Here is a 144,179-nt window from a genome sequence, read left to right as displayed (position 1 = left end):
GTGTGAGGAACAGCCTGTGTGCAGTAAGTGTTGAGAGGAAGGTGATTGGATGTGTGGAAGGATGAACAGGTGGAAATCCTTAGAAGCTTCTTATTTAGTGGGAGGATCAGACATTGCCTTCCAGTTTCTCCTGTGTTTGGCTCTTCATATTTCACTTGGATAAACTGTGAGCATCATCATTGTTGACCCCTCATGCCTGGCAGAAGACTCAGCAGGAACTTAGTGGGCTGCTGTCGACATTTGTGTGGCACAGGAAAGGTGGCGGTCTCTGTGCACAAGGAAAAAGTGGGCTTACAGAAGGCAGCTCCTATGGCCCTCAGATGAGATTGGCATGCCCCGGCCACCTTTGTGGGCCCGAGGCAGGGCCAGGACTAGCAGCCTCCCCCACTACCCATTTCTGCTCCTCCCGGCCTCTGTCCACACCCAGCTCCCCTGAGAGCCTTATTTAGGCCCCAGAGGCTCAGCCAGCTTCTTGGGAAGCTCTCTTTTCCCCATTTAGAAGCATCGAGTATGGAGGGTGAGGGGCCAAGTTAGTGCAGAATGTTGGGGCTCAGAGGCCCCAGTAAGATGTTTCCCAACTGATCCTCCAGGCCCGCAAACAGATGGGTTCCCTGAGGGCCCTGCTCTGTGTCTGGGGGAAGGCAATACCCAGGACTGGTTGAATTCCTGTGAGAATGTTGCCGGCGTTGATTTGCAGTTTGACAGTCAAAAATAATCCAAGCATTGCTTTGCATGTGATTTATACAAGTATCTTAATTGGCATCTTGATTATATGATTGCATGAAGTGCTGTTTTCAAGAAGGTGTATCTCTAAATAGAAAAAAGAAGAAATACACAGCTGCAACGTGTATGTAAGGAAGCTCCCCGTGAGCTATGCCTTCCCCCTGCTTTTTGGCACCAACACCATATTTTCCAGTTTCTGCCCCTGTGCTGGACCTTTAGTGGGAAACATTTCCCCCAATCCCATAAGACTTCCCCGCAGATGCGGCGCTGGGTCTGCAGTTTCTCTCTGAATCTGCTCTATTTTTCTCTGCTGCACCATCTCAGAGACGTGGCCTAGCCACGTCCTAGCCTGATTACAGCTAATTATTTTAGAAATACATTTTAAAGGCAAGCTATCTTAACTTTATGACTAATCCGATGGAGAAGATCTAAGGAAAACCTGAAAATCATAAAACGTTCCAGAACATTATATTTTATGCAGTCCAGAATGTGACACATGGGGTCTTTAATAATTCACTGCTTGTTAACATTAAACAACTGTTAACATGCTCAAATAATTAGTTATGCTTGCTTGACATGTTTGCATCTTTAATAATTGATGCATTTATCTTAATTACTAACAGTATTATGATCGTAATATGCATCTTTTTTCTATCTTAAAATTTTAACAAAAACTGACTTTTTGCCAAAAATGATTATGCTCTAAGTTTTAATTACTCATTGTAATTAAATTGCAAGCTGCAGTATTTTACTAAAATATCTTTCACAAAGATATTTAATGGAAAAGAGGTGATTTGTTGTTTATGCTGCCAAGTTAGTAAATATTTCATAAGTTTGATATTACCCTTTCAGTGCGGATATAAAATAACATAGCTTTTAAGATATGAGTCAATTTAAAAGTCCTCCAGAGCTGAAAATGTTTCTATCATTTCTACCCAAAATGTTATTCCCCCTCCCCCTAGCCTCATACCACTCTTTGTGTGTGAGACAAAGTTTTTGTTAACCAGCCAGGGATATCTGAACCTCAACATCTGTTACAGGAGGTGGTGTTGATTGGAAATCAATGGAAGGGTGATGTCCACACTTTTCCTCCATCTCCTCCTGCCAACCCTGTTTGATTGTGCAAGTGAGCTCAGAAAACAGCATTGGGGTGATGTTTTATTAAAATGTTTCTGTGTGGGGAGGCAGACAGACGTCCCATTGGCCAGGCTTTGTTAAGCTGCCCCACACCCTGCTGGAAGATTAATTGACTCAGAAATACCCATGGCTGTAGAGAACATTAGTCCCAGGAAAGTTCTGGATGATGATGAGAAACAACTGCCTCATTTTACCAGTGAGGAAATTGAGACTTGAAAGCCTTTAGCCTAAGTGCACACAAAATGATCAAGGTAGGAAGGAGCTCAGATCTTTAGGTGGCAAAACCAGAGCTCTGTCTATCACACCTGGGGAGCTTCCCTTTGACTCGTGGTGTGTCCTTTAGAATTCATCAGGGCTTCTGTCCTAGGCAAAATCACTGTTAGCACACTGCCCAGTTCCATGAAAGGCAGGGTCATGGGCCAGGGCAGGTCATTCCTAGACTTTCTGGGTCCTTACTGGGATCCCATTCTTTTGGACTGATTCTATACTTTCCTTGCTCTGGAGTTCACCCAGGCTGGAGGAATCAAAAAAATAGAATGGCTGGGACTTGGGAGAAGCCCCAACAAGTTCCCTTGGTTGGTTAGTCACTGCTGTGAGTCATCAGAGGTTTTCAAGATGTAAATCAAGCAATTAATGGGGCTCTTTGGAAATGACAAGCAGACCCAGAGAAAATCTGAGTTCGGGCAGAGAGAGGCCTGGTCAGCTGAGGACCAAGACTCATCCCACACCCTTTAGCATCCTGAACACATAGATTATGTTCTTTGACCGTGAAGCTGTTTGACTTCTTGGGGACCTGAGAAAGGGCCAGGGCTAGGGGTTTCTACAAGGCTAGCTAGTATGGGGAAATAGCTGCTCACCATCAGATTCAACAGTTAAGATGCATTTAGCTGCAAGTAGCAGAAAATTTTGACTTACACTGGCTTTAAAATGTAGAAATTCATTATTTTATGAAACCAGGTCCAGAGCTGCAGGTGGTGGGGTGGGACCCTTCATGCCTAGTACAATAACCTCATTAAGTCAAGGATGCTGATTCTTTCCGTCTCTCCACTCTACCACCCTCAGAAGCTGCTTCATCACAAGCCTGGGCCCCTTGGGTCACATGATGGCTGTAGCTGTCACATCCCAGCAGCTGTCACATCCAGACACAACAGACAGAAGAAGAAGGATGGGCCCATCTCTCCCTATGCCTTCCTCTTAGGAATGAGAACACCTTCCCAGAGGGCCCTGTAGATTTCCATTCACATCTCATTGGCTGGATTTGGGTCTGATGCTGCCTCCTGGAACCAGTCACTGGTGAATGCAATGGAATGACCAGGATTGGCTCAGACTTGTCATCCAGAGGTGGACTTGGCATTGGAGAGTCCATTATATCCAACATGTTCTCCCAGGTCAAGCTTCCCATATTCAGCAGTCACATGCTGAGAACAGCCTCCATGTTTGGTGTCAGGCATTCCAGGCTAGATAAATGAATAGACACAGACTCTGCCCTAAGAGGGTTTCAGATAATAGGGAAATGAGACATGTTCATAGAAAAGAAAAAAAAAAACGACAAAAAACCCTAAATGGAAGCCAACTGCAATTGTTTAGAAGAATAACTAACAAACGCTTGGCTCAGCACAATTCTTCAGGAATTTTCTAAACATCTTCTCTGTGTATAGATATAGTTTAGGTGTTATTGGGGAGACAAAAGAACATAAAAAACTCATTCTTCCTGTGAAGGGGCTTAGTTAAGGAGACAGGATATGCAGAGAAGGGGGCTGTCTTTGTCTTTCCCTGACTCCAGACAGAGGTAGGGAGGGCTCTTGGCTAGTTTAAAGGAGTATACAGACTGCCAACAAACACATGAAAGAATGCTCAACATCATTAATCATTAGAGAAATGCAAATCAAAACTACAATGAGATATCATCTCACACCAGTCAGAATGGCCATCATCAAAAAATCCAGAAACAATAAATGCTGGAGAGGGTGTGGAGAAAAGGGAACACTCTTGCACTGCTGATGGGAATGTGAATTGGTACAGCCCAATTGGAGAACAGTATGGAGGTTCCTTAAAAAACTACAAATAGAACTACCATATGACCCAGCAATCCCACTACTGGGCATATACCCTGAGAAAACCATAATTCAAAAAGAGTCATGTACCACAATGTTCACTGCAGCTCTATTTACAATAGCCCGGAGATGGAAACAACCTAAGTGTCCATCATCGGATGAATGGATAAAGAAGATGTGGCACATATATACAATGGAATATTACTCAGCCATAAAAAGAAATGAAATTGAGCTATTTGTAATGAGGTGGATAGACCTAGAGTCTGTCATACAGAGTGAAGTAAGTCAGAAAGAGAAAAACAAATACAGTATGCTAACACATATATATGGAATTTAAGAAAAAAAATTGTCATGGAGAACCTAAGGGTAAGACAGGAATAAAGACACAGACCTACTAGAGAATGAACTTGAGGATATGGGGAGGAGGAAGGGTAAGCTGTGACAAAGCAACAGATAGGCATGGACATATATACACTACCAAACGTAAGGTAGATAGCTAGTGGGAAGCAGCCGCATAGCACAGGGAGATCAGCTCCGTGCTTTGTGACCGCGTGGAGGGGTGGGATAGGGAGGGTGGGAGGGAGGGAGACGCAAGAGGGAAGACATATGGGAACATATGTGTATGTATAACTGATTCACTTTGTTATAAAGCAGAAACTAACACACCATTGTAAAGCAATTATACTCCAATAAAGATATAAAAAAAATAAATAAAGGAGTATTTATGGGGATACATTTCAAAGCTTCTGCTGGGCTTTTGCATGGCTAAGAGAGAGGCCATTAAGAGGTGTCTATCAGTTGAGAAAGCTTTTCACTCTAAATAACATAGAACCAGATTAACTGTGCTTGAACTTCAAGGACATTTATTGTTAAGAAGTCTGGAGGTTGGCAGTCAGCTCAGCAATGTAATCAAGGTTTCAGGACTTTTTCATCTTTTCATTCTCTCACCTTTAGCTTGTTGGATTTTCGTAAGTGATTTTTGCCTCACAATGGCACAATGGCCATTGCAGCTCTAGGCATCAAACCTGTGTTCAAAGTGGGAAGAAGGAGGAAGGCCTTGCTGGGTTGGCACACTCTCCTTTTGTACATGTCCTTTTTGTCAGGAGCAAAATGTCATTCTCAGATGTCTACCAGCAGACCTCCTTCCTAACTCACTGGTCAGAACTGGGCCTCCTGGACACCCCACGTGCAAGGAACTTGGAAATCCACAGTGAGAGAAGGAAAGGAAAGGGGGGTTGGAAAGGCTGGGGCTTTGCCACCTAGTAGTGCCTACCATGGGAAGTGTGGCTCAGCAATGTATCTTTGTCTTATTTCTGGCAGGAGGACCAGAAGGGCCCAAAGCGAGAGCAGAAAGATGAAGGAAGGGACCGGAAGTGCCATTCAAGGTGTTGTGAGTCATTGACCTTTTGCTATAAGAGAGTTTGTGTGCAAATGATGGAGCTGGTCGGCAAGTTTTTCTTCCTTGTAGTTTAGACAGCACTCTCTTGAGAATGGATGCTGGTTTGGGTTAGTTGTGCATGTGTATGTGTGTGCGTGTTTGAGTCAACCCATTGGACAGTTAGAAGAATCCAAAAAAACAAAACACAAAACAAAACACAAAACAAAACAACAGCTACCCTTAACTCCCATCTCTGGGAGATCTTTACATGGATGGCTTTGGTAAATCTGGTGTTGTGCCTGCTTTCCATCTGCATCCCTCTACTTGTTGCAAGTATAGGGAAGAATATGTGATATTAGGAAACAACTGGGGGATGGGTGACTGAAGTTGTGTGGAAGCATAACCTAGAGCCTTCTCTTTCAATGGTATATCAGAGAGAAAGCTGAACCTTGACCAAGAGTAAGGCTGGTGCTCAGATCACACAAGTGACACTGTATTTAAAAGGTCCCTGGTCAGTGGTTTTGAGAAATTATTCTTATGAGTGTAAACCTTAAGAAAGGATTCCACAGGCAATCCCATAATGTAAGATGGATTTTGGCAGAGCTGCTCTGGTGGAGGCAGGGGAACTGGGAAGGCAGAAGGAGAAGCCAAACAGGGAAGAGGACAAAGCTGAGCACAGGCGGAATGCTAGGCAAAGTCTCACCAAGGGTCGTGCACGCCTGATCTCACAGGGGACCCTGGAGCGTTAGTTAAGAGAAAGATCTTTCAATCCCAGGCAAAGGGGCTGTGGCTTTCCTACTTGTCAGCTTTGGGTTAAGGATGACACACCCCTCACCCTACCTGGGGCAGTGAGGAAATTTCCACGCATTTCATACTCAAAGGGGACAAAGCATGGCTCCAGCCTCCCCGGGGCAGGCCTCCCCAAATGAGCTGTTAGCTCTGGCACACCCAAGTCAGCGGCGCACAGAAAACAATCAAACGGGATCTGCGGGGATCTGGGCAGACCAATGAAATCCTGCCTTTGTGGGAGATGAGACTGAAACTGGGGAGAGGAGAACCCAGGGCAGGGAGAACTTCTGGAGCCAAGGGAGTGAGCTACCTCTCCCGGGAGCCCACCAGCCTCTTTCCCTGAACCTCATCCCAGGGACCTGCAGAGAAATAGGAAGCCTGTGGTCAAGGAGGGGCAGGGGAGGGAAAACAGAGTGTGTGGCCCCACAGAGCACTTTTCCATGGATGTGTTTTTCTTTCAGACCTTATAGTTAATTTATTTATCTGACCACTCGGGAAGGGAAGAAAAGTACCATTTTATGAGTCTAGGACAGAATGAAAACAATAGCACATTTAGGTGCCTTAATTTTTCTGTTCCCACAGATGTATTTCATTTTACTATATTTGACAGCAGTCAACAAACAACAAGTAGGGGGCTAAGTGCACCTCTCTCAGCGCATAACGGTCTGTGTTCTCTGCACACAGGGCAGAGATTTTTTTACCGCACACATTATTTGGAACTTGCCGCATTGATCCTGAAAAGTAACATATAGAACTTCATTCTCCCGGCACAAACCAGCAAAACACATCCAGCGGGTGGAGGTGGGTGCGGCCACGTGAGAGGGAGGAGGGAGCCGTGAGTGAGTGAGTGTGTGTGGGACCTAGTTTCAGGGCTTGGGCGGGGTGGGGGTCTGTTGTGCGGGAGCGTGGTGTGCGTGCACCAGCCTGTGGCGTGACTGTGATCGCGTGTGCTGGGTGCAGGGGGAGGTGAAGTGCAGGGTGCGGGTAACCTTGCTGGGAGGCTCCTGGGAATGTACGGCCTGGGAGAGAGGGTCCTTGTCTTTGGGGCGGGCCAAGCACCCTGAATCTGTTAAAGCTTACGTCAATGTTGAAGGAGGGCTCTGGCCTCACAGGAGTGGCCACCGGGGCCATAATCTGGGCGATCTTTATGCCCCGGGCGGTCTGCCGGAAGTCTCATGGAGGTGGTATCTACATCCGTGTTTTATTCCCACTTGTTCTAAGTCCACATCAGTTTATGCTGGGATTCCAGTCTCCACCTTCCATCTCCCTCGGTTGTCTTAGTGAGTTCCCAGGGTGCCAGCATCTCTCGTGGGTGGCTGCAACCCCTCCACACCCCGTTGCTTACTGCTGTTGTCGCCTGGTCCCACGGGAGGATGTCTGCTCTGCCCACTGACTCCCCTGGAAGCTCAGAGGCCACCCAGCTCCCCGGGTTGACACTGTGTTGGCCACCAGGCAGGAATGGGGAGAGGGTCCATTTACTAGTCACCTCCAACACAGCTGAGGCCAGGCTGTGACCCTGGCAAGACTTCACTGAAGGCTTGGAATAGCACCAGGAAATGCAGACCTAGAAGAGCAATAGACGTGGCTTCCCGCATAGCCCGCAGGCCCGGGCCAGCCTCACGAGGCGTGTCCAGGGCCTGGCGCAGCCTGCAGTTCCCTGCCAGCGAGCCTCTGTGCACCAGCGAGCGGCTTTTCCTTGACAAAGGCAGTGTCCACTCACGTGCCTCCATTGCCCTGGACCCAGATCCAGCCCACAAAGAGGCCTGGAGAAGGAGAAGGTCCCCAGCTTGAATCCAGTCTTGTTAGTTTCTGTTCCTTGATCCCCTCTGCTCTGATGACTGACAGTCGATGAGACTAATCCTTTCAGGAGAAACCCTCCCACCTCCACCCTCCTTGAATTATGGCTACAGGAAGTCAGTTGCCAGAGAGTGTCAGGATCCACTCGAGAGGCTGCATTGTTTGAACTGACCTTCCCCACACTGAGGCATCAGTAACACAGAGCAGGCTGGTCCACACCCTGTCTGGTCACAGGGAGCCTCTCTGGCCATCTCCTTCCTGCAGCTGGAGGGTGCTCAGCTATGACCCACAGGGATTGCTCATCCCTGACACGCTACCATTGATACGTACTCTCCTATCTGAGTCCAGAACTATAAAAGCTACCTCCCCGCCCCCCCAGGGCAACAACAGCATTTGAGATCCAGCGCTGGATTAATCTCAAATGCCAATTTACTTCCCCTGACCAAACCCCAGTCCCTTCATTCAGGGCAGTCGTGAATTCTGCTTTTCCTGATCACGTTGGGAGAGTAAGGGTTTCTGGTCACACCCTGCAGGGCCGTTCAGGTGGGTTCATCAGAAAGATGGAACAGTTTTCTCTAAAGGCATTTTTAAATTTCTACCTCCTTTGAGAGAGAAAACTTGGGGAAACATTGAGAGAGCAGTTATTCCAAGGTTTGTTCTTCCCATGGAAGTGAAAGCAAACATTATACATCTCATCCCAGGAACCAGGTGGCGTGTGGACTGATTTAGTCAAGAATTCAGTTAGATGAAAGGTGTGGAGTGGCCACAGCAGGCCCGGCACTGTGCAGAGCCCTTGACCACATGGAAGGATGGTCAGGGTCCCGGTCCCCCAGGAGTTCACAGTTCCAGGAGGCCCTGTGGTGAGCAGCCCAAGACAGATGCCGGCACCAGGGCCTGAGGGAGTGGCGGGGGTGGGGGGGAGGTAGACCAGCCCCTGTTGGGGAGAGAGGTTCCCAGAGGCCTCTGCTCTTCATCATTCTTTCTTACTGCTCAGTAGTTTAGGGGAAAGAGATGCAAAACACGCTGGCCTGGTCAAATCTGAGAAGTTAAAGAGGATCTCTGAGTCTAGTTGGAAGTGAAAAGGGCTCTAAACACTGATTCCACCTTTTCATCTTAAAGCGAACACATAGAAAAGGCCAGAACCTGGCTAACAAGCACAGGACTCCTTCACTTTCTGCATTAAGTGAGAGCGGTACAGCACCTCAGACACAGACACAGGGGGTTTACAGAGCAGCTCAGCCTTCATCTAATACAGACCCTCCTAGCAACGGAGGGGATGCAGAAGGGTCCCCCGAACCCGCACTCGCCCCGTGGCCTGTGCAGGGTCCCACATTGCAGGTGAGGGCCCTTGAGACTCCATGCTCTGGGCCCTCCACACCTGCCAAGGTCTCATGACCTTCCAAATGACGATCCGGCCCCTGCAGGGGGGTCAGGCAGCCGGGACAGGTCTCTCCACCGGCCCTTTATCTGCGGGCTTTGCCCTGTGCCAGGACGGGACAGTGTGACGTGCAGCTCAGAGAGAGAACCGGGTCCCACCACAGCTGGTTCTGGGAACTGCACGAGCCCTATCTACTTGGCTGCGGGAAACGAGGGGCCCATGAGTGTGTTAGAGCCTGTGGACTTGTATCAGTGGGGAACATGTGGAAGCACTATTAGGTTTCCTAGGGCAGGGAAATAAATGCATGGCTTTCATTCTGCTTAGTGTTGAATGAAATCCCAGAGAACAGAGCCCCTCCTCTCCCGAGCTCCCTCCCTGTGTTTCATCAGAGCACGTGATGCAGGAAGGACCCTGAGGGCCGGGCGTGACTGGTGCCTCCAGGGGGGCTGTAGGGAGCACGGGCTGAGCTCACGCTGGATGTCAGGCCCTGGCTGACCATTGACACCACCCCATCTTGGCCTGGCCCCCCTGGGGACTACAGTCAGAGGAGAAAAAACCGTGAACTGGGGTCTCATAGCACACACTAGCCGAGCTTCAGAGCAAGCCCGTTGGCCCCTGTGTTCCTACAGAGAAGCCACAGAGTGCATGAGACCTTTACTTCCAAGTCTCTGTCCCAAACAGCCCAGGCCAAACGGTGCAGGTGAGTTGGAGAGCTGGGAAACCAAGGCTCCATCCTAAGCTTCTTCAGGGATCCTGTGGACCAGGGATGGTCCCAGACTCAGCAGCCTTAGGGCGATGGGACACAGTGTGGGAACATTTCATGAAGTGGGCACACGTGGTGGTCTCCACCCAGTCACCTTGGGGCACCCAGGATATTCACGGAATCACACACGGGGGCCAGTGACTCTGCTTGGATCCCAAGCCCCTTCTGCATTCCTCTCTGCAAAGCAGACCCTGGAGGGGAAGCTAACAGGGAAGCTCCAGATTCTTCCACTGTTGAGTGCCCACAGCCTGATGTCTTTGGGACCCATCAGTGTCTTTTTGAAGGTTGGCCGTCAGAACATGTGTGACTTGGAAAGGTACTCTGGGCTTCCAGCCCATCTCAAGGAGGGTACTCTGAACCCCAAAGTCAGAGGCTTCCAGGAAGAAATATTTGTCCGTCTTTTTAAGGCTGAAGTCTGTGCCCTGGGGGCCCTTGGGGATCAGGCTTGTATAACAGCTCCCAGCCTGGCACTCACGGAGCCCAAGACACTAAGATGTAACTTTAATGGTCTCCACTGATTCATGGGCTACCTTCACGCACTTAGAAAGAGAACCTTCCTTCTCATGACATGCCCATTTATTCAGGATTAGCATGTAAAACCCTAAATTAGGCAACCCACACTCGGGTTCTGACAGAGCCATTACTTTTTATGCTGAGAGAGTTGAGTTAATTTTAAATTATTGAGGCCCAGCACCTGAGTGAAGCTAGCATCTTCAAACAGATCGGGCATCTGTGGGCTCCACTAATGCAGAAACACAAACTGGATTAAAATCCATTTCTCCTCCACTGGCCAGATGCTCATATACAATGGTGCTCAGAGAGACCTGGTGTTGCCGTTAATTCTGCCAGAGCCGGTTTTCGGCAGAAATCGGCTGGGTAACCAGAAGGGTGAGTTTCAGGTGAAATCTGTCCCCATGACCCAGGTAAGGAGTGGGAGACCTCATGGGTTCTAGTCCCTTTTTGCCAGTCATGATGCCAGGCACATAGGCCACATCCTCAAGGAGTCCTGAGTGGCAGAGACAAGCAAGAGAAATGAAAATCATGTTACAGTAAAACGGGAGAAGGAGGCAGGCCCATTGCTCGTTTTCACAAGGCTTCCCGCCCGCGTTCCCACCTGCCCACAGGCGGGATGTCAGGCAGTTGTCCATTGACGTCAGAGTGGCTTCCGGGACCTGTAAGGCGTCCTTAACGCTGAATGTGGCCAGTACTCTCTAAAGGGCAGTCACTGGTATGCTGCCTCCCGTGACCTGAAGTGTCTACCACCCCCCACCATCCTGGGTGCCCGCCATCCCCCTGCTAGATTGTTTTAAGATCAAACTTGTAGCCATTGGATAGAAATTGGCAACAGAATTGGCCAATCAGAACAGGTGAACTGCCTCTATACCTGCCTGCAGGGAATAAGCGGTGTGGGTCACCAGCCAGCAGTCTGGGGCTGCCTCTCTCCCTGAGTGTGGGGTCCGTTCCTTGTGCTCCCACACTCTGCTGGGGCATCCATGCTCCCAGGAGACCCCTCGCCTCTCCCAGCAGTCCATGTTTTCCCTAAGAAACCCCCATTCTCCTTGACCCCCTACCTCTGCCCCTCCCCCACCCTGGCCAGGGCAGCAACACTCCTAGTTACCTGCCCATGCTGTCCCCCGTGTCATTTAAGATGATGTGTGTGACCACTCTGACCAGGGCCTAAATAGTTCCGAACTTGCCAATAATCAGGCCGTTGACATGAATTGCTGATTCTGTTGTCTGCAGACATTTGACCTTCTCTCTGAGCAAATATAACAAATATACTGATGAGATCAATGGGGCTTCCAAAGTGTCGTTGGCAGTTTTGATTTCTGGCCATTTTTCCGTTTTTTGCAGGCCTATTCTCTCTTAACCAGAGCTCCTCTGGCCAGAGTGGAGAGGTCAAAGCATGAGAACTTGTACCATGGGTAGGGGCGGTGTTTGCCTCTGAGAATTGGGGACCTTTGGGTGAGAGCTCTGTGATTGCTATATACCCTGGAATCTGGGCCAGTGCAACTCGGGGCTTCTGGGAACCTCAGAGACCTGTGCAGGGATCAGCATTCAGCAGGCTGCCTGGAGCTGCGCTGAGCCTCCTAGGAGCCTAACTTGATCAACTTTCAGCCTGAGCTTGAACTAAATCCAATAGCGATTGGGTTGGAGCAAGAGACAGCTGGCTGCCTGGGGCCTGTGGGATGCAGCCGCTGGGGGTGGCAAACAAGGAACATTTGAGAAGAAAAGCCCAGTCTCACCCCCTCACCCTGGTGTGAAATGCAAAACTGACAGCACATTGCAAAGACTCCTGTAGGTCTCTGTTCCTGACCTCGGTAACAGGAAGAAGCCAAGTTTCCCACTGCGCCTGTCCCAGGATGACCGGAGCCCAGCTCAGCCAGGACTCCAAAGGCCGCCTGGCCACCCCGGGCCTGCAAAGGACTCCCATTCATCTGCCGGGAAACAGGCGGCGGCACCAAGTGGTGTCGTGTTCAGTTTTAAAATGCCACAAATAACAGATTTATAGATTTTTCTAAATACATTATTTTAGCTTGACAGCATTAATCATTCATGTTTCCTTCTTTCATTTTTCTACCTGCAACGGATTATTGAAACAGAAAATAACAACGAGAAAGGCTAGCAGCAGTATCAAAATGTCAAGTTTGTACTTACAGTTGTATGGGCCCAGACAGGGTCAAGAGCCCCAATTATTTGTGTATGTACACAGTGGTACGACACGAAAGGTTATGTCACCTGCAGCTATTTTCCTGCAGATTTAAATAGGACCGTACAGTGAGCTGCTGGCATGGAACGGAGGATTGTAAGAGACTGCAAACTCTGGTGTCAGAACCTAAAGTATGAATTGGGTGATTGCAAAGTGTAGCTGTGGGCAACATTGCGTGTCGTGGCGCGAATCCGCTCAATTACTTTGGGTTCTTCGAACCTGCCTTTTTCATGTTCACATCAGGCAAAGAGTAGAATCACAGGGCCAGGCTGGGGGTACAACATCGGGCCTGCCTACTCGCCAAGGTGCCTTCCAGAGACCAAGACAGTGCACCGTACCCAAGCCAGCTAACCAAGGAGTGTAGATGGATGCAGGTGTGAGTCTGCAAGGGGTCACGGGTGCTCCGTGGCTGATGAATGGGTTGAGGAAGACCTGTATGTATCAGTAGTGATTGCTCCATTTTAGAATATAACCCATTGCATGGATAGATCTGTAGAAACAATTTGCCATTTGGTCAATAAATGCAGAGTTAACTTTTCTTTTGGTTTTTGGTCAGTGGATCACAACTCTGTCTTGCTTGTAAGTATTCAATGGGTATTTGTGGTCAATAGATGAATGGAATTGTACATGGGAGTGATATAGTAGATTCTGCCAAGTCCTTTCACAGACAAGTCACATCTCCTCTGATTCCCTCCGTCACCCAACAAGATATGTTCTAGCCACATATAACAACAAAAGAATAGGTCGAGGCTTGGAGGTCAAGCAATTGATTAGGGTCACTCAGCTATTAATTAGCAAAGAGGGCTCAACCCCACTGTTCAGATTTCTTTATCTTATGTGCTGTGGGTAAACTGTGAGGATGTCCCTGCAGACCCCACCTCAAGGGCTGGGGAACTTGAGTGGCTTAACTGAGGGTGAGGTCGGCCTATATTCTGTCCCTGGTTTGCGAGCTTTGAGAAGTAACAGGCTGGATGGAGCCTGTGGCTAGAGAGGAGACCTTAGAAGGCAGTTATTCTCAAAGCCAACATATTTTGTGGTGCCACAGAAATGTCACCTCTAGGCAGACAGGGATACAGAGAAGTATCTTTTAAACCTTAGCCTGTCTAGTAATTCCTTAACTGGGCACCATCCTATCTCTCCACATTTATTGCCATATCCTTAAACTCTCCATACCTCCGCCAACCTGCTCTCCATCAATGTTTGGGGACATGTCCCACATTTTTGCCAGTTCTGTCCCTACTGCCCTAGGTGGCTTTCCTGTCCACCCTCTACCCCCTTCTTTCCTGTTGTCAAAACTTTGCCCTCTTTCTTGGCCCTGCTCAAGCCTCCACCCACTCCAGGAATATTATCAGGCAATTCTTCCTGTATTAGGACTAATGGAAGAAACCAAGGTTGATTCCTGTGGACTTAAGCAGAATGGAGAACTTTTATAGGATTAGAAGGATGCATAGATATTGCTAAGAAACAAAGGGAAAAGGCGTTTCCAGGCCTCACAGTGTGATCTACTGAATGGGTAAACTGAATGGGTACGCTATATTATATCCACACAAGGAAGGAAGGACTGATAATGCTACAACAGGGATGGGGACCTTGAAAACAGTGTGCTAAATGAAAGTAGCCAGTCACAAAAGGCTGCACATTATATAATTCCGTTGATATGAAATGTCCAGAGTAGACAAATCTATAGAGACGCAAAGTAGATGAGTGATTGCCAAGGTCTGGAGGAAGAAGGGCATGGGGGGTGATTGCTAATGGGTGTGAATTTCCTTTCGGGGATGATGGAAATATTCTGAAATTAGTAGTAATTTTTAACTCTGAACATACTAAGAACCACTGAACTGTACACTTTAAAAGGATATACTTTATGATATGTGAACTATGGATTAAAAAAGAATGATGGGACTGGCACAAGATGCTCTCAGGGGTATCTCCTCATTCCCTTCATCCCTCATCTGCTTCCTTCTCTCCTGGTGAACAGCTTGCTTGCTTTTTTTTTTGCTCCACAATCCACACAGGAGAAAATAACCTTCCACGGCTCCTGAATTTAAATTTTCTTTGTACAAGGGACCAGTCAGAAGGAGACTAGGATCTCTTAGTCCCAATTCTAAATTTTCAGGAAAGGAGTTATTGGCCTGGATTGGGTCAACCATCCAACTACAACTGGGGTTGGGAAGGAGGAGGGTTAGGCAGTATGTCTTCTCATATAGAGTGAGAGGAGAAGAGGGACGGGGAAGTGCAGACCATCCAGTGTGAACCATCCACCACCATCTTGATCTTCTAATATACTGCTAAGGTATCCAGACCTGTTATGTAGATAGATGTAGACATAGACATATAGATATTCTTCTTAACTCTTGTGCATTATTTAGCTACACTTTTCTACCTCGCACTTCTTGACTTCTAACACTTCTTTCCCTGTTTTTCTTTTTTTTTGGCTATAAATCTTATTTTCTCAATTATATTAAAACTTTATCAGGTACACAGGTTATTGTCTCCTTTCATCCCTCACTTTATCTTTTATATCTCATCTATAGCATCAGATATAGCCCTGGAGGTTTACACTAGAATTCAATGTGGGGAGTGAGGTTTAGTTGGGCTTGGAACCAGATTTTACAAAGTTATACAATTCTAGAGGCCCTCTTTAAGAATACGTTTTGCATACAAAAATGGAATTAGAAATAAATATTTACTTAAGAGAAAATAAATCATCAAAAAATACATTTGAAGAAGCCAACAAATATCTCAGAAAACAGCGTATTTAATCAACTAATTTTTATTAACATTCTGACACAATCCTATAGTACAGTTTTTCCTACTTTTTTTTTTTTTGGTCTGCATTCTCTTTGATAAACAATTTTATAACATCATCTTTTAGAGTGGGAATAGAAAGATTCTTCTAGCATGCATAAAGCATTCACGTTCACACTCAGTTGGATTTGCTGAATGACGTGATCCTGCAGATTTGTGCCTTATTAACGTAAGATTTCTCATACGTTCTGTTTTTCTTATTCTTCATTGAAAAGGAAAAGGAAGTATGGTGTGTTTATAATAGTATGGTTTCTGTTATATATATCTCTAATAAGAGAAGACTTCTTCCTTGGCTAGGCATCAACAATAATTGATCCTACAATAACAATTCTACATGTCTGATGATTGGAAGACTTTCCAGAGATGAGCTTCTGGCTCCATACACCCCAAACCTTGTTAATCCTCCACAGTCCACATATTTCTTGCGTAGGTGCCATAGGAAACATGCATATTTCAATAGAGACTCTGGTCCTGCAGTTTCATGGCTGGCATGGGGTAGATTGGTATAAAGAACGGAAGTATTCCTCAAGTCACTCCTACGAGCAAGCACACGACTACACACAGAAGTGACTATACATCCATACATAAATGCATCTCTCCAAACCCCAGATGAATGTAACCAACCTCAACTTCACCTTAGTCAGATCTCAAAATGCCCATGGCCACTCCACCTCTAACCTATGCAAGAGGACTTATGGTGGAGGGAAAGTTAAATTGGAAAGAGACAGTGTTCTCAACCAACTGTGGTTAAAACCTCTAAAATCTTCAAAAACACATGACTATGTGATCACATTCAGGGCTTGCAGGAGGCTGTGCAGGGAAGGTGCCCTGAATTTAAGCTGTGTCAGCTTCAAGGTATAATCACTTCTTTTCACAGTGTGATTTTGGATATTAGAGAAGGGGGAGATGGGTGTACTTGCTGGATGGATTGTAATGGGGTACACTTTTTCTTTTGTTTTCAAATGAAGCTAAGAGTTGTGAATTGGCATGTAACGGCCATTGATCTTGGCCCAAGCTCTTGAAGTAGTGTCCTAAAAAAATGGAAGAGAGGATCCATCTTTCTCGGATGTCAACACAACTTTGTGTCTACTGCTTAGCCCCCAGTGAATATCTGCTCAGAGAACTGGTGTTTCTGATAAACTGATAGATGGTTTAATGGATGAGTGCCATGACTCTTGATGTGAGGATCAAACAAGATAATGGATCTAAAAGACTTTTGTAAATAGAAAGTTGCTGTACCAAAAATAGGTCTAACAAGAGTTCAATTTGCTTAAGATATTCCTTATACCATAGAAGATAATCATTAATATTTTTGGATAGCAACCTTCTCACCCACCAAATCATTTAGAAGGAGGCACTTATTTTCAAGTGCCGGGGCGGGGGGCGGTTATCTAAAGACTACTGCTGACTCATGTTGTCCTTTGTCATCAGGAACATGTGAGGAATGGGAAGGAGGTACCCCAAACCACAGCCCAGGTTTTAAATAATGTCAATATTTTCAGAGGGGTACCTGCCATGAGCTGAAAATGTATTTTGAATACTTAATAAAAAAAAGATATTAACCCATGGATGTTCCATTTTTAAGTGAGACTTATCTTCTCCTCAGCACCCCCAACCCCCTGCCCACCAGCCTTCTGTCACTCTTAGCTCCTTAGTCTGGCCAGGACTTTTATTTGAGGATGACTTAGCAAAATAAAATAATGAGTCAGCCAAGCATGGGAATTGTTTTATCAGATACATGGGCAAGGGACAAAAGACCCACAGAAAGGCTTACCTAAAAAAGAGGATTTTCTCATTGGAATATATAAGTGGAAACTCCAGAGTTAGATGGCTTCAGGCACAGCCGGATTTAAGGTATATGTGATGTCACTAGGACTTGATCTCTCTCCCAGCTCAGCCCTGCTCTGCATGGTGGTAAGGAGGTTAACAAAAGCTCTAGATCTCCATCCTATTAGGTTCAAGTCCATTGGAAACCCAGAGAACTTCATTCTGAAAAGTCACGGCACAGTTACCGTGGCTCTTAAGCCATGATAAGCTCATAGGCCCATGACTGAACAAATTGCTGTGGCCAGTGAAGCATGGTGATGTGATTGGTCAAGACTGAGACCTCAGCCCACACTGACAACATGGACTGAAAGTGGGGAAATGGTGGTCCTGCAAAAAGCAGATGCTGTGTGGAAGGCACAACACCAACCAACCACTAACTAATGGCTGTTCTCTCCAGCCTCACTTGGAAACGATTGTTCTGAGACTTAAAAGCAGAAGGACCAGGCTCCAGTATACACTATAAAGATGTCTGAACTGTCCTCTGGGATGATCAGCTTGGGAGAGCGAGGAATCACTCCACCAAAAGTTTGTCTTAATCAATCTACCTAAGCAAAGATGACAGCCCCACACCCCTGATCCATGGTGTATATGTGGTACATAAAACGTAGTTATCAGAGACAGCTGTTAATCGTGATTCTTCACAAAGGTGGTATAAACAGATCACTGCCAACTGAAAGTTTTAATTAGATTAATTCCAGAATGCAGTTGAAATGTGGTGAATATTGATTATAATGGCCTCTGTTTTAAATATAATTAATTCATGATCTGCATAATTGCTCATTACCTGTAGCTTAATTATGGGGCATAAAACATTGTTTATCACTACCATAGTAAGAACGGGGAGACAGGCTTGCTCTGATATCTTAGGGTCCTTGGTATTTTTGTTGAAGAGAGCAATGGGCATTTCATTTTCTCTAGAGCGAAAGAGAGAGAAAGGGAAAAACAAAAACAAAAAGCAAGCTGTGTCTCCAGTGACAACCAGTATGCAGAGACAGCCTGATAAACACAGGGCATTTATGATTCTTTTATGACTACATCTTCTGACAAGATAAAGTAAATACTCTTTTGTGGGACTTTACAACTGCACAAGGCTAAAGCTACTGTCCAAAGACACTGAAAAATTTTGTGTATAAACATACTGTGTTTGAGGCTGGCTCATGGGCAAGGAGGACAGCCCAGCAGTTTGACAATTTTCATATAATACCATGAAAAATTTCATGGTTTTTCTTCATCTTACTGCTAGTACCAGAACAATACATCTTTTCTGGGGAAAAAAATTATATAAATCTATGATACTTTCTGTTTTGTCCCATATACCATAAATTCTAAAGGTAGTTCATGTGCCTATTACGGTTAGCCTATTTTTTTTTAACACCCAAGGAACAAAACCTGAAAACCATTCCATATGCAAAAATATCATGTTGCCAGGAAATCTGAGTTAGGCGAAATTTTAGTGATTTTTGATTCAGGAGGATTTTTTCCAAGTCCTTTTACACAGATCTTGTGGGGGATGGGTAAGATAAGGGGTAGTCTGTGGTCATCCCTGTCTTTGCATGAGCTCAGGACTTTCCCATGGAAGAGAGGGGCACCTCAGTTTGAGGAGCTGTGGATGAAATCTACATACAGGAAGTGACTTCATTCTGTCATAGAAGCAAAACAAGATGAAGGGAGGGACAGCCAGGCAGCTACCAGGGCCACCTTTTGTTAATTGCTGTTCAACCTTTGCAGGGATATTTCTGGAAGGGATCTAGTTACCCCAGGCCACAAATCTTTACCCCGATGGCCAACTGGAAGTTTGTCACACTGTTCCTGAAGTAGGAAACTCCTTACAACAGAATGTCTTACGAGACCTTGCCCTTGTAAGTCGTTCTTGTTCATGTTTTTGGGATGCATGCACACAAGTCCCATGTCTTCGATCCTCAGACCAGTCAACTGAAGTGGGTGGTGTAGCCACCGAAATAATCAACTAAGCAATGCATCGTAGTGTGCTATTTACCAAGGACAAGTGATGTATTCTACCTAAATTTACAAACCTGCATTAGGCCCCCAGGAATCTCTGGAAATTGAAACAAACAGAAACTTTTAAAAAAGTAGACAATAGAAGATAAGAGAGATTTTTTTCTGAAATAAAAGCCAGAAAAAAAATGATTAAGTGTTTTTAGCAAAGTGTTTTAATCACATCCATGTAAGTTTCTTTTATCTTTAGTAGGGTGAGAGAATGGTTAATAGAATCCAGGTTTATGACCAATAATAATAATGAAAAAAAACCCCAGAAAATGAAGTAAGAGACAATTCCAGATAAATTAAAATGCTTTGTTCGGAGCAGGTACTGCTTCCTTTATGCTGATCATAGAGACAGAAGCCTACAGTTTCTCTCAGTAGCAAATCCTATGTGGCCTTACTAAATACAGGTTGACAAATATGAAGAGGCTGTGTGGCGGGAGCCTAGCATGCCATGTCTTCTGTGTGGACGCCCACACTGGGGACAGCTCAGAGCCTCCAGGCAGGCATTGTTTACTCCCTCTGCGATGGGAATGCCATCTTGCCAGACTCATGGAATAATGTATTAGTTGGCTCCAGCAGCTTGCCACTCAAAAGCCCATAAAGAGGCAATGTAGGTGGAAAGGAAAGTTTGCTTTATTTTGGCTGCCGGCAACCGGGGGGTAGTGGGGGAAGGTGGACTCCTGTCCAAAGGCCAAGTCCCCCTCCCCCGACAATCAGTGGGCAAGAAATTTTATAGATGGAGGGAGGGGGCTACATGCAGAAACAGCCCAGGCAGCTCTGACAGTCGTCTTGAAATTGGTCATTGGTGGTCTGACCAGCGTCATCTTGACTGTTTTCAAGTACAGTTGATCTTCAGTTCCAGGGTGGGTTTGTTCCCATTTCCTTGAGGCCAGTTCTCAGAATTGTAGCAGCTGATGTCATGGCTACAGTCTGGTCATCATGTAGTTAACTTCTTCCACCTGGTGTGGTTTCAGTATCTACAAGACAGCTCACAGGATATGGCTCGGAATATTATCTATAGCCCTTGAGGAGGAACTAAAGGTCTTTGACTATGCTTACCGACTAAACTCTTTGGTCTCCTTTGACTGTTTTCCTTTGCTTCTGCATTTTCTCACTTCTCTAATTAAACTTATTCTTTGGCTAAAGTTTTTCCACAGACAGAAGGCAGGTGGAGGACGTGGTGGGGAAGGACCACAGGGTCCTGCTCTGTTTCAATAACAACGTGCCCAAAACTGGGTAGCTTAAATAAGACGCATTTATTGTCTCACGGATCTGGAGGCCAGAAGTCCGAGATCAACGTGTCGGCAGGGCTGGTTTCTCCTGAGGCCCCCCTTGGTTCACAGGTGGCTGCCTTCTCCCTGTGTCTCCCCATGGTCTTCCCTCTGTGTGTGTCTTGTTTTGTCTTATAATGACGCCCCTCATATTGGATTACAACCCCCCCCAAAGTCCTCATTTTAACTTAATTACCTCTATAAAGACCCCAATACAATCACATTCTGAGGTGCTGGGAGTTAAGACTTCAACATACGAATTTGAGGGTTATAGATAGCAGCCCATAATAATAGTAATGTGGAAAAGGTGAGCAGAGGTAGGGGAAACTGCTTTGTGAATTATAAACTATTAGGTAACTACAAAGACCCTCCCCTTATCCCCACCCAGTATGACACTGATGGGTGCATTTAGACCAGTTGTTCTTTGTGGGGAGAGGGTGGGATTTTGCCCCCTAGGAGACATTTGGCAGCATCTGGAGGCATTTTTGGTTGTCACAGCTGGAGGGGGGTTGCTACTGGCCTCTAGTGGGTAAAGGTCAGACAGATCTCAAACGTAAATATTGCCAAAGTCAAAAACCTTATCTAGAGGGATCTGCCCCTTTTCCTTCCTTTTTATTTAACCTGCTCACCTGGAGGAGGAGGAGAGTGAAGGGTGAAAAAGAGGCAGAAAGCCTTCTCTGTGCAGGGTCCTCACTACCAGATGCTGCCCCGCTAGCTGAGTACGTGTCTGACCCCAGACCATTTGGCGGAGCCCAGGCTGCCACAGTGTTTCTCTGAGATCATTTTTCTGCAGATCCACTTTCCCCGTTAGAATTATGATTACTTCCCTCTTCAGTTTTCTAGAAAGCTCCTTGAGTGTCCAAAGGGCTGATAACAAAATGGATGATTTAAGCGGGAGCTACCTCCACAAAGGGTGCAAGCAGCTGGAAATATCCTGCTCTGTGTCTTGCATCCAACCCAGCCTTAGGCCTCTGGAGTCCCTCCCCTCCCATCCATTTCTGCCGCATCTAAATTTAGCCCTCTCCCCAGTGACTCAGGGAGAGATCGCAGCACTCCTTATGTCCTGTGATGTGGATAGAGCAGGATTACCTCCTGGTAGTAAACGGGACCTGGAAATGGCAGGGAAGGAGGGGCAGTGCACGGGGATCCGCAGAGGTTGGCGGACCCTGGACACCTTGCCCAAGGGCCCAGGGAGGTGGAGGAGGTCCTGTTCCTCCATGTTCATTCTGGGTCTCTGGGAGGGTTAGGGAATGAACACCTCCTCCCAGCAGGCAGGGCATGATTCAGCCCATCCCACGGGCCACTATGCCAGGCCCTTGGCTTGGCCTTCCACCGCTTGGTCCCTTTATATGCTCAGCAGCCTCTGGTATTTCCCTTCTCCTGATGTGCTAGTCCTGGGATGAGAAACCCTTTGTCCTCCAGCTAGCCTCCTGGAAGAGCAGGGAGAGGAAAGTGTTTGTAGTTGAGTCTCTGTCTCAGGCTGGGTTCCCTGGAGAGGCACAGGTGGAGAGCCGCAGGCAGAGGTCTACTGGGGGAAACCCTTATGCAGGGCAGGAGTGGGCAGAGGCAGAAGCTGACCCCAATACCTCACAACTGAGACCTCAACTGGTCCCACAGGGTGCTGGCTTGGGGGCTGGGAGGGACCACAGAGCTGTTCCAAATTGAGCACAAGTCTGGACTTTTGCACCCTCGCGTTGACTGGTCACTGCTGTGGGCCCTCCCCTGCGAAGGGCATAACCTTCAGAGGGAGCCCATCCCAGTGAGAGGTGGGCTGTGAGCCAAGGCATGGGCACCTGAAGGCTGGGTCTGGGCAAAGCACCTCAGCATCGACTACAGCCTCTTTAACAAATCGAGAGTTAGTTACTTAAGAGGGATGCTATCAGTTGGCCCTCTCAGGGTCACCCCACTAAATAACAAGTACTTTCACTTTTTGCTGAGACTCTCACTTTGTCATCAGAGCATCCAGGAGAAGCAAAAGTAACAAAGGGAGGGAAACACTGTTTTCACTTCAGAAAGGGACAGGGAGGGCTGAGTTAGGACAGGTGGCTGGGCTGCAGGACCTCCTTTCCCAGGCTGCCCACAGAGGGGAGACCCCTGCATCTGGAGTGTGGCTTTGGAAGGTGGGAAGGAGACCATTGGGGTGGGGGGCTAGCAAGAGTACCACGGTCAAGCGACCATCCAAAACATCACTAAAGTCACTATTTCATGAATTCATTGGATGATTAAATGGATGATTTTATGGAAGTCGTCGTGAGGTGGAATTAAGCTGGCGGCAACCAGGGCTAAAATGTAGTGTGTGCTTGCCATGGGCCAAGCCCCACTACAAGCACTCTATGTGTGTGATAACCATCGATTCCCACTGTGCCCTGCCAGGCAGATACTAATGTTAACCTTTTGGTACCTTAACTCCCTCACTTATAAAATGGGGCAAAGCAGCCAGTCTAAGTCACTAAGCTAGTACCCAGTGGAGCTGAGTGTTAACCAACCCCCCACCCCTGCCCCCGCTGTACTGCCTGCAAGCGCTGTCCCTGTGCTGCCTTCAAAGGACAGGGATCACGTGGGGTGAGGCTGAGACAAGGCAGAGGGGGCTTTTGATGACCCTCAGGTATGTGCCTGGGATTCTGGTTACCACACCCACAAGGAGGGATAGTTTGATTTTACGAGTAAGCCAGAAACCATCATCCCACTTTGTAAACCAGGAAACAGGCTTAGCTTAGGGAGTGTCCCCCTGCTAGTGGAGGTGGAGAGAGCAGGTACTGGGGCCTTTCAGAGGGACATATGCTGGCCTATGCTGAGCCCTGATATTTGTAGGTCTCTTGGAAATGAATGATAAAAGTGCCCTTTTCTATTTCTGTAAAAATACTGTCCAGTAAAATAATCTCACGCATTCCCATCATAGTGTTCCAGAGTGGGGAGGGGCTTTGAGAATACTTGCTCTTTCTCCACTCCTTGCAGACTGGGGACCTGAGGTGTAGAGAGAGGAAATCACTTGCTTAAAGATGCACAGCTGGTTAATTAGGTCCCCATGTTTCTGTCACCAAGTAACCATCCTATTGATGAAGCAAACTGTTTTGGAGGGTGGGGGAAGAGGAGGGGATTGCTCGATTATCAGAGAAATCGATCAACAGAGTCACCATTTAATTAAAAAATATATCAAAACCTTTCTTGATAACGATCGACCTGTTACACTAGAACAATTAAAATGGTGATTTTATTTACTGAGTTACTGCCAACTCCTATGATTTTTTTTTTTTTGTAATACCCTTGTGATAACTCAATTGGAAATGTGTGGTAAGACGTAGTAATGATAATGCCTTTTCTTAGGATAACTTGTGCCATAGCCAAGCAGGGAGTTTATCTGATGGGTCCGTTGTACAACTGAGGTCCCCTCTGTGCCATTCTGTCTCCAGTGGCTCTGGAGGGACCGGTTAGGAGTCTTCAAAGGGGCCTGTCTTTGAACTGGTGAGACACACATGCACGTGTTCAACAGCTCTTTGGCTGCCGCACATTAGAGGTAATTAGAAATGGATGCTTTTTGAGATTTAAATATTAAGTTTTTAAAATTAAATTTTCATTTAAAATTTCACAAAACATAAAACACCCCCCCCCCACACACACACACTATCTAATCCCACTCTCTAGACATTCTCGAGGAGTGAAAGCCTAGAATTCTCCAAGCCGGCAAGCCCAGATGATTCCTGGTGGTGGCGGGTGCTTGTGTCGTGGCACGCAGAGGCTTACAGCCATGTGAATGCTGGGCTTTCAAAGGGGAAATGATGAGCCGCCATTCTCTGAAATGTTAATTGGCCCCCATTTCCCTAGTTATGAGCCCCAGTACATTTGTGTCTCAAAATGTCTTGTTGGACAATGGCTGAGAAAGAATTCCATAATCAGTTAAATTTGGGAAATGCTACCTAAATACTGCCTTCTTGGATTAACATACTAAAAGCTCTGAGATGTTCTGAATCAATAAATCAATTTAATTTTTGGTTCATCATTTTTCCAATTTATCGGACCACAGTACCCTGTCTTCTTGTCATACCTATGAAACACTTGAAAAATCCGTTTTGAAAAACTCTTAATTGGGCAGAACTAGTCTGAAACTGATTATTAATCAAAGGAGGCATGGCAAGAGAACGAACCATCTGCCAGGGGTCAGGAGACCTGGATTCTGGTCTAGACTCTTCATTAATTAGCTCTGTGACTTAGGGGAAATCACATTCCTATGGAACTTAGTTTATCTGCCTATAAAATAAAGGGCTAAAGCTAGAGAATTCCTAAGGCCCTTCCGGGTCTGATAGACAATGATTTTTCTGATTTGCTGAGGCTCAGCGGGCTGTCTGCCGTTTCATCACCTATCACTGCTCACGTTGACAGTCTCAGGCTCCATCCTGGAATCTTCCAGGCCAGGTGAAGTGAGTCATGGTCCTGGAGGACCAGTCTCACTGGGATGAGATTGCCACCTGTGTGTGCCCGGCCTACCATAGGGTGATGGCAGCATGGTCAGTGCCTCTCTCGGGACTCCACCTTCCACGTAGATCTCTGTAGTAAGTGCTGCAGGAGAGAGGGGGCACCCTGGCCCCTCTGTCCCTGGAGCATGAGGTCTAGATAGGGAAAGAAGGCAGGCCCACATGCACACAAGTGACCACACCCAGCAGTGTGTGCTAATGAGACAGGCTGGGACCTGGGACCTTTTGCTGCAGTCTTTGCACATGGACAAACATCTTCTCGAGCAACAAAATACAAAGAAACTATAAGGGACTAAAAATAACTGCGTGCATGTGCATTTGGGGCAAATTATGGACAAAGAGATAAAAAGAGACCAAAAACCCAACTGCTGCCTCTGAAAAGCTGGGAGCAAAAGCAGGGTACTGCGTATACCCCCTGCACACAACACCACCAAAGGGGTGGGGAAAACACCTAAGCCACCCCTCTGGCCCGACCCTGGGACCCACCCCTAACCTCACCCCATATAAGGTACCAGCTCGCCTCCCCTCGGGGGGCAAGCAGTCAGGGGAAATTCCTACTTGTTCTCTCTCCCTGCTGCTACAACAGGGGCCCCAGTAAAACCTTGCCTGAATTTCTTGTCTGGCCTCTGATCAATTTCTATTGATTAAGGAGGCCAAGAACCCTGGCTGGTAACACGAACAGTTAGCAGGTGCTTGGGGAGATCCTAGAGGGAGACTCATGGGGGCCAGGTGATCATGGAGATCCCACACAGGCTGGAGGACTCAAGCAAGGTGGATTGGATAGCAACGAGGATGGCCTGAAAAAAGGCACTGGGGCAGAACGGCACGAGGCCTCTTTGGAGGAGTTGGTGAATCTCTGTACTGATGTAAGTTGTAGTCAGGGAGAGTGGGAAATGATGTGGAGCCAGGGGCTGCAGAATGACAGCGAAAGCCTGTAAATGTCATGTGATCAGCTCCAGGGCTGTTCAGGCAGTTGGGAGCCATTGAGATGTCTTAAGGAAAATGGTGTTTTAGTAAATGAACCTTGGGACATGACTGGAGCTTGATAATAGAGCAGGCGCCATCCGTGAGCTTCAAAAATGGCCCCAGACATGGAGCCCTGGATGAGTGTTAGCCCTGCTTCCCAGCCTGTGGGTTTGCCCAGGCTCAGCACCCCGCAGGCGAGAGCACCTCAGGACAGAACACTCAGTGCCAGCTCACACTCCAACAAGAGTGAGCAGTAGGAACCCAGTTCCTCCAGGCTCAGAAGCGGTGAGTTCGAGGCAAGAATATCCCAAGAGCAGAAGATTTGCGGGAGTGGGAAAGAGCCCTGCTAATTCCACCTTAAAGCAAGTGAGCTCCATCTGCCACTTCTTCACAATTCACCCGTGCCTCGGGTTCTGATAAAGAGGACACGTTGTCATGTACGATTTTTTAAAATATTTATTTATTCATTCATTTATTTTTGGCTGTGTTGGGTCTTGGTTTCTGTGCGAGGGCTTTCTCTAGTTGCGGCAAGTGGGGGCCACTCTTCATTGTGGTGCGCGGGCCTCTCACTACTGCGGCCTCTCTTGTTGTGGAGCACAGGCTCCAGACGCGCAGGCTCAGTACTTGTGGCTCACGGGCCTAGTTGCTCCACGGCATGTGAGATCTTCCCAGACCAGGGCTCGAACCCATGTCCCCTGCATTGGCAGGCAGATTCTCAACCACTGTGCCACCAGGGAAGCCCCGTCATGTATGATTTTAACGTCAGTGATCATAAAAAGGAACAGAATCTAATGGTTGATGCCATGGGGCATAGGAAAATGAGTGAGATGCTTGGATAAGGGAGGGAGATACAGCTTCTGTCCCATAAAGGCCACAGGAGGTAGCTGGACACTCCTGGGGAAACTTTTCTTTCATTCTCATGAACTTCATTTTCAGGAAAACAGAGTAGACAGCTGTTATAGTAACTTTTAAAATAATGATTAAAAGACCAAGTTTTCTGACCTCTTGTCTCAGTAGGGATGCTGTTAGGGTCTAAGAATCAGAGGACCTCATCACTCTCAGGGGGTATCTGCTCTCTTCTGCTTCGGTCACTTATGAGCCTGGACAGCCACATCCACACCGCTGGAAGGGCTGTTCTGAGGGGTTGCCCTAAGTTCAGTGGATTGAGCAAGGACCCTCCGAATCTGGAAAGACTTTCTCAGACACCTTATGTGGGTTCTCCGTCCTTGCTCGCCATATGCCACGTTAGGCGCTCCAACCTCCAACACGTACCACCAGTGCTCTCTCCTCCAGCCTTTGGTCCACTCACCCTGTGATGACTGGACACATCTGGCCCAGGTCTCTGGGAGCAAATCCTGAAACACTTGCCTTGGGGGTTCTGTTAGAAAGTCGAACAGATAGATGTATATGTACCAGTTACTATGCCTTTGTTTCCAAGTAATGGGAACTCTAACTCAAACTAGTAAGAACTGTAAAAGGGATTTATTGGCTCAGGTAACGGGGAAGTCCAAATGTAGGAAGGACTTTAGGGCCAGTTCAGTGCTTTCCTTTCTGCCTCTCTGTTAGGCAGCTTGCGGCCCCAGCTTCGTCTCATGGCTAGCACCTCACTTTGAGAGAAAGACGGCTGCCAGCAAATCCTGGGGTGATGTGTTTTCTTGACCAAACCCAGGGAAAAAGAGAGAGGAGAGGAGGGTTTCTGTCCTAGAACAGTGAGAAATCTCCTTTTATAGGCGCTCTAAGAAAACCTCTTTACATATCTCACTGGCATGAAATGGGACCCAAGACCATCCTTGAGCCAATCGCGATGGCTGGGGGGTTGGGCTTTACTGCTTGTCTTACCAATCAGTGCCTCCCACCAGGAGCAGGGGGACTGGTCAATTCCCAGCTACACATCTGATACAGAATGAAGGAGGGGCAATTCTACAGGGGAAAAGGAGGGAATTTTCAGTTAAAAAAAGGTTTAAACTGGATGCTGGGGAGGCAATCAGGAGCTGACCGTTATCAGAAGTTTGACCCCATGTGGAATCCTATCCAATCAACCATCACTTCTGAAGTACTACTTGTATACACACACCATAACTGCTCCCTTGTGTGTGTCCCTAGATCAGTTAGAATGCTTCTGTCTGCAAGTAACAGAAAATCCTGACTCCAGCTACCTTAAATAATAAAAGAATATATTATGTCACATTCAGAGGTAGGGTGTGCCCAGGAGATGGCCCCAGTAGTCACCGATTGCTCCCATCTCTCTTCTCTCCTGTCCTCAGTATCTGTTTCACCTGAAGGCTGATTCCCCTTATATTTACAAGGTGGCTGTTGCAGTGGCAGATGTGATAAGTAGAGGAACAAGGAGAAGCCATGTCTCACGGTTCTCTCTTGGGAGAGAGGACATTTTCCCAAAGTACTGCCCTCACTGAGAGACTCCCACTCATGGTTCATTGGCCAGAATTAGAAGATACATGGGACTGACTTAAATTTAAAACGTTGTGGGCTTCCCTGGTGGCACAGTGGTTGAGAGTCCACCTGCCGATGCAGGGGACACGGGTTCGTGCCCCAGTCTGGGAAGATCCCACATGCCGTGGAGCGGCTGGGCCCGTGAGCCATGGCCGCTGAGCCTGCGCGTCCGGAGCCTGTGCTCCGCAATGGGAGAGGCCACAATAGTGAGAGGCCCACGTACCAAAAAAAAAAAAAAAAATTAAAACGTTGTGGCTGGAATGGATGTTGGCCACTATTGCACCTAGTTGGATAAAATAATAAAATTTGTACCTGCTGACTAGGTACAAATGAAATGTAGCTTCTCTACATTGGGTCAGGTCTGGGGAAAACCACCTACTCCTGATATGGAAGTGCTTCCATTCCGCCAAACCTAGGCTCAAATCCCTACTCCATTACTCAGTAACAGGTGGCCTCTGGTGGCATTTCTTAACCTCTCTGGGTGGCAATATTGTCTCTGTAATCAAAGGGATAATAATAGATCTTGAGTATAAAAGCTTGCGAATATCAGTGGAGAGATCCCCGTGAAACACCACCCGCCCTGGCACACAATATTTCTCAGAAACAAGTAGTGGGACTTTCCTGGCATGTCCTGAAGCTCCTCTGGGTCTGCCTGCTCCAGCATGGATTGCCTCTGCCTACCCAGTGTTGAGTATGAATGTTTCAGATGTCTGTAGCCAAAGTGAGAGGCAGAACATGGAAGGTTTGGGGGTTTCTCTCTCTTTGGTTGAGCCCTTTGATCAATTTCACCCTCAACAGTTTCTTTACTTAATGACTCTAGGAAGGTCACTTTGCCCTAACCATTGTTTTTGCAAAAAGTCCCCAATATACATTTTCCTGCCTGAAAAAAAAAAAAAAAAAAATCTCAAAGTGTATGTGTCAGAACCTATTTTTAGTGCTTTACAAGTCAGATCTTCCCTTCTTGCCTTCTCTAGTCCCTTAGGACTTTTAGATTTACTATTTAAATATTTATAAACTGTTACAATTATTTATTAAAGGTTTATGTTGTTATTATATGTAGTATGGAATATGAATTTCTTCCTCCAAAAATAACAGGACTTTCCATTAAACGACATGTGTTAATGATGCAGTAAATCGTCTCTTAAGGCAATAGAGAAAGTTTCCCTCTCCTTTGACAACCCTAAGTACCCTTATTTAAAAGTAGGGGTCCTACCTCAGTGGAAAATACATTGCTCCTGACTCCCCAGATGTTATTCTATGCAGACTTAGGAAGTTTTTAGTGCTTCCACAGAGAAATATTGCCATCTGAAATCACTGTGTAGTCAAAAACAAAAGATGGTAGCACTTTTATAGTTGGTAGCACTTGCTTTTCTCCATAACTACTGTTGGTGCATGTGTGTGCACACACAGCATGCATGTGGACAACACATGTTCTATATGTGTGCATGTGTGAGTGCATATGTGTCTTGGTCTCATTTTAGATTAATTAACTAATTCATTCATCCATACATTCAACGTAATCTACTCTGTACTAACACTATTCTATGCCAAAGACAGAGAAATGGATAAGAAACACTCTGCCTCCAGAGACTCAGGGTTCCAAAGAAGAAGGAAACAATAAGTAATAAAATAACAACGGTATCTAAGTAATCGTCAAGCAGTGTAAAAATGTGTGTACAATGCTGTGGGAACAGGGAGGAACAGTTACTGTGGTAGAGGAATGACTTTTTTTTTTTTTTTTTTTTGCAGTACGCGGGCCTCTCACTGTTGTGGCCTCTCCCGTTGCGGAGCACAGGCTCCGGACACGCAGGCTCAGTGGCCATGGCTCACGGGCTCCGCGGCATGTGGAATCTTCCCGGACCGGGCGGACTCTCAACCACTGTGCCACCAGGGAAGCCCTGAGGAACGACTTTTTGATATATATGCAGAGCTACATGTAATATACAGGGCTTGATTTGGGAAGAATTAGGGGGCTTTTTCTTAGAATTAAATTTTTCTTCCGCCACTCAGTTGCTAACTCATCCACCTGGTTGTGTTGCCAGTCCATGGTCTAGCTCAGTAGTTCTCACCCAAGGGCGATTCTGCCCTCCAGAGACCTTTGGTAATTCCTGGAAACATTTTTGGTTGACATGAATGAGAGGGTGCTTACTGGCATCTAGTGGGTGGAGGCCAGGGATGCTTCTAAACACCTTGCAGTGACCAGGACAGCCCCCATGACAAAGGATTATCTGGCCCCAAATCTCAGTAGTGTCAAGGCTGAGGGTGGGAACCCCCGGTGTGGGTCGAGAGAGTCCTGAGTCATGACTGACTCCCTCTAAATGAGGCCAGCGAGACAGGCTTGAGTTACCGGGAGGGAGAGCCTAGTGTAGGCCCAGGGAGGTAGTCCAGGGCAGTGAGGTGAGCAATTACCAGGCCCTTCCCTGTGACCTGGTAATTTCTCTTCTGGAAGTTTGCCCTCAAGGAAATGGTCAGGGTGGTTGATACTGAATTATGCCTAGCGCCGCTCAAAATTGCAGTAACAATAGAAACAACAACAAAATTAAAACCTAAATAGTCAATGCTACTAGATTGGCTAAATATATTATGACATATTATGGATTTTAAAGATGTCTGCAAGTAACTTTATTAACATATACAATGTATGTAATTTTAAATTCAGTGAAAAAAATGCCCCTCCCCTCCCCACAGTTACACACAGAAAAAAGACCAAGAGAAATAGACCTATGCATTACTGCCAGTTAGTTAGTAGGTGGTAGGATTAGAAGCAGTGTCTTTTTTTTTTTTTCAATACGCGGGCCTCTCACTGTTGTGGCCTCTCCCGCTGCGGAGCAAGGCTCCGGACGCGCAGGCTCAGCGTCCATGGCTCACGGGCCCAGCTGCTCCGCGGCACGTGGGATCTTCCGCTGGGCACGAACCCGTGTCCCCTGCATCGGCAGGCGGACTCTCAACCACTGCGCCACCAGGGAAGCCCCGAAGCAGTGTCGTTTTTAAATTTAATTTTCTGTATTATCCAAGTTGGCAAAAATAAACATTAACAGGAAAAGTTTTTCTTTAGTTTGTTTTCATTTAAAAAAATATTTTTAATGTCAGTGACTTTTGAAGGAAGGCCCATAAGACTTGGAGCCAAGAGACCAGGATACTAGGCCTGGCCTGTCCACCAATAGATGCCATGAGTTGGGGCAACCAGCATTCCTTTCTGGGGTACCTGAGGGCCCCAATTACCTCTCCCTTCCTGTTTCTCAAAGTGGTTCTAAGAGGCCAATAAAGCACTGCATGGGGATTGAAAAGCTGGAGAGATGAAGTGTTTCAATATCATCCTTCTGGCAGGAAGAATTTGATCATTGCCTAATGGACCTGGCTGTCCCCTTCTTGTTTCCAGCATGTCCCGGGACACCCAGGAGGCACCCTGGGTCATTGCACTTTACAGACAAATGTCCCCACCTTTGTGGGAGGGAAGAAGCAGCCCCTCTGGAAGCTTCAAATAGATCCCACAGCCTGTTTGTGTTTGTGGTTGGAATCTGAGGGATATACTTTCTGGGCCATTAACTGGAGCATCAGGGCATGTTAGCTAATAAAATCAGTCCGGGAAGAGAGTGGCCAGAATTTCCAACAAGGGGCTGTTTTTGTCCTTCGGCCTATCCCCGGATGAGGGTTCCCAAGCTTCTGCCTGGAACATAAATCCTGGCTGAACGTCGACTCCCTTCTGCCTGCTGCCCAGGGCTCTGCAACCACTGCGCTCTGGTACCTGGATCTTTGGCTCCCTGGAGGCTGGGGAATCTTGCTTTCCAGTCACTAGGAAACTAGCTCAGAAAACCAGGCTCCCCGACAGCCCTGGCGCCTTTGCCAGCAGGCAGGTGTCTACTTGCTTTTTTCGAAAGGGTTTGCCAGTAGAGAGTCTGCCGGAGGCATGTGTAAATCCAGAAATTTCTGGGGTTTGGCTTAGAGGGCCCAGAGGGGCCTGGAAGGCAGGGATTTCAGTCCGCGTGGCATATTCTAGAGTCAGTGCGGCTGCCGGTCCATTTCTCCCGCTCAGAGAGTTGGGGCGCCTACTAAATAATTGAAGTATTAGTAACAGTTTCTTTCCCCTTCTGCAGGCACTCCCAAAGGTCTGCCGTTTTCTTTGCAGGAACAGTTGGCATGAAATACGCTGGGTGTCAGTGCAGCAGTGAGGTGGTTAATTTTGACTGAATATTATGCTATATAACCACTTGGCATTTAACTTGAAAAATGGCTTTCTGCTTCACCTGTCAGCATACCCAGTTCTCATCAAATAAGTGAGTGAGAAAAATTTTTAAATTTCAATTTCCTGATGCTATTAGACACTACTTCTTCCATACTTAAACAGTTTAGCAGTGCATGTACAGGTTTTGGTATTCAGACCATGCCTCAGACTACATGCTATTACAATAGCTTTTTTGTTTAAAGGGTAAAGAGATGCATGGATCTTTATCTTGAGGTTAGGAAAATGTATTGCAGGAACACGGCCAATCAGGTTCTGAATAACTTTGAAACATGGTATCGTCACCCCACTGTAGTACAAGGAATCCCAGTGCCTACTGTAGAGAATTTGAGACTGTCAGAAGGAAGCCTTAGAAATGAAGTAAATGTGCAGAGTAATCCTGCATGGTACTTCAGGGGGAAATTGATCACTCATGTTAGCATTAATCTATTTTTACTGTTTCTTTTGTCAATTATAATTCGGTAAACCATGCCAGAGACTTACATCCATGAACTCTCTGTGTTCAAGCTTAAAACCCCAGTCTCATTCACTATGTGAATTAGAGATCTTTCATTCTTCAGAGTTCAAACTTTTTGATTAGTGTCACCTTATTTTGTTCATCCATCCCTAGAATAAAAAGCAAGAGGAGTGAAGATGATAGTATTTGATTTCGACGTCTCAGAACCACCTTCACTAACACCTTCACTTTATGGCAGATGGACCCTGGACAGCATGGGGAAGATACCTTCCTTGCTGGTTTTAGCAGAATTTGGCAAACTGTGGCCTGGGGCCAAATCCAGCCCATGGCTGGCCTGACCTGTTTCTGGAAATAAAGTGCTGTGGGGACATAGTCACTCCTTCACATACTGTCTCTGGCTACTTTAGGTCTGCAGAATTGAGGGGTTGCAACAGAGACCCACAAAGCCCACAATACTTACTCTATGCCCCTAATGAAAACATTTACCACCCCCTCAACTTAGAATCCCCAATTTTCATTCTCTTCACTCTTTGTTCCTGGGACTAATTTTTCCAGCTCCTTAATGGAGATGTTTCTGGAAAGAATGAATGGCCTGAGAAGTTATGCACTTATAAAGAAGCTTTCTTTCTTTACTTAGGCCAAACGGAGGGCTGTGCAATTATCCTTATGTTACAGATGAGAAGGCTGAAGCTTAGAGGGGTCATGTGGCCTGCAGGTTAATTCAGGTATGGGACGAGAAGCACAGACTCCATTTTGCATAGGAACTGCGGGGGTTAAAGAAGTTAGCCAATGTGAGGTGAAGGAGAGTCCCCAGCATACAGCAGATCTTCAGTCCTTGTTAAATAGCATTATTCCCCTTATTTTTATTAGTCCGTGACCCTTATCCAGGTGCACCAGGCTGTCAGGAAGAAGGGGTGCCCACTGCTGACAGCCTTTCCAGCTACATGGAGACCCAGTCCGTCAGCCCGAGCGAGGTTGTCTCCATTGCAAGCATGGACCACGTTTCCCTGTAATGGACTCCATATTTTGGCCAAGCAGCTCAGGTGTCTGGCCAATAGAAACCCATGTCCTTCCTGCACAATTTCAGCCCTAAGAATCGGTGACGCTCTCTCCCTAGAGGCCCGCAGAATGAGAGGGAGGGGCAGCTAGAAATCAATAAATGGATTACACACCTTTGAGGCTCTGCCATTTGTCATCTCTGACCTACACAGATGTTCTGGGGCTTACACGAGCCTGAGCTATATGTGTTTCCACGGTCTTTCTTATCCTCCACTTTGACCCGTCAGTATATTGTTCCCAGTTCTGAGCAGCGGGGTGGTGGAGAAAGGGAGAAAGAGAGAGGAAGGGAGGGAGAGAGGGAGCAGAATTCAAAGAGCGAGAGAGGGATTGGGAGAGAATGCCCGAAAGTGCTGGCTCCAGCTGGCCGGTATTGGATGTATGCCAGGTGCCAACATCATCCTAGTCCTTCTGAGGTCAGTTCCTTAATGGGTACCCTTCATTGGCTGCCAGGGAAGGCAGGCTGCTGCTCCCAGAGGAAAAATAGCCCTCAGATGCAGCCCTGCTCTACTTCTCTGAAGACCAGTGAGAAGGAAGAGTGAATTAACCAAGACATTCAACATATGGTCTCCAGGGTGACATGCAAACTCCACAGAACATCCCTTAAGACCTCTCACAACATATCCTGCAAGTGCCCACTGTGTTCTGGGCACTGGGCTGGGAGGACCTGGAGAGGGGAACCAACAACTCCTGCCCTCCAGGAACTCGGCACCACACATCTTATCAGTGCAAGCTCTAGTTTAACCTGGGAGACTAGTTACGAGTGTGTCGGAAGGGTAAACTGGCAATGGAGAGGGTATCCAGATATTGTCAACTGCAGGCTCCTAGGGCTGGAGGGGTGATGAGAAGAGGTGACTGTTCAGGGTTTGGGGCTGCTCCCAGAAGCCAGGGCCATGGAGATGATGCAGCCGCTGGCAGATATGTCACCCCTCTACGAACCCGAGGCTCTCAGAGGTCCCTGCAGATGGTCGTTCAGGCTCGCTCTCTGAAGCTCCTGCCTGCCAAGCAGCAAACTGGAGAGACTTTGGACAGCAGGGTGTTGAGTTACAGTGGGGAGGAAAGTCCAGCTGGGAGGAAAGTGTCCTGTGGCCTGGCTGGGACTCTCAAGATGATGGATGGTTTCTCGAGTGCAACGGAGGTGAGGAATCAGGAGGGTGGGCTTTCCTTCCAGGGCTGGTCTCCATGCAAGCCTGGGCCTCAGCTTCCTCATGGGACAGCTGGGGGATCCCCAAGGTGTTACCCTTAGATGTCATCATAGGGAATAGAGTTGACGATCACCACTTAAAAGACAGAGATTTAGGAAAAAGAAATTGCCTAAGCTCAGAAGGGTCACATACAAGGCCTACTAGGGCCAACCCAGAAGCTGGTGCGTGGAAACTCTGGAACCGAGGGCCCGAGTCCGGGACGTGTAGTGTGGGGGCTTGTGTGAGTGATGCAATTGTGAGGCATGAAAACATATGTGCTCGGCGGTCGTGAAGCACTGCTTTTGCAGAAAAGCAAAATGACAATTCAACCTACTGAGCCCTGTTATTACAGGGGCTTCAGGCCACCAGGGCGTCCCCTCACCAGAAGTTTCAGGGTGATTTCCCAGGAACCTAAGTGCAGGGTGTGCTATGTGCCTCCCCACCCAGGCCCTCACCCTGACCTGGCTCAGCCCATCCGGAGCATCTCAGAGTCCCGAGCTGATTTGTGCATGCCCTTCAGGGTCCCCCCACCCCGCTCTGTGATTTATGGCTCAGGCCACATCTCGAAATTTCTGTTGGGCGCTGATGTCCTCTTCTTCATCTCTTTCTTTAATCATGAGAGAGTAATTGCAGATATTTAAACACTCGAGTTTCCTGCAGGAATTTCTATACTGGGTTTTATAGGCTTTTTATAAGAGAACAAATCACAGTTTGGATGAAATTCTGGGAATTCTCTTGCAGGATAATCATGCTCAGATTGCCTCCCCACTGCTAGCTTAATGTGGCTGTCCAAGTCTGGGATTTACTGGGGAGCCAATTTGTTTCAAGAAATTAACAAAACCAGTACCTAAGTACCACACTGAACATAAAGTTTTTATTCATTTTGGTGAAAGCAAAAGAAAAAAGACACCCAACATTCTACTACTCACAAAACAGCTCTTGAAAATCATTTCTATGAAATTGAATCTTTCTCCCCAAATGAGTCCCTCATGCTAAGCAGAAGGCAGCATGGCCTGCAATAATCGCTCCCTTGTATTTGTCTGGTAACTGGCTCAAACTCCACAGGCCTTGCCTGACCCAGAGGTCTCATTGCACCGTCTTTATACTTTTTTATTTTACGTATTTATGTTTTTTACGGAAATGCAGGGAGCCATGTTGATGAGAGAGAATTCTCAGATGGGAAAAGCCATCTGAGGACTCTATGAGGATTTAGACACACAAGAAGCAATCCATATCCTTCACACCCTACACCCCACACATACACAAATTATAATTTTTTTTTTTTTTCAGAATGTGGTCTAGAAATGAGAAGAGGGAGAAGGATGTGCTTTCATGAACTTGGATGTTTTCAAACAACAGTATTTCCTTCTGGGGGGCTTGTCTCCCCTTTCCTTGCTAGTACCTGATCAGCCCCCAATCTTGCTCTCTCTCTCCACTGTCGCAGTTACTTGGGAAACGAATCTCATTTGAAACATCTTCTTTTTGCCTGCCTGGAGCTGCAAAGCTAACTGAGGGATTTCTCTGTGGAATTCCCTCACTGTGCATGAGGCCTGTGGGGACCCCACCCCTGTGTTGTGGAAGGCAAGTCTCCCTGTTGGACACTGATGAGTTGTGGGCCCCAGCCTGGGCCAGGCGTGAGTGGACGGAGGGCTGCAGGGAAGGGTCCCGGGCCCCATTCCGCCAAGGGTTTGGGGGCACTGAAGCGCCTTCTTGGTCTACTGTAGAGTGAGGAGCCACTGTGGGGTACAGAGGCACTGAGGGGACAGCAGGACAATCACTGCTGGAAGCACATATCCAGCCCTGCCCCACACTGGTGCACCCGGATGGGCTGTGGAAGGAGCTCGCAGCCAGTGGCCCTTCTGGGCAGGCGTCTGTGCAGAGGAAGGGCAGAAAGAGAGTGACCGATATACTCCGGTGAACAAGTGCTCAGTATGTCTGCCATGGGGCAGGGGCTCAGCACTCTGGGGGCAGCTAAGTACAGCACCGATGCCCTGCCATGAGCCCTGGGGGACAATTTGCACTATCCCAAGACCCACGTGGGTTGACTTGGCTTCTCTAGGCAAGGACACTCCCTGAGATTGGTGTCACCAACTAACCCAGCCTCCTGGGCACCAGGGGACAGAACTGACACATTTCTCACAAGTTCCAGGCCAGGCCATTTCCTGTGCAGTGCAGGCCCTGCATTTACCCCCTCCTCACCCCAGGCAAGCACACACGTCCCCCTGCACCCTCTGCTGCCCAGGACTCGCCCACTAGCCAGGCCCTAGGGCCTCACCTGAGGGTCCCGTTAGGACCTGTGCAGATCCTGGACACCCACAATGACATGCTCTTGAAGCTGCGTGCACACTTCAGACCTTGAACCTGCTCCTACATATCCCAAACTTGTGGTCTGCTTCTGTATCCGTTACTCTCCAGCTGGTCCCTGGGTCTGATGCCTGGAGAGTCATTCTCAGTCCTGAGATCTGGGCTGGAGGCTCCCTGGGGCACTCTGGTATGACGCAGCCAGGTCTGAGTGAGCTTGGCTTTCTGGAGCCTCAGTCACACCATTGACTCTGGACCTGCCCTGGTCTGTGGGCCAAGACTTCCCCAGGTGGTCCAAGCTCACTGCTGGGGAAGGTTACCTGGGAGCCTTCACTGGAGTTCCTGCCTCAAACGGAGAAATTTGCAGGCATCAGTACACTCACATGGTGGAGAGCTTTGAGACAGAGCAGAGATTTGCTCCATTCTGCACAAAGCCAGCTCCAGCCATGGCTGCTCTCCCTCACGCCCACCTCCTCAGTGCCCCCTGCTGGTTCATTTGCATACTCCCTGTGGCTTTGAGCTACATCAACCTGTTTAACAGGTCTGTAGGTTCCCTCCCCGTCTGAGCACAAGGCTGCCCCCTCCATGGAAAATGTTTCACCTGGAGCTGGCCCTGCCGCCCTGTAAAGACTCTCTGGTCTTGGTCTCTCAACAAGGATGAATTGAGCACCTACTGTGTACCTTCATGAGGCTAAGCTCTGAGGATACAGCAGAGAAAAGACAAGGTCCCTGCTCTCTTGGATCATATAGCTCAGTGGAGGTGACAGGCCAACCAGAAAGATGCGAATGATGATAACTTTAGGTAGTGAGAAGGGCCATGGAAGAAATAAAATAGGGTGCTGGGGACTGGATGTGAGGGTATAGGCGTCAACATTAGATGTAGTCCCAGTGAGTCTTAAAAAGTGGCAACTAAGGGCTTCCCTGGTGGCGCAGTGGTTGAGAGTCCGCCTGCCGATGCAGGGGACGTGGGTTCGTGCCCCAGTCTGGGAAGATCCCACATGCCGCGGAGCGGCTGGGCCCGTGAGCCATGGCCGCTGAGCCTGCGTGTCCGGAGCCTTGTGCTCCGCAGCGGGAGAGGCCACAGCAGTGAGAGGCCTGCTTAACGCAAAAAAAAAAAAAAAAAACCCACAAAAAGTGGCAACTAAGTGGCAGGGCCGCCACTGCGCCTGTACACACAGGAGGGCATTTCAGGCAGAGGAAAAGGCAAGGACAGGAGCCGGGTGGCCTGAGCGTGGCCAGTGCGCTGGCCACAGAGGATGGAGAGGAGAGTCAGAGGCGAGGCCTGAAGGCCAGCAGGGCCCAGATTACAGAGCAGGCAAGGAGCCCGGATTCAGCTGAGCACGTGGGAGGAGCCCTGGGAGGGCTGAGCAGTTGTGACTTGCTCTTGGCTGAAGTGAACCCCGTCCCAACCCAGAAAATGTGCATTTGGCACAAGCCTGTGCCCACGGGGATCTGGGGAACCCTGTTTTCTCGAACGAATATGTTTCTAATGAACAGGCTTTATTTAACTCATCCGAGTTCTCTCTTGGTCACAGCCCTGGTGAAGAGAATTTTAAATGATCAGCTCTTATTTCCCACGAGGCCAGGCCATTCCCTGTGGTCCTCCACTGCGGCCGGAGGGCGGGGGCTGGGAACCAACAGCCAGACCTACGGTCCAGCTGCCCGCAGGCCGGATCCCAGGTCTCAGCAGGAGATACAAGCTGAGCCCAGGCTCCCCTTGCTGATGGCCACACGCCATCCTCCTGCCCGCTCCCCTCTCCTTGCTGCAGACCCCGGGGCAGGAGACGGCCACCGTTTCGGATGTGGTCTGCCAAGGTAGGATCTGAATTAAACCTCGCCGGGTGTCTCTAGTCCAGCAGCTCGCTGGGTGGACAGGAAACGTTGTGAGCTTCTGTGCCCTCACTAATTCCACTGTGTGGCTTTCAATGTCACTGTGTTTAAATCCCCATCAGAAAGCCCTTCAGGACAGCCGGTTTTATTTACCGTCAATATAACCGCTCCTTGGTTACTACCGGCCTAAACGCCATCAGGGAGGAAAGCACGGCGTCTTATAAACTGGACATCTACCTGCTAAAGGAACCAACCCCCTGCCTCTCCCTGGCATATGCACAGATGAGAAAGTTTATTGAGCCCATTTTCATATCTTTCCACTAATGCGAGGATTTGAAGACCTTTCTAAGTATAGAAGCAGTAAATCCTGGTTCGTGTTTCACCCAAAAACGGAAAATAAAAATACTTTTTGACTGAGAATGGAGAGTCGCCTGACCCAATGCCTCCAGTTTGGGTAGCTCAGTTCCCAACAACACGGACACAACAAAAAAACCGCATTGTAGCAATCAGCCTCTAATGAGCCTCTAACTTGGTTTCCACCTTATCCCAAAGGTATAGGGAATAGCACTGCTTTTTTAAAAAATATCAAGAAAACATCATTTGCTCTAAAATGTCCCTAAAAGCAGGTCTGAATTGCCAATAAAGGCTAGGTAATTGTATCAGCATGGATCAGAAAGCATTTCTCAGGCCCGATGAAAGAGTGTGCAGGGCTGGGGAGAGGGGAGCAGCGGCTGCACCCTCAGTCCTTGGGAAACAGCTCGCCCGGTGGAGGGAGTGGGGTAGAGGAAGAAGAGAGATTTTCAACACAATGCAATTTCCCTTTTAAAGCCAGACACCTTTCTCTCCCCCTGGTTTTGTTCTAATTAAACTCAATTCCTTCTGAGAAGTTGTCTGTAAACTCAGGTCAAATCAAAGAAACTTTCTGGCTGTTTGGTTTCCAGAATCAGATCTTTCTTGTTGCCCTCTTCGGCCCCTGGTTCTGAATAACTTAATTATTTCTCTCCCCATCCAGGTTAATGACATATGGAAAAGCAAAATGTGTGGGTGGCTTAACAATATGACCAGCCTTGCTCTCCACCTTAGAGTTCTGTAATCACTTGACTAGAAAACACATATACAGTATAAATATTTAAGAAAAAGTAAATTCCATTAAGCGGCTGTGTGATAGATGCAGTGGTAGGTACTTATCTTTGAAATATTAAACTCTAGACATTTATATCCATACAAAAAAGAGTTTCCTGCCATTTGATGAGAATTATGTGCCTGGCACTAATAAAATATTAAACTCCAATTTAAAAGATAAGTATCTTATCCACTTTTTTCATAATAAAACACTTTACGGTGCTCAGGAAAGCCAATATGCATCAGAATTTCCATACAATACTGTATTTACAAACTTTCATAAAAGTTTTGTGTCTGCATTTATCAGTGGCTGGTTTCACACTAGCATCCTGATTATTTTCCCTAATGACATGGTGCATTTCAATAATGCATGGTGGAAGGTGTACAAACAGCCTTTGTTTTTGTATATGGTAATTCCATAGTTTTGGTGAGTGGCTCTCACTGTCAGTTAATTAAACGAAGGTGGTCACTAAGATTGCATTATCCTTTTTGGTCCCCATTATATAAATTAATGTCAAACTGATGCAATGTTTCATGTTTAAAATAACAGATACAAGTGTTAAAAATTATAGCCTGCAGTTTTCCTATTTGACAATGCATTATTTTCAGCTGCAAATGTCAGTTTCTAACCCCTGCCAAGAATATTGTGGAGAGGGCAATGAGTAATAAGTGTTAGTTATCAAATTTAGTGTCTTTTGAAATTTGCCCAGTGTTGCCAGGGTGGGGGTGGGGAAGCAGTCGATGTGTATGTGTGAATTTATGGAGGCTCTGTTTCCAGAGCCCTGTGGGATAAGAAGCAGTCACCCTTTCCCCGGCAAGAGCTGCCTCAGAGTGCAATGCCAAGTCCTGGCAGAGGCCTGGGAGGGCCAGCCTTGGGTGGTGTCCCAGCTGTCTCTGCTACTAGGGATATTTCAGACATTGGAACAGCTAGAACTTATGTGATGCTCCTGAAGGGAAAGACACTGTCAAATGACCTCACCTAATTTGACCTGGACTTCGTAAGCCTCCGTCTTTTCATTGACATAAATCTCACCTTTGGCTTAGATGTTGTCGAGCTGGGCTTGGTCACTAATGGAATGTTCCTGACACCCTGAGATTGTTCAGTCTCTGACAGCGGAAGTCACATGCAGAAGCCTCCCTGTCCCTGTAGAGACTGGCTTTGACAAAAGGATTTCTATTAGCAGCCTTCTCCCTCTTTGTTTTGATAGATGTCAAAAGACAGCTCTGCCTTAAGAAATGTAATTACTCAAGAGGATGATTGGAGGTAAAAAGCTAGGAGAGGTAAATAGCATGATGTTTAAATAAACAAAAGTCACCGCAGGGGCAAAATCCCTATGCCGCCACCTGCAGGTTTGGGATTGAGAAGTGAAAGGTGCTTCCCAAGGCTGTGTCCCTGGGCTCATGACCAAACCAACGATTTTAGCTTGGGCGGTACGTGTAGCGTAGGACTAGCTAAAAGGTTCTAATATCTGTGACATTGGAAAGTACCAGAGTGACACTGATGCTCTGAGGTTGTGATCAGCCAGAAGAGACCTTTGCTCATTCTGAGCCCTAGGTCTTCAGTGGGAAGTACCACCTGTCAGGGGAGGGGGTGTGGGGATGCCTGACCCCTCCACAGCCCAGCTGGTGCTTGGCCAACGATGACCAAATTGTCCCATGACCATCACCAGTTGGACATATCAGAGAAAGGCACTGCCCAATTCTAGCATGGAGACCAGAGGTGACTATCTGCAGAGATTTTAAAATAATAAACATCTTGTAGCCAAAAGGACAGCAGGTTTCTAGTCTTCTTTCCATTGGTTGTGAGTCCCAACAAAGACAAAAGCATGTTTTATTCTATCTTGAGAATATTAGTGCAAATGGTCATTTTTGCAGATGTGAGGGCCCGTTGGTAACCGTTATCTGTGACTGTTGCATTGTTTGGCCGCAGAAATCAGCTGATTCTTGAACAGGAGCGCTCTTCCCTTCTCTTCCAGGAGATGAACAGCAGTAGAGTTTCCTTATTTCTGTAAATTACTGTAGAAACAATGGGCTGCAATTATCATCACATTTGAAAAGTATCTGCTAATTACACTCAGGCCAAACTCCACTTAATCCCTATGATATCTATTATGAGCAAGTCAGTGTGATGCCCTAGCATGCACTGATCCCTTTATCTTCCAATATTCGAAGAAATAATTGCTCTGTAAAGAGTTCCTTAAAAGCCTGGCCTGCTGGGGCTCTCCTTCGCAGCTATTTCATAAGCTGTAGTCTGAGGGGGACAGCACGGCTTGGGCTCTTCAATTTTGGGAGGTGCAGCTCGGCAGAGTCCTACCTCAGCTACTCACTAGCTGCGTGATCTCAGGTGAGTTTCCTAACCTCTCTGAGCCACTGTTTCCTTCTCCATAAAATGGGGGCAGGAATAAGGCTTACGGTGTAGGATTATTATGGTGATTAAATGCATCAGTACGTTTAAAGCATCTAAATTGTTGTTCTGGTGTGTGATTTAGAGCTTCTGGAAGGCTTAGTCCTGGAAGGTTGCCCCAAACAGCCTCTTGCAAAAAGTGACAGTGTTGAGCTAAAGCAGCGTTGCCTGGGGATGACGATATAGATCCAAGTCTGGCCAGAGCCCCCACAGTGGAGGTCAGTCCACTCTGGGCTCATGTGGCATCCTCTGGAGGACTTGGGCAGGTTTTAGGTTCAGCCTGAGTCTTGGAGAAGGAGGCCTGAATTTGGCTGCTGGCTGCTTCATGCATATGACCAGTGGAGCTGGAATCAGAATGCTGCTCTCCTAGCCTTACCAGGAGACTCAAATGAAGCAAATCACATAAAAAGGGGTTTTGAAAAATAAACTGAGTGGAAAATAAGATGTTGCTAATCATAACACTATATTATTAAAAACGTGGCCCTAATTTATTTGTTTAGCACCCCCTCTGTTCCCTCCTTTCCCACCCACTACCTCTGCCTTAGATGAGAGCCTGCCCAGGCTCCAGTCTGACCCTTCACCTGAGTGCATCTCACAGCCAGAACAATCCTCCTAATAGAACCAGCCACAAACCACCTTGGGTGAAATCTTTGCTTCCTCATTGACCCAGGTTCAAGTTCAAGCTCTCGGCACGGCTCCTTTCTCCAGCCCTGACTAACTCTCTAGCCTAACCTCTGCTCGCTCACCCCTTCTCGTCATGCTCCAGCCAGATGGAAACTTCTGTTGTTCTTGGAAAACGCCACATCTTTCCTCTGCTTCTGTCTTTGCAGGCCATTGAGTAGTTACGGGCAGAGACTCTAGAGCTAGACTCTTCAGATTCAAATCCCTGCCCACCATTGAGAAGCTGGGTGGCCTTGGGCAAATTATTTAACGTCTCTGAGCATTCGTTTCCCACCAACACTATGGAGCATCTACTTCATAGGGTTATAATGAGGATAATTAGTTAAGATATAAAATAAGCTAGGGGTCTTGGGTTACTTTTTTCTTGTGAGATGTGTCTTAGGAAAGGGTGACTCCTGGGCCAGATGTGAAGATCAGTCTTCTTAGATGGGAGAGGTCTCTTGCTCTCTTTTCTATCTGTGGACACTTGAAGGCTTAGGTTTAAGCCCCCCTTTCCCAGGAAGCTCCTCAGTTCTCCATCCCACACGGCTCTCTCCCACCCCACATGCTTTAGCTCTGTATTAGTTACTATTCAGTCTCCCAAGACGTGATCCTAGTAGGACCTTGAAACGGCAGAGAAGCCCAAAGCCAAACGGAAACTTGTAGCTTCCAGACCTGGCCTTTGACATGACTGATACACCATCATTTTTTTTTTTGATTATTATTTCTACCTAATATGTGATGGTTTTTATGTGGCATGTGATTGTAGAGTCTCACTGAGGAGTATTCTAGTCTTGCTCTAATGCTCTTTTTGTCTGGAAAAATAAATACAAAGCAGAGGGAAGAGGAGTATAGTTCTCTATGATATGGCCCTTAATTAAGAAATGTTGGGCTTCCCTGGTGGCGCAGTGGTTGGGAGTCTGCCTGCCGATGCAGGGGACGCGGGTTCGTGCCCTGGTCCGGGAGGATTCCACATGCCGCGGAGCGGCTGGGCCCGTGAGCCATGGCCTCTGAGCCTGCGCGTCCGGAGCCTGTGCTCCGCAACGGGAAAGGCCACAACAGTGAGAGACCTGCGTACCACAAAAAAAAAAAAAAAAGAAATGTTACCTGGGAGAAGAAAATGAGGAAGATGGAGGAGAAGACGATGACAAATAAGAAGGTGGAGGCAGAGGGACAAAAGGAAGGAAGGAATGGAGGGCGGGAGTTAGTTGAGATCCCCTGTCTAGCTTCCCGGGACCCAGCTCACTTTCCTCCAACTAACCTGACGCTGATCTCATGGAAAAATTGATGCCTCAAATCTGATCCATTCCGTGTGACAAGGACAGGGTGGGTGGCTTCTGTCTGCAATTTAAGGTAAAATTAACGCATATGCTTCTTTGGTATTTTCACAGTATAAGACTTCCAGCCAAATGTGAGTGTTTCCACACACTTCCTTCTCAAGAAGACAGATTTGCATATGCATTAAGGCCATTTTATCAGAGCGCACACACAGAGGAATGACACATCTCATTGACAGCGCCCAGGTGACGGATAACTCCACACAAAACATACATTTGTGAGGAAAATAGGAGGAGGAATAGAATTAGGGCTGGTGTGCGAGTGGCAGTGTGTTTTGTGTGAGGAACCACAGACTGCACTGCCTGACTCACTTCTCCGCACCGGCTCTGCATGAGGCGTGAGTCAGGTGGCGACAGGTGCTCCCAGATCGGACCTTCCTGCGCTCCCCGTTGGGGTCACTGGGCACCTGCGTCTTTGGTGTTTCGCGCCTGAGGCACAGTAAGCCCCACCTGCCCAGTGGTTCCCGCGGTCTGGTCCCCGATCATGGGTTTACCTCCTTCCCATCACCTACCCAGCTGCTCTGCACACACTTGTGTCCCAGAGTCCAGAATGCCCTCCCTGCAGCCTGTCACATGGGGCATCCGAAGGAGAAGTTCCTGGCAGCCCGTGCACCTTAAGCTCGGGGACCCTTCACTCTCAGGGCCCGTGAGCGCCATGAGAGGTGGAGGTTGGGGTGGGAGGGGAGGCCAGCTAGCAGTCAGGAGGCATTTCAGGGAGCACCTAAAAAGCCCTCAGAAGGCCCAAATCGCCAAGTCCCCAGTACTGTGATTTCTTTTCTCTTTCTCAATAGTCACTTTCATAAGCATACATTTCTTACAGAGGGCCGCCCAAATTATGAAAACCTCAGGATCCACAAATTCTCAATCTGCCCTGTGCAGGCTCAAATTCTATCAATTCCCATCAACTCAATTCTCAGCACAAATTTTACCTTCTTGGAGTCTTTTTGTATTATTGTTGCCAAGCTTCAGTTACTATACTTTACCCTGGTTTATAGGACTTAATGACACTCAAAAATTGTCCCATTCATTTATTCATTCATGTCTCACTTGTTTGTCTGTTGCATAGCTCGACTGTCCCTGAGCACAGGGCCCTGGTCTGGTCACTCATCCTCATGTCCTTACATCTACAGCCACTATAGCAGGTGTGCTGTTCATGGCAGTTGATCATCCTGTCTCCCCAGGACTTTCTCTGCCCTCTGGAAATGTCATTTACTTCTCTGGAATTACAAGCATCCTCGCGGATGAAGGGGTTGGCGAAGTGTATGAAATTTTCTATCCATGCTTTTTGTGTCCCAGGAACTGTGCTAGGTTCAAGGTGCTCAGAGAACATGACAGGAGCAGTTCCTCCATTCAGGGAGTGCAGTTTGTGGAAGACACAGACATTTTATGGAAAATCACATGTATCAATGGTTTAATGAGCGTTGTAACGGGTAACTGAAGACTCACGGGAAGGGCGACAATTTACATCTAGCGTGCGTTCCCAGAGCTGTCAAGCTCAGTCCCGCCTTGGTACCTTGGAGAGTGGCATGTGCAGAGGGCATTGGGCCCTTCGCCCCCAACCCCACCCCCAGGACCTCAGCGTCTCTCAGCCTCTCTTCCTCAGAGCAGGCATGGGGAGAAGAAATTTCCTGCCACCCCCTCACCTTCCCTCCCCACGCCTATCTCCATGTTCAAGGGTCCCTGGAGCCCCTCAGATAGCCATGTTACCTCTTGAAGTGCCATCTTCTCTCACATCCCAGCTGAGCTATTGCCTCCAGTGACTCTGGGTACTGGGCTTTCGAAGGAGAGCTGATGACCTATGGCCCCAGGTGGCCGACGTGGTTGACTATACCAGCTCAGATGGGGTCTTCCCATTCTAAGCATCTGGGAAATTCAAGTGAAAAATTAAACATGGGTAAAACCCAAACCTTCCCTTTTTATTAAATGTCTATATAATACATGTAGATAACAAATGTATATTTGTTGTTTTTAATTGAAGTGTAGTTGATTTACAAGGTTGTGTTAGTTTCGGGTGTACAACAAAGTGATTCAGTTAAACATATATGTGTGTGTATGTATATAATCTTTTTCAGATTCTTTTTAACTATAGGTTATTACAAGATATTGAGTATAGTTCTATACAGTAAGTCCTTGTTGGTTGTCTATTTCTTGTATAGTAGTGTGTATCTGTTCATTTCAAACTCCTAATTTATCCTTTTCCCCCTTTCCTTTTGGTAACCTTAAGTTTGTTTTCTATGTCCATGAGTCTATTTCTGTTTTATAAATAAGTTCATTTGTATCATTTGTTTAGATTCCACATATAAGTGATAATATATGATATCTGTCTTTCTCTGTCTGATTCAATGTGTATTTGTTTTTTCATAAGGGCGGGGTGAACTGTATTGGCTGTCTTCCCTTTTGTGAATCTCTGGACCTGGCTTGCTTGGGAAACCTCATGCATAGATTCACCCCTTTGATTCCCTCAGGGCTACTAGTGACCTGAAGAGTGACAGCTGGGTCACGTGCTCATGAATGTGATGGCTGAAAGCTTATGTCCACGATGGACACTCAGCCAGTCTTCACTGGATGTTAAAGTGCCGCTGCAGGCACACACATGTACTGTTCTTAGGTCTCCCTCTGTAGGAGTGAACAGTGCAATTTGGGATGGGCAGCACCTTAGAAAATTGTATACAGTTGGCCAAACTGGCCTTATAGTTAATCACATTAATCTGCATTATTGATGCATATGATCGAAACTTGCTAACCCTTTTAGCTGTTTTTCACAATGCAGGTGCAGCCAGAGTCAGAGACACAGACCCAGGTACATATGGGTATTTTAAACTGTCCCCATCCTATTCTTCCAGCCAGCACTCAGTTGAAGCATGTGACTAACAGGGGACCAGAGCCACCGCAGATCACCAAGGATAATTTGTGAGAGGGCAAAATAGCTTAGTGCAATTAACCCTATTGTCAGCGGTTAAGATTCTTGCAATGACATGTGTATCAAAAGTGCAAGATATCAGAGCTCTTTGTTGTTAAATGCTCAACCTAGAACTCTATTACTTTGCTAAGAAATTGTAGAAAACTCAAAATTTTTCTATCAAGTGTCTCACTGGGTGCTGAGTCTATCTTGTTGCAATGTATTAATTTTATTTTTCCATTGGAGACTTTGATGATAGCTCACGTCTGCACTCTCCCTAACCTGGTAGCTTCCCTACGTCTTTAGGAGAGAATTTGTAATTGCTGGAATATTCTTGGCCATCCTTCATTTGGAATTTATGTGGTAATTTCAGCAAAACTGAGACCTTGTGCAGCAGTTTTCATCTTTTTCAAGGCTGCCTCTATTTCTTGAGATGCTGGAGGGTTTCCAATTATTCCTTCTGGTCTCTTTGGATGTGAATCGTAACAGATCAGCTGAGAGTCGCAGTTCAACATTGTTAAGCTTATCAATATAAATATAATGTTAAACCCCTTTTAGATAATTGGAGCTATGTGTGAAAATGTGACCAATTTGTGCATAAATTGGTCCTACACTTCTTCCTGGCAAAGACAGAGAGAGAGGGAAAGAGAGACCAACCATATGTGAGGCTGGTTTGCTCCTTCTCAAGGACTTTTCTGCACCTTGAATCCTTGATCTGGTTTTGTGGCTGTTGACAGTTGGAAACCTGCAGAGATTATGTAAAACCATAAGGTCCTTTGCCCCTTTGAACCAAATTCTTCCATCCTAGAGGCTATAGAGTGAATATCAACAAGGCATTTACACATCACACCAACAGGGAAGATGCAGACAGTCTTGAGAATTAAACGTCTCTGCTTGGACCCCTACCAAATTCAAACAACCAAATGGAGAGACTGACGCCCATGGAGAGGGAAAGAGAGGGTGCTGAGGGAAATCCTGGAACTGACTTCTCCTGCTTGGAAACCTTGCTGTTACTTCGGGATCCTGGAAAGCTCATACTCTCTTTGCTGCGTGAGTGCTCGTGTGTGTGTGTGTGTGTGTGTGTGTGTGTGTGTGTGTGTGTGTTGAGGGGTGGGCGGTGGGAACTAGTCCATTTCTCCAGTTGTGGGTCCTCCAGAGCTAGTTAGGAGGCATGAGATGATTATTATACAGCTGCCCGAAGCATTTCACAGCTTAAGAAGAGTGTTTAACAAAATCAATCCTCTCAACAATATTAAACTAAGTATTATTATTCAAACTTTACAGGTAAAGAAATGGAGGTTCTCAGAAGATTAAGACCAAAAACAAAACAAAAACAGAAATTTGAGGGTACTCGGAACAATGTTTGAAGTCCACTCCATGGTTTTTAAATTTTTAAGAAGGGTGTTTCTTTACCTGCAACAAAGCTGCAATGGGGGTGTAATTAAGGAAGAAATAGCTGAGGCTCTTATAGTCTGTGGAGTCATCTGGCAGGTTTCTGACAGGCCTGATGGTGGAGGTGACACCTTGTTTCCACCAGCTGACTGGCTAGAGTGTTCCTGGGACTGGAGGCTTCCAGGTGGGGGCAGGGCTATACCCCTCTGGGCCCCAGTAGTGTTCTGGGCCCATCTCAGGACCCAGAACAACAGATCCACCAGGTATTACAATGATCTGGGGAAAATATAGACTGAAGTCCAGGGTCAACTGGGGAGGTCCACCCTGCCATGGCCACTGGACAGAGCTAAGCAGTGCCAGGAAGCAGACCTCTCTACTCCAGCTCACCGAGAAAACACAGTGGCTACCTTCAAGCCCCAAAGATTTGACCTCTGACTTTAGGGGTGCTCAGGGTGGAAGGATATATGACAGCTTCCTCCAAACAAAAAGGGACCCAGAGACACTTTGCCCTGGAAAGAATTGTTTTCTGGGAAAACCTAAGGTGACCATTTCAACTTGCGGTTACAATTCCAAATGGACCCCAGGATTTCATGGTCATTAGAATTTCTTCAATTCCTCATCTTTTCTCTTCAATCTGCAGGGAAGGGCATGTATAAAAGAGGTTTCTTGGACATCAGGCGTTCTGTTGAAGCAGGAAGATGAGTGAAGCAGACATGAATCAGAAAACATATGGATCCAATTTTGGTTTAAAAATTAATGGGAAAGCACATTCTCATTCTCATCAAACTCAAAACAACGAAAAATATTTCTTAAGCAGGCAAACACTCCAAAATATGGCTGGGTTGCCCAACTCCACACAGATTCTTTAATGCCCCTGGTCTCCTTCTTTGCTTCTCAAAAATAGCAAGATGAGCTGAAGGATGTGTGGAATGAATTAGGGCAACACCAGTTAGGTGTGGGCCTCCAACAGGATGGACCACAAGGACAGGTTCCTGGAAAGGCATTGGTGATGGTTGATGCTTTACCACCAGCCCCTCTGGTGCTGTGACCTGAAGGCAGGTCCTGGGATTGAAGCGGCGCCCAGAAGGTAAGAGTGACACTGATGTTGCTCATCCAGCAGCAAAGAACCTCATAAAATGGAAAAGTGAGAACAAACCAAAGAGAAGTTCATCTTCTGTCATCCATTCATTGGGTGGGAAGCTCACCCTAGGGGAAGAACAGTTTATCAGGCACAATTCCCAGCCGGTCCTGCCCCAGTAAACTCCTCTGTATCCTTCCCTCACTCCTCCAGCCACAGATCTGCAAACCCCTGGTCTCTGAGCTGCTTCCTGGGATGGCTTTTCTGAACTGAAGCTATTCCCCTGTTCCCCGGTGCCAGGCCTGCTGAAGGATCAAGGATGAGGCAATCTGTTGACGGAAATGACAGGCTAGGGGAGGGGAAGGTCTGAGCTGTCAGCCTCAGGGCGTGTTCTGCCAGCCAGACCGGAGCCTCTAAATTGCTCACCGTCTCCTAGATTTTTCTGGTCGACAATGTTCCTGGACTCCATCCTCCTCAAATCCCTGAACCACTTCCTCATCTTGCCCCTCCTTCTCAGCCGATGATCATGCCTCTTACTTTAAGGACAAAACAAAAGCCACCAGCTGAACTGCACCTGAACCTGTCACCACACCTGACACTCCACTCACATCAAACCCCATCCTTTTGTCTTTCCTCCGTGTCAGGAAAGAGAGGAAACCCTCCATCCAAGGTGATCCCTGCCACTGTGTGTGTGCTGGTTCCTGTCTCTCTGCCTCTTCAGGGGCCCGAGAATCTCCATTCTCTGCTCTATCTCAGACGTCTCTCTTCCCCGCGGGGTGTTTTCTGCATGGTGTTGAAATGCTCCATCTTGGAGCTAGACTACCTGGCGTTGTTACCTTGAGGATGACACCCAGCCTCCCTGTGCCTGGTGTCCCCATCTGCAAAATGGAGATAATACAAATTCCCATCTAATGTGCTTGTTTTGGAGATTGAAAGAGTTAGTCCATAGAAAACACTCACAATAGTGGCTGGCTCACCATAAGCATTAAATAAGTGTAGGGTCACCCAGCTTCCTTTCTGCCGATATTTAAAAGTGCTCAAGTCTCTCATATTTAAGAAGGAATTCTTTCTCACCCTCACATCTGCCTCCAACTATTGTCCTCACCCTAGTTGTCGGATTTCTTGGGTTGGAGAGCTATGTACACCTGTGGTTTCTTCCTCCTAAATCCACGGTGTCCAACTCTCCCTGCTTCTCTGCACCGAAGCTGCTTACACCATGCACTTCCTGTCACTAGATCCAAAGGACATATCGCGATTCATGTCACTTGACCTCTATTCGCCCTTGGCTCTGGTGACCCATCTGCCCTCTTCTAATACGACTCCATCAGCCTTCACATTCCACCTCGGGGCAAGTCATCTTTGCACCTCTTCCTCTGCCAGGTATGTAAATATGACATGTTTTTTAGGACGTTGACCTCACCATTTCCTACCTGCTGACCCCTGCTTGCCCTCTGCAGCCCAGTCCTCTCTCCTGATCCCACTGGGAAAGGACCCTCAGATGCCTCACCAGCATCCAACTCTTCCCCTCCCCTTCATTCCCCAAGCTGTACCTTTTTAGGAGTCCCTACATCCATGGGGTGTATCACTGGGCACCCTTAGTCCAAAACCCTCAAGGTCATTCTTAAGCCTTTCCTCTCCCTCACACTGATCCTATTTCCTAAATACGCATAAGACCCCTGGGCATGTCTCCAGCTCAAACTCAGACCACTATTATCCCTCCCCTGGATTCCTGCAATTGCCTATCAAGTGCTATTGCTCTGGCTTCCATTCACCTTCCACTCAGTGTCCACATTCCAACAAGGAGCACTATCCCCAAGTGCCTGTCACTGCCACCACCACTACCCCCATCCCCACCGAATGACCATGAATGGTTTCCCATTGCTCTGAGGATAAGAGTCAAACTCCCTAAAACCTGATTTCAAAGACTTTGACTTACTGGTGTCTGCTAAAGTTGCCAGTGGGAATTCTCCATTTCTCCTTTTATACTCTATCCCCAGCCACACAAAATTTAGTGGGTATTTGTCATGTATATGTTGCCCAGCATCTGAATAGTTTACTTTGATTAAGGGAAATCTTTTTTTTTTTTTTTTTTTTTTTGCGGTACGTGGGCCTCTCACTGTTGCGACCTCTCTCGTTGCGGAGCACAGGCTCCGGACGCACAGGCCCAGCGGCCATGGCTCACGGGCCCAGCCGCTCCGCGGCATGTGGGGTCTTTCCGGACCGGGGCACGAACCCATGTCCCCTGCATCGGCAGGCAGACTCTCAACCACTGCGCCACCAGGGAAGCCCTAAGGGAAATCTTTAATATGAATCTACACTCAAAAGGATGGAGATATTCCCTTTCTCTACTCTTTGTCACTTTACATGAGATCGTGTGACTCAGATTAGCCAGACATGTGCCCAGTGATGGTGACCCTTGTGACAATGTCCTAATCAACCTTTCCTACGGGATAAACTCAACTAGGGTCTTAACGGTCCAGCTTCCTTTGGCTCCTGACTGATTCTTCAGCTCTCCTGTCCTTTGATATGCTAATATTCTTCCAATTAACTCCTTTTCCTCTGAAATTATCCAGAGTTGGTTTCTAGTGTTAGTAATTAAGAACTCTGATGTTTACAAGGAGTTTCTTGCAGACCCTCAAACATACAAGGTACCTGAGGCGCCCTCTGTATGTGCTTCACTTAGCTCACTCCTCCTAACCCTTCAGACCTGGATTTAAGGATCCCTTCTTTGTTGGAGACTCACCCAACCTTCCTCACTTAGATCAACTTAGGTGCCCCCATGGCATGTTTCTGGAGCACTGTTTTTTTCTCTCCTGGCAGTCATGGCCCTTTCATGTGATAGCTTGCTAAGTTGTCGCCATCACTGGATGCAAGATAGTCAAGGACCTCATCAGTCTTGCTTACTCTTGCTTTCCCAAGGACCCAGCATAGCATTTGTCACATAGCCGTTCTCACTAAATATTTGCTGAGCGAGTGGATGGATTGCAGCCTCATTCCAGTGTCTGAAGTGGTGTTCTCTGAATCTTTCTTTGAACTCACAAATCCTTGCTGTCTAGTGTGAATGGCTTGCCTAACTCATCTCCAGGCTCCACCTCCTAGACCTCTCGACCCATTCTCTTTGGTAGACACCCGCGACTATGGCCACATCCACAGGACTGGATTCTCTCCTGGGAGGAACAGATCTGTGATGTGGCATTTTGCAGACTTGTGCATGGAATGCCACGGGAGCGCTTGACCAAGAACCGGCTAGAGCGCAACACCCTGCCAGAGGCACTGGAAGGATTGAGAAAGCTGGAAAGGAACAACAATGAGAAGGTGTCAGTCTCCCTCACTGGAATGTCAGTTCTATGTGAACAGAGTCCTTTTTATTTTTTTTTTATTTTGGAGTATAATTGATTTACAATGTTGTGTTAGTTTCAGGTGTACAGCTAAGTGACTCAGTTATACATACACATATATCCATTCTTTTTCAGATTCTCTTCCCATATAGGTTATTACAGAATATTGAGTAGCGTTCCCTGTGCTATACAGTAGGTCCTTATTGATTATCTATTTTATTTATAGTAGTGTGTGTGTTAATCCCAAACTCCTAATTTATCCCTCCCCACCACATTTCCCCTTTGGTAACCATAAGTTTGTTTTTGAAGTCTGTGAGTCTGTTTTCTGTTTTGTAAGTAAGTTCATTTGTATCATTTTTTTAAGATTCCACATATAAGTGATATCATGTGATATTTGTCTTTCTCTGTCTGATGGAGTCTTTTTTTTTCCCCCTGTGCTAGCTCCAGGGCTAGAGCAGTTCTTAGCATACGGTGAGTACTCAGTATACATTGATTGATTGATTGATTGAATGTGTATTACTTACAGTAAAGCAACATACGATACATGCAAGCATCTTCTTGATAATTCAAAGATAGGACATTCAGAAAGTATTCCGGACAGTAAAGCATGTAAATGACAAGGTGTTGCCCAGCACCTTTTATCACTGGCTGAAGATGGGCAAAGGACAAATGTCATGACTTCATTTAGATCACACCAGGAATATTTAACATAAGGACTTTCACCATGTCACTTAAGCACTTGGTCTTCTAATTCTCTCTTCCTCCCAATATCCTGATTAACTGCTTGTGAATTCTCCTGATTTGGGGTTTATGTTTCAGAGACATACACCCCAGGGGAAGGGACTGTCCTCGTCCACCTCTATCCATGGTTCTTTTCCACAAAAACACCTATTCCTTGTCCATTCTTGTTTCATTGCCCTCCTTGCTGCTCTACCCAGCTCCGACTGCAAGGCCTCCTTCGTCTGACTTCCTCTGAGAAATCTCTCTGGATCCCTTAGGCCCATCTTCTCCTGCCCATCTCTGAACACCTCCAGGACCTGATTTCATCTGGACTACTACTCTGATTGTGTCATTTATAAGTTGTCTGACAAAGACAAAACAAAGTCTGAGACAAAACGAACCGTCTGTTGATTTATAACCATACAGCAAGGGAACCCATCTGGTCACTTTCCTGGACAGGCGTTCAAGGGCATTAGAAAGGAGAATACACTTTATAAAGTAAAAGGGGGAGCTATTGAGACAGTCTCTGATTGGCAAAGGCCTATCAAGGTGGGGTTTTGGAAGCTGCGGGGACTTTCTAACAGGTCTTGAAGTATGTTTGGCAATCCTTGGTTGGCTTCAGTTTGGGAGAGGAAGAATTGTTCAGGGCTGGGGTGGAGAATTTTCTGTGCTGGGCCATTTCCTGGAAGCAGTGGGGGCAGGGCTGCTGGCTGCCATGGCCGGCCGTCTCTCAAGTCTGAGTGCAGCTTATGGGCTGCCATGAGGCAGAAATCATGTCTCACACGTTCCTTATATGTGCTTCACTTCTTGGCATACAGCCAGCAGTCAGCCCTACTTCCAGATTTAACATGAAGACTTGTTGAATTGCCTTTGGGGGAGAAAAGGTACCGTATGACATGCTCACCTAGTATATTCATGTGTCTCTGTGTGTAAATTCCCATATGGGAAAAACATGAGGATTGATTTGAGGAAGGGGCATGAATGGCTATGTACTGTACCTCACTGCTTTCAATACCCCCATCAAAGAAATCCACTTTTGACTATGTGGATCCTCAAAGTCTAGCTGGTTTAGAGGTGTCTGGCCAAGTATTGAGGCATTGGCAAAGCAGCAGTCAGGAGACAGGTGTGTCCTCTACAGAGGACCGTCCTGGCTCTACCCTCCCCAAGGTACAAATAAGCTGAATTGGCTCTGTTTCTTTTGAGCCAGCCAGTGTCCGTCAGGGTGGAGGTGCTCTGACAGACGTGGGAGTTGCCGTCCAGTTTTGGGTAACCAGATATAATGCAGAGAAGGGGCATATGCCATAGGGCTGGCTGTGTGAATGAAGATGGAAAGTTCACATTGACATTATGGAGCCTAGTGTGTTACTGCTCCATTGGAAACACAAGCGCGAAACACAATTTTGTGGCTAAAATCCACAGAGCATAAGATAACTTTTGGAAAAATAAGTGCTCAATAAACATTTGTTACCTGAAGGATTGAACAAATGCATGTTCTTAAAAGTGAGTGCCAGATCACTGCCTCCCAGCAGCTCTGGACCCACCACACTGATGCCATCATGCATTTTGACCACACATGGGGTATGGGACGTGATGATAGCAGAGGGGTGACCAGTGGGGAATGGCATCTGGTGGGGAGGGGTATTTCCTAGACTTAGGTCAAGTGACACGGCTTAGTGAGAATGAGGAGTTGGGGTGTTGGGAGACAAGGCAACAGGTAACATAGCTAAACTGTTCCTTCCTTGAATGATCAGGTACTTGGGGGGTTGGGAGGAGAGCACCCTTAAGGAGGATGCCACTGAACTTGGCTGTCTCTGCAAAGAGAAACCGCATCCAGTACAGAATCTCTCCAGTTGCTGGCTATGACTTTGCATCTCTTGCTGAATTTTTTTTTCTCCTCAAAATTAAATGACAGAGTCATTGTGCACTTGGAGCTTCCATGGTATAAATGCAGTGGTTGGTCTTTTGATAGATAGACTTTGAAATGTTCTACATGTGCCTACAACGAGCTTTTATCCATTTGGCTAATTTTATTCTTTGTAAGACACAAAAGAAAGGGGAAAATGGCCCTGTGATTAGATCTGGCTTTGAGACTAGGCGAGGGAAGTGGAATTTGAGCTGCGCAACAAAGCACGCGCAAAGCATCCTTTGCACAAAAGGTAGAATCAGAGCATCAGGGGATCCTGGGGCTGGGAGGGACATTGGAGCCCCTCTGGTTCTGTGACTGTCACCATTAACCCTCCAGACTGGGGCTCAGAGTCGTCTGGGAAATCTTGGCATCATGCACATGCCTGTTGGGCCAGATTTATCAGAATCTCTGGACAAACAGCCTGGCCATTTGTATTTTTAAAAATGCTCCCTGGGCTGGAGGTGGGTGGAGGGCAATATAATATACAATAAAAAATAATAAATACAATAAAAATATAATAAAGCAAGCTTGCTCTCACAATACCAGATTCAAACACAGGCTCCACCACTGCTTTGTGTCTCTGTTGCTTTTCTTACAAAAAGTGGGAAAATAGTATCTATCTCACAGGGTTGTTGTCACCAGTATGTGTGACCAGCCCTGTGGTGTTTTCAGAGCAGAGTCTAGCAGTAAGTGTCCACCATGATGAAGACCAAGCCGAGGACGAGGGCTAAGTCGGCAAACCACTGACCCAACCCAGCTGCCCTCCCAGCCCAGAAGGGCCTTCCTCAGTGTCCCTAAGGGTGTCACCCTTTCCTTTCCTCCTCTGAACAGCCTGGCTGTTGGAGGGTGTGTCCTGATCTGATCTCACGTAGCTCTGCCTCTGGACACGGTTGCCAGCTGACCCTGGTTCTCGTCCTTATGTTATCTGTGGTCCAGGTCCTGGGCAGTGCTGGACTGGGCTCACAGAACCCTGACAGCAGGAGTTCAGGCTGAAAGTCCTCCGGGGCCACTGTGGAGGGCTGTTGTCGCAGGGAATTTCGGTCATACCTCAGTGCAGAACTTTTCCACAGTTCTCCGATGTTAACCTTCAAGGGTGTCTCCCTACCCTGGTGTCTTATTCAACTTTCCCCCCCACCTCCTGGAACCCCCCTCAGCCAGGCCGTGCCCGTTGGATGAATGCGAATGAATACCTTCTCTGGGAGGGAGGCACGCATCTTCCCGGCTGCAGCTCTTGACGAGCAGTGCACACATTTGCTGAGGAATCAGGTGATTTCATCGGATGAACCATTCCAGCATTTAACCAAATGTTAAATTTCTCAGGCCAATTCAACCAGCAGTTAAAGTATCCTTCCTAAGTGCAAGACACAGAGCTAGGTGCAAAGAGGGCGGCCATGGTGACATGGCCCAGAGATGGGGTAAAGCAGGTATGCCTGTGGTGACGGTGTTGGGGAAAAGGCTGAAGGTGAAGTTCTTGCATGGACTGGGTATACACTGATGAGATTTAATTCAAGCCAACTTCATAGCCATGTCACCTGTGCAGTCTTACCTGGGCCCCGTGCTCACTAGCGCCCCACACTTGGTTTATTGTCGTGCTGTCACCATCTTAAGATTCTTAATAATCTTTGTATGAAGGGTTCTGCATTTTCATTTTGTACTGGGCTCTGCAAATTAGGTAGCTGGTCCTGCACTAAATTGTAAATGTACAAGCCCTACTGACAGCAACACTGTCCTGACCCTCTTCCTCCTCCCTCAATGGTCAAAACCACCGGCCTCCCTGGCTCTAGGGACAAGTGAACAAGGAAACCTGAGGACCTCCACCACCACGGGCCCTGCCCCTTGTTGTCAAAAGATATGCCGTTTTGCTGCATTTGCCCCAAAGTTGCACGAGAAGAGGAGCCCCACGCTCTTATGTTGTGTGTGTGCGTGCACACACACACACACTCATCCAGAAGTTCATAACTTGGCCAAGAGGAGAGACTCTGCCTTTTTTGTGTCCTCAGCTACCCTGAGAGGTGCAGGAAGATTTGTTCAGCTAAACAAGGATAAGGATGAGTCAGCTGTTGGCCCCAAGCCCCGCCCCCCTGAAGTCTAGTGCAGTATGGTTGCTGAGACAGAGCATCAAGGAGCATGTCGTGATTCTGATGGCTGTTCATCTTGAATTTTCAGACTGATCTTCTCTTAACTCTTAGGCTGCAGACCAGGCCATTTTATGGAGAACACTGAGGGTCTGAAAACAAGTGGTTGTTTGCTTTCCCCAATGCTCTGCTCAACTGAAGCTTAAGGGAAAGGAATGAAAATCTCACCCACAATCTGTCATGATGGTCACTTCCATGCCCTTCTCAGGTAGAGCCTGTGCTAGCAGCCACTTTTGGAAGGAATCTCCCCCTGACTTTAAGTAGAAGTCTGTATACTGTGAGGTGGTGGGGAGGGCTGCTGGGAGAGACTGGAAGGGGTTAGCTCCCTGCCAAGAATCTCCACTGGACCATGAAGGAGAAAGGGATTCTGAAAATATCCTCAGGCCTGGATGGCTGCTCTCGGCACCCTTCCATCCTGCAGCAGCCCCTTCCTGCAAAGCATGCTCTCTGAGGTCCTTAGATTGTTAGCAGACAAAACCAGCCACCTCTGGGGACCAGAGGAGGTACACAGAGAGTCACAGAATTCCACTGTTGTAGAGCTTTGAGGAGATGCTGGAGGAAACAGTCTGGGTCACCTCTCTCATTGCGCAGGTGAGCAGGCTACAGCCCAGGGAGGAGGAGGGATGGGCTTCCACAGACCCCTTGGAAACTCTCCCACCCATCAACTCTCCATGCCCTGAGGGCTCTGCTGGATGGTTAAGGCCTGGCTTTTAACCCAGGACCCAGTGGTTTGGACCAGAGACACGTGCTTAACCCCAGTGGGCCTGCCTCCGTCTTTTTCCTGAGTTTGTATGTAACCTGGATCTGAGGTTCTGGTTGACTGGTGGTGTCTCTGGAGTGCTGAGAACATCTAGATGGTGGCCCAACCTTCCTCCACCACATGGATACGGAAGGGGACAAAGCCTGTTAGCGGAGGGAACAGATGGAAGCTGAAAGGCGACCCGTCAGCCCTAGAAAGGCAAAGGATGTGCTCGCTCTCCTGGTCCCTTCTGCTTCTAAGGGTCTCCTCCTGCAGAGTGATGCCCACCTGGGATCATTCTCCAGGCTGCCTGTGTGCAGTGTGCATGGCACAGCTGTGGGGGCCCAGGGGTGATGACCACAGAGAGTCACTTCCTCTGGGCTTTTTCCACCTCATCTGACAGCTCTTCTGTTTTGTATTGTTCTGACCCACGTGCCCAATGTATACCCTTCCTTCAATTTCCACAACAAATTACTTAGACATTCTGTGCACTGAATTTCCTGAAATTATTTTGGTGAGTTAATACAAATACATGGACAAACAGAGGACAAATTCTGTATTACCGCCTTTGTCCCTGCAAGAGATGTGGCCGCTTCACTGAATACAGCACCAGCACTAGCTTCATCTGCCAGCTGTCACTCTCCTCTCACTCCCAAGTGTCTGATCATTTAAGGGCACCGGCTGAGCTCTCTTCCGTGCTGTATCATCTCCCAACACCTCAACTCCTCAGAGTCTCACTTTCCCCACGGAGTTTCATGGAAGAACTTCAAATCCAATGTCAGTGGCCTTTTGGAGAGGAATCCATCAGGTGGGGGGAGACTCAGGCTATTTTTACCCCAGCATCCCTGGATGTGATGCAGTCAGACCTGGAGTTCAGGCACCCTGTCCCTGAAGGCTACTTCGAGGTGACCCCTGTAAAAAGCCCAGTGCCCCATCATGACAGATCCGGTGTCTGGCACCCAAGTAAGTACATATTTTTGTCACTCTCAAATGCAATTTTTTTAATGCTTGCTTGAGATATTCCATAAAATTTAACCATTTAAAATATACAGTTTCATAAGATTTTGTACAGGTTTACAGTAACGCAATGGCCACAGAATCATGACTTTGAAAATTTCCGTCACCCCCAAATCCTCTTTGTAGTCAATATCACCTTCACCCCAAGCCCTGCACAGCCATTGGTCTGCTTTCTATTGCTATAAAGTTTCAAATAAATAAAATCAGATAGAATGTGTCTTCTGTCTGACTTTCACGTAGCATAATGCTTTGGGGTTCATCCATGTGGTAGCAAGTATAAGTACTTCTTTTTTTATTCATTGCTAAGTAGTACTCCATTGTATGGATATACCATGATTTGTTTATCCACTTGCAAGCTGGTGGATATTTGGGTTATGTCCAGCTTTAGGCTATTATAAATAAAACTACTAAGAATGCTTGTGTACACGTCTTTGCCTGGGCCTACTTTTTCGTTTCTCTTGGGAAATAAATACATAGGAGTGGAATTTCTGGGTCATAAGGTACATGCATGTTTAATTTTCTAAGAAACTGCAAAGTTGTTTTCCAAGTGGCTGAACCACTACCACTTTGCTTTCTCGCCTTCACTATGTGAGACTTGTAGTTTTCCCAAGTCTTTACTGACATTTGATATTGTCAGTTTTTGTATGTTAGTTATCTTAATGGGTGTACATCTCTTTTTTAATTTACACTTCCTGAATGACCAATGATATTGAACATCTTTTCATACACTTATTTGCCTTCCTTGAATTCTCTTTGTTGAAGTGTTTGTTGAAATCTTTTGATCATCTGTGAGTCAGGTTTCATGTTTTTTTGATTATTGAGTTATAAGAATTATTTATATATTCTTGCCTTTTTATTTTATTAATTTTTTTCCAATGACAAAGTTTTTAATTTTGATGAAATCCAGTTTGTCTTTTTTTTTCTTTTATGATTTATGCCTTTTGTGTCCTATCTAAGAAGTCTTTGCCTAGCCCAAGGACACAATTTTTTTTCCAGAAGTTTTTGGTTTTGGGTCTTACATTAGGTGATCCATTTTTTTTCTTTTTCCTCTTTTTTTTAATTTAATTTTTATTTTATATTGGAGAGTAGTTTATTTCCAATGTTGTGTTAGTTTCAGGTGTACAGCAAAGTAATTCAGTTATGCATATACATATACCTATCCTTTTTCAGATTCTTTCCCCATATAGGTTACTACAGTGTACTGAGTAGAGTTTCTGTACTATACAGTTGGTCCTTGTTGGTCATCTATGTTACATATAGTAGTGTGTATATGTTAATCCCAAACTCCTAATTTATCCCTCCTCCTCCCACATTTCCCCTTTGGTAACCATACGAAGTCTGTGAGTCTGTTTCTGTTTTGTAAATAATTAATCATTCCAGTTCTTCCAGCACTATTTATTGAAAAGACTATTGTTCCCTCCACTGAATTACACTGACACCAGTGCCCTAGCAGGTGAACCTTGGTAGCTGTTGCAGTCATCACAGAGGACCCCCTTTCCCAGGCAAATGGGCACCTGGAGAGGAAAAATGAGACTTTCCTTCTGAGATGGAGGCACAGTGTCTGTGATTTGGGCCTTGGGTTGCAGACGGTCAGGAATGCCTTTGCTAAGAACAATACTTTCATGGTTTGTACCATCTCGTAACAGGGTATAAATGCCTGCCTCCCTCCCGTCTTCCTTTCCTTCTCCTATCTTCCTTCTGATTGGAAAGAACAATAATAACTTGCAGGAGACCAAGTAGTACCACTTAGAATCTTCAAATATCAAAGCTAGAAGGAACCAAAGATACAATGAAGCACAAATCCCTCATTTGTAAATTCAGGGAAGAGAGGCCCAGAAAGGTTAGGCAGCTTGCCTGATGTCATGGCACAAGGAAATGGCAGATGGGACCAGATCCCAGGTTTCCCAGTTGCCTCTGGTGTCTGATGCTCATTTTTCACCCCACAGCCTCCCTTCTAAGGACTTCTCTGACCACCAGTGGCTTACCCTTTCTTGGAACTTTACAAAACCATCTGGAGGAGTGTTCTCAAGCAGAGTTTGACGCAGACCTGGCTGTGGAAGGCAAAGGGTCAGGAGGCTTGAGTTAATGGCATCAACCCCTTTCCACAGTGGTCATCTGAAACTGCTCAGTTGCCTGCTAATTGTTCCCACACTGTCACAGAGTTCAGACCGTGTGGGACTTCCCATCATCCAGACTTCTACCAGACTCTTGCTCCTTCATCTGTGGCTGGTGCATGGCCACCATCAGTTGTAGACAGAGTGTGTAGCAGGTATGGATGTATCACAGTGGAAATCAACACTGTCCCCACCACATGGCTTCAGGGTCTTGGTTGGAAGAGCGAGTGCCAACCTCAGCTTCTGGAGCCACCCAGGCTGACAGCAGAACCCTAGGGGAGTGAGCTGTCCAAGAACATCAGCCCTGGCAGTGACATCACAGGCCATCGTGTCTAACTCCATCCTTTGCCGAAGGGGAAACTGAGTCCTGGAGGAGACGTGACGTGTTCCTAACATCACACAACAACATTGCACCATGAACTTTAAAGTATAGAAATTCAACTCTATTCATCATTAATTCTTTCCTTTTGTTTGATGAGACTTAAAATAAAAATTATATTTTTATTTCTACTTTTTATTATATACTTTTCAACTGTGTTGGCATTGATACATAGAAATTACTGAATAATGTTAGCCTCAGAAATCCACATATACTGTGCTTTACGGCTGATTTATAGTATATGTAGCCAAAATAACCCTTGAAATGAGATTTTCAGCTTATCCAGTGCCTCAGAACCTAATGCTCTGTGAACGATGTGACTCTGTGTAGCTGTTTAATCTGAGGGGAGGGAGGGAGGTCCTGACTCCTAATTAATCACTCTTTCCCCAGCACCAAGCTGCCTTTATCTTCTAGGGAAGTGTCCAATTTTTGTCTGTTTGCCCCTCCCCAAGACAAAAAGGAAAAAGGGGGAGGGGGTGCAGGATGGCGGGTTTTCCAGGAAGTTTGCAGATGGGGGGAAATGTAAGTAGCAAACATCTGCGAAGTGGAGTTTCTAATGGACACAACAACAAGGGTTCAACCTGCAAAGCACCTCCCACCCCCGACTCCCAGCCCACCACAGCTACAGCTCGGTTTCCAGGGCTGAGAGCAGCCCGTGCCATACCCCTTTAATGCTGGGTCTTCCTCTGGGTTCTCATTCTCTCTGGGAAGTGATTGTGTACAGGGAGAGTGTAATTGGCAGGCTGTGACACTCCTGTCTGCAAGTGGCTCTCTAAGTGCAGCACAGTTCAGCCTTTATCTGGTGATGGCTGCTACCTGAGAAAGGCCCTGGGCCATCTCAAAGGGCTTGTAGCAGCTAATTGTGCCTGTTAGGACCAGCAATTAGCTGGGAACTATGGACTTCGAAGCTCCAGCACCCACCAGCTTTCAGCTCGTTTCTCTCCCTTTCACTTAACTAGCCAAGCCTAATAGAGGCAGCGAAGGACAGGTGGGGGAGATGCAGTCAGGACAAGGGGGCGGGGGCTAGCCGGGTCTTCATCACCGATGCCCCCTCTGAGTCCCACACTCCGCCCCCGCCCAAGAGAACCAGCGAGGAGAAGCAGGCACCAGATGCTGATCTCATGCCATAAATACTCCCTGTTTATTGCAGGACCGAGGCTGGAGGCTTATTAATCGGTATTGGGAGTCATGCTGCCCCTGTTTGTACAGTGTAAGCGTGAGTTGGAAGATGACAATAAAAAACTAATTAGGCGCAGGTCATAAAGAAGATCACACATGCATGTTGTCTGCTGGTTACTATGGGCACACGATGGTTTTGGTGGAAACGTGAGGCAGAACAACTGAAAATTAAGACAATAAATCAGTTTCATTGAATAAAAGCCATGCATTTACCCATTAATTAAGGATAATGGTATCCTATAAGCTTTTGTGTACCATAGGTAATTTGTTATATCTTACCATAATAATATACATTGAAGATTAAAAATTTGCTATACTTTACAGGTATTTGATTAACACACTCAGAAAGAACTAAAGATATGAGCCCAATCTTGCATTCAGGCCCGCATGATCGTTTTGGTCCAGTGACTGAGGCCTAATTATTGAGTGTTCCTCCCTGCTGGCCAAGTGAATCTCCATCCCAGGAACAGGGATACAGTCTGGCATAGTGAATTTGTGTTTTATTTTTTCTTTAGCTGCCCACCATACTATCCCCTTCTTTACAAAACAGCATCCTGACTTTGGGGTAGGGGGATTGCTGTTGGTTCCCCTGTTGTTTGCTGTCTTGTTGGGGCTGTCAGTCAAGGTGCCAAGGTGGGCATGCAGTCAGGAATCAGCCAAAGACATTCACTGTCCCAGATTTTGGACTCGGTGAACAGAGAAATGGGAGAACAAAGACAGGACTGTCAGTGGGATGCTGCCTTGGAGACCTCAGTCACCTTTGGTGGTGAGCAGAATAACAGGCCTCCAAAGGCATTCACACCCTAATCTCTGGAACCTAAGAATAGATTATTTTACATGGCAAAGGGACTTTGCAGTTGTGATTAAAGGTACAGATTTTGAGAAGGGAAATTAGCTTGGATTGTCCAGGGGTGGCTGGTGTAATCACATGAGTCCTTTAAAGAGCAGCATCTTTCCTGGCTGGGTCAGAAAAAGAGACGTCAATAAAAGAGGTGTCAGAGGTGGGACATGAGAAGGGCTCAGCCATCACTCCTGACCATTACTGAGGCTGGAAGAAGGTGCCCTGAGCCAAGGAATGTGGGTGGCACTAGAAGCTGGAGAAAGTAATAATTAGCATATTGTCTGTCCCCTAGAGCCTCCAGAAGGGAATGTAGTCCTCCAGACATTTTAGCCTCGTAAAATCTCTGTCAGATCTATAGAACTGTGAAATCATAAATTTGTTTTGTTTAAGCCACTGAATTTATTTGTTACAGCAGCAATAGAAAACTAATACGCCCCTCGAGCCAATGTCCTCAGTCTTAATCAGCATGTTTCTGCTGCTTGTAACCAGCCCTAAGGGAACTGGAAAGAGCAACTGTGCCTTCTAAGGCCTCAAGCAAATATAGATGGGCCAAATGCATAAGCTGCCAGCTAGGGACAGGCTTGCTAACTTAAAAAATGAAATGGAGATGGAAATGAAAGACACTACTTACTCTAGCTTCCTGTGTTTCCAGCACCAAACCCTCCACAGACACATTTACCAACTATGCTGGGAAGATTTTCCTCCATTACCCCCCTTCCTCCTATCCTTAATCTTTAGTTCTCAAAACATGAATGCCTGGGTCTCCCAACCCAAATGACACCTCAAAAATTTCATTTGCTTCTTCTGGGAAAGGCACAGGCATGTGATCTTTTTTGAAAGCTCACTTGAGGATTCTGATGATTATGGGGTTGTGATGCTGGAGAGAATCACTGATCTAATTCAAATCCATCATGTCCTGATAAAGTAATTGAAACTTGAAGAATGTAAGCATGCTGCCCGATGGTCCCACAGCCTAGCCGTGATAGAGAACTCTGGGATTCCAGCTCCAGGTTCTGTGCTTGTCCTGTGACCAGGGCTGCTGTGCACGCCATGGCATTACAGAATTCAGTGTGTCCTCCATGATCTATCATCCAGAAATTGTTAATTGGAGCATTTCATTCATTTACAATTTAATGTAATCGTGTCATATTTGGATTTAAATCTACCATCTCACTAGGTGCTTTTGATTAGTCTCACCGACTCTATGCTCCTTTTCTTGTCTTTGGGTTGACTATTTTATTCCTCCTTCCAGTGTTTCCTCTATTACTTTGGGAGTTATATACTCATTTACTATTCTTTTTTAGTTACCCTAGTGAAGTGGTTTTCAACTAGAGAGATTCCTCCCACCATAAGGGAAGTTTGGCAATGTCTGGAGACAAGTTTGGATGTCACAATTATGGCAGCAGAGTTTGGGGAGGGTGTTGTGTATTAGCCAGGATTCTCTAGACAAACAGAACAAATAGGAGATATATAGATATAGATACATAGAGAACCCTGTATCTATTTGTCTATCTATAGAACCATAGATGTAGATAGATGTATCGCCAGTCATTCCTTAGAGAGAGTGCAGGCTTGGTTTCAGACCACTGCAATAAAATGAGTCCACAAATTTTTTTGGTTTCTCAGTGCAAGCTATGTTTACACTATACTGTACTATATTAAGCATGCAATTGCATTATGTCTAGAAAAGCAATTTACATACCTAACTGAAAATTACTTTATTGCTAATAAGTGCTAACCATCATCTGACAACACAGGGTTGCCACAAACCTTCAATTTGTAAAACAGGCAATATCTCTGAAGAGCAATAAAGTGAAACACAATAAAACGAGGTGTGCCTATATATATGTATGGAAATTTATGATAAGACATTGGCTCATGCAATTATGGAGGCTAAGAAGTCCACCATCTGCCGTCTGCAAGCTAGAGACCTAGGAAAGCTGGTGTTATAGTTTGAAGGCCTGAGAACCAGGAGTGCCAAGGGCAGGGGGAGATGGATGCCCCAGCTCCATCAGAGAGTGAGTCCTCCCTTCTTCCACGTTTGTGTTCTATTCAGGTCCTCAACAGGTTGTTTGATGCCCACCCGCCCTGGGGACAGCAATCCACTTTGCTCCGTCTACCAATTCAAATGCAAATCTCTTCTGGAAACACCCTCACAGACACACCCAGAAATGATGTTCCACCAGATATCTGGGAATCCCATAATCCAGCCAAGTTGACACATAAAATTAACTGTCACAGATTGCTAATGGAGGCTAGTTAGTAGGGTCCAGAATTGCTGCTAAACAATCTACAGTTTGCAGAAAAGTCTCCCACAGCTAAGAACATATGGCCCCACATATCATAGGCCAAGGCTGAGAAACCCTGCCCTGGAGATGACAACTTTCATCCTTGCCTTATCAAAATCTAATGTCAATTTGGTAATTTTACATGCTTTCTAGAAAAGGCAATAGAATACTTTACTTCCTTTGCCCAGTTTCAACTCATGTGCTATTGGTGTTAGGCATTCTCTCTACATTTTAAATGCCACAAAATATCTTTGTAATTGTTTGATACAGTCAGTTCTTCATTTAGATTTGTCCAGAGTTCCTCATTCCTCCTGCATCTCTGACCTTCCATCTGGAATCCTTTTCCTTCTACCTAAACAACTCCTTTTTCTATTTCTTATAATGCAGATCTACTAGTGAGTTCTCTGGGCTTTTGTTTGTCTGAAAATGTCTTTATTGCGCTTTGTTTTCGTTTTTCTGATATTAGTATATTTATCAGTGTCTACATGGAGAAAGCCCTGCCCCCCAAGAATAAAAGCAAGCATTCTTCTACCACAACCACAGTACCATTATCACATGTAAGAGATTAGCAATGATTTAATGATATATAAAATCGAGTTAATGTTCAAATTTCCATAGTTGCCCCCAAGATGGTTGGATCCTTTTATAAGGATTCACCTGGTTGTTATGTCTCTTTAGTGTTTTTCAGTCTAGAATTCTGTCCATTAATTTTTAAAATTATTGTTATTACTTTTGATCTTTCATTACAGTGTCATTTTAGAAGAATCAGGCCAGATGTCTGATAGGACATATCACATGCTGGATTTTTTTTGATTATTTCCTCATGATTTGATTTAAGTTCGATATTTTGGCAAGAATTTTACATGGGAGACGCATGTACTTATTGCCACATATCAAGAGGCACATAGAGTCAGGCTGTCCTACTAGTGATGGTCACTTAATTAAGGTGGTGACTTCCAGGTCTCTTTAGTGTAAAGATTTTTCTTTGGTGGTAAGTAGGCTATAAAAAGCAAATATTTATTTCCCTTTGTAATCAGTAAGATATCTTCCTCATTGAGACTGTGACATATCATCATCCTTAGCAACCTTCACCCAGGTATTTAGCATCCATTAATGACTCTCAGCGATTGCACTGGGGATTGCAAATGGATTTTATAATCCCTCTGGATTGGATCAACTACTTTTCAAAGGATCCCTGGTTTCCTTTAGTGGGGAAATGTTCTTAGAAACCAAGATCTGGGCTGTAGGTGTGCTCCTCACTAACTGGTTGCTATTGCTTCTAACTCCTTTTAGGTGAAATAATTAGGAAATATATTTATCCTCAAACCTCTGAGTTCATACTGATAAGCTCCAGTTCAATAGAAAATTGATTTCATTTTACATTTCCCTTCTCCCACAAAGAGAACCCAAGTTTGCAAAACCATATTTGCACATTTTCCTTATTCTATAATGGACAAAATTCTTTGAGATTATACACTAATACCACCACCACCTACAGACCTCCTAAATAAAGGTTGATATTCCTCTGGAAAAAATTTTAAATATATATTTTTTAACTTTAGACTACACCTCTGTAGGAATGTGTGATTAGAGTACTGTGTTCAAAAGTTGCTTAACATTTTTCTCTTTACGGTTATGTTATCAATACTATCAACTGAAAGTACAGTTTGAATAATTTGTTTCTGTATCAAATTTTCACATTTGATTTTATCCTTTTGATATTATTTTGCATACATAAAATATTTACAAAGTTCAAAACTATTGTTCAAAATTCAAAACTATGATTCAAAATTCAAAACTATGATTCAAAATTCAAATCTATGTAAAAAGATATTCTCAGGGAATTCTCACTCACATAAATATTATCCCGTCTACTCCTACTAATCTTCAGAGGAAAAACTTTTCATTGGTTCCTGGTATATCATACTGTGTTTCTTTCTGCAAAAGTAAGTATATATGTATGTATGCATATACATACATTTTATTATATGTATTTATATCTTATAACATATACATGTTATTTCACAATCTTTTTCAAATAAAAGGTAGCATATTCTCTATATATCTTGTTCTTTGCATTTGATAAAACATTCAGAAAAATATCACAATAGTAGCTTATAGAGACAGTCTTCATTCTTTCTTAGAGATAAATATTATTCTACTGTGTGAATATACCAAGGTTTATTCAGATAGTCTTCTATGGATGGGCAGTCAAGTTGATATTACTTTCTATTACGTTGGGATAAATTCCTAATAGTGGGGCTGCATTTCTCTTAAAAACAAATTGTGGGCATTTTTTCCTAACTTTAACCTGTATATTTTTCCACGTAAATGCTAAAAAACTTTGTTCAGATTCTGGGGAAAAAGTATTGGTATTTTATTGTGATCATTATAAATTAATTTGGTTAGATGACATCCTTATGATTTTTTTTTTTTTTTTTTTTGGCCAAGAAGAGAGAATGCATTTCCATTTGTTCAGGCTTACTTTTGAGTCTTTCAGAGTGTTTCTAAGTTTTCTTCATGTAGGTTTTGCACATTTATTATTGCATTTATTTATAAAAATGTATCTTTTTGTTGTTATTTTAAGTGGGCTTTTATCTTTAATTACATCATCTAACTGGTTATTTGTATATTTAAAGGCTAATTTTATGCTAATTTTAGATCCTTCTACCTTACTGAATTCTGTGTACTTGTGTGGCTGTCTGTGTATATATTGCTCTTGATATTGACTTACTGGAGTTTCCAGGTGCATTATCATATCATATACACATAGAGGAAGTTTTACTTTTTTCCAGTCCTCATGCTTCTTATAGTTCTGAAAATATTAGCCGATCAAATTAGACAAAATTTTAAAAAGTACACAACAGTAGCAGTAGTGAAAATGATGGGATCACTGCTTTCTTCTGAATCTTAGTAGAAATACTTCTAATGTTTATCCATGAGATAAATGCTACCTTTTGGACTAAAGAATAAATATTTTACCACTAAGAAAGTTTTCATTAGGAGTGAATTTTGGCTTTTGTTGAAGGCCTCTTCAGCATCTATAGAGATAATCATGTGTTCTACTAATGTTGTGAATTATGTTAATGGATTTTCTAATATTAAACCATCTTTGGATTTCTGAAATAAGTACCACTTGGTATAATGTATTATTTGTATCTTTTTCTGAATTGCCATTAATAATAATTTCAAACTTTCAGGATATTTAAGAACAGTGCAATGGAGTTTCTTTACCCAGACACAAAAATTGTTAACAGTTTGCCACATTTGCAAGTGTGTATTTCCTTGAAAAAAGGTCATCACATAAGCACCACAAAAATTTAAAAATCAGGAAATTTAACATTGATATGATACCATTATTTAATTATAGCCTAAATTTTAATTCTACCTACTGCCCCCATAATGTTCTTATTCAGTCTAGTATCTAATCCAGGACCAGCCTCTAGAATTTAGTTGGTCTTTAGTTTCCTTTAATCTGGAACATTTGCTATTCCTTTATTGTCTTTCATGACATTGGCATTTTTTAACAGAAACAGGAAAATTGTTTTGTAAAGTGTCCTTCAATCTGATGGATGTTTTCTAATGATTAGGTTTAGGTTATGTGTTTTGGGCTGGACTTCTATGGCAGTAATTTTGTTATTTTCAGTATATCTCTTCAGTAGTCACCTGGTGTCAATTTGTTATATTATTTTGTTGGATTTCTAGCTATACCTCTTTGATTGCTTTGTTATTTGCTCCAGGGATTAAGATATGCATCCTTAATTTTTATATTAACTTTGTTCACCAGGTTTCTCCACTGTAGTGTTACTATGTCTTCTTTTGTAATTACTAAATATTTTTCTGTAATGAATTTTTGTTGAATTACTTTAAACATTTGTTTTAGTCAATTTAAGCTACTATAACAAAAATACCATAAACTGGGTGGTTTATAAACAACAAACATTTATTTCTCACAGCTGCAAAATCCAAGATCATGATGTTGGAAGATTTGGTGAATGGTGAGGGCCTGTTTCCTCTTTGATGGCTGTGTTCTCACTATGTCACATGGTAGAAGGGGCAAGTTAGCTCTCTGGAATCTTTGAAGGACGCTAATTCCAATCGTGAGGGTTCCATTCTCAGGAACCTCCCAAAGGCCTCACATCCTAATACCATCACCTTGGGATTTAGTATCTCAAACATATGAATTTTGGGAAGACACAAACATTTAGTCTACGGCACTGCCTAAAACTTTCCTGCTCCCACAAAAACTTTCAACCATGGTTTTCATTTTCAATGATTTCATCAATTATCCTTACCTAAAATAATGATTACATTTTTTTTTTAATTGTCCTTTTCTAATTTGATCATTTGTTCAGGGTTTTATAGCTAACATTCTTCTCTACAGAAGAATATTACTATGAATTTTTTTTTGTTTACATCTTTATTGGGGTACAATTGCTTTACAATGGTGTGTTAGTTTCTGCTTTATAACAAAGTGAATCAGTTATACATATACATATGTTCCCATATGTCTTCCCTCTTGCGTCTCCCTCCCTCCCACCCTCCCTATCTCACCCCTCCAGGCTGTCACAAAGCACCCAGCCAATATCCCTGTGCCATGCAGCTGCTTCCCACTAGCTATCTACCTTACGTTTGTTAGTGTGTATATGTCCATGACTCTCTCTCGCCCTGTCACAGCTCACCCTTCTCCCTCCCCATATCCTCAAGTCTGTTCTCCAGTAGGACTGTGTCTTTATTCCTGTCTTACCCCTAGGTTCTTCATGACATTTTTTTTTCTTAAATTCCATATATATGTGTTAGCATACCGTATTTGTCTTTTTCTTTCTGACTTACTTCACTCTGTATGACAGACTCTAGGTCTATCCACCTCATTACAAATAGCTCAATTTCGTTTCTTTTTATGGCTGAGTAATATTCCATTGTATATATGTGCCACATCTTCTTTATCCATTCATCCGATGATGGGCACTTAGGTTGTTTCCATCTCCGGGCTATTGTAAATAGAGCTGCAATGAACATTTTGGTGCATGACTCTTTTTGAATTTTGGTTTTCTCAGGGTATATGCCCAGTAGTGGGATTGCTGGGTCATATGGTAGTTCTATTTGCAGTTTTTTAAGGAACCTCCATACTGTTCTCCATAGTGGCTGAACCAATTCACATTCCCACCAGCAGTGCAAGAGTGTTCCCTTTTCTCCACACCCTCTCCAGCATTTATTGTTTCTAGAATTTTTGATGATGGCCATTCTGACCGGTGTGAGATGATATCTCATTGTAGTTCTGATTTGCATTTCTCTAATGATTAATGACGTTGAGCATTCTTTCATGTGTTTGTTGGCAGTCTGTATATCTTCTTTGGAGAAATGTCTATTTAGGTCTTCTGCCCATTTTTGGATTGGGTTGTTTGTTTTTTTGTTATTGAGCTGCATGAGCTGCTTGTAAATTTTGGAGATTAATCCTTTGTCAGTTGCTTCATTTGCAAATATTTTCTCCCATTCTGAGGGTTGTCTTTTGGTCTTGTTTATGGTTTCCTTTGCTGTGCAAAAGCTTTGAAGTTTCATTAGGTCCCATTTGTTTATTTTTGTTTTTATTTCCATTACTCTAGGAGGTGGGTCAGAAAGGATCTTGCTGTGATTTATGTCAAAGAGTGTTATGCCTATGTTTTCCTCTAGGAGTTTGATAGTTTCTGGCCTTATATTTAGGTCTTTAATCCATTTTGAGCTTATTTTTGTGTATGGTGCTAGGGAGTGATCTAATCTCATACTTTTACATGTACCTGTCCAGTTTTCCCAGCACCACTTATTGAAGAGGCTGTCCTTTCTCCACTGTACATTCCTGCCACCTTTATCAAAGATAAGGTGTCCATATGTGCCTGGGTTCATCTCTGGGCTTTCTATCCTGTTCCATTGATCTATCTTTCTGTTTTTGTGCCAGTACCATACTGTCTTGATTACTGTAACTTTATAGTATAGTCTGAAGTCAGGGAGCCTGATTCCTCCAGCTCCGTTTTTCTTTCTCAAGATTGCATTGGCTATTTGGGGTCTTTTGTGTTTCCATACAAATTGTGAAATTTTTTGTTCTAGTTCTGTGAAAAATGCCAGTGGTAGTTTGATAGGGATGGCATTGAATCTATAGATTGATTTGGGTAGTAGAGTCATTTTCACAATGTTGATTCTTCCAATCCAAGAACATGGTATATCTCTCCATCTATTTGTATCATCTTTAATTTCTTTCATCAGTGTCTTATAATTTTCTGCATACAGGTCTTTTGTCTCCTTAGGTAGGTTTATTCCTAGATATTTTATTCTTTTTGTTGCAATGGTAAATGGGAGTGTTTTCTTGATTTCACTTTCAGATTTTTCAACATTAGTGTATAGGAATGCCAGATATTTCTGTGCATTAATTTTGTATCCTGCTACTTTACCAAATTCATTGATTAGCTCCAGTAGTTTTCTGGTAGCATCTTTAGGATTCTCTATGTGTAGTATCATGTCATCTGCAAACAGTGACAGCTTTACTTCTTCTTTTCCAATTTGGATTCCTTTTATTTCCTATTCTTCTCTGATTGCTGTGGCTAAAACTTCCAAAACTATGTTGAATAAGAGTGGTGAGAGTGGGCAACCTTGTCTTGTTCCTGATCTTAGTGGAAATGCTTTCAGTTTTTCACCATTGAGGATGATGTTTGCTGTGGGCTTGTCATATATGGCCTTTATTATGTTGAGGAAAGTTCCCTCTATGCCTACTTTCCGCAGAGTTTTTGTCTTAAATGGGCGTTGAATTTTGTCAAAAGCTTTCTCTGCATCTATTGAGATGATCATATGGTTTTTCTCCTTCAATTTGTTAATATGGCTTATCACATTGATAGATTTGCGTATATTGAAGAATCCTTGCATTCCTGGAATAAACCCCACTTGATCATGGTGTGTGATCCTTTTAATGTGCTGTTGGATTCTGTTTGCTAGTATTTTGTTGAGGATTTTTGCATCTATGTTCATCACTGATATTGGCCTGTAGTTTTCTTTCTTTGTGACATCCTTGTCTGGTTTTGGTATCAAGGTGATGGTGGCCTTGTAGAAGGAATTTGGGAGTGTTCCTCCCTCTGCTATATTTTGGAAGAGTTTGAGAAGGATAGGTGTTAGCTCTTCTCTAAATGTTTGATAGAATTCGCCTGTGAAGCCATCTGGTCCTGGGCTTTTCTTTGTTGGAAGATTTTTAATCACAGTTTCAATTTCAGTGCTTGTGATTGGTCTGTTCATATTTTCTATTTCTTCCTGATTCAGTCTTGGCAGGTTGTGCATTTCTAAGAATTTGTCCATTTCTTCCAGATTGTCCATTTTATTGGCATAGAGTTGCTTGTAGTAATCTCTCATGATCTTTTTTATTTCTGCAGTGTCAGTTGTTACTTCTCCTTTTTCATTTCTAATTCTATTGATTTGAGTCTTCTCCCTTTTTTTCTTGATGAGTCTGGCTAGTGGTTTATCTATTTTGTTTATCTTCTCAAAGAACCAGCGTTTAGTTTTATTGATCTTTGCTATTGTTTCCTTCATTTCTTTTTCATTTATTTCTGATCTGATTTTTATGATTTCTTTCCTTCTGCTAGCTTTGGGGTTTTTTTGTTCTTCTTTCTCTAATTGCTTGAGGTGCAAGGTTAGGTTGTTTATTCAAGATGTTTCCTGCTTCTTAAGGTGGGCTTGTATTGCTATAAACTTCTCCCTTAGAACTGCTTTTGCTGCATCCCATAGGTTTTGGGTCATTGTGTCTCCATTGTCATTTGTTTCTAGGTATTTTTTTATTTCCTCTTTGATTTCTTCAGTGATCACTTCATTATTAAGTAGTGTATTGTTTAGCCTCCATGTGTTTGTATTTTTTACAGATCTTTTCCTATAATTGATATCTAGTCTCATGGCATTGTGGTCGGAAGAGATACTTGATAAAATTTCAATTTTCTTAAATTTACCAAGGCTTGATTTGTGACCCAAGATATGATCTATCCTGGAGAATGTTCCATGAGCACTTGAGAAAAATGTGTATTCTATTGTTTTTGGATGGAATGTCCTATAAATATCAATTAAGTCCATCTTGTTTAATGTATCATTTAAAGCTTGTGTTTCCTTATTTATTTTCATTTTGGATGATCTGTCCATGGGTGAAAGTGGGGTGTTAAAGTCCCCTACTATGAATGTGTTACTGTCGATTTCCCCTTTTATGGCTGTTAGGATTTGCCTTATGTATTGAGGTGCTCCTATGTTGGGTGCATAAATATTTACAATTGTTATATCTTCTTCTTGGATCGATCCCTTGATCATGTAGTGTCCTTCTTTGTCTCTTTTAATAGTCCTTATTTTAAAGTCTATTTTGTCTGATATAAGAATTGCTACTCCAGCTTTCTTTTGGTTTCCATTTGCATGGAATATCTTTTTCCATCCCCTTACTTTCAGTCTGTATGTGTCTCTAGGTCTGAAGTGGTTCTCTTGTAGACAGCATATATAAGGGTCTTGTTTTTGTATCCATTCAGGCAATCTGTGTCTTTTGGTGGGAGCATTTACATTTAAGGTAATTATCGATATGTATGTTCCTATTCCCATTTTCTAAATTGTTTTGGGTTTGTTATTATAGGTCTTTTCCTTCTCTTGTGTTTCTTTTCTAGAGAAGTTCCTTTAGCATTTGTTGTAAAGCTGGTTTGGTGGTGCTGAACTCTCTCAGCTTTTGCTTGTCTGTAAAGCTTTTATTTTCTCCATCAAATATGAATGAGATCCTTGCTGGGTAGAGTAGTCTTGGTTGCAGGTTTTTCTCCTTCCTCACTTTCAGTATGTCCTGCCACTCCCTTCTGGCTTGTAGGGTTTCTGCTGAGAGATCAGCTGTTAACCTTATGGGGATTCCCTTGTGTGTTATTTGTTGTTTTTCCCTTGCTGCTTTTAATATGCTTTCTTTGTATTTAATTTTTGACAGTTTGATTAATATGTGTCTTGGCGTATTTCTCCTTGGATTTATCCTGTATGGGACTCTCTGTCTTCCTGGACTTGATTAACTATTTCCTTTCCCATATTAGGGAAGTTTTCAACTATAATCTCTTCAAATATTTTCTCAGTCCCTTTCTTTTTCTCTTCTTCTTCTGGAACCCCTATAATTCGAATGTTGGTGCATTTAATGTTGTCCCAGAGGTCTCTGAGACTGTCCTCAGTTCTTTTCATTCTTTTTTCTTTATTCTGCTCTGCAGTCATTATTTCCACTATTTTATCTTCCAGGTCACTTATCCGTTCTTCTGCCTCAGTTATTCTGCTATTGATCCCATCTAGAGTACTTTTAATTTCATTTATTGTGTTGTTCATCGTTGCTTGTTTCATCTTTATTTCTTCTAGGTCCTTGTTAACTGTTTCTTGCATTTTGTCCATTCTATTTCCAAGATTTTGGATCATCCTTACTATCATTATTCTGAATTCTTTTTCAGGTAGACTGCCTATTTCCTCTTCATTTGTTAGGTCTGGTGCGTTTTTATCTTGCTCCCTTATCTGCTGTGTGTTTTTCTGTCTTCTCATTTTTCTTATCTTACTGTGTTTGGGGTCTCCTTTTTGCAGGCTGCAGGTTCGTAGTTCCCGCTGTTTTTGATGTCTGTCTCCAGTGGCTAAGGTTGGTTCAGTGGGTTGTGTAGGCTTCCTGGTGGAGGGGTCTAGTGCCTGTGTTGTGGTGGATGAGGCTGGATCTTGTCTCTCTAGTGGGCAGGTTCACGTCTGGTGGTGTGTTTTGGGGTGTCTGTGGCCTTATTATGATGTTAGGCAGCTTCTCTGCTAATGGGTGGGGTTGTGTTCCTGTTTTGCTAGTTGTTTGGCATAGGTTGTCCAGCACTGTATCTTGCTGGTCGTTGAGTGAAGCTGGGTGCTGGTATTAAGATGGAGGTCTCTGGGAGATTTTTGCCATTTGATATTATGTGGAGCTGAGAGGTCTCTTGTTGACCAGTGTCCTGAAGTTGGCACTCCTACCTCAGAGGCAGAGCCCTGACTCCTGGCTGGAGCACCAAGAGCCTTTCATCCACACAGCTCAGAATAAAAGGGAGAAAAAGTAGAGAGAATTAGTAGAAGTATGAAGAAAGAAAGAAAGAAAGGAGGGAAGGAAGGAAGGAAGGAAGGAAGGAAGAAAGAAAGAGGCGAAGAAGGAAAGAAAGGAGGGAGGGAGGGAGGGAGGAAGGAAGGAAGGAGGGAAGGAAGGAAAAAAGACAGAAAGAAAGAAGATACAGTAAAATAATATAAAGTATAATAAAGTTATTGAATTAAAAAATAATTATTTAGAGGAAAAAAAAGGGACGGATAGAACCTTAGGACAAATGTTGGAAGCAAAGCTATACAGACAAAATCTTACACAGAAGCATACACATACACACTCACCAAAAGAGGTAAAGGGGAAAAAATCATAAATCTTGCTCTCAGAGACCACCTCCTCAATTTGGGATGATTCGTTGTCTAAAGGAGGGAGGGAAGGAAGGAAGGAAGGAAGGAAAGAAAGAAAGAAAGAAAGAAAGAAAGAAAGAAAGAAAAGTATAATAAAGTTATTAAAATTATAATTAAATATTAAGAAAAAAATTTTTAAAAAAAACCATGGACGGATAGAACCCTAGGACAAATGGTGGAAGCAAAACTATGCAGACAAAATCTCACACAGAAGCATACACATACACATTCACAAAAAGAGGAAAAGGGGAAAAAATCATAGATCTTGCCCTCGAAGCCCACCTCCTCAATTTGGGATGACTCGTTGTCTATTCATGTATTTCACAGATGCAGGGTACATCAAGTTGATTGTGGAGCTTTAATCTGCTGTTTCTGAGGCTGCTGGGAGAGATTTCCCTTTCTCTTCTTTGTTCTCACAGCTCACAGGGGCTCAAGCTTTGGATTTGGCCCTGCCTCTGCGTGTAGGTCTCTGGAGGGCGTCTGTTTTTTGCTCAGACAGGACGGGGTTAAAGGAGCCGCTGATTCGGGGGCTCTGGCGCACTCAGGCTGGGGGGGAGGGAGGGGCACTGCGTGCGGGGCGGGCCTGCGGCGGCAGAGGCCAGCGTGACGTTGCACCAGCCTGAGGCCCGCCGTGCGTTCTCACGGGGAAGTTGTCCCTGGATCCCGGGAACCTGGCTGTGGCGGGCTGCACAGGCTCCGCGGAAGAGGGGTGTGGAGAGTGACCTGTGCTCGCACACAGGCCCCTTGGTGGCGGCAGCAGCAGCCTTAGCGTCTCCCGCCCGTCCCTTGGGTCCGTGCTTTTAGCCGCGGCTCGCGCCCGTCTCTGGAGTTCCTTTAAGCAGCGCTCTGAAACCCCTCTCCTCGCGCACCAGGAAACAAAGAGGGAAGAAAAAGTCTCTTGCCTCTTCTTCGGCAGGTGCAGACTTTTCCCAGGACTCCCTCCCGGCTAGCCGTGGTGCACTAACCCCTTCAGGCTATGTTCAAGCCGCCAACCCCAGTCCTCTCCCTGCGCTCCGACCGAGCCTCAGCTCGCAGCCCCGCCCGCCCCGGCGGGTGAGCAGACAAGCTTCTCGGGCTGGTGAGTGCCGATCGGCACCGATCCTATGTGTGGGAATCTCTCCGCTTCGCCCTCCGCACCCGTTGCTGTGCTCTCCTCCGCGGCTCCAAAGCTCCCCCCTCCGCCTCCTGCAGTCTCCGCCCGCGAAGGGACTTCCTAGTGTGTGGAAACTTTGCCTCCTTCACAGCTCCCTCCCACTGGTGCAGGTGCCGTCCCTATTCTTTTGTCTCTGTTTTTTCTCTTTTTCTTTTGCCCTACCCAGGTACGTGGGGAGTTTCTTGCTTTTGGGGAGGTCTGAGGTCTTCTGCCAGCCTTCAGTAGGTGTTCTGTAGGAGTTGTTCCACGTGTAGATGTATTTCTGGTGTATTTGTGGGGAGGAAGGTGATCTCTGCATCTTACTCTTCCGCCATCTTCAAGGTCCCCCCTACTATGAATTATTTATTTTTAATTCCTGGTATTATAATCCATCTCCATCATTATTTTTGATGCTAAATTTGCCCTTCTTGTGGACCATGAGAACCCCTGTAAACTTATTTTTATGTTGTTTTGACATATCATCTGTTTTTGAGCACTTTCATTCTTTTTAATTGTTTGTATGCTGTATATTTTCCCATCTTTTTACTTTCAGTTTATTTGTGTCCTTAACATGTACCTGTTATAGACAACATACCATTTGATGTTGCTTTTTAAAAATTCTTTCTGATAATCTTTTTCTTTTAATTGGAGTGTTTAGTCCTTTACACCTAATGTAATTACTTAACAGATGAATTGTGAGATTTGTATCTTCTGTTTTACTACTTGTTTTTGGTTTTTCCCTTCTGATTTTTGTTTTTTGTTTTTCCTTTCCTGTCTTCTTTTAGTCTACTTAAACATATTTTATGATTTTTTTATAATTTATTAGATTATTAATTATACCAATATGATTGTTTTTTTACCATTTGACCTAGGAATTGAAATATTCATCTTTAATTTTTCACAGTAAACTTATAGTTAGATTTGTTTGTCTTCCTCTGTATACTATACTTGCTATATATATATATATATATATATATATATATATATATATATATATATATGCCAAGATATATATATATCTTCAAATAGCTTTATGGGGGTTTTAATTAAAAGAAGAAAGTATTTTACATTTCCTACATGTTTATGGGACTCTTCATTCCTCTTTGAAAATCTGAATTTCAACCTGGTATTATTTATTTGCAGAATTTCTTCTCGAGTTCCTTTTGTCTACTAGAAACGATTTTATTAGTTTTAATTTATCTGAAAATGTCTTTATTTTACCTTCAGTTTGAAGGGTGTTTTCACTGGATAAAGAATTCTATATTGATAGCTTTTTATTTCTTTCAGTACTTTAGAGATGACATTCCACTGTTCTGACTTCCAGTGCTTCTAATGATAAGTCAGCAGTCATTAATATTGTTGCTCCCTTTAATGTAATGTACTGTTTTCCTCTAGCTGATTTCAAGATTTCTTCTTTATTTTAGATTTTCAGTATGGTGTGCCTAGGTGAGATTTTCTCTGTATTGCTTTTACTTGAGGTTGGCTGAGTTTTCAAATCAGCAAATCTGCCTCTCACCAAATTCAGAATAATTGGGGACATTATTTCCTCAAATATATTTTTGCCACATATTCTGACTTTTCTCATTCTGGGATTCCAAGAATATATGTGTTAGGCCTTTTTGCATTGTCCCACAGATCACTGAGCTTCTGTTCTTATTTTTAATTCTTTTTTTCCTTGTCCTTTAGACTAGATAATTTCTATTGATCTATCTTCAAGTTCAGTGACTCTTTCATCTGTCATCACTAACGTACTGTTTATCACACTCTGTGAAGTTTTTTATAGTCTCCATTTATTGATGAGGAAATTGGTGCAATGGGAGCTACTCCAACATTACCATAAGCCAAATTCTCCTGAAGAAAAATGTGTTATTTTTCATACATTTCACTTTTATTCTTGAAAGATATTTTGAGGGGCACAGAATTCTTGTTTAATACACATTTTCTTTCAGCATAAATAATAAATATTATTTCTTTTTTTTTTTCCTTGCGGTACGCTGGCCTCTCACTTTTGTGGCCTCTCCCATTGCAGAGCACAGGCTCCGGACGCGCAGGCTCAGCGGCCATGGCTCACGGGCCCAGCCGCTCTGTGGCATGTGGTATCTTCCCAGACCCGGGCACGAACCCGTGTCCCCTGCATCGGCAGGCGGACTCTCAACCGCTGCGCCACCAGGGAAGCTCTATTTCATTTTTTTCTGGCTTCTATTTTTTTTCTGTTTAGGAGTCAGTTTTCAGTCTCATTACTGCTCTTCTGACAGCAATTTCTTGTTTTACCTGGCTTTTAAAGGATTTTTTTTCTTTGGTTTATTTTTCAATTTTATTATTATAACCATAAGTATGTGTTTCTTTCTCTCTTTTTTTAATTCTCTTTGACACTTCCTCAGTTTCTTGAATCTGTATTTGATATCTTTCATCAGTTTTTAGAAAATTCTCAAACATTATTTCTTCAAATTCCTCTGCCTAATTCTCTCTCCCCCTCTCCTCTCCTTTTGTAACTCCAATTAAATGTATGAAAAACCATGGGTTTTGAAGACATTGGTATTTCTTTGGTAAACTATTCTGTAGTATCTATAACTTGTAATGAAGTCTGAGTTAGAAATCTGGGGAGGAACATTTGTAGAGGATGGCTGACCTTCCAAATAGCAAATAAAGGCAAAGCTGAAAATGGTTTTAAAAAAAATGTATATTAGGCTTCTCACTGTATTATCCATGGCTCTTATTTCCCTTCCATTTTTTTCTTTCCTATCTTTTTAGGATAGGATACCATAGGTCATATTTCTGTACGTTTCTTTTGATACGTCCTCCATTTTACTAATTTTCTCCTAGCTGATTGAAATTTGCTGAAAAACTTATACACTGAGTTCTCAATTTCAGTTGTATTTGTTGTTTAGAATGTCCCTTTTTATTCTGCTATGTGACTTTTTCAGAATTCTACCCTCTGTAATTCTACCCTCTCTATGTCTCTTTGGGCATAGAGAGTATAATTATTTAGCAAAATTATTTTAAAGGCTATGTCTTATGTTTTCTTTATTTGGAATCACTGGGATCTGTTTCTACTGTCTTATTTCTGCTAGTTTCCTTACATCTTGTTTTGCCAAGCAATAAAACACAATCTCCTCTCTTTCCCATGCTAGGCACCATACTGAACAATATTCATGACCACATTTGATATTTATATCAGCTGTATTGTCATCTCTATTTTGCAAATGAGAAAATTGATGCTCAAAGACATTAAGTAACTTCCCAAAGCCACACAAATGTAAGTAGATCACCTGGAATTCAGACCCATATCTATCTGCTTTTAAAGCTGAATGCTGGGTTTTTATCCTGTAGCTACTTGGGAGAGATTGAGTTGGTGAGACCCTATTGTCCCAACTGAAAGAGCCAAAACCAAACCAAACAATAGACAAGGATGAATATAGTGGGCAACTCTAATGGAATCTTTCTTCTCAAATTCCCTTTGCACACTGAATCTGTAGCATTACCCTGGCAGTGAGCAGTTTTTGGTCTATGACCTGGAGCTGGACAGCTGACTCCCTTAGTGATGAGTGTGAAATAGGAGAAGTAGCAGTCTTATGATAATTTTAGGGAGGCTTCTCTGAGATTTAGAGCTGAGCAGTGGTGAGGTGTCTATCACCTTCTGCCAAGGCAGAAGGCAGCCAGGAACAGCTAGAATAACAGACCCCAGGGCTGTCGTTATTGCTACACATTCCAAATCCTCTCTGTATAGGTGCTTAAACACGCACACACACAACAATAGATAACATTTATTGAACACTGTATGATCCACATGATTCTAGAACTTCACATTTATTAATGCATTTAGTCTCATAACAACACTATGAGGTAAATTGTATTATTGTTGACATTTTACAGATGAAAAAGACATGGCACAGAGAGATTATGTATCTTTGCTAAAATGGCTCAGGTATTCAGAGTTAGGCACAAGACCCATTCAGACAGTCTCATCCCAGAGTCCACACTTTTAATAAGTATTTAACTGTACTATTAGTTAGTTCCCTTTAGTGTTGGTGGCCTTTTGGTGAGTGGAAAAGTATACAATGACCTAGAAATAAAACAGAATGTGAATGTGAGGTCTGGCAGAGGCCAGGTCCTGGCTCAATTGAGACCCAAGGGCCAGGAGCTGAGGAAGGGTCAGTGGTCAGTGGAAAGCCCTAGGGGTTGACTGTGGAGGTGAATGTACAGCCATAACAGATTACACCCCAGCACAAAGAGGAACATTACAACGGCCAGCACTAAAGTCTATGGCCGAGGCCGTGTGGAGTGGCAGCTGGCTCCACCCAGGAAGGTTGAGCTCACACTTCTGCTTAGCTACTGCCAATAACATGTGTGTCGTTTCAAAGATTCCTTTTACTACAGCTTTTAAATACACAGTTGAATAAAAATTAATGCTTTCACTCAGAATCTCTTAGGCAACAATTCTTCCACATGCAGATAAATGTGTCAAAAGAGATTCAAGTGTTTTATTTGCAAGGTATCTCGAGGCCTGGGCAGTTTTTATCCTTATAAAAGATGTTATTTTTTCATTATTGTCCCCTTAATTTCCCATTAGCTTTCTCTCTTTGTATATTTTTGTAGTGGGCTTGCCCAATATCTTGGGTTCCTTTCAGATGATAATTGTCACTCAGTTTTTAATTGCATTAAGTGGTGGTTCTGAGATCCAGGGGCCTAGCTCAGCAGCTTAGTAATGACAAAAATGTCCTGTGGGTTAGCTGTGGAAGTTCCTGTCCTAAGCTGAGTACTCCTGCCTGAGAGCACAGACTGGGTCCAGCTGTGGACAAACGCCTAATGGGTATGGGGACCCGAAAGTGGTCCCTTTGTCCAGAGCCAGCTTATGGAATCAATGGCCAGACCTTTCAGAGAGTGTCACTTCACTTGAGGCTATCTGGCCTCCTTGGCTTTGTCATGGAGAAGATTTGAGGGGCGTTGGCCTAGTTGATGGCTGGATCTTAGGTGCTGGTGTCCCTGCCTCTGCTAGCTCTAGAAGATAGGAATTAACATAAAAGCTAGATCAATTCTTATCCAAACTCTCAGGCTTCTCACCCTGCCAGACACACAGACACCAGGTTGGGGCTGTGCTGGGAAATGTAGGCTGAGTGCTCTACATATTTTGGAGCCTGGCTTGTTCAAGAATTCTTGCTTGGCTCTGAGTTAAGCAGAACTTTTTTGTGGGAGAAGCGAGGATATGGACCTTGTCGTGGGTGGAGAGGGAAGCCATGTAGTCCTGGAGGTGGAGAACTGGCCTGGGGGTCAGGAGATTCAAGTCTTGGCTAGCTTGAATCTAAACTAACTCCAGGACTCCTCAAATACTGAACTATTGGAGCCCAAGGGACATTCCTATCTTGCCACATGGAGAAGCAGCAAAGTGTAGCAAAGGGCACATCCATTAGAGTCCAACAGACTTGGAGCTCACCAGACTGTGCCTATTACTTACCTTATGTCTTTGGCCAAATCACTTTAGTGTGCTCCTACTTAAAATAAAACTGATAATGTCTGCCTTGCACCCAGAGATGCCCAACCAGGACACCCTAAGACAACACTTCTCTGAGCTTCCGTCATGATCCGGACATAGGTGTGGACTCACACGCATTGTCCTGATGTTGTGCCCCAAAGAGTAAAAGCACAGCAAGGAAGCAAGGATGTCGACTGAGTGCCAGTTGCACATGCCATTCTCCTGTTACAACTCTGAGGAAAGATGTGATCCTCAATTTCCAGACGAGAACCCTGAGAGTACATTGGGCTATGAGCTCAATCAGGACAGGGAGGGTTACTTCCAAATCCCATCTCTAGCACAGTAGGGTCTCAATGGGTGTCTGTTGGGTGAACAAAGGAACATGCTGACCCCACTCAGCCTATACTTTACTGAGTCAGCTGCCACCCTTCTCCCTCCTTCCTTGGATGGTGAAGGCTGTGCTACCTCAAGGCCTTTGTTCTTCAGTCACTTGTCATGGGGGGGATGACCCCTATGTGGCCTCCTGAGATTTCACAGTCACTGGTATGAAAACCAATCCTTTGCTGCCTCACTCTCTGGCATGTAGGGACTGATGCCTTTTACCATTTATGAAAAAAAAATGTAAATGGCTACAAAAGCTATTTTTATAATGTTTTTATCTATTCTGTGACTGACATCAATAACACATAACAGTTTCATTGACATTGTATTGCATCCAATGGACCCAGTGACCTGATTCAATGTCAGCAGAAAAGCCTCGTATATCATCTCTGTGGCTGCAGATCTGCAACAGATCCATTACTGATGCTTCAACCCCAGAAGAGCCCCAGAACTGATGCCAAGTCCACTTCAAGGGTTTGTCTCCTTCCTGAGCTTCCTTTTTCACAACTGTCTTAGTTCTCTGACTATGGAACATCCCCCTGTAGCTCACCCTCTTAGACTGGTCCACCATGAACTTGCTTTTAGACTTGATTCTTGAGGGCTGGGGCAGGTCTGTGCATGAGGCACTTCACAGGGCACACAGCAGGAGCTCAACTTGTGAATGAATGAGAAAAGGAAAGGGGAGGAAGGAAAGATGGAAAGGACACCTGCCTCTCAAATACAGAATACAGTAAGAGCTTTGAGCTGACACACCAGGGGCCACTTCGCTAGGGTCCCTGGAGGAGTAAAGATTTGTTAGTAGGACAGAAAATAGCAAAGGCTTTAGAATGCTTTTGCAAAATGCAAACCTAGAGTAAGGGAATTCTCTGCCCCAGACTTCAGCCCCAGGACCTGGAAGCCAGCCAGCATGTGGGGAAGAGAGGCAGCTGGCTGGCAAGGCCCTTGTGCCGGGCACACAGAGAGGCCCCCAACCAGCAAGCCCACCCTTGGTTCTCCTCATCTTCTCAGCCATGCAAAACGGGGACGAACACTGACTCCACAGACTTACGTGGGTTTAAGTCAGCCCTCACTAATACCACAATATATTTGTCATTTGCTCACTGGTAAGCCTGTTTAGTAGTCAAAACTGTAGAAAATTGAATATATACTCATTGTATAAAAATGATATGCTTGGTTAGTTATAGCTTAGAAGAAATAAGTACATCTATCATAGAAGAGCAGGCTGTCAGGTCTTTATGTGTAAGAAAAATATTGAACACAAATGTGATAAATGTTGGGCACCACTTACAAAAGTTTTCCGACAAAGTTGGTTTGTAATAAGTTTTTCCAAGCAAAGGGGAAAATGAAAGGAAAAGAAAGGGACAGTGGGAAGAAGAAAGCAAGAGGAAATGAAAACGAGTGGAGAAATAGAAAGAGGGCATAAAGAGCTCGGAGTTGGTCAAAGACACAGGGACAGGACATGGATCTGGCTGTGGCCCAGAGGGGAGAGGTAGGAGGACTGAGGTCAGCAATGTGAACTGATGACAAACTATAGGACATGGGGATAGATCCATAAATAAGACACTTCCAGGTGGAGAGGGACTCCAAGAACAATGCTGAGTGCTCCAGGTGGGGACTTGGGGCAGTAAGGGTGCCCGAGTGTGTGAAGAGGGGCACAGGCAGGGTCCTCGGGAGTGAGCAGGCTGGGTCAGTGCTGGTCTCTGGGCTAAGCCCTGGGACCGACGCAGAGTCCCTGTCTGGTGAGGGAGGCTGGACTCGGACATGAGAACAGTGAGGAGGCGGCCGAGGCTGTGGGTATCAGGTTCAACGAGCCAAGGCGACAGTGAGTGAGCTGGCAGATGATGGAGGAAGCAGAAGGTGCATTCCTAGAGGAAATGGAGAGTGACCAGGGCTTGAGGTCAGAGAGGGCAGGGAGTGCTTCCACTGGGGAAGAGCCCACAGTGGAGGTGGAGGGGTCTGTGTCCATTTGGCTGGGGCAGAGAGAGGATGCATTGGAGGGCAGGGGCCACAGAGATAAGGCAGGAGGGAAGCTGGTTGGGAGCATATCTTGACCTGTGGGTGGGGCTTGAAATCAAGTTCAAACTGGCTCCCCTGGGATCCAGTAACCACTGGGAGACACTGAGGGGGTTTTGCAGCTGGGCAGAGTGAGGGAGGAAGCCAGTGAAGGGCAGGGAGGGGAGGTGTCTCTTCCTCCCAAGAGAGTAGCCAGATTCCAGCACACCCTCCTCTGCCCTGTGGCCCTGGCCCTCCCATGGTGCCTCCGCCCTGTCTGGGATCTGTACTGTGGAGAAATTCAGAAGGGCTCAGAGGAGAATGCTGATAACATGGTGGGTGCAGGTCAGGACAAGGGAGGGAGGGTGAGGATCTCCTCTGCCCAGACTCCTCTCGTGCTCAGGAGAAATGGCAATGGGTAAAGGAGTTCTGTGACTTGTGTTACCTCTTCCTCAATCGCCTGGTAATTTATTTTTTCCTTTTACTTTAGCCAACATTTAGATAGTGCTCACTATCTCCCAGAAATTGTTTGAAGCATTTTATAGACATTATTTCATTGTCATAATAACCCTAAATGTGGCAGGTACTATACTTAGCCCTATTTTACAGACAAGAAAACTGAGGCAGATGGGAGAATAAGCAACATGTCCAAGTCACCCTGCTACTAAGTGGCAGAGCTGGCATTGGAATGGCACAAGTCTAAAGTTTGCTGCACTGGGTAACCCTCCTGCCCCAAGCCACCCGTGAAGGAAATGCCACTCTTTCCCTGGAGAGGACCCAGGTATTCAGAGAGAGCATTTTGACTGTCCTGTCTGTTCCTTTCAGGAACTCGCCCTCTTTGAAGATGGGAAAATGGTCTGAGAAAGGGAGGGACGGGGCTGAGTAAAGAAGGGTTCCCCCATGGCAGGCAGGGAGGTCAGGTCTTCACCCAGCTTCCACAGCCCTAAACTTTATAACTCTGGATTTACGTTCACTGCTCTCAGCTCCATGTTCCTCCTCATTTTCAGAGAAGCTTTTTTCATGGGGCAGCAAAGATGGGCCAACTTGACCAATCATCTCCACTGCCATCATAACTCCTGGCCAGGAGTTTTCATTTCATGAAAGCCCAGCTTTTACTGAGCAAGTTTGTCCTCAGGACTTCTTTTGAGCCCGTGGAACCAGCTGTGCCTGAAACCTGATACCCTTGGATTTCCTGGTTCTGTGATCCAACAGGTTTTTTTTTTCTCCTTAAAATACAAGCAAGTCATATCATATGATGCATTGTGTAGGAAATCCTCTTTGACGAATCCTCCTCCTCTCTTTAGGGGGAGGTCACTGTGGCGTTAATAACCAGTGGATCTTACAGGAGAACAGCTGATCACTTCCCTGGCAGATGAGATGGAGCTGTAATCCACTTTCAGAGTTTGACCATTTACACTCCAATTCTGTGGGGTATCAAAATTGATTCTTCAGAAGGTGGCATTTGAGGTTTAATCCTCAGTGAACTAAGGAACCAGTGAGTTGAGACCATGTCCCCACAGACATGCAGCTCAAGGTCAAGAGACTCCATGCTTGGAGCTGCAGGAGGCAAGATGAAATGAGAGTATATCTTTTCAGAATTTTCAATGCTTTAACTTACTGGAGGAACTAATGGTGGAATGTCAGGCACATTCTCAAGTAAGATGAGTAAATTTGGAGCCAGGGAAAGTTTACAGGTTTGGGCCCAGCACAGAGGATGGATTGACAGCTTTCTTGACAGCTGTGGATACAAACCCATTCTGAGTACACAGTGGTGCAGCCAGGGCAGCAGCACAGAGTTGTAAGCACATCCCAGGGCTGGAGTGCTTCAGGATTCTCAGGGGAGGACTGAGGTGTGGACAAGACTTGAGGGACATAGGAACCAATGGTTTACCCCCCAGCCCTACCCCACCCAGGCCTTAGCAGCCTGTTTCTGTGGGCAGAGATCCTGGCAGGTGAGGTTCAGACGCCAGATGAGAAATTCTACCTAAGCCCAGCTCAGACCCAGCCAAGGCTGGCTGAGGAAGAGACCCGGTGAACATTTGCTAACTGGGTAAATCAAATCCACTGGGCAAATTGGAGAGGCCATTTCCTGAGGATGCAGCCGTGAGGGTCTTTAAGATGCAGGTCTGCTTTGTTTGATACAATGGCCATGATGCCTCAAAGCCATCACAATTCAAATTTGGAAGCGTTGATCTAGATACAAGAGACCCTCCAAGATAAATCAAGATAACTCCAACAATGGAGTTTCCATCATTCTGCTTGTAAGGCTGGATTTTGCTGGGGTGTGTTTTTTAAAGAAGAATTGATACTCTTATTAATAAGTCATGATGAGTCCCAGGAAGGTGAGTGGAGCCCTAGGCTGGCCCTGGAGAAGAAAGGAAGGGGATTGGAGAAGGAGAGGGAGGGGAGGGAAAGGGAAGAGAAAGACAAGAAGAAAGCAGCTGTCTGCAAGCCAGGAAGAGAGCCTTCACCAGAACCTGACCACGCTGACACCCTGATTTAAGACTTCCAGGCTCCAGAACAGTGAGAAAATTAATGTCTGTTGTATAAGCGCCCCACCAGTCTGTAGTATTTTATGTAGCCCAAGCTAATACAGATGGGGATTATATATATATATATATATATATATACATATCTATATATATATATACACACACACACACAAGTCTTCATATGTGCACAAGTCTGGATTCACTTTTTGTTCTATTGCTCTATTTGTCTATTCTAGTGCTAATACCACTCACTTTTCATCAAAGTGAGATTAAAACATTTTCAGACAAACCCTCCTCCTCCTCTTTTATTTTTAAACATTTACTATTTATTGGTTCTTCTTGCACATGGACTCTCCTATATAAATATTAGGATCAGCTTGTCAATTTCCATGACATCTCTTGTTGGTCTTGATAAATTCTAGGCTGAATTCATGAATTTATTTTGGTAAAATTGCAGATTTTCAATGCTGAGTCCCGCCTTTCCAGAGTACAGTTCACGTCTCTTGGGTCTTCAGCTCACCTCCTTAGGGCTTTCCTGGGGCAGGTCCACCTTCTAAAGATTTCTCTATTTCTGAATCTCTGACTCACTGCACTGTTTTATATACATATCTGTACTCTCTTATCTCCAGCTATTGTTATTCACAACTGAGGAGGATGTAGGCACCCAGGGAAATGTAATGGTCTATTTATAAGTACAAAACAAATGACAAAGTCAAGACCAGAACTCAGGTCCCCTGACATTTCACCCACCTCATAGCCAGGCCATAGTAACTGAGCTATCACACGCCTGAGGCTACCTCTCCACCCAATGGTTGGTCTCCATCACTCACACTAATCTCCTGCCTGCCCAGCCCAACAAGACACAACATGGCTACTTTATATTCAGATGAGTTCAAGACATCCATTCATAGGTTTACTGAGTGCTTTCTGAATGCCAAGTCCAATGCTATATGTTGGATACACCAAAATGAATGAAACAAGATCCCTGACCTGAGAAAATTTCATAGGGAAGTCAGACACGTGCACCCAATTTACAGATGTCATGGGGGTGAGAGGGTGTGTCTGTGCATTGATTTGCAATGCAGGTTTTCATTGGGAATGGGGCTGTGGGTAAGGGAGCTGGGAAGGAAACAGCCCCTTCCCGTGAACTCACATCTTCCAGGTCCTTCCTCTTACAGCGAAAATCCCTGGACATAACACAGCAAACAATCACAGGAAGACTGTGAAAGGTGGAAAGCAGAAGGCAGACTGCCTAGGGACCTCAGGCCTTGAGGTCCAGAGTCATGAACAAACATATTCAAGAAGCTGAGTGAACCCTAAACAGAATAGATCCAAACAAATCCATGCCAAGATCATAATCAAATTTCTGAAAACTAAAGACAAACAATTTTGAAAGGGACTAGGAAGTAAGCACTTCACTCAACAATAGCAGAATACACATTCTTTTCACGTTCCCATAAACATATACCAAGATATTTGAGGCCATAAAATAAACTTCAACAAACTTAAAAGAATTAAAATCATACAGAGTATATTCCTTGGCCAAAAGAGACTCAAAATAGAAATCAACATGAGAAATAAAACATAAAAATCTCCAAGCACTTGAACCTTAAACAATACACTTTTAAATAATCCATGGGTTAAAGGGGAACCTCTAGAGAAATTTTAAAAATACACTGAAATGAATGAAAATAAAAATACAACATACAAAATTTTGTGAAATCATCTAAAGCAGTGCTGAGAGGGAAATTTAGAGCACTAAGTACTAATACTAGAGAAGAGTAAATGTCTTAAATCAGTAATAAAATTTTCTACCTCTATAAACTAGGAAAAGAAGAGCAAAATAAACCTAAAGCAAGAAGAAAGAAACCAAACAAAAAAGATAATACCAGAGATCAATTAAATTGAAAAACAGAAAATCAATGAAACAAAAAGATGGTTTTTCCCAGAAAATCAATAAAAACCCCTAGTAAGACTGACAAAGTTAAAGAGAAAGAAGACACAAATCACTGATAGAAATGAAACAGAGCCTGTCACTACAGCCTGTAAGAGGATAAGAAGGATATATTATGAACAACTTTACACCCTTAAATTTGAGAATTGTAAAAACAACCCCCCCAACACACACAATCTAACAAAACTCAACCAATAGACATTCTGAATAGCCCCATAACCATTAATGCAGTTAAATTTGTAATTATAAAGCTATCAAAGAAGGGATCTCCATGTCCAGATGATTTCACTGGAGATTTCTATGAAACTTTAAAGAAAAATTAGTGCCAATTATACACAATTATTTACAGAAAATAAAAGTAGAGGGAACATTTTACAACTTATTTTATGAGGCCAGTATTACTCTGATACCAAAACCAAATGAAAGTATAAAAGAAGGAGAAGAAGGAAAGGAAGGAGAAAAGGAAAAAGAAGAAAACTACAGATCAGTAATACTTATAAACTTATACACAGAAGTTCTCAAAAAATATTAGCAAATCAAATACAGCAATGTATAAAAATAATTATACATCTGGATTGTATTCTTTTTCTAGGGCTGCCATAACAAAATATCACAGACTGGTGGCTTAGACATCAGAAATTTATTTTCTCACAATTCTGGAGGCTGGAAGTCTAAGATCACGGTGTCAGCACAGTTGGTTTCTTCTGAGTCCTCTCTCTTTGGCTTGCTGTGTCCTCAAATGTCATCCCTTTGTGCTGCCTGTGTCCTAGTCTCTACTTCTTATAAGGACACTAATCATACTGGATTAGAGCCCACTCTAATGACCCCATTTTATTTAATTACTTTTTAAAAGATGTTATCTCCAAATACAATCACATTCTGAAGTACTGGGGGTTAGGGCTCCAGCATATTGAATTTTCAGGAGACACGGTTCAGCACATAGCAAGGACCAAGTAGGATTTATTCTGGGTATGCAAATTTGGTTTGATGTATGAAAGTCAGTTAAGTCCAGGAAGTTGGAGAGCAATGACCTTGATGTTCAGCAGGATGGTAGTTGTTGATGCTCATGAGCTGTGACAGAGGAGTGATATGGATGTAAGCCCAGCTGGAGCAGCTGAGGAAAAATTGGAGAGAGTACAGATTGTGGAGAACATTTTCAAGGTCCTCTAGAAATTGGCCCCTTGAAATCCTGAGTGGGGACAGCTTAGCCAAGTGAGTAATATTTGAGATTTGGGGACCTGAGTATATCCTTGGGTAGGAACTCCCTAAAGAACAATTTGGGCATCCTAGATTTTTTTGATCTGTTACCTAACATTGGAGCTGAAGTGATGCGATATGAACCCAAGGCTGAGTTCTAGTTCTGCCCCTAGCTTGCTGTGTGATCTTGAGCAAGTGCCCACTCTTGTGTGGGTCTGAGGAGGAATATGTGTTTTTTTTCTTTCTTGTTAGCCCCCATTCCCTCACAATTAATAGTTCAGTTCTGCCCCTACGCATGAACAAAAGAGTCCCAACCTTGTACCTCATTGGTATTTCTACAGCCTTGCCCCTCCCCACAAGACAAGGACATGTGGCTGAAGCCCATGCCTCCTTCTCCTGACCACACCAGCTATGTGGATCCCCTGCCCGAATTGTCCTGAATCTGAGACCAAGCCTGAATTTACCTCTTCCTTTGGTCCCACCTCTCAAGTGCGGACTGTAAACCCTGGGTTGGAGTTATGGCCAAGGGTCTGCTGTTTGTGAGAAGAACAGGCAGAGCATGACATGCAGGCTGGGTCTTCACCTGTGTGAATGGGAAGCCCTTCAGGATGCAGGAGAGAGCAGAGGTGGGAAGGAAGCTGTCTGTAGGCTGAGGAGGGGCTTGTGCGGTGGTGGGGGTTAGAACTGGGTGCATTCTCTTTGAGTAGACAGAATTCCAAGGTATTTGGGAATTCTAAACTCAAACATGACCTCACAGGCTGTTATAAAGCTATATTTATCCAGGTAGAAGGATATAACATGTTTTATTTAACAGTTCGTAACTTATTTGTAACATTTAAAAATATTTGTATTCATATAGGGATCCATGAAAGTGTTAGGTAGGATTGGGCCTATTACAGGGCCCTTGGGGGAAATGTCCTCTCTCTGATTATATGTTGTTTTAGGAGTGACGGAGAATCCAGATCCATTCCTCTCCTTACATAGAAGTAGCAGACCTTTCAGCCCCTTCCACCAGAATCTTCCTATCCTTGTCCTTTAAGCACCAAAGGTCAAGCATATGACCTAAGCTCAACCAATCATATTCTTTCTTCCTAGACTTGGACCTGGGACTAAGTAAATAGACGTAGGTGATGTTCATTCTAGCAGGAGTGAATCCTGGGGTTAAGTGTCCCCTGTTCTGGCTCCAGCCTTGCTGCTCAACCTCAGACTCCAGGCTGCTTACCCCATACATTCTGGAAGCTGCTTGATATCTTCTCTATTGTGTTTAATTTGGTCAGTTGATTTCTTTTGCTTATCTTCAGAGAACCCTTGGGTATTTCAGACCTCAACTTTTTGCTTTGTCAATGATCTCAAAGGGTCCTTCCAGCTCTGATGCTCAATAGCCCATGTTCCAGAAGCTGCAGAAGCTACTCAGTTTCCTCCAAATGATGAGTACGTATTTGTAGATGGGAGGTTGCTCAGCTAATGCTGTCCACACAGCACGAGTTGTGTAGATCTGGTGGACAAGATAATGAGTAGGATTGGCACTGGTCCTGGAGGTGGGGGGATAAAGATGTGTCTGGGGAGGTGAAGTGGACCACTGTTGTGGAATTTCTAGATTTGACCTTTGTATTAAAGGAAACTCTGTCCAACATTGCTTTAATGGATTCTGGATGACCTTAAGCCACTCTGCCCACAGGCCAGGAGTATCCAATTCCAGCTGCATCCTTTCATTTGATGACTCAGTTCAGCCCAATCCAGCAAGTTCAGATTGGTATTATTTGAATGCTCTGAAGGTCACTGGATCCTTCAAGGTGAGTGTGTATTAGCATCTGCCCTCAAGGAGCTTAGAGACCATCTACTGCTTTGCCAGGCTTCTCCAAAGCACCTTTCCTTTTTTCTTGCTCTTAGTCCTCCTAGCAAGAGAGCATTTGCACCAACCCCCAGAGTCTGAGGTTTACAACACACACACATTTTAAGAATTCCAAAAATGATATCTGATTTTGCAGAATTTATATAACCAAAACCTGCACTTTTATAAACGTCTTCAGCCCCCTTCCTAACTCACCCCAACCACAGATATGGAGAGAGGGTGATTCAGTAGAACTCCATTTGGCCAAGGTTGGAGTTATGTCTCAAATACTTCTCTGAATTGATGGCAGACAGAACCTCCTCACTATCCAGATCTGAGACTGTTACTGGATTGCAAAGTGGTGGTGTTTGTGTTGTTCCCTCAGTTCTTAACATTGGGAGGTTCTGGCACTCAGTGGGGTGGGGTGACTGGAAGCATTGGGGGGAGGGGTGTTTGGGGGTTTGATGTATTTGTTCTTTCATACACAGCTCACTCTGTTCCTAGCCCCCTTTACAGATGACAAGAGGTGCTAGACAGTGGAAAGTAAGATGTGTGGTGCTGCAGGCAGAAACTTGATATGGTGTAATTACTGTACATTAAAATAGATGGAATTTGGATATAAAAGCAGAGCAGACCATACCTTACGTGATGCTGAGAAGGGAGGCATCATCACCACACTCTGCATGTGCATGTACCTGAAAGAACGTTCTAGTCTCTGAAAATGGCACACGGGCCAAAAAGTCCAAATAAACACCTCATTGCTAGGAGTGGGAGGGGAGGGGGCTCTCACCAAGGCAGATGAGAGTGGATGTGAATCAGAAACCACACTCATATGAGCCATCTTTTGGTTTGAACTTTTACTCAAATATGAGGAACTGAATTTCTCTTTTCAGAACCAAACTAAAGCCATGCCAATTCCTTTTTTTGGCCAGAGAAAAGCAATTCAGTTTCCCAAGATTTTCCTAAATAACTGTGCCAGACTAGGTGAAGGGAGAATAGGTTACCACATGCCCCAAGTAGCTTACTAGTTTATTTGACAGTCTAAAGACCAGTGAGAATAACTTTTGAAAATACAATTTGTAATTGAGTATTATTATGCTTAGTTCGACTAAGGATGTCAAAAACAGAGGGATCAATTATTGGTCCAAAAAATTCATTGGGAATGTACAACTTGAACTAACCTTGAAGAGTAGATTCAACTAGACAGAGGGGTGGAACATGTGCCATCTAGTTAGGGGTGGCAAACAGCATGAGAAATAGCTCAGAGGTAAGTACTGAGATGGTATATGTGTGAATAGATGGGGGAAGAAAAGAGAAAGGATACTTTAGGTGATATAAAACCAAGGGAGTTCAAATGTTAAATATGGACTTGACTAGTGATTCCCTTACTGCCCCATATCAACCCTAAGAATCTCTGATCATAAGGTACCCAGATAAAATAAAGGGCTAAGCTTCAGAGAGTGGGGGGGGTGCCATGGAAGTGGTGAATGATGGGATTTATTGGAGAGGGTGCTATAAGAGTAATACTGATCCTTAGCTTTTGACTGGGTTTTACATTTCTTTTTTGTCACTGTTTTGATCACAGCACCTCAGCCAAGGGAAAGACAGAATAAAGCAGCCTTAATTTCTCTGTGGCACATTGTTGAATTTTTAGAAAAGAAGATGTCACACTGGGTGTCCTGCCCACCACACGGCTGGCTTCCTGTGGGTCTGACACTGAATTTCGTGATCTCTTTCCCAAGTGACAGAGTACACACAGCTGTCACCGCTGAGATGCACCTCTTTGGGTGGTTTTCTAAAATTGCTCTTAACATACATTTAAATATATGAAAGTCATTCCTGGAGGTGAGGCCATTTTGAATGCAAGGTGATCATCACATCCCTTGCAATCATAGAAGAAACTGGAAATAAAGTCCAGCCTGCTGATGTCATAACCAGCACTCATGAGCTGAGATAAACTTTTCCTCACTCCACTTCATTGAGGTCTCTACCATGTTTGACTGATGTCAAAATGAAGGATGGAGAGTAAGCAGGCCTAAGGAAGACCACTTCCTTTTCAAAAGGGCATCTGGCTAGGAGACCTTGATTTAGTTGTACTTCCATGCTCACACACACACACACACACACACACACAATTCTGCCCAAGTACTGATGAAGACAGATGGGGAAAATAGAAACTCACACCATCACCCCAAACAGAAGCTAACAGATATTAATACCAGCAGGTGGAAGGAATTCTACCCAAGTGACAATATCTTTAGAAATACAAAGAAAATTGGGAAAAACACAATTATAATGACATCCTTTAACTTGATTTTGTCTTGAGAGATCAAATAGGAAAAAAGTGAGAAAATCTGAATAATATAATACTTTACCTTATGGAGAATATGCCTTATTTCCTAGCACCCGTATAATTTTTATTAAAACGTAAACTTCTGTTTTTTTTTTTTTTTTCGGTACGTGGGCCTCTCACTGTTGTGGCCTCTCCCATTGCGGAGCACAGGCTCCGGTCGCGCAGGCTCAGCGGCCATGGTTCACGGGCCCAGCCGCTCCGCGGCGTGTGGGATCTTCCTGGACCGGGGCACGAACCCACGTCCCCTGCATCAGCAGGTGGACTCTCAACCACTGCGCCACCAGGGAAGCCCCAAACTTCTGATTTTTAAAGATACACTTTTAAAAATTAGAAGTTTATGTTTCACACCTAACCAAGTATAATTAAAGTAATACTTAATGACAAATATTTAGTAAAAATAACAATCATTAGGAAATTAAGTAATATTACTTGTCAAATAAAAATTCAAAATTTAATTATATATTTATATTATATTTATATAAAAATTTAATTATATATTTATTTAAATAATATATATAAATAATCTTAAAAGTGGTCAGTTTGAGAGAAAAATTTAAAACATTACATATTTTCATTTTTAACAAAAATTTTAACGAGCTGAATATTAACTCAAAGACTTAGAAATATAACAACAAAAAATCCAACAGAAAACGTAGAACCAGTTAAGACCAGAATTTAAATGAATTAGAAAAAGAAAAGGAGTAGAATATATTGTGTATATGCACATATTGTGTATATATATATATAATATTTTAAGATCGTTTTTCTGAAAGTTCTAGACATTGCATAAAAATACATGACCTATATAAATACTGGGGAAAAGAAAACAAGATTATTATGATTTACTGTTAATTAGATTATTTCCCCCTAAATGCTAAGACAAATGAGCAATGATTAAAACTAATATGAAATGTGATTGGAATAAATTACATCTTTTTTTTTGAAATTTGACAACCTGAGTTTAAGGTCTATGGAAGAAACAATAAGTTAAAAAGTCCAGAAAAAATTTACATGCAGTATTTCAGGAAGTTTTTCCCTTTACACATTATACATCTGCAATAATAAAATCAGTGTGGTTTGGTTTTCTATGATAAACCAATGGAGCAGAAGAAAAATTTCAGAAGCATGCCTAGATTTATGTAATATGAAATTTAAACTCTGTGGATAAAGGATAAACGGCTCATTTGATGTGTTGGAACAATGGCTAACTTTTTTCAAAAAGAAATGTAATCAGTAATTCATACCAATAATCAAAGCAAATTTCATGTAGATAAAATATTTAAATGTAAGTAATGAAATCATAGAAGTACTAGAAGCAAACGTGGGTATATATATCATTGGCAGATGGGTGGGATGTTTATTCTGAACTATATAATTTTAGAATAAACATGTTTCTATTTTAATTACAGTAAAATTTGATACTTATATAAATGAAATATTATTTGTTATATCAAATCCATATATTAACTCTTTTATGCTGTCTACTTTTGGTGTCTTGCTTGGAAAACCGTGTGTGTACTTGCTTGTATGTGTATGTGTTTGCGTGTGTGTGTACGTTCTAAAAACAAGGACCCCATGAAAATCAGACTAGCATAACATTTAAGAGTACAGATTCTGCCATCTGGCACACTTAAAATCCAACTTCACGTGACCTTAGGCAATTTAACCTTTTTATGCCCCAATTTTCTTAACTGTAAAATGGAAATAATAACGTTACCTAATACATTGGAGTGTCTGGAGGCTTAAGTTAGTTAACATATGTAAAGTACTTAGAATAATAGTTGGCAAATTTAAACATTATTTAATCTACTATTAAAATAATACTAATGCACATCAGAAAATTATTTAGAACTGAAAAAATATACATGGCCAAAAATTACATTAAAATAACTAAATTATTTTACATTTATTTGGTCAAAGAAATGCAGTTAAAATATTAATGGGTTCTTATTTTTCACCTATAAAAGTGGGAAAGACAAAAATGATCAGTTCTCAAAGTCAGGAAGTTGGCAGAAAAATAAACACCTTATAAATTGGTATCAAACTTCATAGGGTAACTTGGCAATAACTACCAAAATATTATCGATGTATGTACTTTTAATCCAGCCATTCCTCTCCAGAAATGTATCTTATGGAAATTATTATATGTAGACAAATATTCAGCTACAAAGATAATCTTTCTAGTGTTGTTTAGAGAGGTGATATAATTTCTGTCTTAAATGCTTGATAGAATTCACCTCTGAACTAGTGCTCTTTTTGGAAAGGTCATTAATTATTGATTCAATTTCTTTAATGGATAAAGACTTATTCATATTGGTTATTTCTCTGTGTCTGAGTTTTAACAGATTTTGTCTTTCAAGGAATTGGTCCATTTCATATAGGGCATCAAATTTATGGGTGTAGAGTTGTTCATAATATTCCTTTATTATCATTGTAATATCCCTGGGATCAGTAGTGAAAACCTGTTTTTATTTTTGATGGTAGTAATTCATGTGTTCTATCTTTCTTGGTTGGTCGGGCTAAAGGTTTACAATTTTATTGATTTTTTTCAAAGACAAGCTGTTGATTTTCCTCTATTGACTTCTCATTTTAAGTTTCATTTATTTCTGCTCTAATTTTTATTATTTCATTTATTATAGTTACTTTGGATTTAATTTTCTCTTCTTTTCCTAGTTTCCTAAGGTGGAAGCCAGATTATTGATCTTAAATCATTCTTCTTTATTAATATATACATTCAATGCTATAAATTTCCCTCTAAATACTGCTTTTACTGCATCTCACAAATGTTAATAAGTTGTATTTTCATTTTCACTTAGCTCAAACTATTTTTTATTTATCTTAACATTTCTTTGACCCATGTGTCATCACAAGAAATCACATGAAATATCATCTTCAGATATTTGGGGATTATCCAGCTATCTTTCTGTCATTGATTTCTAGTTTAATTTCATTGTGGTTTGAGAGCAGACATTGTATAATTTCTATTCTTTTAAATTTGTTAAAGGTATTATATGTTCCAGAATGTGCTATATCTTGGCAAATGTCCCATAGGAACTTGAGAAGACTATGTATTCTGCTGTTGTTGGATGAAGTATCTTATAAATGTCAATTAGATCCAGTTGACTTGTGGTTCTGTTCAGTTTGACTATATCCTTCCTGATTTTCTGCCTGCTGAATCCATCAGTTACTGATACAGGGGTGTTGAAGTCTATAACTGTAACAATGGATTTATTTATCAGTTTATCAGTTTTTGACTCATGTATTTTGACTCTCACATTAAGTATTGTTATCTCCTCCTGAAGAATTTAGCCTTTGATCTTCATGTAATGCCCGTCTTTAGGTTTGATAATTTTCCTTGCTCTGAAGTCTGTTTGGTCTGGAATTAATATGGTGTTTTGATTTTGATTAGTGTTAGCATGGTATATCTTTCTCCATCCCTTTACTTTTAATCTAATTGTCTTTTTATTGAAAGTGGGTTTTTGCTAGACAGCATATGGTTGAGTTTTGTTTTTTATCCATTCTGACATTTTCTGTCTTTTAATTGGTATATTTAAACCATTCACATTTAAAGTGATTATTGATACAGTTGGAGTAATAACTACCATATTTTTAATTTTTTAAATTCTTATCCTTGTTCTTTGTTTCCTTTTTTTCTCCTTCCACTCTTTTTCTGCTTTCTCTTGTTTTAATTGAGCATGTTATATGATTTCACTTTCTCTCCTCTCTTAGCATATTAATTATACTTAACCTATTTTTTAATAGTTGCACTAGAGTTTGCAATATACATTTACAACTAATCTAAGTACTTTCAAATAAATCTATACATCTTCATGGTAAGTATAGTTACCATATAACAGAGTATCCCCAGTGCCTCCCTTCTGTCCCTTACAACACCACTGTCATTCATTTTCCTTATCTATAAGCCGTAATCACCCAATATATCACTGCTATTATTATTTTGACAAACTAGTTATTTATTAGATCAATTAAATATAAGAAAAATACATTTAAAAAATTTTACCTTCTTTTATTCCTCTCTAATGCTCTTCCTTTCTTCATGTAGGTCCAGGTTCCTGACCTATTTTATTTTCCTTTTCTCTAGCTTTGTGTTCTTTATAATAGTAAACATTTGGAGACAGATGTTTAATAATTGGATAAAACTGTGGTAAGACCATGTAATGAAAAACTGTGAAGCCATTGAAAATGATTGTGAACTTCCATCCTTCCCCTGCTCTCCACCTCCTGGTGGTCCAATAATTAATCATAGCTGAAGAAAGTTCATTGGGGATAAATTTCAGGCAGTAGAGCTAAATATTTCTGCTTCCTCTTGACTTCTGAGAATCTTTCCCACTGTTGGTGGAAGAGGGGGTGTTGCCAGGACGGAGAAGAGTGCCAACCAGATGCAGCAGACACAGAATGCAGATTCCTGGTCATGGGTGAGAGGTTCCCCCATAAGGCTTGGGAAGTTCAGCTCTCACAATATGGGATCAGGTAGCTAGAGAGAGGGCCTTTTCCTTGACCTAGTGATTCTGTGGTTGTTACTAGAAGGATTGGAATATGGCTGATTCTCCCCACCAAGCATCACATTTGCCTGCCCCTCATTCAGAGAACTAGGCTTTTTTTCTCCTGGCTTCAGAAAAGGAAAAAACCCTAAAAACAGAGGAGGAAAAGGCATCTCTTTCTTCAGAATTTCAATAGAATTTCAACAACCCTTGGAAAAACTGCAGGACTCTAGGTACAGACAATATTTTAAAAGAAAACTTCATGACTGAGAGTCTCTTCCCAAGTCTAGGAAGGAATTTCAGGCTGGAATGAGGGAGAGAAACAGAGAAATCCATGTTTCCTGCAGAGGTCACTGTGACTTGTACCTTAGGCTGAGCCCCAGAGAATGGGAAAACAAGACAAGTTTGTAGGAACTCTAAAACAATTGTGACCTGCACTGTTTCCTGGGAAGAGACCAGGAAGGCAAGAAGCTCAGCGGAGATAGACAAGGCTTTGGGCAATCTGGTGGGATTTCCAGATAGCAGGTAAGTGCAGAAGAAGGAAGCATCTCAATCCCTTTGTGCTGGAGGGCAGCATGGAAGTTGCTGGGTGAATTGACTTTAGACTGGGGATGTGGGACATCTCATAATGAGTGGAATGGACCAATGACTCAGACTAGACATGAGGATGGCCATCCTGGTGAATTTCAGTGCAGAGAAATGACATTGAGGCATTAAGAAACTGAACCTTAAAACCTAGAAGCAACTGGTAGGGAAGGATTTTCCCTTTACTGAAGTTAGATTTCTCCTACAGCCCTGGTAAAATGATTGCTGAGAATAAATGATAATTGAATTATAAAAGGTAAAGTTATACTTATTGAACACTTGTGTTTGTGGACCTAGATTCTTATTTGATCATTTTTATGGTAATTTTAGCCCCAGACTTCCCTAGGGTGATGACTTGAGGAGAGGCAAGAGTAAAGACAACTATTAGCAGTTGTTGGGTCTGAAAATACCCTCCCACTAAGGGTTAAGGCAGGCCATTTCTAATCCACACTGAGGAAACAGCAGCCCTGATTGTAAATAAGGAATTAATGTGTGCATCAAAGACAACGTCGAGATTGCATAAAAAATGAGCAGTTCACACCTTTATTTTCAAAGTTAACTTTTTTTCAGCTTAAAAACCTGATAAATGATTTCAATTAAGTTACAGAAAAAGAAAATTATATTGCAAATTCATGCAAAATCTTCCTAAAAAATCACTTGCCTAATTACACAAATCAATTCTTCAGACTGAGAATCTAACCTCAAAATAGAAAGTATGGATGTTTCAGCAGCAGTTGCACAAGTAAGGTGGGAACTTCAGGGTGGTCTGCTCTGGCCCCATTTTTATCAGGATAAAATGAGTTAAAGATCACAGAAAACTAGTTTTTCAGGACCCATTGTTGCTCCATAGAAAACTCAGTACAGTGCCTAAGGAGGTGCTCCATATCTAGTTCTTTCTCCTCTTTAGGCAAAATGAATAATGAACTCCTTTACCCAAGAGAGAGTTGTAGAATATGTTAGTTCTGGAGCAACTGAGAATTACCAAGCAATATCAAATGCATATGTGGATGCTCTCAATTACACCATAATGCAAATAAATCATTATTATCATTGTTGTTGTCATCATCGCAATCATCATCATCGTCTAAGAACTTTGCAGCTGTTTGGATGGACCCTGATGTAGTAGGAAAGGAATTTGGGTTGGAGGACCAGGATGTAGGATTTAAATGCAGACTTTAGCTGCTTGTTTAATTTTGGCAGGTTGCTTCCCTGCTCTGGGACTCACTTCATGCTTGTATATCTGAGTGGGTAGTCTACGTGGACCAAGGATTCTTCTTTTTGGCATTCTTTATTGTTTCACACCTGCCCCTACCTTCACAGTGTATGAGTCTTTAAGGTCTTTGAGGGCAAAGATCTTGTTTTGTTGACTATGGTATCCCTCAGGTCTGTCTTAGGGTATGTGCCTAGCATTATTGGCTAAGGTGAGTTAGAATTTGGTTTTGTTTTGCTTTGGGAGGGGTCTGGAAGGAAAAGATAGAAGACGTAGTGGTATATGCTGTCCACTTAGAGGCATTGGTTTCCCTCACCCTGCTCCCATCCTCAGGGGGGTAGACTCCTAGAACTTTGTCCTCAATTTCTGGCAAACACATGGGAGTCATGCAGCATGTCTGCTTGTATTCAGTAGCTCTACAGTCCCATATTTCCCCAAAGAACTGGGAATTGTGTTTATGTTTTATTCCTGGTACTTGGCTGTGTCATGGAGGTGGAGTGGCCTCCATTTGTTTGATTCTTAGTGGTAGTGCCACCCCACCAAGTTTGCATCATTAATGCCATTAATGATTAAAGGATGAACCTAGGACAGGGACTCTGCTCCTCCTTGATAGAGATAACATTTTTGGCTCTAACTAAACAAACACAGATACAATAAAACACACTCACTCCAATACACAACAAATAAGTATCCAGAAGTACAGGAGATGGGAAAAGGAGGAGAATTTCCTAGAATACTCATGATTGAAGAAAACTAAGGCATTTGAGTACAAACCTTGGTGCTGAGCTTCTGGGGATGCAAGGAAAATGGAGGGAACAGAGACATGTGGGGTCTCAAAGCAATGTCATAGTGGTGCATGCACCACTATGTGAAATGCATTTCCAGGTCCTGGGTTTTGAGATGTAGTGAGTAATATAATGAACAAGGGTTTTCTGGATCAGCTATTACTGCATAATGAATCATTTATTTTAAGCCTATTAATGGCTGAAAATAATAACCTAAAGCTTTTTATTTCTTTTGAATCTGTAAGTCAGCTGGACAGTTCTGTTGATCTAGGCCAAGACCAGCTAATCTCAGCCAGGGAAACTCATGCTTCTGTGGTCAGCTGGTGGATCAGCTATGTTAGCTGCTCTTAGCTCCAGCTGGCAGAACTTTTCTCTGCTCCATGTTGTCTCTCATCTTCCAGCAGGCTAGCTGGGGCTTGTCCAAGGACTACAGAGTTCTAAAAGGGACTGGAGAAGTGCAAGAAGTTTGGGGGGGCTAAACTGGGTGAGCCAAAAGTGAGTCATAAGGACAGCAGAGGGGAAGGGAAACAGTCTATTTCTTCATGGGGGGAACTGTGAAGTCACATCGCAAAAGTTATGGACACAGGGAGGTAAAGAATTTGAGCCACTTTTGCATTCCACCTACCACAGTCAAACCTCTGTCCACAATTATTCACATTCTTCATACAAAGTTCATTACACCCCTCCTGAGACCCTTACCTCCCAACTCTTATCCAATCATGGCATCATACTCCAAGTCTAAGATCTGTGATTTCCATCAGCTCCAGACCCAAATCCTGTTGATCCTGAGACCCATGAATTAAAAGCCAAGTTATCAGTCCTCACACATGCTACATTCAACGTTGAAATGAACAGTAAAACCCCAATGAGAACACTCATTCAAAAGTGGCAAGAATGGGAGGCATGTGGCAGTCACTGGTCTACAGGAGTTCTGAAGTCACACTGGGTAAATGGTGAGGTATGTTACTTGATGAGGCAATGTTTCTATTCCCTGGGAGTAGCTGCCCCATCCATTGGTTTCCATAGGTCTCAGCTTCACTGTTTGAGACCTCCTTCCTTTTCTATCATCCTCTGGTTACTTCTAAATAAGTGGCCTGCTTTAGCAGCAAGTTGCTTTCTTAGTCTGCTTCTTGACCTTCAGAAGTTGGAGGCACAGGAATCTCGTTAAAATTTAAAAAATCTCAGTCCTTTTATTACACACTAGTAGCATTTGCCAATTTAATTTTGCTTTAAAATGTTGGGGGTTTTCTCTGTGGCTAATTGTTATTTACCCCATGTGTTGAAAGCCACAGCTAAAATATCCTCTGAGACAGACTCCTCTCTTTAAAGTTACTTCTAGTTTGGGATGTGGCTTCTCTATTCTTAAACTTCCCTTTAGTCCAGATGAGAAGGTCTATATAAACTTACCATTTTTGATTTTATCTTTGTTTTATTTTATCTTTGTGACTCACTTTATTTTATTTATTTTTAAAAATCAGTATACAATAAAATTAACATTTATTGTATATACAGTTCTATGAGTCATAATACGTGGATAGATTTGCATAATCATAATTACCATCAGTATAGGGAACCATTCCATCACCCCCAAAACTCCTCTGTGCTATCCCTTTATAGTCACACTTTCCTCCGCCCCTAACTTCTGACAACCACTGATCTGTTTTCCATCACTATATTTGGCCTTTTTAAGAATGTCACATAAATGGAACCATATAGTATGTAGGTTTTTGACACTAGACTTACTCAAGCATAATGACTTTGAGTTTTTGCTTGTATCAACAATGCATTCACTATTAGTGCTCAGTAGAATTCCAGTGTATGAATGTACCCAGTTTATTTAACCATCACCCACTGAAAGATATTTGTTTTTTTTCCAGTTTGGCACAGTTTTAAATAGAAATTCTCTAAACAATTGTGCATAGATCTTCATGTAGATGTTTTTGTTGTTTGTTTATTTGTTTGTTTGTTACATTTTTCTGGGGTAAATACCTGTGAATGGGATTTCTGGGTCATAGGAAAGGGTGTGTTTGCTTTTATAAGAAACTGCACGCTGTTTTACCTCATGATTATACCATTTTGCATTCCTACCATTAATGTATGAAAGTTCCAGGTGCTTTTCATCCTCCCTAATGCTTGGTATTCTTAGTATTCTTTATTTTAGCCAATCTAATATGTTTGTAGTGGTGTTCGTCTTAGCCTTAGCTTGCATTTCCCTAATGGCTAGTGAGAACATATTTTCATTGGCTTATATGCCATCTGTATAACTTCTTCAGTGAAATATCTGTGTCATTAACCATTTTCTAATTGGATTGTTTGCTTTTTAACGTTTGTTAAACATTTGTTTGCTTTTTAATGAATTTTGAGAGTTCTTTATATATACTACATATGCATCCTTTGCTAAATATGTGGTTTGCAAATATTTTTTCCCCAGATTTTTTTCCCCATTTCAGTTATTAATTTAACTAAGTGTAATTGCACAAATGACAAAAAAAAATTTAGACAGTCAACTTTTAAGGTAAACAAGGAAAAAACAGACCTCATAGGCTTGATGGTCTGAAATTAACAATAACTACAAATATGTAGGCATAAGGAATTGTTAATATCCTCAAGATTCTTTGCTATTTTCCATTGTAAACAATCATGTCATCTACAAAGAGGCACAGTTTTATTTCTTCCTTTCCAATCTGTATGGCTATTATCTCCATTTCTTGCCTTATTGCTCTGTCTAGATCTTTCAGTGCTATGTTGCATGGCAATGGTGAGAGTGGAATCCTTGCCTTATTCCCAGTCTTAGTGAGGAAACATTAAGTCTTTCACTATATAAAGTATGATGTTAGCTATCGGTTTTTAAAATAGATGATCTATATTAATTTGAGGAAGTTTCCCATTATTCCTAGTTGACCGAAACTTTTTATCATGAATAGGTATTGACTTTTATGAAATTATTTTTGCAACAATTGATATGATCATGTTATTTTTACTCTTTAGCATGCTAACATGGTGGATTACATTGATTAATTTTCAAATATTAAACCAGCTTGGCCTCCCTGAATAATCTCCACTTGGGCAAGTATATAACTCTCATTATATATTATATATTGTTTGTTTGGAAGTCCTATTATTCTTTGTGTATATGTTTATAATTGTTATATATTTACTAATCTTTTTACCATTATAGAATGTCCTTGTATGCCCCTATGAACAATTTTTGTTTTAAAGTCTATTTTTCTGGAATTAATATAACCATTTCCAGTTCACTTTGGTAACTGTTTTCATGGTATATCTTTTTTGTTAATCCTTTTTCTTTCAAACTACTTGTATCTTTGAATCTAAACAGAGTCTTTTATATAGGCAGCATATAGTTTGGTCATATTTAAAAATATATATTCTCTCAATCTCTACCTTTTAATTAAAAATTTTAATCCATTCACATTTAAGGTAATTACTGGTACAATAGGATTTATGTCTCTCATTTTGCTGTTTGTCTTCTATATGTCTTGTAAGTTTTGTTTCTTGATTTCTCCATTATTGTTTTATTTTGTGTTAATTAGATATTTTCTTGTGTACCCTTTTAATATTCTTGTCATTTCTTTGACTATATATTTTTCAGTTATTTTCTTAGTTGTTTCCTTGGGGATTGTCATCAACATCTTAATTTATAAAATTCTACTTTGGATTAATACCAACTTAATTTCACTAGTATTCAAACATTGCTGCAATATAACTATTCCCTTACTCTTTTATCCTATTATTGTCATAAATTACATCTTTATACATTGTGTGCACACCAACATATATTTATAATTATTGCTTTATGTGGTTGTCTTTTCAAATAGAGAAAAAAAAGAAGTTACACACAAACATATTTATAATTTGTATTTATGGATATGTATATTATAATTTGTGTTTATGCATGTAATTACCTTTAATTATTCATATATGTTCAATTTACTGTCTAGTGTCCTTTCATTTCAGCCTGGAGGACTCCCTTAAGTATTTCTTGTAGGGCAGGTCTGCTAGAGATGTACTCTTTTTATCTATCTTAATTTCTCCTTCATTTTTGGAGGATAGTAATTTTATTTTATTTTATTTTTTTTTGTATATAGAATTCTTGGTTAACAGTTTGGGTTCTTTTTCATACTTTGAAAATGCCAGCCGAATTCCTGATTTTGTGGTTTCTGATAAAAAATCTGCTGTTAATCTTATTGAGGATTCCTTGTACATAATGAGCTGCTTCTCTTTACTGCTTTCAAGATTCTCTTTTTGACCTTCAACAGTTTGATTATGATTTTTAGGTGTTGATATCTGAATTTATTCTACTTGGAGTTTGTTGAGCTTCTTGAATGTGTAGATTAATATTTTTAATCAAATTTGGGAAAATTTTTGCCATCAAACATTTATTATTCTCCTTTCTGTCTCCTCTTCTTCTCTCATTCTGAACTCCTATTATGGATATGTTGGTACTTGGATGTTGTCCCACAGATCTCTCATGGTCTGTTCATTTTTCTTCATTCTTTTTCCTTTCTGTTCCTCAGACTGGATAATCTCAATTGACCTGTCCTCAAGTTTGCTGAGTCTTTATTCTGCCCACTCAAATATGTTGTTGAGTCCCTCCAGTAAATTTTTATTTTCAGTTATTGTACTTTTCAACTCCGGCAATTCCATTTCATTATTTTAAAAATAATTTATATTTCTTTATTAATATTCTATATTTGTTGAGATATCTTCTCATACTTTAGTTCTTTAGAGTGTTTCCCTTTAGCTAATTAAGATATCTGATTTAAAGTCTTTGCTAGTAAGTCCAATGCCTGGGTTTCCTGAAAGTGTTTTTATTGATTGCATTTTTTTGTGTATATGGTCCTTACTTTCTTGCTTCTTCACATGTCTTGTAATTTGTGTTGAAAATAGATTATTTTAAGTATTATAATGTGGTAACACTGAAAATCAGATTCTCCTCTTTTCAGGGTTGTTGTTTTTGCTGCTTGTCATAGTTATTATTAGTTATTTTTTGTTCAGTGATTTTTCTAAACTACTTATGAAAATCTATATTCTTTATTTTTTTTTTATTTTTTTATTTTTTTTCCGGTACGCAGGCCTCTCACTGTTGTGGCCTCTCCCGTTGCGGAGCACAGGCTCCAGACGCGCAGCCTCAGCGGCCATGGCTCATGGGCCCAGCTGCTCTGCGGCATGTGGGATCTTCCTGGACCAGGGCACGAACCCGTGCCCCCTGCATTGGCAGGCAGACTCTCAACCACTGCGCCACCAGGGAAGCCCCGGAAATCTATATTCTTAATGTGTGTTGCCACTAAAGTCTCTATTTAGTTAGTGATCAGTTAATAATTGGACAGAGATTTCCTAAGCATCTGAAATAAAGATTCTATCACTTTTACTGAGGGGCTCTTCATGAATTTTGAGACATGCTTTCAACACTCAACCAGTTAGTTGAAAATCCTGCCTTAGCTTTCACTTCCTGCTTGTGCAGAACTTCAAAGTCAGCCAGAAGTGAAACCTAAGGTCCTTCTCCAGTATGTCTTAAGCATGTACACAGCCCTATGCATGCTCTTGCCTTTCTAGATTCCCAGGAATATGTCGTAGCTTTTCAAAGCCCCTATGGATATCTCATTCCTCAACTTTCCCTTTTATGCTTTTACCTTTAATCTAGTCTATTTCTTGCCTCAAATATTATCTATTGCCTCAGGCAGCCACAATGTTAAAACACTTGCCTATGAATGTTTTTGTTTGTTTCATCCTGGAAAGAGGCTTTTAATAATAATGAGCCCCAAGTCTAGCCAAATAAGGACAAGACCTTAAAGTGACATTTTATAGGGAAACACCAGATAGGTCAAATGAAAATTCTTTGATTATCTGCTCCATTTGGTGCAAGAAATGTGGACTGTCATTTTTCAAAGCAACTAATGAACTGAGTAATGAGGGAATAGAACTAGGGTAAATTAAAACACTAAGAAATTTGTGGTTCTTTCTGTGATTTAGCCACTTTTCTTGAATAAACATACCTTGTATAATTGCAAGTTCCTTGTTAAATTCCAAAGTTTTGAAAAAGTTAATTCTGACAATCTTTTTTTGCTAGTTTTTTCACTGGGTTTTATATAGAGCCTAATTTGTAGAGGTCTTTGCTCCATTATTTTTGCTGACATTAACTAGTTCTATAAATTATTGCTTCACGTATTTTGCTAGTCTGTTACCTACATATTTAGTATTGCCATGAACTTTTGGAAGAGTGACTCTTGTCATTATTTAATGTCCCCTCTGTCTCTGATAATTTTCTTTGCTCTGAAATCTACTTTAGCTAATTTTAGTATAGCCTCTCCTATTTTTTAAAATTAATGTTTGCAAAGTATGTCTTTTTTCTATTGTTTTACTTTCAACCTACATATATTATTATATTTAAAGTGAGTTTCTTTTAGACAACACATAGTTGGGCCAAGTCTTTTCATCCACTGTGTTGATCTCTGTCTTTCAACTAAGTCTTTAGGGCCATTTACATTTAATATAACTATTGACCTGTTATGTTTAAGTCTGCCTTTTTTTATTTTTATTTTTTTGTTTTTTTCTGGTTATTCTCTCTGGTTTCTTTTCTGCCTTCCTGTGGGATACTTGCACATTCTTTTTAGAATTACATTTTGATCTATGGTGTTGTTTAGTGTATCTTTGGCTTTCTTTTCCCTTCCAGTTTTATTGAGATAAAACTGACATACAACAAGGTAGAATTTTAAGGTGTACAGCATAATGACTTGACTTACATACATCATGAAATGATTATCACAGAAAGTATAGTGAACATTCATTGTCTCATATAGATACAAAATTAAATAGAAAAAAATGTTTGTGATGAGAACTCTTAAGATTTATTCTCTTAACAACTTTCATATATAACATACAGCATATTTATCATGTAGTACATTATATCCTTAGTACTTATTTATCTTATAATTAGAAATCTGTACCTTTAGACTGCCTTCATACAATTCTTCTTCCCTCTTTCACCCACCTCTGGTAACCACCTGTCAGATCTCTTTATCTATGAGTTTATTTATTTATTTATTTATTTCTTAATTCTTTTTTTTTTTTGCGGTACGTGGGCCTCTCACTATTGTGGCCTCTTCCGTTGGCTCTGGACACACAGGCTCAGCGGCCATGGCTCATGGGCCCAGCCACTCCACGGCATGTGGGATCTTCCCAGACTGGGGCACAAACCTGTGTCCACTGCATCAGCAGGCGGACTCTCAACCACTGCACCACCAGGGAAGCCCAATTTATTTTTTTTTTCTTTATTTGCTTTTGAAGTACAATTTTCCTACAACACCATGCTAGTTCCTATTATACAACATAGTGATTTGATATTTCTACACATTTCAAAATGATCACTACAATTAACCTAGTTAGAATATGTCACCATAAAAAGATATTATGTATTTGTTGATTATATTCTCCATGCTCTGGATTTCATACTTGTATCTGATTTATTTTGCAATGGTATGTTTGTACCTCTTAATGTCTCTCAACTATTGCTTTCCATGACCACCCCTCTCCCTCTGGCAACCACCTGTTTGTTCTCTGTATCTATAACTATCTTTCTGTTTCATTACATTTTTTCAGTTGTTTTGTTTTTTAGATTCCATGTATGAGTGAAATCATACAGTATTCCCCTTTCTAGGGCTGACTTATTTCACTGAGCATAAAATCTCTATGATGATTTATGTTGTCACAGTTGGTAAGATTTTATTCTTTTTATGGCTGAGTAATATTTCATTATATATTTATGTGTGTATATATATATATATATTCATTATATTCTTTTTGATGTGATCGTAAATGGTGTAGTTTCCTTAATTTCTCTTTGTGATATTTCATTGTTAGTGTATAGAAATGCAACAGATTTCTATATATTAACTTTGTATCCTGAAACGTTACTGAATTCATTGATGAGTTCTAGTAGTTTTTTGGTGGCATCTTTAGGATATTTTATGCATAATATCATGTCATCTGCAAACTGTCAGTTTTGTTTCTTCTTTTCCAATTTGAATTTCTTTTTTCTTGTTTGATTACTGTGGCTAGGAACTCCAATACTATGTTGAATAAAAGTGGCAAGAATGTACATCCATGTCTTGTTCCTGATCTTAGAGGAAATGCATTCTGCTTTTCACCATTAAGTATGATGTTAGCTGTGGGCTTGTTATATATGACCTTTATTATGTTCAGGCATGTTACCTCTACAGCAACTTCTTTGAGGGTTTTTTTTTATTATTACTATACAAAGATGTTGAATTTTGTCAAAAGGTTTTTCTGTATCTTTTGAGATGATCATGTGATTTTTATTCTTCAATGTGTTAATGTGGTGTATCATACTAATTGATTTGTGGATATTGGACCATCCTTGCATCCCTGGGATAAATCTTACTCAATCATGGTGTATAATCCTTATAATGTATTGTTGAATTTGGTTTGCTAGTATTTTGTTGAGGATTTTTGCATCTATGTTCCTCAGTGATATTGGCCTGTAATTTTTTGTGTGTGATATCTTTGGTTTGGGTATCAGGAAGATGCTGACCTCATAGAATGACTCTGGAAGCATTCCTTCCTCTGCACTATTTTGGAATAGTTTGAGAAGGGTAGGTGTTAACTCTTCTCTAAATGTTTGGTAGAATTCAACTGTGAAGCCATCTGGTCCTGGACTTTTGTTTTGGGGAGGTTTTGTTGTTGTTGTTATTACTGATTCAATTTCATACTGGTAAACGGTCTGTTCATATTTTCTATTTCTTCCTGGTTCAGTTTTGAGAGATTGTACTTTTCTATGAATTTATCAATTTTTCTAGATTGTTCATTTTATTGACATATAATTGTTTGTAGTAATCTCTTATGATCCTTTATATTTCTGTCATGTCAGTTTTGATTCTTTTTACTTTCTGATTTTATTGATTTCTTCTCTCTCTTAAGGTTGAATGCATTATAACAATTCTATTTTTACTCAACCCGCACCCAAGTTTACTATTTTTAACATCATATTTTACATAGTTTTGATTTGTGTATTCTTTAAGTACTTATTATAGATATAGATGCTTTTACTACTTCTGTCTTTTAACCTTCCTAATAGCTTTATACTTGGTTGATTTACTGTGTTTACTGTACATTTATAGTTACCACTGAGATTTTTTTTCCTTTGTAATTTTTATATTTCTAGCTGTAGACGTTTTCACTTAGAGAAGTCCCTTTAACATCTCTAAAGCTGGTTTGGTGGTGCTGAACTCTTAGTTTTTGCTTGTCTATAAAACTTTTGATCTCTCCATCAAATATGAATGAAAGCCTTGCTTGGTAGAGTATTCTTGGTTGTAAGTTTTTTCTTTTCATCACCTTAACTATATCACACCACTCTCTTCTGGCATGCAAAATGTCTGCTGGAAAGTCAACTAATAGACTCATGAGAGTTCCCTTGTATGTAACTTATTGAAACTTGTTTCCCTTGCAGCTTTTAATATTTTCTTTTTATCTTTAATTTTTGCCATTTTAATTACAATTTGTCTTGGTGTGGCCCTCTTTGTGTTGATTCTGTTTGGGACTCTATGTCTTTCCTGGCTATGGATATCTGTTTCTTTCCCACGTTAGGGAAGCTTTCAGCTATTATGTCTTCAAATACATAGGCAGAGAATATGTTCTCTGCCCCCTTCTCTCTCTCTTCTCCTTCTCTCTCACATACTAACATATGAATGTTAGTATGCTTGATATTGTTACAGAGGTCTCTTAAACTGTCATTTCTTTTTATTATTTTCCTTTTTTTCTGTTCAGCTTCAGTGGTTTCCACTACTCTATCTTCCAGTTCACTGATGTGTTCTTCTATATTATCTAATCTACTGTTGATTTCTTCTAGTCTATTTTTTATTTCAGTTATTGTAATTTTCATCTGTTTGGTTCTTTATATTTTCTGACTCTTAGTTTAAAACTTCTAACTTCTCATCCTGTTAGTCCAATCTTCTCCCAAGTTTTTGAACATCTTTAAGATCATTACCTTGAATTCTTTATTGGGTAGAATTGTTTATCTAATCTTTACTTAGTTTTTTTGGGGGGTGGGGATTTTATCATATTCCTTCATTTGGAACATATTCCTCTGTCACCTCAATTTGCCTAATTGACTTATTTTATTTCTATATATTTAGTAGGTTGGTTAAGTTTCTCAACCTTGGAGAAGTGGCTTTGTGAAGATGTACTATGTGTCCCAGAAGCACCCCCCCCCCCATATTCTCTAGGAGGTCCTCCCATGTGGGCTGCATGGGTTCTTCTCTTTTGGTGGGTTGACTACTGTGGGTGGTCTAGTAGGCGTGGCTGGACCCCGGTCTGTCTGGTTTCCAGGCCCTGCCTTGTGTGGAGGTTGCTGGCTGCTGGTGGGCAGTGCAGGGTCATGGAGTAGCTTGCTGCAGAACTCTGGGAACCCCAGGGCTGGAGCTGGCCCACTTATGGGTGGAGCCATGTTTTAGGGTAGGTAGTTGCAAGGCTGGGCATCCCAAATCTAGTGTTGACATGCTGGTGGGCAGAGCTAGTTCCTTACACACCTGTCTGTGGGATCGGAGGTAGCCCAAAGCTGGTGTTGGATTACTGGTCAGTAGGGCTGGATCCCAGGTCAGTTCACTGAGGAATCCAGAGTCTTAGAGCTGGTGTTTGCCTGCTGGTGGGTGGGGCTGGGGCCCAGGGGCATCCCAGGACTGATGTTGACCTTCTGGTAGATGGAGGCAGGTCCTGAGGTCTCTGGCTACAGGGCTTTGGGGGTCCTGGTGGAGCTGGTGTCAGCCCACTAGTGTATGGGACCGAATCCTGGGGCAGCTGGCTGAGGGGCTCAAGGTGTGCCAGAGCTGTTGTTGGCCTGTTGGTGGGCTAGGCTGGGTGATCCTTGGGGTTGGTGCTAACCTGCTTGTGGGTGGGCTGCATCCTTACATGGAAGGCTGAGTAGCTGCCATGGTACTGGAGCTGGTGCTCACCCACTGGTGGGCAAAGCTGAGTCCTAGATTCTCTAGCTGCAGGCCCACCAGTGTGTGGGGCTGAGCACAGAGGATCCTGGGGCTGGTGCCTGACTCCTGCTGGGTGAATCTGTGTCCCAGGGTTTCTGGTTGCAGGGCCCAACTGCTCCTGGGGCTAGTGCCAGTGTACTGATGTGTGGGGCCATGTTCTGGGCCCTCTGGTGGACAGGGCCAGGTCCCAGTGTGGCTGTGGGCTCAGAGGGTCTTAAGGAAGCCAGCCTCCTGGTGGGTTGCCAGAAGGGGAACTGTTTCACCGACCAGCTAGTTGCTTGCCCTGAGGCATCCCAGGACTGGTACTGACAGGTTGGTGGGCAGGACTGGTTCTCAAGCTAATAAGCTAGAAGGAGGATTCCAGAATGGTGTTTTCAGCACCAGTGTCCACATGGTAGAAGGAGCTCCCAAGATTAGCTGCTGCCAGTGTCTATGTCCCCAGCATGAGCTCCAGTTTAGCAGGAGCAGATTAGCAGGTGGGGCTGACCCAGGCTCCTTTCCAATTACTGCTTTTGCTCTGGGTTCTGCATCACGTGAGATTTTGCGTGTGCCTTTTAAGAGTGAAACCTCTGTTTCCCACTGCCTTCTGGGACTCTGGAAAGTAGGCCCACTGGCCTTCAAAGCCAAATGTTCTGGGGGCTTGTCTTCCCACTTCAGGACCCCTGGGCTGAGGACCACTATGTGGGGCTTGGACCCCTTGCTTCTCGGGGAGAACCTTTGTAATTATCATAATTATTGCAATTTCTTCCTCTTTGTGGGTCACCCACCTAGGGGTGTGGGTCTTGACTACACCACATCTCCGCCCCTCCTACCATCTCACTGTGGTTCCTTCTTTATATCTTTAGTTGTAGATTTTTTTTTGCTAGTCTTTCAGTTTTTCTTATCAATAATTTCTTTGTAAGTAGTTGTAGTTTTGGTGTGCCCATGGGAAGAGGTGAGCTCAGGGTCTTCCTACTCTGACATCTTGGCCACTCCTTTGTTGAATGTATCTTTGACCAGCCTTTTTAGTAGTTGTGCTTGGTTACATACATATCCAAGTCTACTGGTGTCTACATTTTACCATTTCAAATGAAGTGTGGAAAATTTTACCTCCTTTTACATCCCTTTACCTTCTCCATTTATAATATAATTATCTTAAATGTTCTCTCTCTATATATTGAAGATCACATTAGACTGTATTTTTTTTCCTTCAGTGATAAGACATTATTTAGAGAACACAAGGGAAGTAAATTTTATTTTGTTGACCTATACTTTTGCCCTTATCATCTACTTTCTTCCTTCCCAATATTTCAAGAGTCTTTCTTTTATTATCTCCTTTCTCCTTAAAGAACTTCCTTAGCCATTCTTTCAGTGTAAGTTTGATGGCAATAAATTCTCTTAGTTTTCCTTCATTTGATAATGCTTTATTCCCTCTTCATTCCTAAAAGATATTTTCACTAGATATAGAATTCTGGCTTAACAATTATTTTATTTCAGTTCTTGAAAAATATTGTGCCGCTTCCTTCTGGCCTTCATGGTTTCTGATAATAAATCTGCTATAATTTGAGTTTTTTTACTCTATAGGCAATGCACTGTTTTTCTCTAACTTGTTTCAGCATTTTTTCTCTGTCTTTAATTTTCAGATGGTGAATTATAATATGCTTTGCTTGGCATGGATTTCTTTGGGTTTATCCTATTTGGAATTTACTTAGCATTTTGAATCTGTAGGTTTATGTTTGTTGCCAAGTTTGGGAGTTTTTCAGTCATTAATTTCTCCTAATACTTTTTCAGCATTTCCCTCTTTCTCTTCTTCTTCTGGAACTCCAGTGACACAAAAGGTGGACCTTTTGTTATGGTCCCATTAACTACCAATTTGACGGTACTTCGAACGCTAGTCTTATTTCCCAATATGCATAATACTATTTACTTTCAGAGTCATGAAAAAGCTGCTTTGTGCATTTTGCATAGATTTTACATTTGCAGTCAGTGGAAGAAGGAGGATAGGGTGTGCTTACTCCATCTTATCCAGAACTAGAACCTCCTCATTTTATTTTGAGAATCTTTATCCAATTGGAGAGTCTGAAGAGAAAAAAAACAATTTTATTTTCTAATCCTGAAAGTTCTTGCCCTTCTATATTCTGTCTAAGTTCTGATTGCAAATTAGCTAGTGTTTACTTTAACTCTTGTCTCTCTTTTACCATTTTACCATATACAACTAGGTGTAATCAGCTAACACTTTCAAAAATCTTGCTGCAAATCATTTTTCCAATGTCAAAAACAAGTCAATTTTTATCTCCCATGTTACTACAAGAATCAGTTTTTAACAGTTGTTTGGCCATTTAATAACATAAGTTGCTACTTTCCTGCTTTTGTTATGGGTTTCATTGTTGCTTTTCCAGATTTACTCTCTACCCAGTTCCAAAACTGATGCTACATATGTCAGGGTTTTGTCAGAGCAGGGTCCCATTCTTAGATACTGATTTCCATATTCATTTGCTTTTGAGGTGTGACCACTCCAAAATTAAGTGGTTAAAAAAACAACTATTTGTAATTTCTCATGAGTTTACGGCTCAGCTGCATGGTTTTCCTTAGTGGATCTTAGCTGGGTCTGCTAGTGTGTTTGTGGTTAGCTAGAGGGCCAACCAGAGGTGATGTAAATAGAACATCATTGATTTTTGAGGGCAACAGAGGGACACACAGGAAGAACATGGATGCCACTCAGCAGGTTTGCATCCATGGGAATCATGTGGTCATGGAGAATGCAGCATCTCCTGGTCCCTTAGAGTCCCAAAATCTTAAAGATCTTCTTACTTATTAAGGGAATCCATTGCAGACTCTTCTGAACCTCTCTTGGTGATAAAATATTCACTGAGACATTCTAATCCATTTCTGGGAGGCTGTTAAAACACATTTATTTAGTCTTTTGTGACTCCTGTTAGCTCACTAGGGACTATGTATTTGGAGTCTCCATGAAGCTGAACATGGCAGTTAGAAAGCTTTTGTCCTAATGAGGTCCTAAGTTTTTGTGCAACTGGCTTGAGTTATGCAGCTTCATATAATGGCCCTAGTAGACACCCTGGGGTTGGCAGGTCCTTCTGTAGAGATGCAGAGATAATAGAAATACACAGGAATGGTAGTAGACATATTCAAGATGGGGTTGGGTGTCAGAAAGTGTTCAGGGCCTTGGAGCAGGGAAGCCGTCCCCAGGCAGTGGGCTTCAAGAGCCACTGTCCTATAAGTAAAACACATTGTCCTTTTTACTTTAATTTGCCTGCTTTTTTTTTTTTTTAAGTGAGATTAGGTCATTGCCTCTGCACTGCTTTCTCGAGAACTGACACATCCAGTGCAAATGAAGCTGATGATGAGAGACAATATTTTAATGTTAATTAGATAGTCCATGTGTCTTAGTTCATAAGAGAACTATTGCTCTTTTATGTATCAGATGAAAGCACAGCTCTTGCTTGGAGGAAAACAGAATACACAGAAAAGAAAGCATTTTCAGTTTTGTAATTATTCAAATTATTGTTGCTCTTTAGAAAAATTCAGAAGACTTTGAGAGGGCAGAAGGATACTTAGCAATAACACAACTGCATGGCAGGCAGCCACTGCAGAGCCTCAAAGACCCTCTTCGTTCTCTTTCAGAAAACATTGTTAAAAGCTGTAATCTCCAATTAGGAAACAAGCTCTCCAAGAATTACTCAGAGTGGCCTTGTTAGACAAACAAGAGGTGGTAGAACCAAGCCTCCTTCTGAATGGATCTACCCAGAAGAAAAGAGCCAAAGGCATGCCAAAAGCCCCCTGGGGTCCTTTGGACTCTTAAGGTGTCAACATACAAGTTGGAAGAAAGACACTGGCATACACATGGTGAGTAAATACTTCTTTAAGGTCACTTAAAAATAATGATTGGAAAAAGAATGAAGACAATTCTGTTCCCTCTGTGAGTTCCATTTTCCCATCAATAAATGAACATTTTGGAATAACTCAGGAATTCTAAATAAAGGCTGTAGACTTTTCTTTTCTAACCTCTAAGATGTATAGTACAGTCACAGGGTCAGGGCGGGGGTGCTTTTAAATTGCATGTGTCCATATGAGCCCCTGTTACTGATGGGAATATGTTGCACCCTTCTGGCAGGTTGGAGGAGCAAAAAGGTTAAAAATTAGTGTACTGGGTTATCTAATTGTCCTACCAGCACTTTCCTTCCTTAATCTGAGAATTAGCTGACCTCATTTGATAGGTGAATAAATGAATGAATAAATGGTTGGCGTTTATGAATAAAACACTTACTGTTTTCATTTTTTTACTTTTGAATTTTATTTTCAAAAATTTGGAGTAATTTTAGATTTACAGAAAATTTGCAAAGAGAGTCCTAAATACCTTTTACCCAGTTTCCCTTAATGCTTATATATTTTACGTAAGTATGGTAGATTTGTGAAAACATTGGTGAAGTCCTATTAACTAATCCAAATTTTATTTGGATTTCACCAATTTTCCCACTAGCGTCCTTTTCCTATTCCAGTATTCAATCCAGGATACTACATTGCATTCAGAAAATATTTATTTTTGTGTGTAAATTTCTATGCCAGGTATTGTTTGGTTGGGTTTATGAATCAAAAGATGATTCATGGCCCCCACTCTCTAGAAGTGCATTAGTCTGGGAGGCAAAATCATGTGTGTAGAAAAATTCATGGGTCCTTGTCCCTAGATCTTCAAAACATAATGCACGAGGTTTGGGGGCAGGTCATTCGGCCTGGCCAGCTACGCCTTATGTGCTGGCAGCCTCCGGATGTGGTGGGTATGCAGGATGCTCTCACCTTCCCTTAGGATGCTCTGACCAGAACCAGTAACTACATGGGGTAAGTCAGTCAAATGAATTACTGAAAAAATAGTCAAGCAAGTTACTTTTCATCATGTATCCAATACTTTATTTTTCTTTTGCTTCTTTGCATTAGGCAAACTCAACTTGAGATACATGGATAATTATTCACCATCAGAAAGAATAACACATATAAAATTGGTAAAACTTTTAAAACGGTTAACATCTACTGTAATGAGGGTATGGGAAAATGGGCACTCCATTGAATTGCCGTTGGGAGAATGAACTGATGTATTCTTCAAGGTTATCAGGGAATTTGTATTTCATGTCATCAAAATATGCCTACTCATTGACCCAGTTAGCCAAAAGATACTCGGTACAGTGTTGTTTACAATAGCAACAAATTAGAAGCAACATAAACCTTTAGCCAAGATTGTTTAGACAAATTATAGAACGTACATATAAAATTAATACACAGCTTAAAAAAATAAATTGTAAAAGAATACTTCATGACACAGATGGTTATGCAATACTACTCCAAAGAAAGAACTTTACAAATAGTTATGTACAGTATGACATTTTTGTTTATATATATTTGTATGTTGAAAGTTATTTTTACTAAATATATCAGTAGTGGTTTTTTCTGGGAAGTGGGAATTGTCAAAAACAGCTTTATTGAGATAGACTTCACATATCATACAATTCCCCCATTTAAGATGTCCAATTCAGGTTTTAGTACATTTACACAGTTGTACACTTACCATCACAATCTAATTTTAGAACACGTTCTTCACCCCAAAAAGAAATCCTGCAATGTAGTCATTCCCTATTACACTTTTCTACAGCTCCTAGGAATGTGAACTGCTAACTTACTTTCTGTTCCTATAGTTTTACCTGTTCTGGACATTTCATATCAATGAAATCATACAAGATGTGGCCTTTTTTTGATTGACTTCTTTCACTTAGTATAATGTTTCTAACTAAGGTTCAGCCATGTTGCAGCATGTATCAAGTAATTCATTCCTTTTTTTATTGCTGAATTTTAATATTACATTTTATTTATATACCACATTTTATTTCTTCATTCATCATTTGATTGTTTCAATTTTGTGGCTATTATGAATAATGCAGCTATGAATATTTGTTTGAGTACAAGTTTGTGTTGGAACCCTACATTTTTAATTCTTGGGTATATACCTAGGAGTAGATTGTGGGATCACATGATAATTCCATGTTTAATTTATTGAGGATTTCCAAACTATTTTGTAAAATGGCTGCACCATTTTCCATTCACACCAGAAATGCATGAGGGTTTCAATTTCTTCACATTCTCATAAACACTTGCTATTGTCTCTTTTTAAATATAGCCATTGTGGTATATGCTAAGTGGTATCTTAGAGTTTCAGTTTATATAATACTTCCTTAAAGTCTAATGATGTTGAACATCTTTACATGTGCTTATTGGACATTTGTATATCTTCTTAGGACACATTCAGACAATGTGTCCAATTTTTAATTGGGTTATTCATCTTTTTATTATTAAGATGTATGAATTCTTTATATATTCTTGCTATAAGTCCTTTATGAGATATATGATTTTCAAATATTTTTTTCTCATTCTGTAGGTTGTCTTTTTACTTTCTTGATTTGCAACACAGAAATTTTTAATTTTGGCAAAATTCAGTTTATTTTTTTCTTTCATCCCTTTTGCTTTTGGTGTTGCATCTAAGAGAGCATTTCCTAAGACAAATTACAAAAATTATTCCATGTTTTCCTCTAAGAATTTTATAGTTTTAGCTCTTACATTTAAATTTATTACCAATGTTGAGTTAATATTTGTGTATAGTGTGAAGTAGGGGTCAAACTTCATTCTTCTGCATTTGGGTATAGAGTTGTCCCAGCACCATTTGTTGAAAAGATAATTCTTTCTCCATTGAATGATCTTGGCACCCTTGTCAAAACTCAATTGATCCTTGCATTTCTATGCAAGGATTTGTTTACTGGACTCTCAATTTTATTCTTTATTCCACTACCACACTGTCTTGGTTAGCACACTTTGTAGTAAGTTATGAAATATGTAATTCTGTAGTAAGTTATGAGATGTGTGAGTTCTTTTCTAAGATTATGTTGGCTATTCTGGGACCTTGCATTTCCATATGAATTTTGTGATTATTCCGGATCATAAATTTCTGCGATTTTCCAAAATGTGGCTGGATTTTGATAGGGATTATATTGAATCTGAAGATCAATTTGTAGAGTAGTGCCATCTTAATTAACAACATTAAGTTTTCCTATCCATGACCATAGGATATCTTTCCATTATTTAGATATTCTTTGATTTTTTTTCAACAACGTTTCGTACTTTACACTATACAAGTTTTGTACTTTTTTGTTCAATTTATTTCTAAGTATTTTATTCTTTCTGATTTTATTGCAAATGGAATTGTTTTCTTAATTTCATTTTCAGATTGTTTATTGCTAGTATAGAAATTAAATTGGTTTTTATATATTGATCCTATATCCTACAACCTTGCTGAACTCATTTATCAGTCCTAATAGGTTTGTGTGTGTATGTATGTGTGCATGTGTTATTCCTTAAGGGTTTCTACATGCAAATAGAAGAAGTTATGCCTCCTCCTTTCCAATGTTGGTGCGTATCTTTTCTTTTTTTAAGTTAATTTTCCTGGCTAAGACCTGGGTAGAGTATGTGGTGGAGAACTGGCAAAAGAGTCTTGTCTTATTTTTTTCTTCATTTTTCTTATCTTGATCTAAGGGCAGGATGCATTTCTCCTTCCGCCATCAATTTCATTATTGCTGGTTTTTGAAAACTTTTTCTTCCTTTGCTTATATGTATTTGTTAAATTTTTTATAATGTACTAATCATTTTTGCAACTTAAACGTTAGTAAGAAAAAGGAATGAATGTCAAAGATCCTAGCAACTAATATTATCAGGGTTTGTGGTGGGGCAGATATGAAAGGGGAACCCAAACGACCTGCTTTTGTTGTGGGGATCATGTGCTCAGTGGTTTCACACTTCTGTTTTCCCACTGATCCAAGGCAGCCAAACAACAAGTAGAAGGGGAGAGAGGAGCAGAAGCTATTCATAAATTTGAGAACGGTGCCACACTTTCCAAGGAACCAAAGGAGAGGTAGTCCCAGGGTAAGGAAATATACTGCTAAAAAATGAATGGTCATAAGCAAAGGAATTGGGTGATGCCAAAAGCAGGTTGGGTTTCCCCAAAAGCCGACCTTGAAACAAGGATTTAAGTGCAAGTCACTTATATGGGAGTTGATCCTGGGAAGCACCAGTAGGGGAAAGAGAAAGTGAAACTGGGAAGTGAAGGAAGGCAATGCAGTGTGTCAATGTGTAAGATAAGTCAGTGGGCAACTGGGGACTCCAGAAAACAGTGAAACACCCCTCAGGGTTGTCCCATCTGAGGGTCAAGGAATCTGAGGTGTTGATATATCCTCAACTGCCACGTGTCCTTTGAAAGACAGGTGGCTCATACCTTGCCCAGTACATCAGGCCTGTCTGAGGGGCCACCATGCTCCTGCGGCCAGCAAGAGCCTGCAGGCAGAGTCACGGGGCTGACAGTGAAAGCCCTATTCATGTTTGGGAACTGGAAATACTGAAGGGATATGTCATCTGCTAAGAGGATGATCTACATTTGTTCAATAGTCCTCTCTGGGCCCCCTTAACCATCTGGCTTTTTAATGAATTTAAAATATAATGTGGTTTCAGTAGTTTAGATGATCATACTTCTAGCCAACTTTAAGCCTCCAGGGAAGGGAACCATTTCTTATCTAGCTCCCCTCCCCACTCCTCTGCATTTTGCCTGGTGTCAGAAATAGAATGGGGACTCCATAGAGTTTTGTAGAATTGATCAAGGAAGTACAAACGTGTCCAGGTCACACCTCTGTAGCTGGCAAATGTGAGTCTGGGGCCACGTTTAGGAATAATGGTTTTAACTAAAACAGGCCAAGCACTGTGTCCCAGCAGCTGGGATGGGGATGGAGACAAGTGGGAGCACAGGCCTTCCAGCCTTTAAGAAAGGAGACCCCTGTGTGCTATATCCCCCTGGGGAGCTAGCCTTGTATTCATCAGGGCTCTTTCATAAACAGACCATAACTCAAACTCACCTCGAAGAAAAGGGAACCTATTTGTTCATTCCACTGGGAAGTTCCAAGGATGCCCTCAAGCAGAGTCATCAGCAAATTCACTAGGACCCAATGCCTGTTGCTCCTCAGTTCTGCTTTCTTCCTGCGGGCTTCACTCTCAGGCAGATTTCCTCCTGTGGTGACCTCTGTCAAGTGCAGAATGATATGCTCCAAGTCTATCAAACCCAACTGGAAGAATGTCTTTCACATTAACTTCAACAAAAGGCAAGTTTTAAGTCACCTTGGCCTGGTTTGTGTCCTGTGCCCTTCCTGCAACAACACCACCAGCCAGGGGGATGCTGTTGTCGCACAGGACTAGGTTCTGCATCCATTCCTAGAGGGAAGAGATGAGAGAGATGAGGTCAGCTGAATGAAAACCATATGCACTGAGAATAAGAGAAGACATCCCCCCCCACAAAAAAAGGGCTGCTGTCAGATGCACAGTTGACACTGAGCTCCCAAATGACTGAGCTCCAGGTGGCAATCAATGCCAGTGTTCTCTCTGCCTATGGATACCGTCTTCTGCATTTAAGACCCATTAATCCCTTTATTCTTCATTCTCTATTCTCTGTGTGTGTGTGTGTGTGTATATATATATATATATATATATACACACACAGAGAGAGAGAGAGAGACTTAAACTTATATATATATATAGACTTAAAGCCATTATGTAACAGGCATTGAGCTAGCCAGAGAACTATCAATCATATTATCACATGGCTAAGTGTATATTTAAATGCAAACGATGCATAGAGATCAGAAAGCTGATCTAATGACTGATCACAGAAGTTATTCCTGGTTGCCTATCTAGGCATCCAGCTGGTATCAGGCTGACCCACCTCCATCAAGAGGGGTTGCCCTCAAACTCAACTTCCCATGGGTAAAATGTCCCCAAGATCTTCCATGGCTGGGCAGCTGACATATCCTAGAAACTGCTCTAAACAATACAAAATAAATATGCAAAAGATTATTTATAAGAGTTTGATAAATATACAATCATAGTAAGCTATTTAATGCAACTCCTAATAATTGCAAAGAAAGCAACAAAAAATATTAAGGATATAGGGCATTTAAACAAAGCTGATATGTTCATGGTCATATATACAGAGAACCCTAAAACCAACAAAAATAGAACACATATTATTTTCAAGCATACATGAAATACTAACCAAAATGACAATATTCCAGTTCATGAAGTTTGTCCCAGAAGATGCCAAAGTGTTAATATCATAGACGCAACATTCTCTGACTATAAGGCAATCAGTTTAATAATCAGTAACAAAAATAAGTTAAAAAACAGTTTTAGGGGGAAAATACATGTTTCTAAATAACTCATGAGTCAAAAAAATAAAAATTTGACAATATTTAAAGTTGAACAAAAGTGAAAATGCTACATACTAAGCCAGAGCAAAATATATACTCTTAAAGATTTGTGTTAGAGAAGGAAGCCTGGACTATTAAGAGGTAAGCACCATACTGAAAGAGTTAAAAAAAATGAACAGTAGAGTAAATCAAAGATTACAGAAAAAGAAGCAATAAAGGTAAGAAAAAAGATTAATGAAACAGAAAACAAAGAAATGATAAAGGGAATCAAATCTTATCTGTTTTTTTGAAAAGACTATAAAAATAGACAAACCTCCGGCAAGACTGAGCAAAGCAAAAAAAGATCAAGTACAAATAATTTTAGGCCTGAAAGAGGAGCCACAACTACAGATATTGTAGAGATGTAAAAAATAGAAAATACTTGGAAATTTTATGGCTCTAAATTTGAAAAACCATTTTCTAGAAAAAAAAAAAGACTCTGAAAACTGACTCAAGATGGGAGAAAATCTTCACTATATATCTATATTTATAAGTAGATGATAGATAGATAGATAGATGATAGGGCTGTGTGAGGAATGCACAATTAACTCTTACAACTATTATTATATAAGAAGACAGCCTAATTTTTAACAAGGCAAAATGTTTGAACAGACATGGCAAATAGGAAGACATAAATGTCAACAATTACATGAAAAAGTGCTCAATGTTAGTATCTCTGATGAAATGCAAATCAACAAAACAATGAAATACCATTTCATACACAGCAGAATGGCTAAAATTAAAGTTCCCAAAACACCAGATGCTGGCGAGGATGTGGAACAACCAGCACGCTCATACGTTGCTGGTGGAATGTAAAACGACGATAAACCACTTTAGAAAACTCTTTGGCAGATTCTTATAAAGTTAATCACGTGCATATCACGGGACTAAGCAATTCCACTCTGAGATATTCATCCAAAGAGTTGTACACCAATGTTTATAGTAGAAGTGCCTATAATAGCCCCAAACTGAAACAACATAAATATCTATTGAGAGAAATGGATAAACAAATTGTGTATATTCATACAATACAACTTTACCTCGCAAGGAAAAGATGAACTACCGATAAACCAGTAACACAGATAAATCTCAACAAAAATTATTTTGAGTGAAAGAAGACAGACATAAAATAATGCATACTATATGATTTTTTAAAATGATGTTTTACAAGAGGCAAAACTAGCTTATGATGAAAGAAATCATAGACGTTACTGTCTGGGGAGACAGTGGAGAGCATTGGCTGAAAGGGTACACGAAGGATTTTTCTAGATGGATGGAAATATTCTATATCTTCATGAGAATGTGGGTTATGTGGGTGTATGCATTTGTCAAAAATCATCAAATTATATGCTTAAGAACCTGCATGTCACAATATATGTTATACCTCACTAAAATATCTTAAAAACCAACTGAACAAAAGAGAAAGAAAATGAATCAGTGATTAAATATCTGCATACACATACATACATATGGCTAGCAAAAAATGGGCCTAGAGCTTCCCTGGTGGCGCAGTGGTTGAGAGTCCGCCTGCCGATGCAGGGGACACGAGTTCATGCCCCGGTCCGGGAAGATCCCACATTCCACGGGGCGGCTGGGCCCGTGAGCCATGGCCGCTGAGCCTGCGTGTCCAGAGCCTGTGCTCCGCAACGGGAGAGGCCACAACAGTGAGAGGCCCGCGTACCGCAAAAAAAAAAAAAAAAAAAAAAAGGGCCTAAATGGTTTTACAAAGATCTACCAACCTTCAAAGGACAGATTTCCTCAGTGGTAATGATCCCACAAGCTTGGGGGACTTCCCTCCATGCCAATATCAGGGGTCATGGCACCTCAGTGTGTGGGGTGGCTGAGGTAAGGAAAGCTCCTGGACCACAGAAAGGCGGCGGGAGAGTGCACCAGAATGAGGCTGGAGGACTCCCAGGGCCTGATGGGTCCTGGAAGCAGACAGACATTGGCAGTTGACTACAAAAGGGTGACATTCCCCTAATGTCCCTTCTTTCTTGCTAATGAAACAATTTCATTGAGGTAGGAGTCAACATTGAGATTCAGGGAATGTCGGGCCCTGCCTCACGTCCAGGAGATGAGTCTCCATTAGTATAACCAATGGAAACACCATTCTCCTTACCTTGATTGGTTTTAGGGGTGGCAGGTGACACAATTCTGGCCAGTGGGATGTGAATGGAGTCTGCTAGTGGAGAGGCTTTCAGAAACCTTTCCTGGACTTTATAAAGGACCAAGAGAAGGGACATTCTGTCCTCTGGCTTTGGGCACTGCTGTGTGATACCTGGAGTTCCTGCAGACATTTTCATCTCTGGGGCACCAGCCCCAAGAGAAAAGCCAATGAGAAGGATGCCAGAAAAGCTGGAAGGATGCTACATCCTTGATGATATTACTGAACCACCAAATCTGAACATTTCTTACCTCTGGACTTTTATGGAAGATCATAAACGCTCTTGTTGTTTGAATCGTTTTGAGTTGATTCTGTTACTCTATCTCTTGCCTCCCAAAGCACCCTAAATATTTCTTCATAATAAGGATTTGAGTATTTATTTGATTTGAGTAGTGAGAAGATACTGGTAAATTTTAAACCAGGGATGGGACCGACGTGCTTAGGTCATGGTCTAAAATGATTACTCTGGGGCTTCACTGGTGGTGCAGTGGTTGAGAGTCCGCCTGCCGATGCAGGGGACAGGGGTTCATGCCCCGGTCCCAGAAGATCCCACGTGCCGCGGAGCGGCTGGGCCCGTGAGCCATGGCCGCTGAGCCTGCGTGTCCGGAGCCTGTGCTCTGCAACGGGAGAGGCCACAACAGTGAGAGGCCCACGTACTGCAAAAAAAATAAAATAAATAAAATGATCACTCTGCCTGCAGAGTGGACTGGGGGAGAAGAAAAGAGGGGTAATAAGGAACCAATGGGAGTAGCCCACCAAAGAGGTGAGGACAATGGCATTCTGAACTTTGATGGTGGAGTTGATGATGGAGATAAGTGAATGGATTCACATCTATTTAAGAAGAAAAATTTCCTATGTTGTCTTCTTCAGAAAGCCTTCTCTGACTTTCTCAACTAGACTCTGGCTTTAAACTCTCCATCCTCTAAGCCCTCCAGTGATGGTTGTGTGGCCTTCTCTTTGGGCACTGGTTCTGTCTTATATAATTCAAACATGCCCCTCTGATGACATGTGAGCTCTCTGAAGATGGAAACCCAGTCTCGTCCATTTCTTGCTCCCGTGAGGATCCAGTGCAGTGCCTGACACTCACGGCCACTCAGCAATCAGCAATTGCCCAACTTGCCTGAAAGAAGTCAGACTTTGTGCTGCTCTGTGTGGTTGGCAGGCACGTTCACCGTTAGTTCTGGTCCACCCTCCCATCCATCTGTGCTGCCCCACAGGGAACCTGGCACTGTGAGGCATGGGACCAGCTCAGTGTCGGGAGGAGCAGTGAGAGGGGCCCCAGCGCTCCATGCACGGTTGCACATGGGGAAACAAGCCCTGCCTCTGCCGCCTCGGGAAATGCATCTTTCCTATCAAACAGGTGGGGCTGAGGGGAGGGGCTGATTGCTAAGGATTGACCCTGTGGTTGAGGGGGTGGCCTGTCTTCTTCACAGGCTCCCAGTCACTCACTTTATTCCTGAGAATTGAGTTCCATTGCAAGAAACCGGGAGCAACAGAGTGAGGAACCTGCTCCAACAGAGAACAAAATGAAGCTTTGCATAGTAAAATTTCTTTCTCTACAAATTCACATTTTGTGCTTTCAGTGAGAAATGGAAAGCAGGGCTCTTGGATTTTGAGGACTGTTTATTTCAAGGAAGCAGGTAGATGATGGCAATGGTGATGGATCCATTCTCAGACAATAGCCATTGTTTGTGGCCAGGCTGAGCACGTGGCTGCATCCTGGGTCCCTGGCCTCCCCTGGGCCCCTCTACACCTAGGGAACCAGAATGGACAGACCCTTCACAGGTTGCCCGGCTCCAAGACATACCAGAAGGACATAAATAATCAGCCACCAATTCTTCAGCTCGACTATAAAAAGCATGCATATGCTCTGTGCAGGTTTTCTTAAGGTAAGGGACAGAGCCTGGGCAACGCTGAGCTTCTGGAACTGCCCATATGGAGAGGCGGTCTTTCACCGATGATTCTGCAGACAGAAATTGCCCATCTGCACTGTTTGCAGGTGTTTTGAATGATTATATTATTAGCTCTGTTCAACTTTGCTTTTTTATGGTGGCTTTAGTATTGCAGTAAAAAAAAAAAAAAAAAAAGAAGAAGAAGAAGAAAGAAAAAAAGAAATATAAAGGCAGCCATCTGGTTCCCAGTTTGTGATAGCACTCTATCAGGAAAGAGGGAAGAAGCATCCCCTGCTATCTTGGGGGATGGGACAGACACTGGGTGACCCCTCATTCTGCCCTTTTCCCAGAGAGTGGGATTTTAGGAAAGCAAGGTCTTTAATTTCACTGAAGGAAGCTGATTTATTTCCTCATTTCTCCTCTCCCCACCAACTTGACGCTTTGCCCACTGCCTTGAAGCTCACCTGGGTACTGGAGTTGGTGATTGATATGTCCCCCAAAGCCCCAGCCTGGTCAGAAGAACCACCTTGTACATCAGTGTGGCCCTAGAGAGCTGCACTGAGCCGTCCATTCCACCCATGATTCTTGGCCTTAATCTATTCTGTGCTGCGACCTGGGACACTTTGTGGGGCTTCTCGACTACAGGTAGTAAGACAAAGATTTATTTGATTATCTGTGCATGGGTAATTCTTCAGGGAAATGACCTCTGTGTCAGACAGTGCAGAGCAGGGTTATTCAGTGTTGTGCCGTCCATCCAGGGCTGGGAGGTTGCCAGGAGCCATGAGCCCAGCAAGATCACTCTGCCTCCATACCACAGGAGATGCCAGGCGTGTCTTAAGTCACACTTGAGCCAGAGGGTGACACCTGCTTTTTCACTGTTTTGGGCAAAGGAAATGGAATTCTGTAGGGTTTTTTCCCTGAGAAGGACAGAAACAATGCTCTGATGTAATCTGAAGAAGCAAAAAGGGGTCTGACACCCAACCCGCTCTTCCCTCCAGGAGCCCCAGACCAGACAAACAGTTGCAATTGTATATGTCATTGATCCCTGCAGACTGTCTTCTGCAACACGCAGTCGTGAGGTGGGAGGTGACACGTGAATGCATAGGTCAGCTAAATGGAAGAGGCAGCATTAGGCCATGGTATGTCTTAGAGATCCAGAAGGAGGAGGCTGAGAGGAAGGTTCCAGAGAAGAAAGGGGAGAGTCCCTGAAACCACATTTTGGTTCCGTGATTTTGGTCACAATGAACAGAACCCCACCCAAACATGCACCCGAAAAGGAGGCTTACTGGGAGCCCGACTGGGATGGGAATTGAATTCTGTTCTTTGCACTTTTCTCTCCCCACTGCACTTCACTTCCAAAAGCAAACCGGGCACTTCGTATTTTCTTTTTCGGGTGCATGTGCATGTTTAAAGCTGGGGGTAATCCCTCTTCCTTTCTTTTATGAAAGCTCAAGTCATGAGGATTGTGTCCACAGCGGGGGTTCCTTAAGGGAGGTGGAGACCCTGGAAAGCAGCTAGGGAGACCGACAGTCCCTCAGGCCGGAAAGAGGACAGAACTCGGTGGTCCTCAGGTGGCCAGTGTGGCCCCCTTGCTCGTTGACCGTGCCTGGAGCTGGTAAGGCTTTGAAGGGGATGGCTTCATGGGGCACCTGGTGGGGATACAGCCAAGTCCTGTGGTCCTCAGCCTTGACAATGGAACACAGGAGCGGCAGAAGTAACAGACATCAAGGGACCATGTCAAGGTGGACCACAGGCATTTTAGCAGTAACCGTTATGGAGAGAAGAAAGGAGGCCCCTTCCTGGGACACTTTGCTTTGTGTAACATCTCAGAGGCTTTGCCTGACTGTGAGGAGGTTGGTTAAGTAGCAAAGAGATGTATAAAATGCCTGAAATGGTGTCTTTCTATCAAATGAAGGGATCAGGAATTAAGGGTCTAATATCTTTGATTAGAATAATATTGAGAAATGAGATACTTCTGGTTTTTGAGCCTGGAGCTGCAAATTCACATCTGTACAGGTACTTGTGAGGTATCAGAAGAAAGTCTAGAAGAACACAACGTCAGGAGCCACAAGACCCTGGAAAAAGGGGGCCCGTGGGCCTCAGCAGGAGGAGTCTATGGAGTTAGGCTCTGAGGTCAAAGATGCACGGCACTAGGTTGAATCGCAGAGAAATGCTGTATTGTGGGACTGAAACAGCAAAACACTGGCTGACAGTTTCATACTGTTGAGAAGACGGCCTCAGGAGTCAGACTACCTGGTCTGAATTTTGACTTCTTGATTTATTAGTTGTTTAACCAGAAGTAAGTCCTTCTTCCTTCCCTCCTCCCTCCCTCCCTCCCTTCATTCCTCTCTTCCCTCCTTCTTTTTTCTCCCTCCCTTCCTTCCTCCCTCCCTCCCTTTCTTCCTTCCTTTCTTCCTTTCTTTCTTTCCCCCAAGATTCCTTACCTGCAAAATGAAGGTTGATAACGCTAAGATTGTTAAGTGGATTAATATATAAACTGCTTATAAAACTACCTGCCACGTGGTGAGTGGTGAGTTCAATAAACACTACCTAGAATTAGTATGACTGTCATTATTCTCTGCATATCTGCTTCCTTTTTCCTTTCTTTAGAGCAAGAGCAACATAGTGTAGAAATAAGAGAACAAAATTCGGAGCCATGAATCCAGGAATGCAGACAAAACGTGTTAATTATTTAATATTATTAATATCTTCATCATCAAATGGTTGCCCACCCTCCCTGGTCTCTGTCTCACTCCTTCCTTTATTTTGGCCTGCTGGGACCCCAGCTCACCCTCTGGGGTCCACCACTGCAGGAATCTTAGTTCCTTCCTTCCTGACCCATGTGCTGCCTCCTTTCAGGGCTCAAGCCCCCAGTGAGAGGAAGGACCTAGAGAACTTTCTTCCAAGTCAACTTACCCGGGGCCTGAACAGAGAACACTCTATCTCCTTGGGTATAGCTCCTTCCAGGAGAGGTAAATCAGGACATTGACCAAGAGGCCAGAGGGCCTTTCTCGGGTGTAAAATTTATATTTAACATGTTCATTCATCCTCAAGTTCTTCCCTATGACCTCATGCCCAGAGGGTCTTCCAAGCTTTCCCCAGACCTGCCCGCAGGAGGGCCAAGAGACATGACTGTTTACTAATTTGCACATGCTTTTGCTCCTCAGTGTGGAGTGGAAGCAGCAGTGAGTTGTGTGTGGCACACGCAGGCCAGCCCCCCTGTCAACCCTGTGCTGTCTGGTAACCCACAAGTACGCCCTTGAAGCCCCTCCCGACCCTGGCAGCAGGAGAACACACGTGGTGCAATTACCCCTTCCTCACATGTTCTCCCTCAGTCTCTTGAGAGCCTTTGGGGACCTGTCCATAATCCCTTGAAGACACTGATTTCAATAATAATTAGCAGCAAAAACTGCTTTATAATCTCTTCCACCTCAGAATTCTCCCTCTGAACCTTATACACTCAGCAATTTTCATGTTTTTGACTTCATATTCCCAAGGCAGAAAATCAGATGGGCCCAGCCCATCTATTCCAAGGCCGCCTCCTGGCCCTCAGCCATGACTAGGAGCAGGGTAGTGGCCCATGGAACAAAAGAGCCTGACTCCCTGGGAGTGCAAACTCCGCAGGGGAACTAAGCAAGAATACATCTCATCCTGAGTATGTAGCAGGCTCTTTCTAGCCCTGTGGTAAGCCCTTGCTTAACATTTATCTTTTTCACATGAGGAAAAATATATATATAAATGCTTGGAAAGAAATGTCGCTACACTGTGCAAACTCAGCCACTTGGAGGCAAAGCTGGTCCAGAATCCTATCTCCTCCAGGCAGTTCACGCCTCCCAAGCATCCTGCATGCCCTGAGGTCTTAGAGCTCTTTGAAGTCATCTGTTGAAGCCAAAGTGGTGGCCACAGGCTCAGATAGCCCAGTGAAGCTCTCTTTGACCCCTACTCCAAGACAGGTTTTACTTTTTATTATATGCTGTCTTATGCCACAATTCTGTCTTTAGAAGCTCTTATGTCTTTATGATTATACATTCCTCATTTGATTTTTCTTTCATTCAACACATACTTATTGAGTGCCTATTATTTGCACTGCCCCAAAGAGCAATGACTACAAGATAAAGTCTCTGCCCTCATGGAGCTTGTAATGGAAGGGAGAGTGGAGATGGGGCAACAGCACAACCATGGGGAGGACAGGAGGACTGAGGAAGAGAGGGCTCCTTTATACAGAGTGCTCAGCACAGGCCTCTCTGGCAAAGGACACTGCAGCAGAGACTGGAATGCACTGAGGATGGGTGCTATGACAGTATTTGGCAAAGAAATGTTCTAGACGGGAAGATGAGAAAGTACAAAAGCCTTTGAGATGGGGTTCTTCTGACTTGTTTAGAAAGAGCAAAGAGGCCAGTAATGTGGAAGCTGAGTGAGTGAGTGAGAGGTGTCTGTAAGCCAGACAATGAGACCACATAGGATTCTGCTCTGAGTGAGATGGGAGCTATGGAGGGTTCTGGCAGGGGAGTGCCATGGATTCAAGGGACGTGTGGCTTCAGTGATGAGAACACTAGCCGGGAGACCTTTGCAATCATCCACGTAAGAAACAATGACTCTGTGTGATAGGGAGGTAGCAGTAGGGGGTGATTCTTTTACTGTGTTTAGCCAATGACTTGGGAGATCGTTTGTTACAGAAGCTAGCATGAATTATCCTGACTAATAAAAGCACAAGGTTCCTGCCTTCAGAGGACTTGCAGCCTCGTTGAGAAGACAGACATTAACCAAAGTTCATTTCTTGCTCAAAATCCAGTGTGGGTTAGATCTTGTGGGAAGTTTCTTCCAGGTGGTGACTCAGGGATTCAGGCTCCCTCCTCTTTACCATCTTGAAATCTTTCACATCTGGCCATGTGGATGGAGGGAAGACAGAGAGCTCTAAGAAAGAATGAAGCCAGAGAGTCTCAGAGTCATAGAGGACACTTCTGGGGGGAAGAGGCAGAGGTGAAGTGCTGGACATCTCATACTCTGTCTCTGCTTTAATCAGAACAGTCCCACTTTTAACTGTTTTGTATATCGGGATTTGACATATGACTTTCTTTTTTAGATGAATTCTATTGCTAAAATTTGAAAGCCTCCAGATTTGATGATAATCCCAAGATTCTAGAATTCCCACATATGTGTTGGGGGGTGGGCATAGTAGAGCGTTGTCCTCAAGATAATTTGTTGTTTTTAACTCAGGTTCTAAAAATGATGGGAAAGCTGGTCTCTCTCACTCAAATAGTAATCAAAAGTTTTGTCTTTGTTTCAAGATGAATATTTGAAATGGTCTAGAAAATACCAAAAGAACAAGCTAAAGACATAGCAACCAGGGGAGTGTAATGAAAGGCCGCATGGTGGATCCAATGCCCTGGACCCAGAGCAGGGTGCCATGCCCTGTCAGTCCTCCCGTCCTGACACTGCTCCCTGAGCCATGTTGCTCTGCCAGTAATTCCTCTCCTCCTCCCCTCACCCCTCAGCATTCCTCTCCTCCTCCCCTCACCCCACCAACCATCTGAGCTGTGGGCAGATTTGGGACCACAGAGGATGGCTGTCACTGGGCATCTTCTCTGCCAGAGAGATAGAATGACTAGTGTTTTCCATCTCACTCCTCCCACACTCTTACGGGCAATTGCTCTGATGTCTACCTTGGAGAAGAGAGAGGGACCATTCCTTTGAATAGCTGCCCCCTGAACTGTGGAGCACTGGCTTGGGTGGAATGTAGTGGACCTAAAAAGGATCTTGTGGCTCCCACTCCTAGCATGGCACCTGTTATCTGTATGACAGTGGGCAATTCTATTAACTCTCCCCCAGATTCTAGTAGTTGAGCAGGGATCATTATTCAGCTTCTACAGATGAGAACACCAAGACAGTGAAAGGGGAAAATATGTCTATAAATTCTCTGTAAGTTTTTAAATATTTTGGGAAAGATCCTATAACATATAATCCCCAAATGATTTAATTAAAATCTAAATGTTGATTTCAAATTTTAGTCCATGCCTTGTGGGTAATCATGATTACTTTGAGCCTGATCAGAGTCCTTGGTTTGAACTTACATCTTTATTTTTTATTGAAGTATAGTTGACTTACAAGGTTGTGTTGGTTTCAGGTGTACAGCAGTGATTCAGACGTAGATAGATAGATAGATATTCTTTTTCATATTCTTTTCCATTATAGGTTATTACAAAATATGGAGTATAGTTCTCTGTGCTGTACAGTAGGTGCTTGTTGGTTGTCTATTTTATATATAGTAGTGTGTATATGTTAATCCCAAACTCCTAATTTATCCGTCCCCCTGCCTTTTCCCCTTTGGTAACCATAAGTTTGTTTTCTATGTCTGGGGGTTTATTTCTGTTTTATAAATAAGTTTTTCATTTTTTTTAGATTCCACATGTAAGCAATATCATATTTGTCTTCTTACTTCATGTAGTATCATGATCTCTAGGTCCATCCATGTTGCTTAAAATGACATTATTTCATTCTTTTTTATGGATGAGTTATATTCCATTGTATATATGTACCACGTCTTCTTTATCCATTCATCTCTCGATGAAGATTCAGGTTGCTTCCATGTCTTGGCTATTGTAAACAGTGCTGCAGTAAACATTGGGATGCATGTATATTTTTGAATTAGAGTTTTTCTCCAGATATATGCCCAGAAGTGGGATTGCTGGATCATATGGTAGCTCATTTTTAGTTTTTTAAGGAACCTCCATACTGTTCTCCGTAGTGTTTGTACCAATTTACATTTCCCACCAACAGTGTAGGAGGGTTCTTTATTTTCCACACCCTCTCCAGCATTTATTATTTGTAGACTTTTTTGGTGATGGCCATTCTGACCGGTGTGAGGTGGTACCTCATTGTAGTTTTGATTTGCATTTCTCTAATAATTAGTGATGTTGAACATTTTTTCGTGTGCCTGTTGGACTTCTTCTTGAGCAGGAAGAGTTTGCCCTACAGAAAACTGGGGAACCTCACAGGAAAGATCCCCTTGGAGTGATTTCCAAGGCAACTTCCTGGAGGTTTGGAAACTACCCAAGACCTCTGGGCATGGACTCTGATATGATTGTCAGAGCCCTGGCTCACAATGGCAGTCTGGGCAACTGGTCTTGATGGTCCTGTGCAGTGGTCGTGGTGTGAATATCTGTGCACACGGGACGTCTACACACAGAAATTCTTATGATCCTTTCACCTCTCTCTCAGGACCACACACTGAGCAGAGCCTGTAAGAAACCAGGCTCTTGGGCAAGAGACAGCAATGCCAGCTTCCCACACAACCTCACCAATTCATATCCTTGGCTTTCTCTTTTATTTTGGGGGTTCTCTTATTGGATGCATTGAAAAAATAATCACCTAAAGTGGGTATGCTGAAATCTATTGTTCAGCAATCGATTGTGCAGAAGACTATAGGTTTTGTTGTTGTTGTTCATAATTTGTCATTTTCAACTTGGTTTTTTGCTACCAGAACGCACACTTTCTTGGGAACAGACTCCTGAGAGCAGCTGGAATTACATGATTTGGAATTTTCTCTTAGGTAAGTTTCTTGACATTTGGAGGAAGAATCTGTAATGCTGAACATTTCAATTGTAAGCCCTACCCCACAAATCTGGCTTTTCCCAGATAAGAGTGAGATCTGGGTCCCAGCAACCAAGCTGTGGGAGACCCCCAGCAAGGTCCAGGCCCGGGGCTCATTCCTCGCCCCATTTTGTTCTGGAAGCCCTTGTTATCCACTGTGAAGGAGCTCTCCTGTGGAGGGACTATCACCCCACTACTGATCCTTGAAAGAACACCCACCACACAGACCACAGCCACATCAGAAGTGCAACTGATAAAGATATTGTCACCGTTAGCACTCCAGACACTCAGAATTAGCAAATGTGCAGAGCTCAGAGATTCCGAAATTGTCCTCAGGACCACACCCAGGCAGTGGGAATTTTCCTGATGGATGGAGTAAAGATAACAGTCAACTCCAAGTCCTCTTTCCAGGGTCCTGCAGGTTGAAAGCAGACCAAGGCATGATCTTTCACACAATTTTATACAATGCAATTGTCAAAAGCTGTATAATCATTTGTAAAATCTATCCCATCACAGTAACTATGGCTTTGGATACAAAACAGAATTAAAAACTGGGTCAACCATCCCTAGGCCTTACTCTGTGGTTGATGCACTTGTCCATTTATGTAATCAGCAGACACCAGCCAAGCATCTATCACGTGGAAGTCACTGCAGAGAGCAGAGAGAGGTTGGCTGCCCGAGGGAGCCCTGCGCAGGTGCCCAGTGTGGACCACAGATCAAGGTGGGAAGAGTGAGGGAACAATAGAGAAGTGCAAGGGCATTTGATGTTCCAATTAGCAGAATTATTTGCATATATCTGTTTCATCTAGCAGGATAAACTCAGCTGTGACAATTTGAAAAATTGGGAGTTATCTAGTGTGGTACCATGCAGATCTGACGTAAAACTCTCATTTCTCCTCTGATTATCCTTTTGTTTTTAAATATCAGGGTGCTGTGAGCAGTGAGGGGAGCTTTCTCTATTGCTCTATAACTATTTCTTGCTCTCGCAAACCCTTCACTTCATGCATGTAAGTTCTTTAGAGTTGTTATGAGTTGAACCTTTAGAGTGCAATTGACCCTAAGACGGAAGCCTCGTTCTTGTGGGTGTCATTAGGGTAGAAAGGGAAGCATATACCTGCTGTTCTCTCCATGGAAGTCAGGCCCGAGCTGAGGCCCCTTTGCATTGCCTATGCTGTGACCCTCATCAACTTGTCTGAGCCCTTGGAACTCACAATATCCTGGGAGTACAGAGCAACAGCTAAGTAAGTGCCAGTTTTACCTGAAGCTGGGATGTGGGCTGGGATTGGGCTTTGCCATCCCAAATTTACAAAAACAAACAAAAACAACAACAACAACAACAGGAAAGAAGAAATAGATTAAAGCACTCCATGGTTTATGTTAAAATTGTTGAACTGAAGCCATGAGACAGACATTGTCTAGCGACCAGACTCTTCGGGCTGCCTTAAATTACACAACCTAATGTCCCCAAATAAGCTCAGATTGAGGTTCTGCCCTCTTTGGTCTGTCTCTCCCTTTCTTGTCTTCTTTCTCTCATTCTTACTCTCTCTTTTTTGAAATATAAGTTCAATGGGAAAGTGTATCATTTTGGATGAGGAAAGGAGAAGGATTCTGGCTTCCTTTGAACCTCCAAATGGTATTGAAGACAAAGCCTTGCATATGACAAAGGACAATTTGGAAGCCTCCACTTTCCTACCCCCACTACTGCTCTTCCCCCCACCTTCCCTGGGCTGGCCCGGCTCCTGTCTCACCTCTGCAAGGAGGAGGTGAAAGCACTCAGGCATGGGAGGCTGGCAGAGTCCCAGGCTCTACTTGCTCACTGCAATTGACACTTTGGTCAAGTGTCTTAACATCTCCAAGACTCAGTTAACCTATTCATAGTGGGTATAGTAAACTTTATCTCAACAGATTGTTACCACAACGAAAAGGCACGATGACTCTAAGGCACCAGCATGGTGCCATGCGTCATGCCTCTCAACACCCACACCCAGCAGTGCTGGGTATCTGGTAAGGCCTATTGTGGGGCCAGAGGCAAAACAGGCTTGAACAACATTAGTTGGCAGATTTTCTGTGAAGGAAATGATCAGCTTTTGGTTTTATTTGATGAGAATGAAAGTGTCTGGGTCATACCCCCGAGCTGGGGTCTGAAAAGTGGTCCTAAGCATGTCCCATCAGGTGAGACCCAAGGATGTTCACTCCTAAGGGGTGGGGCCAGATGAGCAGGGCACAGCCATTAGCTGGACTGTAATTTCAACACTCTCCCCATGTTACGCAGGGGCCCATTTGAAGTAAGGATGCTATTTGGGATGAGCAGTAGGCTGGTTGGACAAGGAAGGAGGCTGGTTTGGCGGAAGAGTGTTGGAGGGAACCAAAAGGCCCCCTCACTCAATATGGACATGGGCAGGACAGTCTGGGGAGAAGATGAAAACACTGCAAGCTATTTGCTTTAATAAATATGAGAAATGTACACACATTTTAGCTTGCTGGTCTGGAGACGCGAGCATCTGCTGGAAGAAAGGTGAGGTGTTTCTGTAAGGCTGTCCACCATGTTGCCTAGGGTCCCTAAGTGCCACTGATCACAGGAGACCCTAAGTGAGGCCTGCCCTCTTCTTTCCTTCACTGTGCTGCTTAGTCCCATGTGCTGTGGGTGAGCGCTTCCCTCTGTTGGGTCTGCTTTCTCATGTGTAGCATGAGGGCTCCCACTACACCTGGGGTGTGTTTGCTGCCAGTTGGTGACCGAGCCTTAGAGAGATGATCTCTCCCTCGAGTCCAGGGCTCACAAAGAAACTGCCAAGGACAAGGTGAGGTCAGAGAGAGTCACGGTGTGAACAGTCCCTGCCACTCTGTCTGGTATCCACTCTGGGCAAAGACTAGCTATGCACTCCTGGGTCAACCATCATCCCCATAGACATCCATGTTTCTCCTTCAAGGAGGGACACAGTCCTCAGCTTAGTCCTGGGCCTGGGTAGCATCCTATGGTCCAGCTGGCCACACACACACAATCAGGTAACCGAGCTGACCATTTGCTTGAAAGTACTCAGAACCAGACTACCCAGTGTGTTTCCCCAAAACCCCCTCTTCCCATGATTCTCTAAAGTTTAACCTGCATAGACCAATGGTCCAGTAAAATCCAGTTTGGCCTGGGCTGTGTTTCAGGTGTGCAGTATAGAAACACCCTAGGACATTTTTAAGGAATTTCCGTCTCCAGGTTACACTTTTCCCTTGTTGTGTATCTAGCTTTGCAAGAAGAAAAAAAGTTCACACAAGCAGGAATTTCTGCAGATTTACTGGGTATGTCTTGGAGAAAGTAGGGATTCTTTGATAAAACTTTAGAGGGGTCTCTGCTTCTTGGGGCTTCAGGAAATGGGCATAAACTACCCTGTGTAAAACTGCAGGAGAGGCTGATCTGCAGCTTCACGCTTTAGGTTCCATAAGCTCTTGAAGGAGACACCCAGGCAGCTGCAAGAACAATACCCCAAACACAGTAAGATCTTTTCACAGCTGATATTTTTTTCGTTCTTGCTCTGGGTGGGGCCTTCTTTTAAGCAATACATGTTTATTAACTCACTTAATCCTCGTAACAGCCCTCAGAACTAGTTAAGTTACTGGATGCACAAGGCAACTCTTTGCTGCTGAACAGAGATAAGCTTTCCATTTTCCAGGAAACATGCCACATAGAAGATACCCCATTTAAACCAGTTCACCAACCTCATGCACCACTGCATGAGCTTTGGAAGCAAGACAGCTTTCCCTGAAGGAGTTTGTCTTCCCACAGGGAAATAAAACATCTGTATTTCACACAAAGAACTGAGAGGACACAGAACAGATATCAAGTCTATGACAAGCGAGGCACTCCTCTACGCTTCTATGCCCAGGGTAGACATCGCTAGTCAATCAGAAGCCTTCTTTCTTGAAGAATCCAGATTCAGCGTCAGGATCCTTCTCAACACCATGTTCCTGGGAACCACTCTTAAGTGATTTCTGTCATTGTTTTTTGACATCCCAGGGATGTGCTTTTACAGAACAAAGGTTTGTCTGTATCCTTTCTCAATAGGTCTGCTGGCAGCTCTGTGAAAGATGCAGGTAGGAGTCATCATCTCCAAAATACAAGGCAGAGGACTGATGCCCAGAGAGGTCAAGTGGCTTTCCTAAATTTGCACAGCCACTTTGGAGCAGAGTCTAGCTGGCCTCACTTGGGCCACCTGCCTGCTGCTTGGCTAGTTGAGCTGAGACACCTTAGTGTACAGCACACCAGACTGCAGGCTTGGGAGTAGAAGTCATTTCCAAAGAGACACCCATGCGCTTTTACAAAAACAAACAAAATAAAACAAAAAACAGTTTAAATATTGAATAGTCAAAAAAGAAATTTCCCCTGTACTCAGAATCTGATTTCTACACAACCTAGCCCCACAATATCTTTTTAGCTCTGTACTTGAACTCATCCCAAGTTCTAGATCAAGTTTCAGCATTGGGTCTGTGTCTGGGCTTTGGCATTTCTGCACTTACCATGGGAAAGTCTATTCACCTCACCTCATTTAATCCTTATAAGAATCTTGTGAGACAGATTTATTTTCACCCACTTTCTAGGTGAGGAAACTGAGACTTAGAGATTTAAGGAACACATTCAAGATCACTCAGCTAATAGGTTCTGAAACTAAATCAAGAGTCTTCTCAAGTCCTTTCCAGAGAGTCTAAGATCCATTTATGTATTATATAATTAATTCACTCATCATTTGTTAAGCACCGAATATCCATTAGACTTGCCTTCTTTTGTGTCTTTGCCCAAGAAGGCCATCCCCTTGGGAGCAGCTCTATCTCATCCCCATGGAAACCTGACCTATCTTTCCAGGCCCATGTCCCTGGGCACTTTCTTCATACAGAAAATGACTTTCCATTGTTAAAACCTCTGTTTGAGCTCTTCTGGCACCAGCTCCACTCACTTATTTTGAGAATCTTGGTTTCCTCACCCACTGGTCCCTAAGTTCCTGGAGGCTGGTGCTATGTTCCCCTCATTAAACACAGGGCACTGCAAGCTGGAAAGCTCAGTAATGATGGTTGATCTGCACTATTGAGGTTGAACCATTTGAAGTTGACAATAACTATTTTTTCACCTAAAAAATACTGCAATCTCATATAGTTTAATGGAAATAAACTGCATCTGCCTTTATTGGGGTTTATGACTTATCAAGAGACAAGTCTGAACTTTATACACTGGGATCTGTTGATCTTGTATGTTCAATATATTTCCTCATTGTAGCATCCTGTTATCAGGGAAGCATAAGTTCTACTTTTAGTTTTTCATGTTAAACATCTTAAAAAGTTAAAGCCATACACAAAAGTAAAGAGAAGAACACACTGAAGACCCAGACACTCCTCACCCACCTTCAAAACTATCAAATTTATGTCCAGTCTTATTTTATCTCCATCTCACTCCACCCACTTCCTCCTTCCCCCATCCCAATTATTCTTAAGCAACTCCCAGATATCAAGATATAAAATTATTGGAAGACAGTTCAGCATGTTTTTCTAAAAGATAAGGAATATTTTTAAAATATATATAACCAAAATATTTAAAAACAAATTAATGACAATTTCTTAATATTGTCAAAGATTCAGTACACACACACATACGACATAGAATCCAATAAAGTACAGACAAAGGATAGATTGTTTGAAGCAGGGTCTATATTAGGTCCGCACATTGTGTTTGGTGGACATGACTCTAAGTTTCTTTTAGTCTTTATATTTCCCCTCCCAGATATTCCCTTAATCGAATAGTTCCCTAACAGTTCCCATTGACTTAAGTGGACACTGGGGGCCCCGAGGTTAACTGGTTGTGTCCAATGTCTGAAATCAAGCCAATGACACAGGCCAGGGATGGAACCCAGATGTTGGGTGGTGCAAACCTTCCTGCCCCTCACCCGGAGGCCCCACCCAGGTCCACTTGGGGGAGGCCCAACCTGGGGTCAGCACCGCTGCCCCCTACAGATCACCACTTCCTGTTTATCTTTCCAGGAGGCCGTGAGCACTGCTGAGAAAAAGGTTCAATGGGTTCCTTGACACACAAAGCCCCTTAAAGGCAATATTTTGGTGATTTAAGTATAAATGATCAGAAACATGTGGATTTCATTTCCTTCAGAATACACTTGGGTATGAAAATTAAGGGGAAACGTACTTGGCAAAGTACAACCCGGGCTTCCTTAAACCCCTGAAGAGGTTTAAGATGTTTAGTGAATTTGAAGTGAAGTTCCCCTTTCTCTCTGCACTCTCCCACCAGGCTCACGCTCATTTGTGCAGAATCTGCTACTGAGGGGGGCTGTGACCTTGTTAAGAAAGGCAGAGGGAGAGAAGAAGCAAGAGAAAGAGGAGGCAGGGCTGGGTGAGGGAGTCAGAGAGCTTCTCCTAACCGTGCTCTGCCTTGCCCAGAGTAGGTCTGGCCTGTCATCAGAATCAGCTCCCAGGAAGCCCTGCCAGGTGCCCCCTGCCCTCAAGGACCAACCAAACTCCAGCCACCTCTTTCCTTTCCCCTGAGGAATAAACATTCGGAGTCACACAAGAGGCAAAGCAAACACTTGGGGGATTTTTTTTCCCTCTTTACTAGTGTTATGATGGGATTGATTCCATGACAGAGGTAGATGGTCTTCAGAGCTCCAGGTAATCCAGGGCCACTAGGAAACCAGTTTCTGGTGTGGGAAGAGAGAAGGCAGAAAGAGGTTCTGAAGAAAGGAGATTGCAGTGGAGAAAGAAAGAAGAAAGAAGGAAGGGAAGGAAGAAAGGGAAATGGCAGGAGAAAAAAGGGAGGGAGGGAGGAGAAGTGTGTAGTGTTGAGTGGGCAAGGTGGCCTGGGGACCGCCAGTCAGGGTCGCAGGCTCTAAAATAGTGTCTTGTTCAGCAACCATTTCCAGACATGCCCCTTTCTGGACACACTACAAAAAATATGAGAAGCAATTTTGTGGGGTAAATTTCATGAACAAGGACAGACTTCCTTTCTCTCTGTGTTTTTGGTTTTAATCATCACAGTCAGCAAAATAGCCTCCAGAGCCCTTGCTGCTTGTCCTGATGAATGGACCCCAGCCCTCTCTGTGTCCTGGGGTACCCATTGTGGTGAGGACTGTGCAGGATCCCAGTGCCGCCACTCATGGGGCCAATGATCATGGTTGGGGCCTCCCAGGTGTCCCCAGCCAGGTCATTATAGAGGTGGGCACATCCCAGGTATTAGTCACTGCTGTGGGGGACCCTGAGGACAAGGCAGAGGACAGGAAAGGCCGGGCTTCCATTCCTGGGGGCTCACACAGGACAAAATACTTTTCTTGGTGGAGCAGCGGGGACAGAGCAGAAACATCATATTCTCAATCACATGCTGGCATTAGTCAAGGTGAGGGTGACTTGGTTTGGGGTTCCCCTAAAACACACGCCAAGACAAGGCTCTGGGGGCAAGTGGTGTTTGTGGGAGGTGACACCAGGAAGCACAAGCGAGACAGAGAAGGAAGGAAAGCCAAAAAGGCCTTGTCAGTGAAGAGGTTAGTGCTGTGGGAAACTGAGGCTCAGTCGCTAACATCGGGGCTCCTTGAACACCTTTAGAGTGCCCCTCAGGATGCTTCCATCAAGAGGGGAGCAGCTGGGGTGTATATCTACCAGCTCATTGGTCGAGGGTGACTCCTGGGGCTGGAAACTTCCAGCTCTCTGGTCCTCCCTCCCTGAACACGCTTCCTAGGTCCCTAGAACACCCTCAGGTAGGAA

Source organism: Pseudorca crassidens, chromosome 20 (genome assembly GCF_039906515.1).
Source record: "Pseudorca crassidens isolate mPseCra1 chromosome 20, mPseCra1.hap1, whole genome shotgun sequence".
NCBI classification, from domain to species: domain Eukaryota; kingdom Metazoa; phylum Chordata; class Mammalia; order Artiodactyla; family Delphinidae; genus Pseudorca; species Pseudorca crassidens.
This window is presented reverse-complemented; position numbering follows the sequence as displayed.